The sequence below is a fragment of the Uloborus diversus genome, chromosome 4, assembly GCF_026930045.1.
Source record: "Uloborus diversus isolate 005 chromosome 4, Udiv.v.3.1, whole genome shotgun sequence".
Lineage (NCBI taxonomy): Eukaryota > Metazoa > Arthropoda > Arachnida > Araneae > Uloboridae > Uloborus > Uloborus diversus.
The window spans coordinates 16,207,637-16,338,606 of record NC_072734.1 but is presented as its reverse complement, the minus strand read 5'-3'; the positions used below and the strand labels follow the sequence as shown (position 1 = coordinate 16,338,606).

General features: G+C 32.9%; 4 protein-coding genes across 8 annotated transcripts; 2 read left to right on the top strand and 2 right to left on the bottom strand.

Moving 5' to 3' along the window:
- Positions 1-10,411: 10,411 nt before the first annotated feature.
- LOC129219654 (S-phase kinase-associated protein 1-like) lies at positions 10,412-33,161 on the bottom strand. Of its 2 annotated transcripts, none has more exons than XM_054853928.1 (3): positions 33,012-33,161; positions 23,146-23,442; positions 10,412-12,151 (listed from the first exon to the last, which is right to left on the bottom strand). In XM_054853928.1, the coding sequence occupies exons 2-3, from the start codon at positions 23,422-23,424 to the stop codon at positions 11,921-11,923; spliced, it is 510 nt and encodes a 169-aa protein (XP_054709903.1). In that variant the 5' UTR covers positions 23,425-23,442; positions 33,012-33,161; the 3' UTR covers positions 10,412-11,920. The 2 variants fall into 2 exon arrangements, with proteins under 2 accessions (XP_054709903.1, XP_054709904.1); XM_054853929.1 differs by having other exon boundaries at positions 10,412-12,148.
- Positions 33,162-33,952: 791 nt separating this feature from the next.
- LOC129220492 (uncharacterized) lies at positions 33,953-52,988 on the top strand. 3 transcript variants are annotated; one of them, XM_054854910.1, is made up of 2 exons: positions 33,953-34,053; positions 51,641-52,988. In XM_054854910.1, exon 2 carries the CDS (start codon positions 51,647-51,649, stop codon positions 52,547-52,549), a length of 903 nt encoding a protein of 300 aa, XP_054710885.1. In that variant the 5' UTR covers positions 33,953-34,053; positions 51,641-51,646; the 3' UTR covers positions 52,550-52,988. The 3 variants fall into 3 exon arrangements, with proteins under 3 accessions (XP_054710885.1, XP_054710886.1, XP_054710887.1); XM_054854911.1 differs by having other exon boundaries at positions 33,968-34,025; XM_054854912.1 differs by lacking the exon at positions 33,953-34,053 and adding an exon at positions 36,606-36,642.
- Positions 52,989-56,710: 3,722 nt separating this feature from the next.
- LOC129219723 (S-phase kinase-associated protein 1) lies at positions 56,711-81,362 on the bottom strand. Its single transcript, XM_054854011.1, has 3 exons — positions 81,191-81,362; positions 71,295-71,591; positions 56,711-57,674 (listed from the first exon to the last, which is right to left on the bottom strand). Exons 2-3 carry the CDS (start codon positions 71,571-71,573, stop codon positions 57,465-57,467), a joined length of 489 nt encoding a protein of 162 aa, XP_054709986.1. The 5' UTR covers positions 71,574-71,591; positions 81,191-81,362; the 3' UTR covers positions 56,711-57,464.
- A 380-nt stretch (positions 81,363-81,742) lies between these two features.
- LOC129220451 (tRNA (uracil-5-)-methyltransferase homolog B-like) lies at positions 81,743-130,601 on the top strand. Of its 2 annotated transcripts, XM_054854870.1 has the most exons (13): positions 81,752-82,035; positions 89,352-89,525; positions 97,058-97,112; positions 99,118-99,240; positions 99,617-99,704; positions 102,436-102,509; positions 108,368-108,514; positions 116,519-116,610; positions 118,967-119,181; positions 121,703-121,804; positions 125,249-125,365; positions 126,778-126,874; positions 130,361-130,601. In XM_054854870.1, exons 1-13 carry the CDS (start codon positions 81,911-81,913, stop codon positions 130,491-130,493), a joined length of 1,542 nt encoding a protein of 513 aa, XP_054710845.1. In that variant the 5' UTR covers positions 81,752-81,910; the 3' UTR covers positions 130,494-130,601. The 2 variants fall into 2 exon arrangements, with proteins under 2 accessions (XP_054710847.1, XP_054710845.1); XM_054854872.1 differs by lacking the exon at positions 108,368-108,514 and having other exon boundaries at positions 81,743-82,035.
- Positions 130,602-130,970: the final 369 nt, after the last annotated feature.

Below are 130,970 nucleotides of genomic sequence, written 5' to 3'. Positions count from 1 at the left end.
GATGGAAGAAACAAAAATACGAAGGCATTCTCAAATATATCAAATAAGACTATTAAAGAAAGCGAACATTCAGAATCTGAAATAGAACTCGAGGATAACGTAGACCAAAACGAAGAAAACATTAAGAATCAAATGAACCAGTTACAGAAAGACGGTCATCTCTTATTGAAAACTGGTAATTTTGTAACACTAATGCATGGGAAAACATGGAATACCGGAAAAATAGTAGAAGTTGACCATTTGCAAGTTAAGGTCAAATGCATATCAAGAACAATTAGAATAAATAAATTTGTTTGGCCGGAAAAACAAGACGAGTATTGGTATGATAATCTAGACATATTATGCACAATAGATCTACCTGTACCTATATCAAAACGGGCATTTTCTATTCAAGAAAAATACTCTTACTGCCCAAAGTGATTTATGTTAAAAGGTACACTTTTTTGTATTAAATTAAAAATAAAAATGTTCAAAAAAACTATCTGGGTGTGAAAAAGATTACATAAAAAAATATAAAAAAGCGCCATAACGTACTAACTTCGAATGATTATATTTCTAAAAATAGTGAGGAGGAAATACTTCGAATGATTATATTCTAAAAAAAGGAGTGACACCGATTTTTTTGAGCAAATGTTAGACAAACATGTTGGTTATCACCTTATTTAGCATCAGATCTCTGCTATGAGGGCGATAGTTGTAGTTACATTTTAAATAGTTGTGTTTTGTGAAATTTATCAAATAAAGTATCCAATATTTTCTGGCGCCCTTATAGTGACACCGATTTTATTACATGTTTTTGATGTATGTAAGTGTGACTAGGAAATGATCTAAAAATGTTGGTGTCATCATGAAGGCGCTTTGAGAAAATTGGCATTGAGTATAGAAAAAAATTTCATTTTCGGTCATTTTTAAACGGAGTTTGTGGCCGTCACCCTCGTAGTGACACCGGTTTGACAGCTGTAACAGTATCTAACAGGACCATATAATAATATGGAATTAAAAAAATCCATGTCATTATAAGGGCGCTTCAAGTAACAAGCACATTAAAATCTACAAATTTGAAAAACCAGCGAAAATGTGCCACGCCCCTAAACTAAAAAAATTATTTTCTCAAAAACGGTAAGTCAGGCAAAGCTCAAATTTCGGATTTACATTACATTCATGATAAGGAACAACATATGTGAAAATAAAGAAAATTAAAAATGTCAACAATCACAAATGCCTTAAACTGCCTGATTCTTACAGACAGTGCTCACCAAGGCACGCAAGTTTGGGGACGCGCAAAAAAAAAAAAAAAAAAAAAAAAAAAAAAAAAACGAGCATTACATGACTTTCTTTTACGTCAATTTAATGATAGTAGTGCCTTGGATTAAGCAAGAAACTCTTTAAATATTTTTACCGTAAGTTTGTTGCGAACCGGAGCAAAAAAACGTTTATACAGATTAATTTTCCCATTATTGGCAATTTTAATGTGATTCAATTGTTTACTCTCTAAATATCACCAACAGTGGCCAAATTAAAACCAAATTAAAAAAAAAAATTAAAGACCGCCAAATCTGTCACCAAGCTGGCGACAAAACGTGGCGACCAAAAGACTGGCGATATATCGCCAAGTGTCCGACAAACACTTGAGTTTACATCGAAATTAACAATGATTTCCCCCAAAAAAGGTGTAAAATACCCTCTTTGGAACATTCGAACGAAATCAAAAAGGGAGGTGCATAACTAGACCCCACTAGGAGTCTACGTACCAAAGTTCAACTTTCTAGGACATACCGTTCTTGAGTTATGTGACATACATACGCACATACATACGGACGTCACGAAGAAAATCGTTATAATTACCGCGGGGATGGTCAAAATGGATATTTCGGGTGTAAATACGTTCTTAGGCACTTATCCACGAGTATTCGAGTTGAAAAAAAACTCAACATTCATTCGGGGGTGAGCAAAAGGGAAATTAAGGCCGATTTTTGAGTTAAATATTTTTTCGCGAGTACAATACAGTCGAGTCCCGACTTACGCGATGGATGCGTTCCAAGATCCCTCGTGTAAGTCGAAATTTCGCTTTGTGGAAAAGGGTATGTGTAAAAACTTTTATAAACATAACCAATCATTATAGATACTTGTAAACACCAACTTAAACAGTTAAAAACCTTTTCTTAACGACACATGACTGTTTCTTACATAAAGAACTGAATTTTTATTTGTATTAAAAAAAAAAAAACGTTTTATTCAGCATACTGCTATGGTGCACCAAAACAATGATCAGTGGGAAAGAAAGACATAAAATAAACCAGTACCGTATGTACAGCATGTAGTAAGGAAAACAAATGCCCTATAGTTGTACTGTACAGTTGATTCAGTAATGATATTTGTAACTTAAAAAAAGTGAAAATCATAATGATTTATTCAGCGTGATCAAACCGTTATTCTAATACAGTGAAACCTGTGTAAGTTGACCACTTGCGGTGCACTTCTTTAGTGGTCAACTTAAACAGGTGGTCAACTTACAGAGGTTGATTCATATGATAATGGCTAATTCCGTGCCTGATAAAAGTGGTCAACTTACAAGGGTGGTCAACTTCACAGGTTTTACCGGTGAAACCTGAGTAAGTTGACCACTTGCGGTGCACTACTTGAGTGGTCAACTTAAACAGGTGGTCAACTTATAGAGGCTGAACTACATGATATAGATCTAATTCTGTGCCTGAAAATAGCGGTCAACTTAGACAGGTGGTTAACTTACAAGGGTGGTCAACTTTACAGGTTTTACTGTATATATTTTAAATACAGTTGCTTCACTGGTTCTTTTATAAAGTTTCCATCTATGGCATTACCCCTCTTCCTGGTATCTTTAATTTACAATAAAGAGCAGCTTCCATTTTCATAATTTTTGCATTTTGCTTGGATACTATTACTCGGTGAACTTTTGTGGATTTCCTTTTCTTGACTTTTAATTATACGTATGGAAGATTCACTTATAACGTCATACCTAATTCTTGTGCTATCCTTCGAAGCATTTTTCTTTAATCGTCAGAAACGTTTTCTTTTTCTTTCTATCTTCACCAACTTTAGATGAAACAGCGCTCTTAGGTGCCGTAATATTTCGTTAACTTTCGCATTTAGAATGAAAAAAAAAATGGAAAATGAGAAGTAGTTATTTGTATCAGCAATAAAAAACTAGTACGGTAAAGGTACTTCTGCTCTCAGTGATGCTAAAGGGATGAAGGTCCATTCACGAAAAACACTTATACACCGCGGTTCCCTTCCGAAAATTTTCATGTTGCTGGAGAGGAATTCACACTAGCTCAAAAATTCTTTACTGTTGAACAAATCGCGTTATAGCCATTTCGCGTATGTCAGATCGCGTTGTAGCGGGAGTTGACTGTACTTCCTTTTTTGTCAAAGGAAGTAAAAAAAAGTTCAGGGTGCCAAAAAAAAAAAAAATAACGAAAGAGCACACTCTTAAGGACGCAAATGAAGAAAAATGTAATTAAATGAAAACAAACGAAAGCACACGGGGTCGAGATCGCAAAAGAAAAACTGAAGGAGTTTCAGAATTAAACGCACAAAAAAAAAAGAAAAAGAAAAGGAAAGAAACCAAGGCGCACAGGTTTTAGGGCGGGGGGGGGGGGGCACAGGTTTGAGGACGCAATGAAACGAAGGCACACATGTTCGAGAGCGCAAAAATAAATACATATTTTTTTTAAAAAAAAGGAAAGCGCGTCTGTTCGGGGGTGCAAATAAAAATAAAACGGAAAAAAAAAATTAGGGGATGGAGTAAAAAAAAAAAAGGAACGAAAAACAGAAGGGCGCACAGGTTCGAGGGCACAAAAATGCAACGGTGCTAAAGTTTGAGGGCGGCACACAGATATGGGGGTGCAAAAATAAAAAGAAGACGCACAGGTTCAAGGGCTTAAAAAAACGAAGGAACACCGGTTTGAGGTCACAAAAAAAAAAAAAAAAAAAAAAAAAAGGAAAGTAAAAAAAAAAAAAAACGAAATTGCACAGGTTTGAAAGCGCAAAACAAAAATATGTAAAAAAAACCCGAAGGTGCACAGATTTGAGGGAGCAATTAAAAAAAAAAAAAAAAAAAAAGCGGAGGTCCACAGAGAGCGTTCTAGGGCGCATGGGTAATTGTTCGGCGGGCCAGTCCGACTTGCCTAATACCAATCAGGATCAAGAGGAGGAGATGTATCGCATAATTAGGGATAATGGCTAAAAAGAGTTTATAATTATTGTGTGTGTGTGTGTGATGGACATTTCAACTTCCCAAGGCAATGGCAGCAGAGAAGATAATTTTTTGTGATTGCGATTGCTTTTTAGATCAAACTGTTACCCAAGGTACTTGGCATGCTGCAGTTTAAGCTATTTTTTTTTTTTTTTTTGTAATGACAGAAGTTCCGTTCAGGGGTTGAAGATAGGGGATCATATTGGAGCCAGTGATCACAAATCCATTAGATTAAGGCCCAACTTTGAAGTTTAAAAAAGCAAAAATTTCAGACTGGCACCAAATTTCGGAAATACTGGTTTCGTAATACAAACGTAAAGTTGAAAGCTTTTTTTTTTTTTCAAACGAAGAAAATGATGATGCTGATCTTCAGTGGGCAGCATTCCAAGGAAAATTAGAAAAAAGTTAGGGACTACGTTTCTCTGAAGGGAAAGGAAGTCTCTGGGAAGATGTGGCGCACGTGGATCTTTAGGGAGGCAAAACGTAAAAGAGCTCTTAATTAAAAGCAGGTCACTTTTGGTCAGTTTAAGACGACTAATAGACTTGCTGATAGGATCTTGTATTGTAAGGCTAGGTGTAATTTTAAGTAGTAAGGATTAAGAAAAGAGAACAAAGGCTTGCAGATAGTATTGTTAAAAATTCTGTAAAGAGTAATTATTTTTGCGATTAATTTGTCGTAATCTAGCTAGATTTGGCGTTTATTAAATTTACTTTTATCTAAAATTATTGTAGTAACGTAACCTGTAAATAGTTTCTTGTAATGAATATACAGCCCCCGTACATTCGGCTGAAGTATACGGTCAACTAATTTCTGAATGATAAAATTTGCGAATGGAAAGAAATAAGAAAGTGTAGAACGGTGTAGCATTTTCTGGAATAGTTGAGAGGTCTCTTTCGATGTGTATAAAAAGCCGTTACCAGTGGCGTAGCTAGACCCGACTTTCGGGGGGGGGGGGGGGTTACTTCTTTTATATATATATATATATATATATATATATATATGTATGTATGTATGTATAATCGCTTGGAATTTTTTCTTTTCTTCCTTTTTTTTTCTTTCTCTTCTCTCTTCTTTTTTTTTGAGACTAACTTTTCGGGGGGGGGGGGGTTTGTCCCCAAAACCCCCCCCTTAGCTACGCCCCTGGCCGTTACGCATGATAAAAAGTCAGTTTCGAGTTAGTTTTTGTTTGTGAATCGTTGCAGCGGTACGCTGGAGAGCATTTATTGCTCTGTTTTGTGGAGCCTTTTGAGCAGTAGTTTTGCGCATTTGAATGTAAATACGTGTGTAACCGTTGAGTTTACGGTGTTGATTGATATTTGCTTAATTGCTGATGATTAATTTAGCCGATCTTTCCTGTACATAAGTGCAAATAAATCTCCTGTGTTTTTCTCAAGAACTGTGTCGTCCTTTCAAGAAAGTTGGAAGTCGCACCGGATCCGTTACAGTATTGATAGGGATCATAAGCAGTTTTTGCCTATGCTCATTCTGGGAAGGCTTATGTCACTCAATTAAGCCCACAGGTAAATGAGAATGGTACCATAACCAAAACGATGAGGATATTGCTGATACACTTACTAACTTTTTTCAGTGGCGGGGATTCGGGGAGGGGGATATGGGGGACAACCGCACCTCCCCTCACTTTTCATGGTTTATTTATTTTATTTTTGAATTTAGAAACCAAAACTTGCAATTATAAAAAAAAAAAAAGCAGAATTGTCAAAGTTTTCAGAACATGATGATTTGTTTTACTTTGTATATCTGTTTACGAAACATTATTTAGCATAAGTTTATTTATTCATTGTTTTGATATTAGTGAATCAGTTGTTTTACTTTAAAACGAGCTGATGATCACATGACTTCCTTTTACACCAATTTATTGTTATTTCCCCATAATTGCAATTTTAATGTGATTCAATAGTTAACTCTCTAAATATCACCAACAGTGGCTAAACTGAAACCAAATTAAAAAAAAAAAAAACGCTAAATTTGTTGGCGACAAAACTTGGCGATCAAAAGACTGGCGATATATTGCCAAGTTATAACACCAATTAAGTTTGCATCGAAATTAACAATGATTTCCCCGCAAAAAGGCGCAAAAGACCCCTTTAGAAACACCCGAATGCAACCAAAAGGGGAGGTGAACAACTAGACCCCACAAGGAGTCCACGTACCAAATTTCAGTTTTCTAGGACATACCGTTCTTGAGTTATACTACATACAAACGCACATAAGTACATAAGCATAATACATACGTACATACAGACGTCACGAGAAAACTCGTTGTAATTAACTCGGGAAACGTCAAAAATGGATATTTTGGGCCTCTGTACGTTCTTAGGTATATATGCACGTGTGGTTGGGTCGAAAAAAAAAAAAACAAAAAAAAAACTCAACATTCATTTGGGGGTGGGCAAGATGGAAATTAAGGTCGATTTTTGAGTGAAAATTTTTTCGCGAATATAATACTTCCTTTTACAAATGATTTGTCGCCAAGTTGGCGACCAAAAGACTAGCGATATATCGCCAAGTGTCAGCGAAATTGTAACACCACTTGAGTTTACATCGAAATTACCAATGATTCCCCCCCCCCCCAAAAAGGGCAAAATACCCCCTTAGAAACACCCGAATGCCACCAAAAGGGGAGGTGCACAACTAGACTCCACTAGGAGTCTACGTATCAAATTTCAACTTTCTAGGACATACCGTTCTTGAGTTATGCGACATACAAACGCCACGAGAAAACTCGTAACTAACTTGGGAATCGTTAAATGGATATTTCGTGTCTATACGTTCTTAAGTCCTTATCCACTTATTTTTTGTAAAAGGAAGTATTCTACTCGCGAAAATATTTTCACTCAAAATTCTCGGCCTTAATTTCTATCTGGGCCGTGGTAGCCCGATCGGTAGAGTGTCGGATTCGGGGCCGGAGGGTCCTGGGTTCGAACCTTGATGGTCGAAGACCCACCGTCGTCATTAAAGGGGACTGGGCGACGTTAAATATGATCGTAGTCTCAATGTCCTCCAAGTAAAACGATACCTCTGGGGGTGCTAGTACTAGGTAGCTATTAGCTCCTGGGCTAGTTCTAAATTCTCATTAACTGTTCGATCCGGTGATGGTGCTGCCATCTATCGGTATATAAAATAATGGAGGCGAGGCACTTAGTATGCAGTACTCGACATAAATACAGTTGTAGTCAGTTGTGACTTTGAATAGGAATAGAATTTCTATCTTGCTCACCCTTAAATAAATGTTGAATTTTTTTTCGACCCGACCACACGTACATATGTACCTAAGAACGTAGATAGAAGCCCGAAATATCCATTTTGACGTTTCCCGAGTTAATTACAACGAGTTTTCTCGTGACGTCTGTACGTACGTATGTATGCGTGCGTATTTACGTATGTGCGGATGTTTGTCGCATAACTCAAAAACTGAATGTCCCAGAAAGTTGAAATTTGGTACGTAGACTCCTTGTGGAGTCTAGTTGCGCACTTCCCCTTTTGGTTGCATTCGCGTGTTCCTAAAGGGGTCTTTTGCACCTTTTTGGGGGGAAATCATTGTTAATTTCGATGAAAATTCAAGTGGTGTTATAATTTGGCGGACGCGCTTTAACACATTAATGTAGATTAAAGTTAACTAAAGATGCGTTAAATGATGTCTGGGAACATGAACGTGCTACTTCTTGAGCTTTAAATACTTTCATTAAACTAGGTTTTGGAAGGATAAGTCATATGTTACTTTTATGCAAAGTTACATCACTATTTGCTATTGCTAGGGGGGAGGGGAGCTCTTTTCTTCATTGCATTGCATGAAACAACTCTAAAAGGAAAATAATCCTGTTATACTAACACCATATATTTTAAAAGAAAGAGTACAATATAATTGACAGCTTTAAGTTAGCATATCTTTGTGTTCTAAAATTAAAATTAGATAACCTTAAGTAAAAGTATATTTTTGTATTCCTTTAATGAATTATTTGTTTTATTTTGTTTCTATGTAAAATGCTTGTTTAGCAAAAATATTTTGTTTAATAGAGGAACTTCATTATAGCATGTATTGCATATTTTACTCTTAGAAAACAATGGTTTGCAAAAAATTGGAAGCATATTTGAAAATCTAAATAGTAAAAAAGTGCAGATATGAAATAAATCTTTTGGTAAAATTAATTTAGTATTTTTTTTTAAATAATTATAAAATATATATCTGCTTCCCCCGCCCCCTAAATTTTCGTTATTATTGTTTCAAAACATGTGTAACATAAAATGAATGTATAATATACAAACACATAGAACATTGTTATAATTATTGAGATTTAAGAAAAAAAAAATTTTTTTTTTTAATTATGTGGGATAGGTTGGTCTGGTCCAATGGGCCCCACAAAGAGTGGATCAACCTACCCCACCTTTTTGGTCTGAAGAAGTGGTCATATATTTTTTTTTTTTGACAAAAAATGAAAAAATTGTTAATAATTGTGAACTAAAAGAACTTACTTTTTAAAAAAAGTTCATTTTTCTGCAATCTTGATGAAAACCATTAAAAAATAAAGTTAGTTCTCCGAAAATTACTCAGGACTATTGCAATAACACTTTCTTGAATAAAATTTGTTCAATATAGCTGTACCATGTGATTTCCTTATCAGATTTGTAGAACCATAGGTGCTATTTGTTGGTCATAAAAAAAAAAAATATCAATAGTATTAAAATATATAATTGAAAGCTGTCCAACGTACCCCACCTCCCCCTATGTCTGCAACATCACTGTATTTTTTACCCCTAAACCAATTTAATACACAGAAAAATGTTACAATATATTGAAAGTACAAGAAGCCTTGGCTCCCTTGAAGGATCCTCTTGGCTACATTCAGAAAGGATAAATCTTGAGCTTTCAAGTTGCTAAAAGGAAAATCTCCATAACTGCTTTCTTTGATATCACAGCTCAGTAGTTTTTAGCTTGATCCACCCAGAAAAGGTCACCAGATTGCAAAGTGTTGCTGAAACATCCTTTATGTGGGAGTAACGCTTGATTCTCTCGACACCTTACGATATAACCGCTATAATAATGAAGAAACTGAAACTCCTTTAAAATTTAACACCTGATAACTGTTCCACCCACAAGTGCAACAGTAGCTTCATAGCATTCATTTTGTGTTTATTCAAAAGTACAACAGTGGCTTAGGAAAAACATGAATCCAATTAAATGGAGATGTGTTATGAAAGATGGACTGTTCACACTTTTGTCACTTCCCGAAGCTTCAGAAGGAATTCCGCATGTAATGTTTTGTGACTACAAATTAACAGTAATTCTGCGCCACTGATCTAGATGCCAATGAAAACTCAGACCTTTAGTACTTTAAGTTTTGCATGTATTGTTTAGGTGAATCATGTAAAAATTCAATTTCTGTACACAGCTTCGAAGATGAGGATATTGAATGTGCTTTTTTTTACTAGATTTTTACTGACATTACTATCTTTTCTCTATATATTTTACCATGCTTCTCAAAAAGATATATATCCATTTTTAAAGTAATAAATAAATGATATTCCATATTTTTTTGAAAATTCATTATAAGGTCCCTTTTTTTCTCTTATCATATTCTCATTCCAAAACTAGAAATAGCAAGCTTTCTTTCAGAAATGGAATAAAAGCTACTTTATTATTCAATAAATGGAATATATCAATCATTTTGAAGTTCATATTTTAAAAAGAACACCATAAAAAATTATTTTAGTAGCTTATTTGTTCTGCCGCATATTACGTAGAAAATAGAAATTTTAGCTTTTGATGTCAAAACAATTGTTTGAACTTTTTGATTGATTATAGCATACAGTTTTTTTTTAGAACTGAAAAATCTTCATTTTTGATTGAGTTATAAGGAAAGCAAAAAGTAATAGGTGGCCATCTTTTGATTTGCCATTTTGGATGGAAGCTCACATGGGAGCTTAGGGGACTTTTTAGGATTTACTCTACATGCTATGAGGAACTTATTCCGAAAATATTTCTTAATTATAAATTTGTGGTGCAAAAAAATTATAATAAGGACTTCTCGAAAATTCTAAAGAATTTTCTATTCTTGGTGACAATGCCAAATACTTAAAAATAGTCAAACATTTTTAAAAACGTTTGATGGAACTTAAGCAATTTATTGACGACGAATACGTGTACTAATTTTGCAGACTTCTTTTAACAAAGCTCTTTATTTTCTACACAACTTACATTTTAAACAGTGAACAAATGTTGTTTTATATCTTGTATTAATATTCATTCAATAATTAAAAATCAAACTCAATGAACTAAACAAGAATTCCTTAAAAATGAAATCTTAAAACCAAAGGAATACTCTCAGGCCTGTCATTTCGAATTTACCAGGGGTATCAAATCTATACATAATGTACATTTATCGAGAAATCTCAAAAATCATGCTCACTTATATGTGAAAACATTTTTTTCAAAAGCAGAGGTTGCGAGCAATTGCCACCTCCTCTGACCTCCCTAAATGACAGGTGTTAATACCTTTTTTTATTCTCTCTACATTTTACTACTCTTTACATCTTTTCTCATACAAAAGGGTTACAAAAAATAATAGAAATAAAGCCATGTCAATTATGCACCAGAGTAAAATTTTTATTTAAAAGATATCAGTGTCATTAATGGGAACATGCATTAACACTATTAAAAGGAACAAAAACTAGACAGTTTAAACAGCAAGTATTCAGTATCATACATTTTACGATTCGCAGCTTCAAAAGAATAGTGACACAGCTCAAAAATGCAGTTTTTTCAGGAGATCCATTTTTTTTTTAATTGCTGCGATTTGTAAATTATTGTTGTTTTGTTCATAACAATTCCTTATTATTGTAATGCTACTTAAAAATGATTAATACTATTCCTTTTGTTTATTTCATGCAGTTTTTGTGCTAGTATTTAAGATTTTCTAGAAATTTTGGTCAAATTAGGTTTTAATCAAAATTGCCATCCACCGGCAACTTTGCTATCAATGACTTGTGTCTTTAATCCATATAAAAGATTAATTTTTTAAAATTATTTTCAATTAAAAATCTAATTTTTGGTGTATTTCAGTTGTGTCACTATTATTTTCAAGCGATTATTCTTTAAATTTTTTACTTAAAAAACAAAACACACAAATATTTATCATAGCACATAAAGGAGTTCATTAACCTGGTTTTGAAATTTCCGCACAGCTGATAGGCCCCCAGTAAATCATAAAGCAACGTAACATTTTCCATAAAAGACTAATAATATTTCAACTTACCAAAAAAGATCAAGCTGAAATCTTACTAATGAAAAAATATACATATATATATTTGAAAAAAAAAAAGAAAAAAACTATTTGAGCAATACTACTTTTAAGTACGAAATCCCAGTACTTGGTTGAACGTATTTTACTAGTTGACTAAAACTTTTTAACTGAAAGCAGTCTGTTGATCAATGCAACAATCATAAGGCAAGATATATAAGGCAATCAAATAAAAATAAAATGATTAAAAAAAAAATAATAAGGGGAACAAAAATTTATTAGATCTAACTATTTGGGAGTTTCTGCATGTGTATGTGTTTTGGTGCTTTATATTCACTATACATTGATAAATGTCCCTTACAATGTCCACCTTCCCCCAGATGGGTGAGGGGATGTTATATCAATCACAATTGCAAAATTCCGAAGCTCCTAAGGTGTAGGAGGAGGTGGTGTTGAGGGAGCAGCAGGCGGGTCAGCGATGTCATCGCTCGTGTTGGGCTCACGAGGAATCTCTTTGAGGTTGAAGGCAATACGAATCTCTTCTGGTGTTTTTCCCTTGATCATGTTAGCTATAGTCTTGCAACCCGTGTCTAGAAGACCTTTGATATTCAAGTAATCTGCCGCTCGGATGATTTCGAATAAAGTTGTTAAATCTACCTGCTAAAAATAATTTTTTTAGGAACATTGCTACAATACAAAAATCAAATTAAAAGAAGCATTTTATAAAAGGTGGGGGGGGGGGGGGGGTCATATACAGGGTATTTGCTACATGTAGAACTTTGAAACAGGGTTGGCAAAGTTTTGCATACTACAGTAAAAACCACAGCATTTACAGGGGTTTTTACTGATCTGTCCAAAACTACAATTAAAACAGTATTTTGTGCGAAAATATCAAAAACAGAATAAAATATGTCAAAGTTATGTTTTGCATTGAATATTAATTTAATGTGAACATTCAAATACAGTATAACTTAGATCAAACTAATACCAGATATAACGATTCCTTCAATTTAATGATACATTTAACTGGTTCGGATTCAACTGCATTGAATGTCTCTGCTCCTCGGCTAAACAATAACTTTTTCCAGTCCCTTGACAACTGTTAAACCGAGGTTATACTGCATAAATATGAGTATACAGTCAAATTCGGCTATAACGAGCCTTGTTTTAACAAGAACTCTGATTTAGTGAGGAATTTCTTCTCAGAAAAGACATTTTGAATTCAACCAAAAGTGAGAGCAGATAAGATAGAAATTGGGGAGAACAAGTGACGACATGACCTTTTTTTTTAAATTGTGGAGTAAAGCATTTTAAAATTACATATTTGTTGAAGAGAATTATCATTTCCAAGGAAATTGTAGCTGAAAAGCAAGAGAGGGGGGGGGAGGGGGAATAAAAACGACCACCATAATGACAATTTCAAAGTTAAAAAGCTATCGACACACTTGGCTCTTCAAGTCAGGGTTCATACTCAATTTGGTTAAAAAAAATTTCCATGACTTTTTCAGGACTTCATACAATTTTTCAACCACCTTGTTACATGAAGAGAACAGTACTACAGGGTTTATGCTCTGTTTGGATAAAAAAATCCATGACTTCTTTCAAATTTGCCAATTTTTGGAAATGAGCATTACTTCTATGTGAATGCCACCACCTCATTGAAACACTTACTTGTGACTGAAAAAATATTAAACTAAAAATTACTTTTTGATCTTTATAATTTAAACTTAAATAAAGTAAAAATACAGTGAAGGAAATACCATGATGCCTAAATGTCTATTTTTTTTATAAACAGGCAGAATGATAAAGAAGAGAGAGAGGGGGAGGGGAGGTTGAATAAGTCTTTACTAAGCTTCAATTAATTTACTTTAAAGGTTGTCTTTCAGTGTCATCAACAGTCGAGTTAATTATCCTCATAACTTGACAATATTTTGGTACTTCAAAGTAAAGCCACATTCTTTAGTAAATTCATATTTTTGAAAATTGGATATTTAGTTAAAATTTAGTTCTGATTTTTCATTTCAGTTGTACTTGTTTACTTTTTTTGAGCATTTACAAATGCATGTAAATGAATATGTTCAGAAATTCAAGAACATAGTGTTTGATTTCTGATATTGAAAATAGCAATGGGGCACATGGATTAGTTATGCGGGCCATATGTTCAGGACTATTGCTTTAGAGTATTTGAATTTCCTATTTCTGTATTTTATCGCCTGACTAAATATCTTTATTTTCTAAAATCTTCAACAAATTCTGATATACTCTTATCAATTTAATAATAAAATTTTTACAAGTGATGGGAAAAGGAACTTGGATGCAATTGAATTGCATTTTTGAGCAGGCGTGGCAAAATCAAGAACCTAAAAGTTTACCACTACAGAATATAAAATATCAGAAGTGTTCAAAATAATGATAAATTCAAAATGAGTGATGTCCAAGCAGTAAAATCACATTGCAAAAAAAGACTAGTGGCTGCTACAGGAGTGGATGCAACGAGATTTAAAAATTCAGAATTGTGTTTGGGATTGTTCAAATTTCCAGCTTTAATAGCTTTTATACGTGCAATACTGTTAAATCACTCAAGATTTATAATGCTCCTTTAGCTACTGTTACTTTCTCTTAGCCCAGGATATTTTCCCATGACATTAAACAAATTTCCATTACTTAGAATGAAAATTTCAATATTCCATGACTTTTGCAGGTCTGAAATTCACTTATTTTTTCTCCATGACTTTCCATGACCTGTACGAACCCTGCTACTATCTAACGGCCATTAGAAAATTGTTACGTGAGTGCCACTTCCTCATTGAAGCACTTACTTGTGACTTAAAAAATATCAGTGCACACTGCAGAAACTAATAAAATATTCTTATTTGTCTTTATCATATAAATTCAAGCAAAATAAAAATATAATGAATGCAATACACTGTGTGATGTTTAAATGTCTAATACATATTTAATAACTAGGGCTGAATAGTATTGAGTGGGACAAAAATTGAATGAGTCATTACTGAGTTTCCAATAATAAATTCACTTGATAAAAACATTCTTTTGGTACCAATAGTGCATCTAATCACCCATGTAACTTGATAGTATATGTGTTCATTAAAGTAAAGCCACGTTTTTCAGTAAATTCATTTTTCTAAACCGAATATTTCAACTGGCCACAAGGGATTAGTTTTGCAAGCTGTAGGTTGTGCACCACTGTGAGTATTAGAATTCCCCTATTTCTATGTTCTATTGCCTGGTTTAAGTCTTCATTTTCAACATATTAACATAGCTGCCAACTTAAATAATCTTACAATGTACATGCTGGCTATATTTCCACACTTTTTTTAATATTATAAAGCAAAGTATTATAATATTTTCATATCTTTACCTTTACATGATCTGTGCTTTTATAAGCAAAAAACAAATAAATTTAAAAATAAGTAAATAAATTAACTTTTATTTCTTTGAACTTAAACATTGAAAAGTTGCTAACTTTGCAGCTTTCAAAAGTTGTCTACCAAAAACTTGTTCAGACCAACAGTTTTCTGTAAGTTCTTATAGGTTAAAATGTTCTCCATGCTGTTATCTGATAAAGAAGTGCTCAGTTTGCTTGCGTACAAATCTGCCATAAGCCGTACAAAATGTCCAAAAATCTTACAATTTACGGCTAAATTGTACAAGTTGGCAGCTATGTATTAGATAAACTTTGGTAAATTTATTAATGAATTTTTTACAAGCAGTTGAAACTAACTCTGGTACAATTTAATTACACTTTTTTGAGGGGGGCGTGGCAAAATCAAGAATGCAAGTTTATTACGACAGAATACATAATATAAGAAGAGCTGAAAATAATGGTGGATTCAAAATCAGTGACTCCCCAGGAGTAAAATCACATTACAGAAAAGGCGAGCAGCTGTTATAGAAGCAGATGAAATTGGATACCAAACTCTGATTTGTTTTTGAGATCATTCAACTTATATGTAATATTACTAAATCACTCAATATTTCTAACGCTCTTTTAGCTATTGTTACTTTTTTTACTGCCCAAGACATTTTTTGATGACTTTTAATGAAAATATTAGTTGTCCACTTTTCCAGGTCTGTAAATTTTTTTTTATTTTTTTCCCTATGACTTTCCAGGATTTCCATGACCTATACAAACCCTGTAAAGTACAGAAAAACCTGAAGTTACAGATGCAAAGGCAATGTATTTCGGACCCTGTGTTTCTCAAAAATAACAAGAAATAGACAATAAGACAGTTAAAATCCAACAACCATTTTTTTTTTCGTATATAACAGAAATATAAAAATAAAGCAAGCATTTATAAATTTATGATTCTTTTTTTCACGAACTCTTTTCTTACGAGCACTCTGATAGAACAAGCAAATATGGTGGTCCAATCGGTCTTCATTAAAAAGTTCAATGTGCAGGCATTAGTTTCTTTTCATAATGGTAACCAAATTTTTCGACACTTATGCATTTGTGCAAATGAAAGTGTTCAAAATATAGTGCAATAATTGACTTAAATGTAATAAATGGACAATTTTTAAACTGAAGGAAAAAAAAATTATTTGAGTCTTTTACAGCTTTGTGAAGCTGCTACAGCTTTTGTTTATTATAGTTACAGAATGTATTATATTAAAAATATGAATTAGAAAAAGAAATAACACAAGTTTTAAAATATAAATGTATGTACAGTGAAGCACTTTTTATACATTTCTACCAATTACACATTTTTTTAAATTGGTCCCTGCAGAGATAATACACATAAACTTAGACCTATTATACTTTTCTTCATTTATACGCTTTTTTCATACGGTCCCTTCAAAAACTTATAAACAGTGCTTCACTGTATCAAATCATCAATTTATTGTTCTTTAATCTATGATTTAAAAAAGAATTTTTGCTAAAACATCATGTAAAACTTGTTTCAAAAACCATTTAAAAAAGGAAACTTTTCCTTTTTGCACCTAAATATACACATTTAAAACCTTTCTTTGAGTTACAAATGGAACTGAAATTAGTTGTCTTGGTAGTGTTGTGAACTTTCTTTGTGTAACATTTAGGTGCAAAAAAAAGCTTAATTTTTTTAATGTTTTTGGCATATAAGTTTTACCATGACGTTTTAACAAAAATTCTTTTTTATTTTTAAATCATAGATTAAAGAACAATAAATTGGTGGTTAATATATGCACTTATGTTTTAAAACTTGCAATTTCTTTTTTTAATTCATATTTTTAATATAATACATTCTGTTACTACAAAAAATTGTCATTTATTGCATTTACGTCAATTATTGCACTAGATTTTGAACACATTCTTTTGCACACATACATACAAATTGATATTTTGAAGAATTCAATTTGGTACAGATGTGATATACCCCCCCATTTGGCGACATCCGATTTTTTGTACACAATTGAAATATTTTTCTCGCCAATGAGGCGATAACTTTTTAAGCATGGGCAAACCCGAAGGCAATCTTGTTTACTTGGGTTGTTTACTTGGTTTTACGCAGGAGAGATAGGTGATTGTTTCGTGCAATATACCTTACAGGAAAGCTTATTTTGTGTTAGTTTAAATTCAGTAGTTGTGTTTTGAAGTAAAAACATTAGAAAATGTCAGTTTCTTCAAACTTGAACGTTAATTAAAAGTTAACTCCAACGTGGTGTGTATCTGTAACGTGCCATTGTCATATAATGTATTGTTTTAGACTGAGTGTGAGGATTTATACCATAAAAAGGTAAGTTGAATTCAAAAAAAAAAAAAAAAAAAAAACTCTAACTTTCGAAATTCTTTGTTTTTACAAATCCTTGAGGGGTTCTTGGTAGTTTTTAACTTTTATTTTTACTGTATGTAAATTAATTTTACAAAAATAGTATGGTTATTTTGTTCTAAAAGTTAATTCTTATCGATGCCACGAATTATTTAAACATTCTATGAACATGCTTCTTTAGATACTGAATTTCTGAAAATAAGTTGACAGCATTTTATAAAAATATAAAGGTGTTATATTATGTAAAAATATAACAGGTATTTTGAAAGCATGTCTGGATAGCAAATAAATGTATGGTATTTTTGCATTGTTTATGTTTAGGATGGTTCTGTTGAGACATTTTTACTTTCCATACATCATACATTTGAGTAACTAAGCGCTTTTTTGGCTGAGATAGTTATTGATTTTGGGGATGTTTTTCGCTTTAAACATCGCAATTTGAATCGCTTTGCTCTTTTTTAGCAGAGTATGAGAAAAGTTTTTGTTCGATGAAATGGATGGTGGAAAATAGCTTTTATTTCTATTGGTACATATATCATTGGTGAGCGGTTATTGTTGGTATTTTTGAAAAGTATATTCGTGATGTTTTTTGTTGTGATTTTATGTTGTTTTTATGTATATTCTGTTTTGAAGTGCTTTGATCATGTTTTTTTTATCTGATTTTTTCCTGTTGGCGCTAAAAAAGCATCGCTAAGAACAATGTATCACATATGTCGTCATACATCGTTTTCTTGGCGACACTTTCTTAGCGCCAACATGGAAAAAATCGCCAAGGGGTGGGGTATATCACATCAGTTCCTTCAATTTCTATGTAACTAGATTAGAATCAGCTCTATAAATAAGTTACATATATATTTATGCTTGAATAATCACATTGAATAAAAATTCAACATAAAACATAACTCTGGCACCTTTTGCTCTGTTTTTGATTTTTGCTCACATAATACAGTTTCTCTAAAAATACAGTTTTAGTTTTGCACACTTTCGGACAGGATGGTAAAAACCATGGTCGATATTCACCATGGTTTTTACTGTAGTGTCCAAAACCTTGCTAACCCTGCAAAAAATGTAAATAGAAGGTAATTAACCTTGTCAAAAAGAAAAACAAGATCAGAATGAGTTTTCTACTATTTATTTAGCATTGAGTTGATCCGTATCAACATCTAAACACAGTTGCTAAAACGGTGACACAATGCATGACAAAAAACAAAAGCAAACATACAGTGGTTTCTGTTTCAGTTCTTTCACAGCTTTTATTACAAATATTATTATAGCATTACACAAAAGACAACTAGCATTTAAATTAAAAATGCCTATTAAGTATTTATTTCACTTAAAACTAAAGAGCAAAAAGAAAAAAACTATGTACGAGTGAGAAAATTTTGTATTTTAATTGGTACCACTAAAAAAAAAAAAAAAAAAAGAGAGAAAGTGAGATGTAAAAAGATTCAATATTTACTTCAGCAAAGAAATACGACTTTTCCGGAAAAATTTAGCTGTTGAAAAAGTCTTTTAGGGCACAAGGAGATGCATAAAACCATCTTTTCAACAGAAAGATTTGGAAGAATTAAAAAAATTAAAAAGCATGAAAGCTTCCTGTAGAAGGACAAGTTTTTTCCATTTATATCATGAATATACTTTAGAAATCAATACACTAATTAAGCATTCACACACACATTTGATGGATGTCGTTAGATCTAGAAGCTCACACTTTTCAATTGAAAAAGGGGTTCCTTGAAACCCCGAAACACGTGTAATTTGTATAATTGTGCTAAACAACGCTAAATATTTCCTATATAGATATAGACCTTGTTTAAATATTTTATCTAACACTAATTATCTCCATTTTTACTTTTGATGCTTGAATAATTAGCTCTCATTTTCATTGAAAAATAAAATTTTGAAAGAAAATGAAGAAATAAAACAAAAATTCAACTTTTTCAGTACTTTATCTTGAGAAGATTTTACAAATCCTTCCAAAACTTTTAATCTACAATTCTGAAGAAATCATTCATTAGGAATGGTAATTTTTTTTTTTTTGGGGGGGGGGGAATCTTTTTTTTTATGGGTTCAAACATTATTTGTAAGAATAATTTTAGTTTCAGAAAGTCGTGGAGATTTTATGATTTATTGTGAATGAACATTAATATTTCCATCTGAGGTAGTGAGAAGCAAAGGGATATGAGTCTCTTTAACAGGGTTGCCACACAATTTTGGAAAATGGTTGTGTTTGATGAGGGACTGGTAGCTCATCGGTTAAAATAATGATGTAGAATAATGAGGTCACCTCCAATGCTTTAGCATTAGATGACTTTACTAGCTGTCACATGATCAATTGACCGGTCGCTACTGGTTGAGCTCGTCGAACATAAGCATTATTTTAAGTGGTAAGCTACCGGTAGCTTACCAGTCTTCTTTTCTTTAAGTGCTTTTATAATTGCAAAAATGTATGCAAATCTCTTTTCCACCCATTAATGCATAAGTTATTAAAAATATCAAATTTTAATACCTCTAATTTATACTGAAATTGGTTTCCATGGAGAAAATGCTAACCATGGGAGCCTATTCTGCTAAACCATGGAGTTGAACCATTGAGCCCCCTCCCCCTTAAGATTTTGCATATGGGTGCCCTTGAACACATTGCTACATTCCATTTACTAACATTGAATGTAAAAAATATACATATGTAAAAGCTAAAAACCAACAACACAATCATAAGTTTAAAACCGTTAAAAAAAATAGTGAAAAGACCCGCACATAAACAGACTGCCGATAATCAGAAATACGGTAACAGTAAAAATGTTTTTAGATTAAATTATTGCATAATGCGTAACAAGGAAAAAAATATAACAATGCATAACAAGCATACTGTGAAATTTTAATACAATATTCAATTTGCATAGATTTAAAAATGTTTAATAATTGTCAAAATGCTTCACCAGTAAGCTGTTTATCCTTAGAATTTTAGCATTCATTAGCTATTAGCAATTTGTGTTACCAGTTTGCAATCTAAGCCTGTTTCTGAGCTTTCTTTGTATTATGTCGATATTTGAAAAAATAAGTTCAGTACTTGCTGATGATGCTATGCAATGAAAAAGCGATTCCCACCAATATTCCCCCCCCCCCACCCGTGACAGATTATGTTTATGATTGACTCCGAAAAATAAGATACGTTTGTTGCTAGAAATGGCGATGTTTCAATAATACAGAAAATGTAATAAGTATTGACAAGAGATTTTCATCAATGTCATTCAGCCAATTCCTTGCTGTTTGTTATTGGTCTAGTTTGTTTTTCACCCATGTATTTCTGATGCAATGTGAGCTGGAGTGATGCAGTCATCAAATCTTTTCTGTAAAATCTTGCTATGAATTTTAAGTTTATCAGCTTTCAAAAGTTAAAAATTCATTAGTTACATCTACAAAAATTGAGAAATTTCTTTGTAGTACATCTAATGAAATATTGATTGGTTTCAAAAGAGTAATTTGATATTTTACTTATTTATATTACCAAATATTATTAATTATATTCTAAATGTTTGTATCCATTTCATCCTCATTAATTTTTGTCATCAATAATTTAAGAAAATATCTTTGTTTTGTTTGTATGTCTCTAAGCATTTAATGTGACTGTTCCATCGAGTTCAATTTCTGTTATTGTAATATGTAATCACCTCAATATCTTATTCACTTTGTTAAATTTTATTACCTTTAAGTAAGTTATAATCTAAAATTAGTTGCACCCAATGTGTGATTAACTTTTTTGGATTTGTTAGATTCTAAAGTGTACAATCATTCGAATTTGATTATATGATTAATTGACAAGAACTGATGTATTATAATTATGTACTAATTTTACTGCACCATAACAATAAATTTATGTATTAAACTCAGTTTATTCTTCGTTAATTTTGACCAATTTTATACAATTTCTTCCGCTGCCCCGAACTTTTTACAAAAAAAGTGGACAAAATAGCAACCCTGAATAAAATAGTCATGTCCATAATAATTAAATTCGTCATTTTAATTTGTTTGTTAGTTCTTAATTAAAAATGTAGCATCTATTTCAGTGATACAGTAAATAAATGCCAATTTATTATAATAGCACAAAGCTTATTTGATATGTAGCATTTATATTCTAAATGCTATACAAAGATAAGTAGCAAATGATATGTAGCACAAAGCTTGTTTGATTTTTTTTATTTAACTTTTGTATTACTTGATAAACAATCCCTTACTTTTATAGGGAGGTAACATGCTAGTTTTCAGTAACAAGTACTGCATCTTTTGTCAATATATAAGGTATAAAATGTGCTTTCAGGTCAAATATCCCAATAAAGTGATGCAGTGTCACTACAGGTGAAACTTTTTGAAGCGTGCCTAGCAGAAGAATAAAAATAGGTACCTCTATATTATGTCATCCCTCTGGACTTCACAAAACTGACCTCATTAAGTGGGGTGACCTTTTAAACGATTCAATTATATTTGTTAATAAATAAGCATGTAGATATATTAATTCTTTATTTAATTTATTACATTTAAATAGATTAGCTAATTAATCAATTTAAATCTTTTAATCTATTTAAATCAATTACAATTTTGGAACCAATAAAACATTGAAACAACTCTGAAATTTTTTCTTCTGAAATGTACCTAAGCAAAATTGTGATGCACAACTACCCTTGATTAAAATTATTAGTAATACAGGACTGCTGTAATTTCTTTAATTTAAGTCCAATGGTTTCTAAGCATTTTTTGAAAATTTCCCTTAGCTCTCTCATGGCTAATAAAAAAAAAAAAAAATGTCTCATAACAAGTACATGTTAAGTGATTGAGCTACTGCTTAATTTTTTTTAGCATTACTGTAGTTATACTTGCTTTTTACTGCATTATCTGCACTTTATGCAACACTAGTAGGAGAAAAAGACTTTTCACTAAGAATCCTTTTTAAGGGACACCTCCAAATAAGAAACATTTTTTCTGGTTGTAGTCCCTTTGAATTCGGATCTTGCCTCTGAATAAGGGACACTCCATTTAAGAAACAGTAACAGCAAAAAATTTTGTAAAAAAAATTAATGTGTGAATGCATACAAAGTATTTAGTTTACTGGAATTTAAGAATCTAGAATTCAACTGGCTTGAGTTTCACATTAATGTATACTAATATGATTTATTATAAAATTCTTGCAAGAATTTACATGCATGGTTTCTCCCCTTAACAAGTTATTCATGTAGTCCAATGACCGATGAATAGTGAACTTGCTCATGAATAGCTTTGGGTAGAAAATTAGAAAAGTGAACAGATTGCATTGAATTTTAAATTGCATGTAATCTAACTAGTTCACGTAAGGAATTACTTCAAAATAATTTATGTGTAACAAAACTATAAAGTTGCCAAATTTATTATTAAGTTTTAATTACAAAAAGAATAAATTTTGAAATTTCAATAATTTTGAATTTTATGCAGAATACATGAATCATTTATAGCATTTTATCTTAAATGTTAGTAGTTTGTGTTTATTACGAAATTATACCAATTTAATACATTGCATACATCAACTCGGTTGCCTCCAAAGAAGGGACACCTCTATTTAAGGGAAAAAATTTGCGGTCCCCTTAGTGCCTTTTATTGAGAGGTTCTACTGTATTGTAGAAGAGGGAAAGTCAAACAAAAATGACCTTACAAGCATTTATTGTATTACGACCTGACCATAAATCCGATGATACATAACACAGAATTCCTATTCAGTGAGCCGGGACTTAAGAGACCTTAAAAAGGATTGAAGTCTGACTGTACCCGAGTATTTTAAATCACTAGTAATAACCTATAATGCACAATTAAAAGACACAATTAATGATAAATAAATCAACAGAGAATTGAATATTATACCTTAAGGAAGTTGATATCCCATTCTTTAATATCATCTGTTGGTTTCAGTTCTAACTCATTGTCTTCAGGAAGTGGAGGGTCATCTCGATGGTAAGTTGCCCACTCGATAACTTTCTTCAAGATGTCGGAATTTACATTATTCAAAGGCACGGGTTCTTGATCATTTTCATCGAATCCTATATCTTCAAGCATAGTTTTGATTGTGGCAGATGTTTTTGTTATTTCCCTATCGACATCAAAAACTTCTCCATCTGAACTCCGTAATTTAATGTTGGACATTTTCTGCTATGTTGCAAGCTAAATAGAAACGATAAAATTAGAAACATTTCTAAACAATCCTTCTTTATTAGGTTTTGAAACAAATCCTTGCAAAAAAAAAGTCAAAAATACTAAGTTCACATGCTATAACAAAATTATACAAAATCAGAAGAATAAAAGCAGAGGTGAAACATTCAAAATTTAAAGGTTTCCAAAATGATCGGCTTTGAGGTAAGAAATTATAGCATTGCAACTCCTAACTTCTTCTTAGCAATTATTTTCAGGGCTACCAAGAGCCAGGGCTCTTGTCAGTTTTGTCGCCCCTTTTACTTTGACTTTTCGACTAGGCTGACATGACTTCTCATCCATCCAAGTAACATACACTACAAACGTTAACTGACCAAACGTTATGGGACACTTTGAAAAATTCACATTTTTACAGGTTTCTAGAGATAAAAGACGAATTGCTCTAATTTTTTTTCGTATAAAAAGTATACTCCAGTTGTCATTTTCCAATAAAAAATTAGCCTACTATTCAGTTAGGAGACCAACAACAAATTGAGGAATCAAAAAAAAGTTTTTGATCATGCTTCATTGTAAAAAGCTAGGAATAAGTTGCAGTCTCCATTGAAATTTTTAGGGAGGTTGTTTTGAGGGGTATTTTTCGCATAATTGGGGGGGGGGGGGGTGCGCCTTTGCTCTTAGGAGGGATGGGCATCCATGCATAACGTCATAACACGCAGTTTTCCATCAAACATAACCAGGCCCGGACTGGTCAGGTCGGCGATCGCCGAGGGCCCCCAAGTTAGGAAGGGCCCCCAAATGAAGCAAAAAAAAATTTGTAGCAAAAAATGATTTTACCATTTGATTTTCCTGTAACTATTTCAATCTGTTTCCTTATACGTTTTGCCAGGATCAGGGCCTGATTACTGAATGTACCAACTAGGCTGTGGTCTATGGCCCTTGCTTTTTAGGGGCCCTCCAATGGCTAAAGTTATTTCAGCTAATGACTAAAAGTAAGATTTAACTGCATGGTGGCTCCAAAAAATATTTGCTTAGAACCTTCCTATATCTTAATCAGGCCCTGTCTGGGATGCTTTTGATCTCTAGTTTTATACAAATAGCACACTGGACCTAATTAAAGTCAGGTAGGGCCCCAGGGCAAACATTATTTTTAGGTTAGGGGCCCGTAGGGCTTTAAATTCTCTGAATTTGTCCCGTAAACAGGGCCGGATTAACAAATAGGCAACTTAGGAATCGCCTAAGGGTCCCCAACAGAAATGTTCAGCCTCCCTGCAAAAAATCATCTGGGCCCCTAACCGCCCACTGAATTGCCCTCCCGCCCTCCCCCCCCCCCCGCTCAAAAAAAAAAAATAAATTAAAAGGGTGGTTGTTGTTTGTGTTTGTATGCTTCAATATTTCTAGGTTCAAGTTTTGGGGAGCTCTGTAGTAGACCTCAAGATTCAGAAATTTTTCAAGTGGCCAATGGCCACTAGACTCAAAAAACTTGGTGGCCACCAGTTTTACCGGGTTTCGAAAACAGCGCTTTGGTACGAGAATGGGGGGGGGGATATCAATTTTTTTTTTTGAAACAAATATTATGAAAGTGATGCTTATAAGATATAGTTTATAGAAATATATTTTTTCGTACTATTTTTAATGATGTATAGGATTTTTAATGAAATACAGGATTTATGAGACAACATGGAACATTGATTATGGCAAAGGAATGGTAAAATGGGGGGGGGGGGGGGTCTTTGTGCAGTCAAAAACAAGTTGCCTTTTCAAGTTTTAAATTAATTAATTTCTCTTCCTATTTTGACGATTTTCAGAATAAAGGCTGTTTGAGTTAATTGGGAATCAAATAGGATCGGAACGACCTTTGAGGGTTTATGTAAAAAAACATACATTTTGATGTTTTTTTTTAAGAACAAAATTTGCATAATATTTTCATACTTTCAGAACAAGATTTAAAGCAAAACATAAAACTGTTTTAGAAAAAGAATTTGAAAAAAGTACAGGGTTCATACACTTTCGGTTAAAAAAAATTCCCTGACTTTTCCAGGTTTTCCAGCTATTTTTTAGAAAATTCCAGGTTACTCGCTTCATTCAAAATTAAGCTTAAGTAACAATATTTTCAAAATAGTCAAAATCGAAAAAGTAGCAATGCGTAAGACTAAAACTTCTCCACTTGTAAAATAATAATAAAAAAAAACCTGGATTAAAAAAAAAAATTCTACCACAAGGATTTTTTTTTAACATTTTGATTAAAATTGTTTTTATTTGTTTACTGTTTGTTAAACACAAAGTACTTTCAACTTATTTTAACGTTTCTTTGATGCCACATATCATGCATATTAGTGTTTTGCTGTAATCGGCACCAATCTTTCTCCGCTTTTGGTTTACGATTCTTCGTTTTACTTTCTTTTTAGTATGTAACACAAAACATATTGAGCAAAGTACAAAGCTATTTCTCAGTATAAATATGATTAACTTGTTGCATCGATGGGCGTACCATATAATGCATTCTAACAAAAGTCAACATCCGTCGATCATTAGGCCAATGCCAATAATCAGTTTTGTTGTTTTTCCTTTTGCATATAAAGGATGCTTGCATTAAAATTAAAAATTTTCTTTTTTGCACATTTACTTTCAATAGACTTTCAATAGACATTGAGATAAACATATAATTATGTTCTTGTAAGTTTTTGTCTACTTCCATTTCGCAAACGACCAAATATGGCGACTAAGTAAAAAATTTAAGACTGAGTAGATTTTTAAATTTGTAGCATAAAAGTAGTTATAAATAATAATTTATCCTTAAAAAACTACAATTAATACAAAATAGTCAGTTTTTAGCTCATAAGAGTCTAAATCAATGAGAATTTAAAAAAATGTTCTGGAGATAAAATTTCGCATTTTTCCAGAAAATAATTACGAATTACACGGAAAAAAAGGGCACATTTTGTGTTGTTATCAATACTTTGCTTGCAGTAAATATCCAATGCCATTTTCGGAAATTTAGGCACTTAAAAAGTCTTGTGTACTGCCATCTTGGGAATGCCCAAATATGGCGACTACGACAAAAATTAAGAAATAATTTTTTGAATTTGTAGCTGAAAACAATTTAGAAATAATAAATCTTCATGAAACTACAATTCAGTTGAAAAGTTTTTAGCATATTTGCGTCCAAGGCAGAATGAGGATAAGATTAAGTTTTAAGAACAAAATTTTTCATTTCTCAGGAAAATTACATATTTAAAATAAAATTTTAAAAACAAAAAAACAAGTTGCAGCACATTTTGCATTGTTTTCAATAGTTTGCAGTTAAAGAAAACATCCAACTTTGCTTTGTTTTTGGAAACTTAGGCATTTAAGCATCGTGTCTACTTTCATCTTATGAATGACCAAAAATGGCGACTACGTCCAATTCGTAGCTGAAAAGACTATTCGATTAAAAAAAGATTTTCCCAATTGACCCTACCATTTGCAGGCTTGTGATTTAGAAGGAGAAAAATGTTCTTCTCCAGTTAAATTTGTGCATAATTCCTGTTCACCCTAGGATTTTTTTCTTTGGAACTGTTTATTGGCAAATATGGCGTCCACAGAAGTTTTTTTGGTCGCCTTTTTTATTTTATTGCAAGCGTCATTTTGCCTCAAAACTTTTACACTTTTTTTTTCAGGAAACATCGATAAAAAGGAAGATTAGAACTAAAAATACAAAATTCCCTGGGAAAAAATTGGGAAAAAAAAATTTTGGGGGGCAAAATTTGAAATTTCCCTGACATTTTTACTATGTCACGATGCAAAAAAAAAGTTCAAATTTAATATTCCATTTGAGCAACTAAACTAAAAACGTGAAAAGGTAATTACTTTGAAGGCATAATCAAAATTAATCTGAAATATAATCTAAAATATAATGATTCCTTCTTGAAATCATGATTATAGTACGCTAATTACTTGAAAAACAAAGAGTCAAGACAAAGGAGCAAACGCTCTGATCTTGTGCAAATGGCTTCCTAATTCACTGTATTCATGCTCACTTTACATGGCCTGAATCGCGTAGGAAGAACATTCGAGCAACGTAAAATAACCAACATACAGGAAGGCAGTGAGAAAGAACATGCAAGGTTTGTAAAATAAACAACATTCAGTCGGAGTACGGTCTCTGTCGTGAATCCTTACTGTACTGATGCATCTGTGGAGTGGTGTGGAATTCTTTTCTTGGGATCAAAAATAAAAATAACCCCCCAAAAAAGTTGGCGACTGTAGAAATTTTTTGAGGTCGCCAATTTTAAAAACTGAGTCGCCACGTGGCGAGTGGCGACCGTAAATCTTGACCTTTACTCTGTAGTCAAACTCTATACATTGGCTAAAACAATTTTAGCCGCAAACTAAAGTAGTTTCAGTCATTTGAGGGCCCCTAAATATCCAGGGTCCTAGGCTACGGCCTATTCAGTAATCAGATCCTGGAGGTGTTTAGGTGTTCGATTTATTTTTAAAAAGATTCTTTGGTTTCTTGAAAAACCGTTCAATTCAGAAATAATGATAAATAAAATAACGCACCTTGAATAGATTTTGTAAAAATGGTATGAAATTTCCTTCTGCTAAAGGATAAGTCAAGTAAAACTTCAAACACATGTTTTTTTATACATAAATTTAACTTTAGTTTTTTTATTTAACATGTCCAAAAAGAAAAAGCAATTTTTGAAACAATAACTTTCTCACATTTTCGCAGGAAAGGGCCCCAGGAACCTCCATACCAGGAGGCCGGGGCCTCTTTCTAACATCTAGCCGACCACCCCAGAAGTTGCCAGTCCTGGCCTGAACATAACTAAACTTTCGGAATATTCGACAGCATACAAGAGAAACATAATAATCAACTTTGAAAATAAAAGATGGAAACTTCAATGAAATATGAATGTTTAAAACAATTAATTTTTCACTTGGCATGTGCAAAAGATAGCAATTCATAACCTTTATAATTGAAAGCCCAAATAGATCCTGATCAACGATCTAATGAGCCAAATTTCAATAATTCTTCGATAGGCAAATTCCTGAGGGATCATTCACAAATTGTTTTTATCGTGAATAGTGATGTAAAATACCCGGGTATTTATTTTTAGGGGTAAATACCCAGGGTATATACCCGGGTAAATACCCAAATTGGGTAAATACCCGGGTATTTATTTCAAAAATTTATATTCATCTAAAATACTTTTCTGTATGTATTCCATTATGTATATATACAACCAACCATATACAAAACAATAAATTTTTGCCCAAAAATTGTATTTTGATCACATGTTTAAAGAATTATTGTGTGAAACAGCTTAGCAATCTAATATGATATTCACATTAAATGTGTTGGATATGCCTAATCAATGTTGATAGCCATATTTCAGATATAAAAAGCCATTCTACAAAAAGAAAAAAGCTTAACTGGTTACAAAAAAAAAAGCACACATTAATTTTTTAAGGTCCTAGTCTTTTATAACCCAGTAATATGTCGCTGCATGACATCAAAATGTAACGAAATGTCGCTCAATTTATTATTACAATTTATTTACCTATATCTTATGCAGAAATTTCGTCCAAACTTAGTTCAATTGTTCAGGTGTATTCTGTATCAAACACACATATATATATACACACACACATAATATACATAAACCTTTAAAATTCATTTAAAATTTTTAATCTTTTATTTTAGGGTTTATGTTTAAAAAAGATAATAGTCACCTTTTAATACTACCTAAAATGTTTTTGCAAAATGCGCAATTACTAGAGGAAAAAAATATTTACCTTCCCACCCTACAGAGGAGCAAATGCAAATGAGCAAGGCAACAGAAAAGAAAATTTTGCTTTTTTTTTTTGTGTTTATTAATGTGAAAACTGTTTCTATATTTTCCATGATATCACTTAAATATCAATAAAATAAATAACACCATAGTTTCTTAATAACTTCTCAGTTTATTCTTCCAAACATCCCTCATGCTTCCTTTTTTTTTCATTTTGGATATGACTAACCTAGATTGTGATTTTGAAATCCTGAAGTTCATAATGAATTGCTTATACTTCTCCAATTATGACATTGAAAAGAAAGGTTCTTTGGTTCACAATATGTTTCTTTCATGATTTCATCAAGTCTTCCAATAAAAAATATTATAAACTGTGTAATACATATGTATATATCAATTTTACCAATTATTTCATATTTAGATTTAAAAAAAAAAATTCTCATTCGCTGTTTTGCATTTTTTATTAAATACCCCGTTTTTGGGTATTTACCCAGGCCTTGGGTAAATACCCGGGTAAATACCCAAAAAATATTTACCTACCCGCTGGGTATTTACCCGATCCACATCACTAATCGTGAACCACTCTACACCATAACAGGTAAGTGTTCCCGGTTTCTAAACGACCCCTTACCTTTTGTCGTCTATCCAAGAACTATTGAAATTCAGCTCATTAGATTGCTGATAACTTTAATTTTAAAGACATCAAAATGGAATTTTTTTAATAAGTTACAGAATCTATCTGGGCTTTGGATTATGAAAGTTATAAATTGTTATCTTTCGCACATGCACAGTGAAAAATTTATTGCTTTAAGCATTCATATTTCATTAAATTTTCAATCTTTTAACTTCAAATTTTATTATGTTTCTCTTGTATGGCTGTCAAATATTCCAAAACTTTAGTAACGTTTCACAGAAAATTCTGCGTGTTATGAGCCGAAAACCTAAAAAATCTTTTTTGAAAGAAATGCTTTTATCTCCGTGGGTGTAAGAGGTATTTTCACGAAAATATAAAAATAAATTCTACGTAGTATGTTAACTTAATTCTAAAATTTATATCTTATTCCCAGCTATTTACAATGAAATATCAAAACCCTCTTTTTGTTTCCTCAATTTGTTGCTGGTCCCTAAATGATTAGCAGAGTTAATTTTTATTGGGAAGTTATAGCTGGAGTATACTTTTCATGCGAAAAAATTAAAGGTTAAATTATTGGTCTTTTATTTCTCGAGAAATCTGTAAAAATGTGAATTTTTCAAAGTGTCCCAATACTTTTGGTCATAAAGTGTATATTGGACAATGTACTGACGAAAAACAGCAGAAATTTTAAGGATCTTTCACAAAACTCCAACTATAGCTTCAGAATATAGGAATTTCTACATTGTTATGCATCATTAATTTTACATTATGATGTTTTCAAGTAGTTTAAATTTAAAAAATATCACAATTCAATCACTTGATAGAAAACCATAAATGTCAAATTTAGCTCAAAAATTATCAAAAAATAAAATATTATAACCTTTTTACTCATTAAACTAATAGATATTTCTGTAGCAAAAATTCCAATTATTTTTTTACAAATTTTATCTGTACTTGAAAATGGCTTACATAAATTCTACAAAAATAAATATGAGATATCTACAAGATTAGTGATGTGGATCGGGTAAATACCCAGTGGGTAGGTAAATATTTTTGGGGTATTTACCCAAGGTTTGGGTAAATACCCAAAAACTGGGTATTTTACAAAAAAACGCAAACAGTGAATGGGATTTTTTTAAAAAATCTAAATATGAAATAATTGGTAAAACTGAAACATACATATGTATTACACAGTTTATAATATTTTTTATTGAAAGACTTGATGAAATTATGAAAGAAACATATCATGAACCAAAGAATCTTTCTTTTCAACGTCATGATTGGAGAAGTATAAGCAATTCAATAATGAACTGCAGGCTTTCAAAATCACAATCTAGGTTAGTCATATCCAAAATGAAAAAAAAAAGGAAGCAGGAGGGATGTTTGGAAGAATAAACTGAAGTTATTAAGACTATGATATTATTTATTTATTTTATTGCTGTTAAGGCGATAATGGACAAATATAGAAACAGGTTTCACATTAATAAGCAAAAACAAATCAAAATATTGTTTTCTGTTGCCTTGCTCATTTGCACTTGCTCCCCAGTACTTCATGATTCAAACTATTTTTAATACACGCAATTAGTGATGTAGGGTGGGAAGGTAAATATTTTTTTGGGTATTTATCCGAAGGCAGGGTAAATAAATCCCTTAGTAATTGAGGAATTTGCCAAAAAAAAAAAAAAAAATGGTATCAAAAGGTGATGAATTTCTTTTCAAAACATAAACTATAAAATGGAAGATTAAAAATTCAAAAATTTATATATTATAATTTTTTTTAATTAAAGGCTTAGTGAAATTTTATCAAAAAAAAAAAAAAAAAAAAAAAAAAAAAAAAAACCGTCAGAATTTAAAATGAACTATTCTAAAACTTAAATAGGATGACAGGAAAATTTAAAAGAGAATTTTGATATAGTTTTCCTGAATTTGTCTTTGCCGGTGGTTAAATGATTATTTCCACACCAGGCATTTGTATACATATTCATTACATTCTCTCCCCATTTTTTATCTTTTCACAATTTGGCTGCCGCTTCAAAGTATGCATTTTTTTGAATTTGTAATGCATTTACCTAACTATGTACTACGCTTTGTAGTCCTGGTACGAAAAAAACTTTGAGATTTCCAATACTGATGAGTTCAATCTCAAAGCAGCTTTTCTTTGTCTTTGGCTTCGTTTATATTTTTTTTATTCCTCCCCCTTTTTCAAATGTTTAATTCCTTTTTTGTTACTTGCCATGACATATGCAGAATATGCCTGAACAATTGAACTAGGATTGGAGGAAATTTCTGCAAAAGATGTAGGAAAATAAGCAGCAATAAAAAATTGAGCGACATTTTGTTACATTTTAATGTCATGCAGGGACATATTACTGGGTTATAAAAGACAAAGACCTCAAAAAATGGATGTTTGCTTTTTTTTTTGTAACCAGTTAAGCTTTTTACTTTTTGTAGAATGGCTTTTTATATCTGAAATTTGGCTATCAACATTGATTAGGCATATCCGACACATCTAATGTGAATATCATATTAGATTGCTAAATTGTTTCACACAATTGTTCTTTAAATATGTGATCAAAATACAACTTTTGAGCTAAAATTTATTGTTTTGTATATGGTTGTTCATATATATACATAGTGGAATACATACAGAAAAGTATTTTAGTTGAATATAAATTTTTGAAATAAATACCCGGGTAAATACCCATTTCGGGTATATACCCTGGGTATTTACCCCTAAAAATAAATACCCGGGTATTTTACATCACTATACAAGATACTTAAACACAGATACACTCTAGTACTAGAAAGAAAAGGGTGACATAGGGCTCGTTGGTCCGCTTTTCTACTTTTAATTCGTTATCTCGTCAAACTTATTAGATGAGCAGTTTCCACTAGGAGGTCTATGAAACATTTCTCGTTATTACCCTTATTAGGTAAAATTCATACTTTTTACGAAGACACAATTTTTGGTTATATTCCGACGTTAATGAATTCATAAGATCGCACAAGGAAACACAACATGAAGAACAACAGCTGAACGTCAACGGAAGACGCTGCACGTGGTGTAAAAAATGGACGAGGTGACCATCACGAAAATAAATTAAGGAATTACATTTTCGAAAATTACTTTACTAAAAATCCACTTTTAAAACAAAAACCAGCGGAGTACTTACAGTAAAATAAAGTTAAATATTGAAAAACAATCAAACAGCAGCAAAAGTATCAATTTAAGCACGTGCACCAGCTTCAGAAAAAAGAAATTTAGATGAATTCAAAAATTTTGACACAACAATGGGAGAAAATAATAGCCCCTGGTCCTGAACGCAAGAAAATCACGACTCGTTGCCAGATCACTTTTTATAAAGAACTGCAAAAATGTTCAAAAGTAGTGGCGTCATCTAGTGAGTTTTATCAAAACTAAACTCCTCATATCTATTTTCTTGTGTTTTTGAGCAATCACGATTGCTTATTGCTTTCATTTGACTGTTTTTGATGTCCTATCTTTTTCCCACCGCCACCCTCCTTAAAAATTTTTGATGGCGCAACTATTGCAAGTAACCGGTGATCAACCGAAAGCGTCCGATGAAGCTAGAGCCGCTATATAGACAGGCCGACGCATGAACTTAAGTTTAGCCATTTTGGATCGGATTTTTCATTGTTGCACTGCTTGGGTTACCACAGCAAAGTTTCGGATTTTGCCAAATTTGCAGAAAATAATATTTTATTTTATTAACATTTCACGTGCCGCAAATAATTGCTTACAGTGAACAATCACCGAACGCGATAACTCGCCAGAAAAGACAACCACTCAAACACGCGCTCCGATCCAAAAACGCTGATCTTAAGCTGATGCGTCGGGAACGTAAGCTGATTTTTTTATGCTTACGTTCGACGAGCACGACCTCGTAGCGACCGGTTAGTTGATCTCGTGACAGATAATGATCACATGCTCGTATAAACCAATCAATAGCATGGAATGGTAACCGGTTGATCATAGAACGCTGCGGTTAGTAATCGGTTACTCACCGGTTAACCGGTGAAGCTCATCGAACGCAACCTATGAAAAATCTTTCTTTTCAGCGAGTTTAACTGGAAGCCGTAACGTTTGTTTACATTTCACACCTGACCACGTTTTCTAAAGTAATCGAAAATTTTTGGGAATTTACATTTTTAAGTTTAACATCAAGGTATGGAGAATTACTTCACTTAAAATAAGTAGGTATAACTAGAGTGCCTTGAGAACAGAGTGGCGACAACAGCGGTGTTTTTTCCCCCCGGACAAGCGCGGCCGCAACTTTCGTCCAGATGCGACGAGAGAAAATTTTGACCGTTTGGCGATTTTCCACCAAGTGTGAATCGTTATCGCGGTTTTGGCAGCAGACATGGCTTCAGTTTCTGAAGCATTTCGCAGAGGCTACTGAGTTTCTCTCCATTCTTTCTTTTCACTTATCCGCCAAAAACAAATACATACATAAGATTTCTAAGAAAAACGTATTGAAAATGATAAGCAACATCATTTTCTTTACATATTATGTGTGCGTGAATGAAAACAAAATAAATGACAAATTTTAACTTTCACAGGAGAAACGAATCAGAGAAGAAGACCATTACTTTAAAAATTTTAAAAACCCCCGACTGAGTCGCAATTGTAGAATCAAGAGGGAAAATTTAAAATCCTTTTAAAAGCCTTATAGTATTAAAAATCAATGTCATGTATTTTATTTGCTATTGAATAGAAACTGGCAACATATTAAAATATCATTTTAAATCATTGCTTTTAATTTTCTTGTCGGCCAACAATGAATTCGTTTATCAATCGCGTGAATAAAGGCTTAGTCGTTATTAAAATCTGCTTTTACAAAACGTTATAATCCGAATTCTATGAAATATGGAAGTTCCAAACACATCCTATCAGACGCGGAAAGAAAATTCTCTTTATTTTGGTATTAAATTTTAAAAAATTAACAGTGATTTCACTGCAAAAATTGCGAAAAACCTTTTAGACGGGTTTAATTAATATCTTCGTTAATTAATGTTCACCTAGCTAAGAACACTATCGATCAGCTCTCCTTTCGAACATTTTTTTTTTTTTTTTTCAAAATTAGTCCATCCGTTTAGGCGCTAGAGTGCCACAGACAAACACACAGATACACAAATACACAGACACGTCAAACTTATAACCCCCTTCCATTGTTTGTCGGGGGTTAAAAATGAGTCTTCTTGGAAAAAAAAAAGCTATGATAATTGTTTTTCAACGAGAGAAAATTCGAAAAATAAATAATGAATTTCCATTGCTTATTGTAACGTGCAATAAAAAAAAAGTTCCTCTTGAAGCAAATTTGGAAAAATAATATATCTATGTTATAGCTGGGCGGTTCAAGGCAAATCACCCGATTCAAGATCTTTGCACGAGTCTTTTGCACTATCTTACTCAACATTTTACACTCTATTTAGAAGTACAAGAAAATTATATGCAAAGATTTCAATGAACTAATTTTCATTCTATAAGCTCATAAACGGCAATCCAATTGAGTAATAAAAATTATTAGAAAAGAAAAATTTCTAACTTGTCTCTTGGTTTTGTTTTTGTGACTAAATTCCCTTTCCCTCCCGGATACAGATACATGCATAACGAATAAGTTTAATTAATTTCTACTATATCCAGTTTTTACGAAAATAAGAATTGAAAAAATCAAAACAGACTATTAGCTATAGATAACTGAAATGTACTGTTTTAAAAATGTTGAATTGAGAATTCTTGATAAAATAATTCAATAATAGTTTCTCACTGTATAAATGCAGACAAATTCTGAACAAAATAAACAATTCACTTCGAATGGTTATCGCAACGTATATTTAAAAGAAAAAAAAAAAACTTTTATCTTCGAAGAAATTAGAAAAAAATTAAAAGTATATCGTCAGCTGAATGCTACAACTAGGTAACTGCAAATTTGGGTAAAGTTGAATGTTTTACGAAATGGTGGTTTAATGATATATTAATTTCGTGAAAAGATACTAATTCCTTGATTTTTTTCGAAACAGTATGAGAAATACCGAGTTGAATTTGCGTACTTTAGGATATACCGAAATATGAATGATTTAAATTAACTTTAAACTTATTTAATTTTGAATATTCACACTGTGAGTTATTGGAATTGAGTTTCACATCCCCCCCCCTTTATGGTTTCTGTGTGTAAACAGTAAAAATGTGCACCACTTTCAATTTTCTCTATAATGAATCATAAATAACAAGGAACTTCATAGAATAAACTTTAAATAGTTTCCATATAACAACTAATATGTATTTCTTTTTCTTACAAACAAGATGCATTTTATTCTCAGATAATTATTTCATTTGAGCAAAAATATTACGGGATGAAACCCATTTACAAGCAAAACTAACTTCTAAGACCCGAAAATCAAACTCTCCTGAAGCGGAGAATGGTTGCCGCAACGTTAGTGAAGCCAAAAAGCCCGCCAATACTATCGGAATACAAAATCTCAAGATCAATGCTCTATAATTAAATCAATTTCTCGCTTAGAGTTCCAAAAATGATAAAAAGTGATAGCCTATACATTTATGCACTTGAGACATAAGGTGAAATGTCAGTACAAAACTGATTATTCACAAAAAAAGTGTTTTTCTGATCCAATCTTCCCATGTTAAGTCTACGAGACTTTCGTCAAGATGCCCTCCGGCGGACAGAGGCACTTCCACGCTTCTCAAGGGGGGTGTGCTGTCGTCACTCTGATCATTCAAGGCACTCTAGGTATAACTAATGCAATTCCCTTAGCACCGGAACGGTAAGAACAATGAATAAAAAATGCCTATTATTTTGATCGTATCTTATATCTGTAAACGAGCAATTCTTGTGGTGAGTGGATATGTATATAAATATATATCGTATCCCATAAACGGCTCTAACGATTTGGGTGAAATTTTGGATTTAATTGCAGTTTTGCATTCTAAGTTCATCTACATCACTGTTTTTTCTGTAAAAATGCAATTTTTTAGATAAAACCAGTTTTTAAATATGAAGAGTAATTAATTTATGCCTTGAAAAAAACTGAATTGACACATAAGGCAGACGATTTGCAACTATAAAAATGAAAATTTGTCTGTCCTCGCTTTAAAACATAGACTAATAATAAGAGTAGACCGAGCTTTCCCAGACTAGCTGATGAAAAAATTGGTTCATGAATACATCATGTGACTGGTGGAAGGCTTGGCGAAAACTTTGGCGGCATGGCTGCTAGATGGCAATATTATCTATAGTTTGGCACTCGACATGTATTTTAAGATGTAATGTGTTTTTATTATAATTTTTTTTTCCTAGGTGCAGAGATGATTGAACTGTTTTTCTTTTAGCTATGCATTATTTTGGCATTAGTTTTGATCACAGTTTTCAGTAACTTTTATTTCATTTGGAAGTGCTACGTCAGCATTGGTGTGAACGTAATGACGTAAACGTTTTGCGTTAACGCAAAAATGTACTAATCGGTATCTTAAATTGAAATTTTAGGTAAAAATCTTACCGTTTGCCGATTCTTTTCGAGCGCTTGCATCTTTAATTGCTTATAGAATTATTGAAATTGACTATAGAAAATGCAAAATACGATCTAAACGAAAAACTTACTATATTAACAAAATATTTACAACTTAGAATAACAAATTTACAAATTGGACTTCATAAAAGATCATTCTTCCGTGTTCCATCAATTCTATTTATTTTATTTCTCGCGAGCGTTGATCGTCTGCTACGATCAAGGCCCGCTGTTGCTAGGATATCCACCAGTCACATGGTTTGGTTTATGAGCAGCAAAAGAATTGCCATAGCTCGGTCTACTCTTATTATTAGTCTATGCTTTAAAATTTCAAATTTGCTTACGGTTGGGGAAGTTTTCTATAAAGGTGCATTTTGGCGACTTTTTCAAAATTCGCCAAATTTTTTGCCGCCAAAGTCTAGGCACTATTTTTCCCGCTCTGCCAATGAAAAAAAAAGGGGGGAAATATATGTTTTTTTACTAACCTACTGGAAAATGAATGACTCAGTCTGAAACACAACATATGAAACAATGCCTTACCAAGATGCACCCCAAGTTGAATTTTACTCTTAATTGACGTTCAAGTTTAAAGAAACTGGCATTTTCTAATATTTATTCATCAAAACACAACTACTGAATCTGAACCAACACAAAATAAGCTTTCCTATAAGTATATTGCATGAAAAAACAAGAATTTATTTATCCAACACAAGAATTTATCTATCCAACGTGGACCGCTAGCAAGTAAACAAGTTTGAACAGATCTAAAATTGCCTTCGGGTTGCTAAACACAGGTTAGTTTAGCCAGGGATGCCATGCTTTAAAAGTTATCGCCTCATTGGCGAGAAAAATATTTCAATTTTGTGTAAAAAATCGGATGTTGCCAAATGGTGTGTGGGGGGGGGGGGGGGGGGTATATCACATCTGTACCTTTTTTTTTAAGCAAAACTATTGCTTGACTATCTTATTTGATTTTATTTATTTTCTTTTTTATACTTCAAATAGTTTTTATATGTTTTTTAAATCACGCATCTAAATTTTATTTCGAAAAAACATACATGTCTTGAGACTTTTGAAATTGTTGGAGTGGTTTGTGGATCATCAGTTTTTATGGATAGCATGCTGTATGTAGCATTTTCTGGCATAAAGTCACCCACTACACTATGGGTACATTCTGTACCACAAGCTTTCAGAAACAATCGAGTCCCAATAGGGAAGCAACGGTTTCGACCGCTTGTGGCGGCACCAGTGTGACCGGTGCCTGTTTCTGAATGTAGCCTAAAAATTACCGATTCCAAATGAAAATCTCGATTGGGAAAAAATCGTGAATCGTAACATAGTATGGAAAGAAGTATTGGGTTAAGAACCAATTCCACCATAGTAAAATTAGCTCCAAGTTCAAAATCTTGGAACTAATGTCATATACCCCACCCTTGGCAATTTTTCCTGTTGGTGCCCAGAAAGCGTCACCAAGAATACGATGTATGACTACATATGTCATACATCGTTCTTAGCGATGCTTTTTTAGCTCCAACAGGAAAAATTCAGATAAAAAACATGATCAAAGCAGTTCAGAATACAATATATATAAAAAACAGATAAAACCACAAAAAACATCGCGAATATATGCTTCAAAAATACCAGAAACTAGAAAGTTTTTGTACACAAAGAAAAATTACTAGAAAGTATTTAAAATGCTTGAATTAACAAATTACTATAAGAGCTCACCAATGAAATATGTGCCAATAGAAATAAAAGCTATTTTCGACATGCATTTTATCGAACAAAAACTTTTCTCATACTCTTCTAAAAAAGAGCAAAGCGATTCAAATTGCGATGTTTAAAGCGGAAAACATCCCCAAAATCAATAACTATTTTAACCAAAAAAAAAAACGCTTAGTTACTCAAATTTCGATGTATGAAAAGTAGAAATGTCTCATTAGAACATCCCAAACATAAGCAATACAAAAATACCATACATTAATTTGCTATCCAGACATGCTTTCAAAATACCTATTATATTTTACGTAAAACAACACCTTCATATTTTTATAAAATGCTAGAGTCAACTTATTTTCAGAAATTCAGAGGCACGTTTATAGAATATGTCTAAATTATTCGTGGCATCGATAAGAATTAACTTTTAGAATAATATAACCGTACTATTTTTGTAAAATTAATTTACATACAGTAAAAATAAAGTTAAAAACTACAAGAAACCCTCAAGATTTTGTAAAAACAAAGAATTTCGAAAGTGAGAGTTTATTTTTTGAATTCTATAAAAAAGAACTTACCTTTTTATTCCTCACACTCAGTCTGAAACCTCACACTCAGTCTGAAATAAAACAACATATGACAATGTCACCTTACAGATACACAGCAAGTTGGAGTTTACTTTTAAATAACGTTCAAGTTTGAAGAAACTGGCATTTTCTAATATTTATTCATTAAAGCACAGCTACTGAATTTTAACTAACACAAAATAAGCTTTCCTGTAAGGTATATTGCACGAAAAAACAAGAATCTCTCCTGCGTGAAACCGATAACAAGTAAACAAGTTTGAACAGATCTAAGGTTGCCTTCGGGTTGCCAAACACAGGTTAGTTTCGCCAAGGATGCCATGCTTAAAAAATTATCGCCTCATTATTGATGAGAAAAATATTTCAATTTTGTGCAGAAAATCGGATGTCGCTTATCACATCTGTACCAAAATCTTTTAACCAATGACAGGATATTTGCATAGTGGAAACAAAAATGTAACAGATGTTTAAAGCAAAATGTTGATTTAAGTGCATTCAGAATCTTCTTTGTTTGGTACTTTAGTGCACTAAGAAGATTGCAGTGCATTTTCAATCCTAGCAATTTTTTCATTTTTATTATCACCATGTTTGGTCTAAAAAACTACTTTTTTGGCAATACCGTTCGTTAAATATTTAAATGCAACCACGTCTGAGTTTCCCTTGGTGGATGTCTGTGAGTGAGGGAAGGCCACATGTACATTCAGCTACAGGCTTTGTTATCTTTATACATAAAGGGCTAATCTCTGTCCGGAGTAAACTTCAAAACTACTGGAGGGATTTTAACCATTTTTTCACCATAGATAGCTACATAATCGGGGAACAACTTAGGCTATAATTGATCGCTAAAAAACTTAGTCTAAGAAGGTCGTGATCAAAAACAGTAAATGTCATGTAATTTCCACATCAAATGATTAAAGATTAAACCCATTGTTTCGAAAATTCGTTGCCTAACAACAGCAACATTAAAAGTAATCGTAATGTAAATTTTGAATCAAGGTCTCTCAGGAGCAAGCATGACATTGCTTTCTTAGGAATTGCATCCTCATCTTTATACATAAAGGGCTAATCTCTGTCCGGATGTCCGGGGTAAACTTCAAAACTACTGGAGGGATTTTAACCATTTTTTCACCATAGATAGCTACATAATCGTGGAACAACTTAGGCTATAATTTATTGCTAAAAAACTTAGTTTAAGAACGTCGTGATCGAAAACAGTAAATGTCATGTAATTTCCGCATCAAATGATTAGAGATTAAACCCATTGTTTCGAAAATTTGTTGCCTAACAACAGCAACATTAAAAGTAAACATGATGTAAATTTTGAATCAAGGCTTCTCCGGAGCAAACATGAGTCTAAAGTCATTTCAACATTTGGAAACTCACTTTTTGCACACTAATGTAAACATAGTAGAGAGCATTTTCTTTTTTTTTTTTTTGTGTGTGTACTATTTAAGTAAATAAAGCGCACAGTTTTTTTTAGTGATCTTTGTTTTTGTTAGATATATTTTTTTATATCCTTCACTTTGCGCTTTCGTTTCTAAATGAATACTCTTTCGTTCTTTATACTTATTGCTCTTTTACTTTTATGGGTTTTATGGGTAAGGATGAAGCTCAATTTTTAATGACGTCAAAGCGGTGTGTTTTGAGTTCTTTCAGTTAAAACAGAAAACAAAAGAAAGTAGCGATTGTTTCTCACAATTATTACTGACCCAGGCAACGCCGGGTATTTTTGCTAGTGTATTTATATTTGTTAATCATAATTGTTTTTGCATGTGTAACTGTAACTGGGTCACTCTATATAATCAGTTCTTAGAAAAGTGTGAACATCTACAGCCACTGGTGTTGTACATGGGGAGTGATTCTTCTCATGGGAAGTCAGTTCCCCCTACAATTAGGAAAGTTCTTGGTATGACTACATATCTAGTACAAAGGGATGGGGGCATGGTCTGGCGAAGACACGTTGGTCAACTAAAGAGCCGGGTTGTTCCGACTTCTCAGTCAGATATTTCTGATAAATCCGATGAAATCTACTTAGAAATTCTACAGAGATTACCAGTGTAAGCTCACTCTTCAGGTTCTTCTCAGCACTCTCCTACAATGTGTGGTGGTTTGCCTTTAGTAGATGATATTGACAACAGTCCAGTGCAGTCTTCGGCTGGTGATGTTCCTGGCTCAGTGACTGTAAGCAGCCCCGGTCTAGGCGCACAGTCTCAGAGGCCTGTTAGGAACAGGCGTCCACCAGAATGGTTTAAAGACTATAAAACTTGGGGGGGGGGGGAGGAATGTTATGTATTTATATTTGTTAATGGTATTTGTATGTGTAACTGTAACTTGGTCACTCTATAGTCAGTTCTTAGAAAAGTTCGAACAGCTACAGTCGTATGTGTATGTGTTAATAAATGTGTCATAATATACTTGAAAGCCTTGATCATTCGTCTGCTGTTAATGGATACTGCTACACTCAACACACCCCGTACATTAAAGGCTTCTTACAACAGAAATGATTATAATACTGATGAAATGTTTACACATGTTAATCTCTCGTTTCTCAGAAGCATTTCCAACATTTGGCAAGAGCATTAACATTTCGTTAACATGATGCTTTTCAACCATATTTGAAAAAGTATTGAACCATAGAAAAACACGAGTTGACAAAAAAAAAAAAAAAAATTAAGCCGAGCAAGGCTCGGTCGTCCAGGTACTATGAAAAAAAGAATAAATGTACTTTCAAAAATAAATAAACAATAAAATGTCAACTTAAAGAACTTATTTTCATTTATTAAAAAAAACAAAAAAACAAGTCTGCACTTATCTTAATGTTAAAACATAAAGGACTCAGGAATTTCCCTGTCAAAAACTGAATGCATAAAGTTAGAGTGAAAATAAAAACAAATCATATCACCAATAATTATTTCACAGTAAAGACCATGGCTGTGGAGTCGGAGTCAATCTCATTTCGGGATTAAGGAGTCAGAGTCAAGAGTCGAAGATTTTTAATTCAAGGACTCAGAATCGGAAGGATTTGAACTGTTCAAAATGGAGCGGAAAATCGTTCAAGTCAAAAAGATATTTTCTATACATTTTCTTCTTCAAAAACTCTTCCTACAAAGTTTGTTTGAAGTAAATTCGCCTATAAGTTCGGGATTGCCTTGAATTTCCCTGTAGATGCAAATGTTAAGGTTTTTGTTTTAGCTGTTCAAAATTGAACGAACAATTGTTCAAATCAAAAAGTGAAATATGGGAATGGGATGTTCTCAAAGAGATCTTTCGAACAAAAAAAAAATTGTTCCAATCGGACTATTCACTCAAAATTATTAAGGGGGTGGGGGGACTGACAGACATTTTCCCTTAACTAAATACCCTACTTTCCTATTTTTAATTTTTCGATATTTAGTTAATTATTTTATTTTTGACTTTTTTTTGCGGTATTTTTAAGGTGCATTAAGCCTTCTTTCATGCTTTTTTCTTCTTTCTCTGACATTTACTGGGAAAGTAGGCTAAAAATTCGTTTGGAAGTTACTCAAAGGATTAGGAATGCATTGTGCGCTTTTTGCAGTGACACTAAGTTTTAGAAAAGTATTCAATCGAGGAAAATTTTCCATGAAGAGGTCAGAAGTTTTGCTCATCTTAACCGAAACTTTTGTTTTTTTCTATGTAATATCCGTGAAATTTTTAATGTAGTTCAATAGTAGACCATACTTGATTGACAAAAATTTTCGTTTTAACTGCGATTTTGGATTAACCGTGATCGTATTAACAGAGTTCAACTGTATATACTTATACAGTAGGCGCTGCTTAATGTGATCATGGGTAATGTTATCATTCTCTTAATACGATATCAGAATCTTGAAGTTCCTCAACACTTGTGTACTAACACGTTTTGAAGAAGTCGGATATTGTAATCAGTCATCTTTTATTGTTATCACTTTTTTAAAAAACTTTTAATTTTTTCCCTGTTTTTGTTCCTCAACCAACAAAAATACAAAGGCAAACCCTGATAAGACTAACTTTCTGTGTGGCATTTTGTGCTTTTCAATAACAATGCAAACTTTTCTAGGAAGGAAACAACAGGAAGTTCGTTCTCAGTGACCATAGACTACCCTAAGATGCCTTTCGTTTGCAAATGCAAAACTTCTGTCACTGAACATGTTTTTGGTGCAGGTGTTGATCTTCTTCCACTTTAAAAGAGTTAATGTAGCTTTCGGGAAAACAGGCAATCTGTGAAGCAGAAGAATTTTTCTCCCTATCCAGTCACCATAAAAACTTCACTTCAAACGGTCACTCAGCAATGATTTTACTGTCAAGGAAGCAGAGTTCATGATTTTTTGGATTTAGAAAAAAAAAAAAAAAAAATCAAAAAAGTCGGATTTTTAAAATTTAAATCAGATTTTATAAAAATGTTCAAAAATTTGTAGACCTTAATTACTTTACATTTATATACATGATATATTTCTTCATTCAATAGATGAACCCATTCAGCTTACTTTTAAAATTAAGATAAGTTCTCTTGTTCTCTAACTATTCAATAATTTTGAGATTTATAAATACGTTATAATTCTTAGATAAGATGTGATTTTGTTTTTTGCTTAAAGATAAGGTTTCTATCACCACGTACATTTTTAGTGTAAAATAATATGTATTGAACTTACTTTTTCTGATCTATATTAGTGATGGTGTATAAGAAAAACTGAAAATTATTTATTTTGTTCTAAACTAATTTTGGAGTAAAAGCAATATTGCAAGAATGAAAATCTGTTACACACACAGACACTAACTTCAACAGTTTGTCTGTTGAAGTTAAGATAACATAATGCAGTGTAGTTAAACTTAGAGCAATACGTTCTAAAATGCAAAATTATTTTGTAAAAATAAAATCAACTGATTTTCTTCAATGATTTTGTTAACACTTTCAGGTCTGAGCTCTATTTCAACCGAATCTCCCTCCAGACTGGGGTTTTTTGGCGCTTTGCATGATTTTTTGAAAAATACTTAGAAGGTGTGTATTTTAGTAATTTTTATTGTATTACATATTTCAAGATGTTTTCTTTCATAATAAAGAAACTATCTGAATTTAGAAAAAAATAATTTTTAGTAAGAAATTGTCGAAAAATGCATGTTTGAAACTAAAAAAAAAAGTCCGCATAGGAAAACATCATTTTTAACCATAAAGTTTACCCAGACTAAATTAAAAACCTACCTAAATCTTGAACAAATATCTGAAAATAGGTTTAATTTGTAAATAAACATTATTTAATAAAATTTGCTTTTGTGTGGTACATTTCAAAGTTTAAACTCGAATTTAAACCCCTATTCTATCACGTTTCATGTAGTTATTTCTGCCTGGTGCTGCCATCTATATTTTTAGAAAAAAGTAGGTAAGTAAAAGATTTGTAGATAGTATCTAAAAAGGCTAGAAACATATAGAACTCGTACTTTTGTAGCTAAGAGAAAAAATTTTGACCCCGACAGAATCTCGGACTTAGTTAACTTCACCAAAAATAGCAACCCTAGTGACACTTGGGCATAGTTCTCAAAGTGTTAAAAAATCATTTGATTCAAATCAATTGGTTTGAATCAATGATTTTTTTTAAATCACTTTTTATTTAAAAAATTTCATTTTTTGGTTCGTTGATTTTAATCATGATTTAAATCAACGAACCCTGCAAGGAAGCAATCAACATTTTAAAACGCTTTGGCAATTTACCCATGCTGAGTCAAAAAAATGCTGCAGCACATCTAAAAATTTCCCAGCCATTACTCTCGTGATGAGATTGAAAACAAAACGAAGTTTAATAAAAATTTAAACAACAAGCGAACCATGATGGAAAAGATGGTGAAGTTGAACCTACTTTGAAGTATGCTGTTCAGTTTTGGTCGCCTTATCTGAAGAAAGATATTTTTGTATTGGAAAGGGTTCAAAGAAGGGTAACTAAATTAGTAAGGGGACTCTCAGATTTAGATTATGATACCAGACTTAATAGGCTTAACATGTATAGCCTGGAGCAAAGGAGAGTCAGAGGGGACATGATTCAGTTATTTAAATTTATCAAAATGAAAGATGTAAATGGATTAAATTTTTGCGGGGAAAGCAGGACAAGGGGTCATTGTTTTAAGCTATTTAAATCTCAGGCTAACTTGGAAATCAGGAAAAACTACTACTTTAGCAGGGTTGTGGGCACTTGGAATAGCTTACCGGAAGAGGCGGTAATGAGCAAGGGAGTGGATAGCTTTAAGAGGGCCATTGACCTTCGTTGCGGACTAATTAATTGACTAGGACCAGCCTAGCTGGGCCCAGAGCCTGTTGCTGGTCGTCACATTTGTATTTGTATTTGAAATTGTAGTTTACGAATATCAAGTGAAAAGATACAGGAGTAAACGGGCATATTTTATTTCACCTATTACCAGGCCCATTCTGGCCCGCCAGGACGAATCTTGGTGCTCCTTCCTCTTGCGCCGCCCTTTTCTTCTTCTTTTTCATTTTGACTGCAAGTGTAGTTTTTTCAGAAATTGCCGCAACTATATTTTTTGAAACCACAATGAATAAAATAATCCAATTTAATAAGGCATAAATTTGTCAAACAAGAACTGAATATGGAAGCGAACAATTTAGTGCTGGGGCCTGCTCTAGTAGGTTTGTCACCCCAGGCGATGTTGACAAGTGCCACCCCATGAGCAAACGCTCACCAATACATTTTGAGCTGCAAAAAAAAAAAAAAATAATAATAATTTGAATTTTGACATCTTGAATTCAAATTATGTTTTTCGCAATGACGAGTGTGTGTATGTAGGCGTGTGTGTTTGTGTGTGGGGGCATGTGTTTGTGTGTGGGGGTATGTGTTTGTGTGTACGGGTTATGTGTATGTGTGTGTAGACATGTGTGTTTGTGTCTCTGTGCAGGCATGAATGTGTGGGTAGTTGTGTGTATGTTTTTGTGTATGTATGTGTGGGTGTATGTGTGTGTAGGTGTGTATATGTTTGTGTGTGCGTGTAGTTGTGTATGTATGCGCCTGTGTGTAGGACATGGATGCAACCTGGAGACAGCTTTCGCTATAGGAGCAGCATCGTGAGGAGCCGGTCGACGGTGATGGTGCGGAGGGTGGCGGTGGGAAAAATCAAAAGACGCCAAAAACAGTCAAGTGAGAACAATAAGCAATCGTGATTGCTCAAAAAAAAAAAAACCTAAAGAACAAACTTTAGTCTTTTTTCTCTCCTTTTTTCTTTGTTTCCTTACATTTTGCCATCCTGACATTCACTGCCCCTAAAATCTGCCACCCTAGGTGGTGGCACAGGTCACCTATTCCAAGAGCCAGACCTACCTCAGCCCCTGGCAGAACTTCTGGGGGCGGCAAATTCATCCTATTTGTATGTTTTGCTGAACTTGAAAATGTGTTTTCATTGAAACTTGGTATAAAGACTTGAAGAAAAGTGGATATATAGATGAGGCTCTGGATCAGTTAAGGCACAAAAGCTGAATGGCCTTCCCTTGACTTCACCAAACATTGCCTAAAAATGCATTTTCATACCTCTGATTTTGAAAAGCGTCCGAAAGAGAGCATCCATTTCCTAACCAAATGTTTCAACATGTAGCCAGAAATTTAATTTTTAAAACTGAAGTTTGTCAGAAAAGATTGCGTAGAAAAGATAGCCTGAAAATGCATTGTTAATGTTCCAATTTGGAAAACTTTCCTCCTCCTTACGTTTCTAAAATTAGCCTAAAATTGAATTTTCTAAACCTGAGTTTTGAAAATACCGTGGTCCCCCCACCCCCCTCCTATTCCTTTTTCCTAAGGTCAACATAAAAAACTAAAATTTTTTAAAAACGTAAGAGCAAAGAAGAATTTTAAAATTTTAGAGGGTGAACCATCGAATGCTCCCTTTCTAAAGATAGTCTAACTTTGACTAAGTTTCGAAAAGGTTTTGGGAGGGAATCTCGAATCCCCTCCCTGCACTCCCGCCCCCTTCCACCTAACCAAACAAACCCTAATGCTGCATTTCTAAAACTTCAAAGTCAAACAACAACCGGAAGCCGAGACGTCGAATCCCAAGCATCAGCAAAGTTAGTAAAAAATTACGTCTTAAATACTTAAATTAAATACAATTTGCAGCAAAAATCATCAAATCCTATTCCTTTCCCTGCCCAACTTCACCAAAGATAGAGTTTAAAATCGAAAATTTTCTAGAAAAAAAACCTCAGAATTTTCCACATTCCCTTACCGACATAAAATTGCATTTTTAAAAGTTTTATTTTGGAAAATGTCCTGGAAGGGTTCCCAAATGCCAAACGTCACGAAGCTTATCTCATAGTAACTTCAGTTTTGAAAAATAATTGGAGGGAAACCTCAAACCTTCATTTGCTAAAATTAGCTAGGTTTGACGTAAATTTTCTATGGGAGAAAATCCAGATCCTTAAATTTTATCCACGAAAGATTGGCTTAAGCTAAGTTTAAAAAAAAATTTGGAAGTTCGTTCGATCTGCGATTCCTCCTCCCTCCCCTCCCCTTTTCTCTGACTTTCCACAGGCGGCCTAATATTGGCCTTTAAGTACGTGTAATTTTTGAAATCTATCTTTTGTTCCAAGCAATAAATGCACAAAAAGGAATTGTTCACTTATCAAAGGTTTTATAAATTCAGTCTAATTCCTTTTTCTTTCTCATATTAGTTAAACGTTGATAGTTATTTAAATAAAGGTAGGTAAGGGAGGCTGCTTCAAGTCAAGATATTCCCAAGAGCAATACCCCCTTTCTTCCTAAAACTTCCTACAGAGACAAGTGTCCCTTGCCCTCCTCTCACTCTTAAAGTTCGAATTCGTATCGTCAGATCTGAAACAGAAATGGATCTGCGAGGGGAGATTGGGGAAGAAGAAATTCCGAGAGAAAGCCATTGAAACCTCTCATTCCATAACAACTCAAAACATCGTCTGCAACGACATTTTCACGGCCTGAATTTCTAAAATTTTTCGAGGAAGTGAGCCCCCAAGACCTTCAGCTCATACCACCGAAGATAGTCCAAAATTTTGTGTTCATGAGCTTGTTTTTAAACTCGACCTAAAAAGATAACTTGAATTGAATCCCATATCTTCCAATGCATTACCAAAAAAGGTCTAAAATCCCATTTTTAAAACTCCAATATTGAAAAACTTCCAAGGGAGGAAAGATCACAAAATCTCTCCTCTCCTTAACATCACATTTTTTTTTCTAAAATTGCATTTTCGAACTTGAATATCAAACATTTCCGCCGGAACTGAACCCCATACCTTTGTCTAACGCTGTCAAATATGACCTACAGTTGCAATTTTAAGGATTTAGAGTGAACCAGATCCCCTCTATCGAAACACTAAGATCGTTCGAAATTGCGTTTTGAGAACTTCAATAACAAAAAGTCACTGAGGAGGAGGAGTTCTCAAATTCGATTATTTCTCATGAAACTTCTGAAAATGGTTAATTTCCGCATGTTTAACATTTTAATGTCGAAAATTTCTGGGGGAGGACCCCAAACTTCTAAAGATTGCATTTTTGGAACTTAAATTATGAAAGCTTTCCGGGGGAAGTTCCAAACAAGGTTCTTTCCTGTAACGTCAAAAGATGGCTGGGGATTGCGTTTTTATAACTTCAATTTCAAAAAAATTCTGAAGAGCTCTTAAATTCATAATCCCCTATTCCCTAACATCATCAAAGATCGTCTAACAAAGCTACTTTTTTGAAAGTTCTGTTTTGAAAAATTACAGGGGGAGCATACCTGAACCCCATCTATTACCTAACGTCATTGCCCATAAAAATCCCGTTTTTAGATCTCAACATTGAAACATTTTTGGAAAGGTTTCAGAAAATCTCATTTCTCTAAAATCATTGGAAGTTTTTTTCTAAAATCGTGTTTCTAGAGCTCCAATATCAAACATATGTGGGGGAGAGCTCTGAGGCCAATGCCTTCTTCTAGCATCATCAAAGATGGCTCACAATCTCGTTTTTTGGACTTAAATTCCAAAAATATTCTGAGGGAGATCCCAAGACCCCCCCCCCTCTCCCTTTTCACTGTTACTGAAAGTGGTAAAAAGAGATGTCATCCTGATATTACTGCTTTTCATTTATAAAAAAACCAGTACCATTAAGGATTTAATTGATTATCAATTTTAGTTTCTGCGTCTTCAAACAAATCTATGGTTGAACGGTTTGATAAAAGTTAATGGATCGAGAATACTGTTGAAATTTTTTTGTTTCATTCTTGTCTCTTGAAACATTTAATTTCCATTTAAACCCTTTTAATCACATACGTATATTGTTTTATAAAAAAAATTTACTTCTATTTTTTTAATTTTATTTTTATTAGACACTCCCCCCCTCCCCCTGTTATTGTAGGGATACACCCCTGACTTGAAAAATCAGCCCCCCCCCCCCCCAAAGCTGGTCTTTCCACCGCCCTCTTAAGGTGACCAAAATGGGCCTGCCTATTACTACCTATGTTTTTTTAAAAATTGCATACTTGAATTTTCCCTTACTCAGCTATTTCCATTCTGCTAATTAAGTAATTTATACTTCAAAACTGCATTTAGTTGAGTCATTGTAATTTTAATTTGCAGTTGCGAATTTGAAAAAAAAAGCTTCTTAATTAGGGGGGAAAAAGATTATGTTGTGTGTTCTGGATTCTTTTCAACTATTGTTATCAGTTGGTAATTGTTATCAAATTGTATTTGTCCCAAAGTGAACATATTAAGTGTCCCCTACTGAATATATCAAGTCAAATCTTACACATACCAAAAGAATAAAGAAAAGATTGATTAATAGCTCTTTAAAACTCAATTGTAACTTGTCAAGATAAAGTTTTTAATTTAAACCATTCTTTTTTTTTCTTTTTTTAGCCTTCTTAAATATGTTTTTTTGTTTTAGATAATATATACAGTAGAAGACCGTTATAACGCAATTCTCTATGAACCGCACTACTTTTCAGAAGTAAATAATAGGTTTTAAAGTTAAAAAACTCCCTCTGTTTTGTCTTGCAAACACAAAAATTGTTAGACCAATTAAATTTTCAGACAGTTTATCATCTTTCCATCTTAATTCAAAGCTTTTAAATGAAAATTATTTCTCACAGTAAACAGAAAATACCAGATGGCTCTTGAAGATGCAGCTGTTATGCAAGCCATGAAGCCAGCAGATGTGCAAGATAATTCACTTTCTTTTGATTGTGAAACATATTTATTTGTGAATGACTAATTGTAATATTGGTGCTTTAATACTCATTGCAAATAAAACTCATTCTGTAGTGCTAATATATAGATATATTCTGAATATTAGTTTCAAAATTAGTGAAATGATCTATATAATGCAATAACCTGTATAACGCAAAAGCTCTGGTTCCAAGGTGTGCGTTATAACGGTCTTCTACTGTATCTTATGTTGCACATGTATATATGAACGACATAAAAGCAAACCAATCTTAAAAATAGCTATCAAAGCACTATAACTTAAATGTGCTCTAAAGCAGTGATGTATTTAGCAGGAAAAAAAATGTGTGAACTAAATTTAAAGCAGAATAAGTATAAGAAGTCGAGCAGGATGGGACTTGTCTGTGGAAAATATTTCACAAACAAAAAAAAAAAAACTAAGTAGTAATAATGTAATAAAGAGAGCTTCAATTAGGAAGTTACGGTGTTTTTACATCCTTAATCTGCTTTTTTATTATTTTATTTTTATGTTTCATGTCACACATGTTTCTGTGTGTGAAATATATACATAGTTGCTTCAAATTGATGCAAAATTAAAATTTTTGCTGCTGCAAACTGCTCCAAATTTGCAATTTTACTGCTCCAGGCTGCTAAAAATTTGCCGTTTTACTGCTTCAAGCTCACCATTTTCCTGCTCCCAAGATTGCTCCAAAAGCGAGTTTTGGTCGGCACATCCTTGTTATTTTGTTCATTACTTAACTTTTCATTCATTTATTGCTTTTTTTTTCATCTTTAACAGGGGAGGATGCCTTTCAAGTGCTCTGTACCGGGCTGCCAGTCCAATTATTATCCTCCTTATGTCACCTGTTTTCGTTTCCCTCAAAATTTGGGAAAGAGAAAGCTGTGGATTAAACAAATCCAAAGAGAAAATTTTACCTTCTCTAAAAGTGCAAGAGTTTGCATAAAACATTTTGCGGAACAAATGGTTGTCTGGGAAGATGACTGGACTGACAAGTACGGTATCACTCATAAAATCAAACGAATGAACCCTACTCTTACCGTGGATGCTTTTCCGTGTTTTATTGAAAAATGCACACCTCATCGGAAAAAAAGAAGTCCAAACAAAAACGAAAAAACAAGAGACTCGAAAGAAGAACTTATTCAAGAATGCCTAGCAAATGGCATCGTAATGGATGATAATGAAACTGAAAGGGAAAAATTGTGTGACCTTTCCCAAGTCAACATGTATGCAAAAGACTGTTTACATAACTATCCGAATTGGTCTTATATCGTACACGATGAGCAACTTACAGCTGTAAAACTTTCTGTATTGGATATTCCATGTGTTGAAATCTCTTTTCGAATAAGTTCCGATTTATCTTTTGAAATATACTCTTGTAAAGACAGATTAAATGTAAATAATTTGGGCTTAACATTTAAAAAATTGGAATCCAAAGATCAATTTGATGTATTATTGAAAGTGTGTAATGATTACAATTTTAAGGAAAACCATACAGATAAATTTTCTAATGTTCAGAGGCGGCAATTGGGACTGAAAAGTGGGGGAGCAAAAAAAATCATACTAAAGTTTGCATTTTTATCGGCAGCAAAAAAGAAAAAGGCGGAAGAAAAAATCGCGAAAAGAGAAGTCCGAACAAAAAAAGAACAACGAGAGACTCGAAAGAAGAACTTATTCAAGAATGCATAAGAAATAGCATCGTAAGGGAGAATAATGAAACTGAGAGGGAAAAATTGTGTGACCTTTCCCAAGTCAACATGTATGCAATAGACTGTTTACATAACTATCCGAATCAAACTTATATCGTACACGATGAGTATCTTACAGCTGTAAAACTTTCTGTATTGGATATTCCATGTGTTAAAATCTCTTTTCGGATAAGTTCCGATTTATCTTTTGAAATATATTCTTGTAAAGACAGATTAAATGTAAATAAATTGGGCTTTACATTTCAAAAATTAGAACACAAAGCTCAATTTAATGTATTATTAAAAGTGTGTAATAATTACAATTTAAAGAAAAACCATACAGATAAATTTTCTAATGTTCAGAGGCGGCGATTGGGACTGAAAAGTGGGGAGAGGGGGCAAAAAATCATACTAAAATTTGCATTTTTACCGGTAGCAAAAAAAAAAAAAAGGGAGGAAGAAAAAAAAAAAGGTAGAATTTTGCTAAGCCTGGTTTTGAGAGCATATGAATGGAAACTGATGTAAATCTAACAGCTTAACTCATGTTTTTCTTAAGATTGTGATGAATTATGTGCACAATATCTCTCCCCGAAGAATCACTTAGACATGAATTAGGCTACCATTATTTACCCCTAAGTATTTTGAGATATCGCAAACACTTGGTAATAATTTCATTAAAAAGTATGGATTGTTTCAGTAAAACTATGGGTTTACTAATATCTAAACAATGAATGCATCAACTAAAAGTTACTACTTGTGTGCTTTTTCAAATAATTTCTAGTTTTGGTTGCTAAACTGGAAAATAAAATAAATTATTTAACCATAAAAAATGGGGGAGGGGGGGGGCTTGCCCCCTGAATTGCCGCCACTGCTAATGTATTTAAAATTTTTAGAAGAGTACTAAACATTAAATGAAGAAAAACAGCTTTTCCTATCCATTTTAAGTGAACAGCTTCGGCTTAATTGAATTACAGAAAGAAAGATTTTCCCCCGACATTATTATAATTTTCTTTTAAAGTATTTCTTATTTCACCATCATGTTATAAAGCTCTTTGTAAAACCAATTTGTTAATTTTACCTCATCCCAACAATTTAAGATGGCATTCGAGCTCAATATTTGCAGTTCCGTATTCAGTGAAAAAAAGTAATTATTTTAAAACAAGATTAAGTATTTTAAAACCCATTGAAAAATATGTAAACATTCTTTTAGACGAAATTAATATCTCTCTGGAGTTATCTTTTAAAGGTGGAAAAAGGGGAACATCAGTAACAAATTCTAATGCAATAGGATAAAATTGTTCAAGTATTTTCTATTACATCTTCTTATGACAGTTATAAAGCTGTAATTGTCATTTTGCCTACCTGTGAAAATTCTGGGATATTTTTATTTGAAGTATTAAATTTTTTTTACTGTAGCTACATAAATGGAATATTAATCCTTGAACTGTTATTGCAGATAATAATCCTCATATAAATAATAGCCGATGATCGAGTACCCGTGTGCTTCAACAGTGAAACTCGCGCCACGGCATGATAATTTTATAATATGTTTTGGAAATGGTTAACATGCAGGGAAAGGCTTTATTACGACCATGGAATTTAAAATACAGCATGATTTTTCAAGTTACTTGTCACAACCGCTTATGTCGCGCTGCATCAGCATAAGATAATACCTGCGATAATCTTTGATTTTCGATATTAGAAAGATAATGTACAAACAATTAAATTCATAATTTTCTGTATGGCACCATGTGCTGATTTTGCATTTCTTTCTCTCTGCTTTTTCCAACCGCAACGAAGAGAATTTCGTTTTCCGTGGCATTATAATAAAACAAATTACTACTCACATTTTTAAAGCAAAAAGTTTGTAACTAAATTTAAAAATTATATATGTGCAAAAAATAATCCCCAACTTCACTGAACAGAAACACGAAGCAAACCGACTCTTTGTACTGGAAGAACAAGCTAATGCTCAGACTACAACACAAGATAAGCACTATAAAAATAAATATTACTTCCCACCTGGGGAAACCCATTTAAGTTTTGCTCTAAATATATTTTTTGAACCAAGTGTTTGTAATTGGGTTCTTTTTTTATTTTATATCTTTTCTGCAGAAGAGGAATAACTTAGAGTTACTAAGTATAGATAAAACAAACAGCTTTATATTGAGCATCTGTTTTTGGTTACCCCCCCCCCCTTTCCAGGAAATAACAGCACCATTGGTTTTTCTTTTTTAGAAAAAAATTCTTAGGGTCTACTAAGTTTATTTCGTCCTAAAATACAGACATATCATGACGTAAGTTTCATTTTTAGGTTGCATTTCATTTTTCTACACAAATAGGGAATTAAATATGAAATTTTTAGGACAACTCCTACCCCTGCCTGCCACCCTCTTATTAAAACTGCTTTTTAAGAAGGAAAGTGGAAGAGTTAGAATTTTTATGTCTTGTAAACATTTCTCTGCAATTTTTTTGGAAAACATGGTTTTTAAAGTCTGATACATAAGGATTTGTTTTTGTTTATTTGTATACTACTTGGATTAACTGGATGGCCTTTGGTTCCACATTTACACTAGATCAGTGGTTTGCGAAAATAATATTGTAATGGCGGAGTTTTAACATGCCTGTTTCTGATGAAGCCTCATGTTCAAGCAGTTTCAAGTAAATTTTGCTCCTTTTTTATTCATTTTGGTTTCACACATTCGATACTCTTAGCATGAAAATATTTGCATACTTTCCGACACATTTTATATTTCAAGAATTTAGCCTGTCATTGAGAATGATAGCCCAGAAGCCATGCTGAAAAAGCTCTCAGATGAAAGAATTTGAAAACATTCGTTTCCTCGGAAGCTTTTGATCGGAAAGGTTGATTAAACTAGATGAAAACATTACATGGAGCACATGGGAGCGTCTCAAATATTTTGAGGTTAAGTTTACCATTTGAGTCCGAAGAAGAGTTATCGCTCTTCCTGTATGTTGAGTCAAAAATGCATAGAAGTGAGATCGCGCTGTTTGCTGCTATAATTTTCACACTGCATAGACTAATTTTTTCCAGCTTTTTTTGTCGAAAAAGAGAAAGAATGGCTAGCAACCCAAAAATACCACAGGAAGTATAGAAAATTCAATTACTTTAGAAAATTTTCATAGATGAAAGTTTGGTAGTGTGAGGTTTATGAGATTTGTGTAGAAAATTTCACTTGTAGTAAGTGAGCTGAAACTATTTGTTTTGTTAAAAATCACCTTTTGTGTAAAAATAAGATTAAATACGTATATTGAAAAACAAACGCTTCTATTATTTTTCAATATACACATTTTACTCCGCACTTATAGGGTAATTAAAAGAAAATTCTTTATCAATCAAACGATTAATGTGCATAGTATATCCTTATCAAACAGTTAGGCTCGTAGTCCTTTCCAAGAAGACTAAAACCTAGAGATCTTTCTCATTTTACTGGAAGAAAAAAGTTAATTTAGTTAATCCTAAGTTAATCTAAAGATATTTTAAAGATCGTTCTTTAATTGACTTCTGATTTAGTGATAAAGATAAATGTACCCTTGTGTCAGAAAAATTTCAACCAAACTTTGAGCTCTTTGTTCCAAATATTCTATTTAAAATTTTTTTTTGTAAGTAGATTGAAACCCAACACTGAATAATCAGTTTTTTTTTTTCTTTTTGTATTCTTGTTTTTGCAATTAGCTTTGTGTGTAAAAGTATTTGTAATTCTATATTTTGTAATTATGTTTTCGTTCTTGTTATGAAGTATGGAAAAGCATCAAACTAAACTAAAATCTCGCATTTTTTTATTGTTTTATGTGTGTATGCACATGCTTTTTTTTTTTGCTTGGTTCTTATTACCTAGTACAAGGGATTCGCCAACTTCCTTCGGAGTTTGGAAGCGGTTCGGAAGGGGGAAAAGGTTGGGAACCACTGCACTAGATAATAGGTTGTACAGTACAACGGAAACTTGGTTGCTTGCTGAAAAAATTTGCCAAAATGAGTCATTCAGAATGGAGCATGTATTTTTGCTATTCATGAGTGACCCATATGGAAATATTACGCTGCATGTTTTGCAAAACCTGAAAAACATAACTTTAAATAATTGATTTGCATAAAAATAAATACGTAAATAAAACCAGAAATAAAGCAACATAACTTTCAATCTGGAGGAAAATATTTTATTTAAGAGACATCATTAACATCACTAGGAAGTTCAATATGCCCTCAACAAACTTTCAAGAACAAAGGGAAATAAAAATCAAAATGATTACAATTTTAGTTTTAAATGAAATACATAAATATTCAGTGCAATCGAATATTTAACAAGAATGCTCAGAATGTATTTTGGTCAAACATTTTCTAAAAACTATTTAGTAAATAATTATAAAAAAAACTTCCCTAGTTAAAATATCTCAAGTTTAAACTTAAAGCAGCCAAAGATTTGAAAAATTCTGGAATTGTTTTCACCGCTCAAACAGTCACCAGTTTAATGAAAGATTTCATTTCATTTAGACTTCTACAGAGAAGTGAAAACTGAATATAAATTGAGAAAAAAAAAAGATACAGGCTGTTAGCAATTACTTCCACCATTTATTAAACAGTTTTTTTTTTTCAACAACAAAATAATTTTAAATAGATTAATTGTCTAAAGTTTCTGACTTGGCGGCCATTTTCAGCAACTTAAGACAAAAGCAGAGAATTCCAAATTACAATATCACACAGGATCCAGTTCAAATAATTGGAGTTTTCCAATTTATACAGGGTTACTACAGCAAAACTCCATAGATAATGAATTAAAAAAAAGATGAACCACAACACAGGATCTAGCACACGGCAAGAATATTTTCCAGCCAAAATGCTGATGAAACTTTTGTTAAGATCGAGTAAGAGTGTCTGTACATATTTGCAAGCATAGTTTTTACTTTTCTTCACACCATTCATTCTCCTTGCGTACTTGCTCTTCTTCCGAAGGAGTGAAGTCATTCTTAATGTTGAATGTTTTGCGAATCTCTTCTGGTGTCTTCCCTTTGATCATGTTAGCTACTGTTTTGCAAGTCACGTCTAAAAGCCCTTTGATATCCAAGTAATTTGCCGCCAGAATGAGTTCAAATAACGTCCCTTGGTCCACCTAGAAAAATAGAAAATTTTAACATAATGCTTTAAAAAGTCAATAGTAGTTTTAAGAGTAAGGGGAGAAGAAATACAGAAAATATGCCAACTTCAGAAGAAAAAAAAAAAAAACAAGGAATCAAAGATGTTTTAAACATTTTTTAGTAAAAATTGCAGGGTAATATAGAAGTTTCATGATTATTTAAGATTAAGTTTAAAATATTATTAAATTTTACAACTCTTATTAAAAAAAATTTAGGAAACTTTGGATTGAATACAGGTTAACCATTTAAAAAACACCCAAATGGATAAAATTTGTTGTTCATAAAATTTTGATTTTTCCTAATTTTTACTAGTTATTCACCAAAGCAGTTGCAATCTGATTTTGCAATGCTTAAAAATGACCACACAACGAGCTACGTCAAAGCGTTTCCCTCTCCAACTCTCTTTTCCACTCCCCCACCCACCGAAAGAAATTCCTTTCTTCTTTCTACCCAAGAAAAAATGCATGTGCCTGTAAAAATCCTTTTGAGAAGATGGCTGCAGAAGGGAGGTGAGGGATCTTTGCAAGATTACTTGGCCGGGAAATGCGGCACAAAGCCAGTATCAGTTACGTTATATTCATGGGTGCAAGTTTGGTGATGTGTTCAAGACGGGAAATATTTTCAGCTCCCCCCCCCCCCCCTGTGTGCTTAAAGAAAAATTTATGTGTATAAATGTTGGAGATTTTAAATATGCCAGTTTTGGAATCTGTTTCATTTGAATTTTAAGCTTTTGATTTTTCTAACAACATGAACTTAGTTTAGGTAAATTGTAATATTAAAGCGTTTTGATATTGTGATTCCAAAAAACCTAAAAACCACCAATAACGGGGGGGGGGGGGAGTCTGCGAATCCTCCCCCAGAAATTTTTTTAAATTGAAGTCCAAAAAACGCAATGGTAGGCCATTTTGGTAAAGTTCAGGGAAAGGTGGGTCCAGGGACTCTTACATCAATTTTTTCAAACCGATAGTCTCAAATCACAATATTGGATGACCTTCAAAAATATTAGAAAAAGAGGGGGAATATTGACTCTCCCTGAAATTAAAGCTTTAAAAACGAAATTGTAGTCCATATTTCATAACGTTTATACGCTTTTTGAATGCATTATCGAAGGGATGGAGTTCAGGAACTCTCCATCGGCAATATTTCGAAATTGAAGTTCCAAAAACGCAATTTTAGACGATGTTGGATAATGTTAGGGGTAAAAGCGTTCGGGGCTCCCCGCCATTAGTTTTTTGCCGATCGTAAACATTTTATTGCAGCAATAAAATCACTTGGGACATAAGATTTTAACTTTTGCAACATAATTCAGTTATGATCGGAAAGTCTACCCAAGTTAGCACCAACAAACCAGAAAAGAAAGGAAGGTGGGGGAAGGGTATGCGTGACTAATTATAATAAATTGGCGCCATTCCCCCACACAGTCTTCATTTGAAAAAGAATTCTTTTATAAGATAACAGGTGGTGAAATTAGCCATAAAAAAAACCACTTCAGTGAAGTAGATACATTTTTTAAACGAGGTACAGTTTCCAATATTCATTAATTAAAAAAAGCAATAGGGGAACTGAATCCTCACCCCAGGGAGGGAGCCCGAATCACATCCCTCTTAAGGCACTCAAATATAGTCTAAAGTAGCGTTTTAAATATTTCAGCATCAACAAATTTTTGGAACAGAACTCCTGAACCCCTTTTTCTGAATTCACCACAAATATCCTAAATTTGAGTTTTAAGGCTTTAGTTTCTAAATTTGTTTTTAGGAACAGTACCCCCCCCCCCTTAGCTATAAACATGACTTATGACCGCCTAAAAGTTTTAATACTTTAATTTCGGAAACGTTTTGAAAGAAGCTTCCTAATCCCTTCCCCCTTAAGTCATCCAAAGATAGTCTAAAACAGAGCTTTTAAAATTTCAGAAACGGAAATATTTCGGGCTCCGGCGGCAAAATACCCCACCCCCCCTCTCTTTGTGGTTATTAAAGGCAGTGTAAGTTTGTGTTTAAGATTTATTATTCTATTGTAAGAGCAACTGCCCTCCTCATATCGCTAAAGACAACCCAAAGTTTTAAGACCTCAATTTCGAAAATGTTCCCAGAAAGCCCCCCTTCCCCCGAATTCCCTAACTCTTAATTCACTCAAAAAACGCCAAAATAGCTTTTCAATATTTCAGCATGGAGAAATGGTCGGGGGAGAGAGATCCCTACCCCCCCCCCCCCCCCGAATTTCGAGCTCCTTCCCCTAAGTTCACTAAATTTGACTTAAACTTGCGGTTCCCCCCTGTTCATCACCGAAGTTTTAAGAGCTTAAGTTCTAAAACTTATTGAGAGAAAGTCTTTGAAGATTATCTAAAGCTGAGGTCTGAATGCTTCAGCTTTGAATTTTTTTTGAGGAAGGGGGATCCCGAACTCCAAGATGGTCTAAAGATTCGCTTTTACATCTCCAGTTTCAGAATTTCGCCTAAAGAGAGCCCTCTCTCCCCCCTCTTGACATTGCCAAAGACAGCCTAAAAGTTTTAAGGCTTCAATTACAAACACTTTTCGGGAGAGGGGCCCCCTTTCTATAAGAAATTTAAGTATAGCCTCAAATAGTTTTTAATACATCAGCTACAAAACATTTTTAGGTGAGAATACCAAAACCATCTCTCACCAATTCACCAAAGATTGCCTAAATTAGTGTTTTTAAAAAACTCCATTTTCCGATTTTTTTTTAAACCTCCCCCGCTCCACTTTTACATCATTAAGGACAACCTAAACATTTTTGACTTTAAAATTTTTTAACAGTTTTCAGAGGAAAAATCCCGAACCACTCCTAGCTTCAAAAATGACTTTCAATTCAGTTTTCCGATATTTCATTATAGAGCCCTTGAGTAGCCCCTCCCCCTCCCCCTCTTAGATTGTCCAAAATGCAAACGTTTTAGGACCTCAGTATCGTGGGTTAATTTGCGAACTAACCCTCTTTGCAAGAGCAGCGTTTTTTCGTAAATTCGTGCTGCCGTTATTTTTCTTGTTTCTTTTTTCTCGTCTCCCCCCCTCCATATTTCCATTCTAGCGAGTGTTAGATTGAAAGACATTGGAATTTAGTGATTCCTCAAGTCTTAGATTATATTATCAGAAGCATGTCAAAACTGCAGGAACTGTTGCCCATCAGTGTTTCAAACCAGCTTGAAATTTCCCCCGATTCTTTCCAAAATTCCCATTTTCATTAAAATCTTTAAGTCCCTGATAGTTCCCATTTTGCCTAGTATGTGAACGCCTTTGCTGAGGCGTAAACATTTCATCCCGTCTGCAATCACTCTTAATCGGTGATTCAGATGCAACTCTAAGACATTTTTTGCAAAAAAAAAAAAAAATGAAAAAAAAAAAAAAAGCCGAAAGGATGATTGAAAATACAAAGAGAAAAGGCTGAATTTTCAAATAGAAATGATAAATTCGATAAATCAGGGAGAATAGTGAGCAACTCCGCGGTCTGCAATGCAATGAGTTAGAAATAACAGAGCAACCTAAAAAAAAAATTAAACGGCGCGAGTCTATAGCTGCTCCTCCAGAAGCACACGTTGCAAATAAAACAAGTCTATGTCAGAAAATCGAGAGAATGTCGATGTAAATTCGCGATTATGAAACGGTACAGTAATACAGGGATAGAAGTGACATTTGCCAACAAAAATATAGGAAAATATAGGAATTTTCTGAAAAAAATATAGGAATTCGATGGAAAATATAGGAATTTTTTGCAAATATAGGAATTTTTCGAAATAATATAGGAACATTTTGAAAATAAAAAAAAAAGAGGACATACAGGAATTTTTATAACAAGGCAGGCTAGTAGGACATTTTTTTTTTCAAAATGCAATACAGTCGAACCTGTCTATCTCGAATTTTACGGCACATAAGAAAAATTCGAGATATGGAGGCTTCGAGATACAGAAGTTTTGAAAAAAGTTCTAAAAATAAGTAATTGGAGCAATGACTCGAAAGTAAAACTTTGGGAGCAATTTTACTAATCAACAATGTCCCCTTCCTCTCAGTTTCAGAATGGATTTAATTGCTGGAAAACTTGCTTTTTGTACATAAAGTTTTAATTCTGGAGGATTATGTGACTGCTAATATTAAGAAAAGTGCTTTCTGTCTCCAAATTCCAGTCAATAAAGATTGTTGTGGATGGAATTCAAGAAAGACACTTAAGTCGAAATTCGAGTTATGCAGGTTTTCAGAAAATTTTCATTCAAGACAAACATGGAGGAAAACATTGAATTAATACTTTATGTGCAGGGAAAATGAAAAAACTTCGACACAGAGAGGTTTTCGAGATAGGCAGGTTCGACTGCACTACTATTTGATTAAAAACATGTAATAACACTACCTGACATAAGTGCAATACATACGCATAAATAAGTCTAAAAATACAATTCTGCTTTGTTCTTAGAATTTTAAGCACTTAAGCATCTTGTCTGATTCCATCCCGTGAATGACCAAATATGGCAACTATGTTTCACACGTAGCTGCTGGTCCGGTAGCTTTCCGGTTGGAAAAAAAATGATAGCTCCAGATTTACCCTATTATGTTGTTTGTATATTTATTTTGTGAATGAGCTGCTTTTGAATGTGGAATTTTGTGAATGGGGCCGCTTTTACGATGCGTAAATTTGTGAAGGGGCCGCAAAGCGGACCCAATTTGTGTCTGGAACGACCCCAAAGTGTGCATGTCTTTCCGACTTCCTCAATTCTTTTAAAATCGAGAACAGCTTTGCGTTTTCTTTTTTGAAAACTTGGCTGTGCGGCCTCTTCGGAGGCATTATTATTAAAATGAACGTTTAGTTGATACGCGAACTGCAGCACCTACATTCCACACAATTAAAACCAAAACAATCGAAGTTGAGATGAGCTATCCCGCAAGTAGAAATAATTGCAAAAGTAGCCAAACGCAAAGTTCCGAAAAAAGAAAAAAAATCGTGCGTGTGGAGACCTGAAACGGTAAGTGGCCGGAGAGCCCTTCCTAGAATGACATCATCAAAACCTACACAGCCCATGCGCCCATCATGATCGCCCTAGTTCATCGACGCCGAGTTCGAAAGTGAAGTTTTGAGGACTTGCGCAGGAGCTTCATGGGCTCAGAATTGAGCTGCAGAGACGAGCTAAAGTCAAACGCTGCTCCACTCAGGAAGAAACACGGTACAGGGCACTCAACACATTTTAGCTTTAGAAAAGGAAGGAGACCATTTTCAATTAAAAAGAGGACTAAAGAGGACCAGTTAGGATTAAAAAGATGACCTTGGGAAGACCATTCATTTAATTTCAAGGAAGCACCAAAAGGCAAATTAGCTGCCTGCTGCTAAATCCATGAAGATAATTTGTTAATTAACCATAATACTGAGATTTTTAATGATACAATTCCTTTATCTTCTGCACAACTGTTCTTTTTATCCAATGAATAATAATATTATTTACACAAACATTTGGATGGCAGGGGGGGGGGGGGGGGTGCTGGTAGTCCCACAGAAGGATAGATGAAGCTGTGCTTCATCTTTCCTTAGTTTAAAATTATTTTTGTGTTTTTCTGTCTTGTAATGCTTCTTAATAGCATTATACCCTTCACAACCGATATGAATCTATCACACACCAAACAGATCTACTGTATTCAAAGTTTTCCTAAAAATGTCTGAAATGCTCAATCACAAAGGGAAGCAGATCACATGAGGCTTAGTTTTGCAATTTTCATATTCAAAGTATATTTTCAAGAATCATAAAGCTTACATTAAAAAATTACTCCATGATTGCAGGGCCATGAGTGCTTTGAACTTTTATGTGGGAGAACAAATCCCCCTTAGCAGGCATCATGCCGCCTGCCTTGTCTAGTGGTCAGAGAAGTCTGACTGCGACAGGAAGGTCCGGGTTCGAATCCCGGCTCGGGCATGGACGTACTTTCCTTTGTCCTTTCTTTGTGTGAATCTAATGTTATGCTGTGAATAATTGCCTACCCTATAAACTGGTCCTTATGACATGTGTGTACTGTGGAAGTCGGACTTCACACCAAATGACAGTGCGGTTGGAAAAATGAAGCAGCGCATCCCAAATTGCCAGCCTAGCTGGCACATGAGAACAACAGCAGACATCATGACAATGAAATGATATACACAAATTCAACTTGATGAAATTACATACTTCAACTTTGTTTCATATACAAATGCTACTTTAAAATGCTATGTACTCAATTATTTAAATTTAATATCCCCCCCCCACACAAAAAAACAGTAATAAATGAAAATAAGCAAAGAATAATCAAAATTAAGTTTGAAAAACTAAATAAACTCAAATTAAACACAAAAATTATTAATTTTTTAGTTATTTAAATAAAAATTAAAACGTATCATGTCAAAATAACTTCTAATTGTCATAAATATAAAAATATTTATAAGATGCAAAACTATTGAAAGCTCACAGAAGCATATTTTCACGAACCAAGTTCAATGTTGGCATGTTTCCCATAAAACATTTATTTTCTACTAAATTAAATATAAAACATGCTAATCTAAGGTGGCATATGGGAAAATAACATTTGATTGGGAAAAATATTTCAACCTTTACATGATTCAAAAAGATTGAAATTTCAAACACAAAAAGCAATTTTCCACGAAGTCCGAGTAAGTTCAATGTTACCGTGGTTTCCAAAATAATTCCTTCGTTAATTATTGAAATTAAATGAAAAATAAGCTAATCTAAAGTAGCATATGTCAAAATAACTTCCAATTGTGGAACACATCAAAATATTTATAAGATGCAAAAGGATTGAAATTTCAAACGCGAGATGCAATTTTCCGTGAAGTCCGAATAAGCTCAATGTTGTCATGTTTTCCAAATTTTTTCCTTCTTTAATTACCAAAATTAAACGAAAAATAAACTAAACTAAGGTAGCATATGTTAAAATAACTTCCAATTGTGGAACACATCAAAATATTTACAAGATGCAAAGGGATTGAAATTTCAAACGCGAGAAGCATTTTTCCGCGAAATCCGAGTAAGTTCAATGTCGCCATGGGTTCCAAAATAATTCCTTCGTTAATTATTGAAATTAAATGAAAAATAAGCTAATCTATAGCAGCATATGTCAAAATACTTCCAATTGTCAAATACATCAAAATGTTTACAAGATGCAAAAGGATTGAAATTTCAAACGCGAGAAGCAATTTTCCGCGAAGTCCGACTAAGCTCAATGTTACCGTGGTTTCTAAAATAATTCCTTTGTTAATTATTGAAATTAAACGAAAAATTCGCTAAACTAACGTAGCATATGTCAAAATAACTTCCAATTGTGGAACACATTAAAATATTTACAAGATGCAAAAGGATTGAAATTTCAAACGCGAGAAGCATTTTTTCCGCGAAATCCGAGTAAGTACAATGTTGCCATGGCTTCCAAAATAATTCCTCCGTTAATTATTGAAATTAAATGAAAAATAAGCTAATCTATATCAGCATATGTCAAAATAGCTTCCAATTGTCAAAAACATCAAAATGTTCACAAGATGCCAAAGGATTGAAATTTCAAACGCGAGATGCAATTTTCCGCGAAGTACAAATAAGTTCAATGTTGTCATGGTTTCCAAATTTTTCCCTTCTTTAATTACCAAAATTAAACGAAAAATAAACTAAACTAAGGTAGCATATGTTAAAATAACTTCCAATTGTGGAACGCATCAAAATATTTACAAGATGCAAAAGGATTGAAATTTCAAACGCGAGAAGCATTTTTCCGCGAAATCCGAGTAAGTTCAATAGTTCAATGTTGCCATAGTTTCCAAAATAATTCCTTCGTTAATTACTGAAATTAAACGAAAAATAAGCTAAGCTAAGGTCATGTCAAAATCACTTTGGATTGTAAAAACATCAAAATATTAACAAGATGCAAAGGGATTGAAACCTTAAACACAAAAGCAATTTTTCGCGATAAATCAAACCGAATATATATATGTTCAGAAAATTGCACTATTGAAACACAATCCAATGATTTTTGAAAGAATTCAAGCAATAAAGAAACTTTTCATACATTTTCAAGGTTTTCAAGCACTTGAAAAAAAAAAAAAGACCTTTTTTTTCCAATAACCTTTCAAGGTTTTTTTAATGGGCGTACGAACTTGGTTTAACACGCGCTGCGGCGGCGTGTTTGGGTGTACAGTAACTTTTAACGAAATGAAAAAACTTTTAAAATGTGATATTTAAGTAAAAACTATGTAAAAGCGGACTAATCAGACTGAAATGTTAAAAAGCGGTCTAAAGCGGACTTTACCATAAAAAACGAACTTTGGCGGGAAAAGCGGACCATTTGGGAGCCCTGCTTAGATAAAATGGCGTCTGCGCGTCGCTCGCGGAAATGCAGTAGCAAAAAGTCGGGGGAAAAGTAAAAAGGAAGCGGAAACTGAAAATATAGGAAAATATAGGAATTATAGGAAAATAGGAACCTTTTTCAGAAATATAGGAAAATATAGGAATATAGGAACGCTGCGATGCCTGAGTAATATTAAAGCATATTTTTCAAACACTCAATTTTTCTTTTTTGAGTAAAAACTAAAGGAAAGTCCTTGAATTTCTTTCCGTCCCGACCTCCGTCCCGAAAATTTTGTCCAAGACGGAAATCCGTCCTGAGACGGAAGGTCTTGCACCCATGGTTATATTATATTTATAAAATATCTTATTTTCACAAGTGATTGTACATATCATTCATATCGCCGACGGGCTGTAATTTATGCAATATTCATACAAGAACAAACAAAATAATCTCTCAGATCTACGAGAGTACGTAGAAGCTATTTAGTACAGTAAAAATAGGGGTCGGACCCAAACATCCAAAAAAAAAAAAAAGCTAAACCTGGTGAAAATTGTTTATTACCCTCCCAATAAGAACAGGTAAAAAGTCCCAACCCATTGTGCGTCGGGTTTTGGAATGGGGGGCATCTAAAAATTGCTGTTTTGGGTATTTTTCCAGAATTTTTAGAGTAAATTTAAAGTGAGAATATTATGTTTTACTAAATTTAAAAGCATGAAATTAAAGGTGTTTGACCCCCAAGAGGGATGACGTAACCCACCGATGTTACAGAGCCCCCTATCCCCGTAAAACGAAGCAGTACCCCCGAACCCCTCTCCATACATTTCATATGGAAACATTATTTTATGCTAAGTTAAAGTTAGAAATCGAATGTGTCCATTTTCCAAGATCGAGGATGCACCTCCTCTCAAAGCTACAGCACCCCCCTCCACCAAATAAAATAAATCCTCACCCCCCCCCCTTTCCCTTTCATTTCAAGTAGAAGTATTATTTCATGCAAATCAAAAATGCATTAAATCAGGACTGTCCATCCCATAAGAACAGTAGCTCACCTCCCAAAACGAAATTATATACTAAAATATTATCCTTCCCCCCACCCCCTCTAATGGTGCACATTTGATTAAATGGCCAGAAAAATTACGCTGAACTGTTTTATTGCTTTCAAATGATTTCTCCTAATTTTCTAACAAAAAGGTTTCGTTATTAAGATGTTTTTTGGAATCTAGATCCTCAGCAAACTCGTTATTGTTGCAGCTATGTCTAACACAGTTTGTGCATATAATTGAGCACTTCAGTCCACTTTCAGACTTCTCAAACATTCACTATATCCAATGAACTCCTCAGAGCAAGCACAAGATTTGAGACGCAGAAAGTCTTCTAGAGCAAAAGGCTTGACAGTTGTAATAGGACGCAGATTATATTTCTGTGGTGCTTTCTTCGCACCCATCAAAAATGACACTAGCTTTCCCATGCTTACAAATTACCTATACACTGCATTGCTGGCATATTTCCTTGAAGTTTACAGATCATTACCAAAAATATGATCAAGCAGGTATCTTCCATCTATTACATATGAGGCAGTGAGAAGCAAAGGGATGCAAGTGGAAAAATTAAAAATTTGGAGATAACCAGTGCAAATGGTTGGTGAACCTCTCCTCTATCTTGGGGCAAGAGATGGTACTAGTAGACCTGGTAGTTGCTTCTATACAGCATAATTTAGAAAAGAAAATCAATGAAAGCCTACCTAGGATCTTATCTTTAAACGCGTTTTATTCAAAACTTGAAAGTGTCCACTTACATCCCTTTGCTTCTCACTGCCTCATATATGACACCAGCTGTTCGTTCTCTGATGGTGGATGAACCTTTTGCTTCAGATAATAGCACTTTAACTTTACAAGATTTCTTTCCTTCTGAAACCAGATTCATCGAATACTGATGGAGGATCAGCGCATAACTCGTACCAGAAGTTTTTAACAATTTGTTATTCCATCTTTACTGTTCATACCATTTGGTGTAAAAGATGGTTTGGGCTTACACATCTTTACCAATAGTAACTACTCTCCTAACAGAAGCTAAGACATAACTGTTTACCTCCTTTACAAAGAAATGCCACAAAATTGTTTGCCTTTCAATATCCTTTGATGTTACTACCTGAACGTTAAAGGTCTCATCGCAACTCACCTTATCATCAGCGAGCAATACCACTACCAACTTAAGAGGGAAGAAACTTCTGGGGGCTTTAGAAACGGATTGTGATTTCCAAACTGAGAGACAAAAAGGTGTAAATATTTAGCATTCTATTGTTGTATTGCTCATTGCTCTCATCAAGACTTTTTCTATCGTTGAATCACTACAGGTTCTAGACCACCTGAATTTGTGACTGAGTTAGATCGTTGTATAGCTGATGTTTGATGTGATCAAATTTTTTTTATCGCATAATGTACTCAAAAGCTTGAGATAGTGTTGAAAGTATATGTCTGCATATTTAGCATAATTCACATAACCAGCTGCGTAAAAGAGAGGTAGCTCGGCGTCTGCAAATGAGAACCCCCACCGACTTAGAGGGTGCAGAATTGCAGCATTGCCCATCTCACTATTGGCAATTTCGGTTTGTCCCCCCTTACGGTGATGGCAAAAGATTGTAGAATAGTTGAAGTTTGTTAACCAAGAAGAAGTAGGGAAACTTTGGTCAATTTGGACTTTTTTTATGCAGCACAGGAATTTTGTTTTCCAGTGCTCTAAATAGTTTAATAACTCCAGTCACAAATAACTTGGTTACTGAGCTCGCTTAGATCTTTTAGAATTATCATTCTGACATTACTATATCATTGTGTGGCATTTTGTACTTCGGAAAAGTTTAAATCAGGGAAATTTTTTCGTGAATTTCACTGCAATAGTTGATTTTAGAATGTAAATTCAGGGTCCCCCCCCAAAAAAAAGCGATGGTGCACCCCTTAAGTGACGGAGTATCCATCCAGAATAAAAGCCCTCAAAAAAGAAAGAAATACCCCTTGAAAAAACTGCCTTAAAAATTCCAATGACGCAAAGCTGGTCCATGACCCCCCCCCCTCATTCCCCCGCCTGTGCACCCCTGTTAATTAGAATTTTTTTCTGTGAGAGTTTATTATTTTCCTATTATAGAGTGGTTTCTGCGAGGTTTGAGAATTTTTTTTAAGTAATCGAAATTATTTTTATTTAAATAGAGGATTATTTTGTCCCCCCCCCCTTCCCCCCAAAACCCGACGCGCAAAGTGCTGGGACTTTTTACCCCTTCTTGCTGGAAGGGTAAGAAGTAATTTGCAACAGGTTTCACTTTTTTTTTGGATGTTTGGGTTTGGCCATTTTTTGGCCTATTTTTACTGTACTAATTATGTTGCTGTGTGATTGTCAGGTCATTATATTAACCTTTAAGAACACGGACGGTTTGAAGTAACATAAGAACACGTGTGGCGTACTCCGCATGCCAGAATTTTTTAAAGCTTACCTATCAATTTTTAAAGATAAGAAGGGAAAAAACTCAACTTTAAGTGTATATGATGCAGTTTTCACCATCTCAAAATTCTGAAATTTCGTTTTTACAAACATTTTTTTTTGCAAAATTATTTGATTTTTCACAAAAAACGGACCTTGTGAAAAATCCTGGATTGACCCCTGGTAGTATACAAGTGCTGGTTGATACTTTCGGACGCAAGTCGGCATGGGTTGCTGCCCGGGTAAATTTTCAGTGTACCAAACAACTGTAATTTGCCATTTTGATTTCTGATAATGGAGCATCCCACTTACAGAATTTTTTGTGTGGCTAATTGGCTATTCCATTAAGCGGATTTGGCTGCATGAATAGTAATAATGCAAACTGTACTCCTTGAGAAAAGGTTTTCAGTCATCTAAGATCACCAGAAGAGAAAAGTTATAATACACCTTCACCTATATTATTTCTCTTCCTTCAGAAGACAAGCATTTGTTTATTTAGTGTTTGTTTGGTGTCTTTGTTTTATCATTTCATTTTTATAAATTTTCTGCTAATTAAACATTATCTCGCAGTTCATAGTCTCAACCAGTTTTTCTTAATTTTAAACATCTTTCATATTTTTTTTTTGAAAGTTTATTTTAAAAATCTAGAAGTTTTATAACCTTTATTTTATAATGCACTTTTTGTACTATTTTATATTGACTGTTTGACAGAGTATAGCCACACCCCACAAAATTAGCTGAAAAATGCATTTGAGATGTACGTCTCAGAACAAAAGCTCTTTCAAATGCAAAACCTTTTGTGTTCAAATGTGAGAGATAAAAATTAGTAGAAAATCGCTGAAGCTACCACTTTTTTGAGAACATAAAGGATTAAGCCTTGTGCCACATATTTGAGTGAAAATGTAGCTTTAAATGTGATAAGGTGTGGACTGGCCTGCCGGCCGATACGTCCTCTCGCCTATGGGCCCTAAAGTCTGAACACCTTTTTTTGCACTCACAAATCTGTGCGACTTTCCTTCAATTTTTTTTCCTTTTCTTTAAACTTTTTTTTTATTTTCTAAAATTTTTATTGCATGTGTTTCTTTTTGCGCTGTTATTTTGTACTTTTTTTTTGCGTTCTTTGGAGCCCAAGGTTGACGCCCTGTTGCGGGATCCAGTTCGCCCCTGAATGTGATTAAAGATACTTGGAACAGTGGCAAAAGCTCTTGGAATTCTCCAAGTTTGGAGCAACCGAGACAACACTTAGGCACCAACAATGAAGACAAGTTTTTGCATTTTTGGTCAAGTATGCAAGTCTTAAATTTTAATTTCTTCCTTCCAAATAAACAAAATGTTTTTTTTAAACATTTTTGACTATGATTTTTGTTTATTATTTTCTTTTAATCTGAAATGATATCAAAGAAATGTGCTTTTTGAATTTCAGTAGTCTTATCCCTTATTACACAATGTTCATCAAAAACAAACTAATTTCTAAGTAATAAAAACTCTTCTCAGATGACCAATGCTCCCTTTTCTCTTACCAACTGTCATTTTTTAGCTAGTTTTTAAAATTCACAAAAAACCACTTCAAAAGATGGAAATTATATGTTACATATTATAAGCAATAAATTCAAATTCATGAAATATATTGAAGAGAAATATATAATGCATCAGCTTATCTTAAAGAACCATTTTGGTCAAATGAATATGTGTAGCAGAATATCATAAAGTATTCTGCTTTGAGGGTTAAGGCTCTTATGCCTTAAACCTAACAGAATCAACCAACGAAAAGGCCATGTCCTTATAAAATAACCACACACAGAAATGAATTTATACCTTAAGGAAGTCTGCATCCCATGAGCTAATATCATCAGTACGTTTCTCCTTGTTCTCGTCGTCCTCTGGGGGCGGGGGGTCATCTCGGTGATAGGTTGCCCACTGGATGACTTTTTTCAAGATGGCAGAATTTACATTAGGCAGAGGCACAACTTCTTGCTCATCATCGTCCATTCCAAGGTCCTCCAGCATGGTTTTGATTGTGACGGATGCTTTTGCTATTTCCACATCAACCTCAAAAATTTCTCCATCAGAGCTTTGCAGTTTGATGGTTGGCATTTTCTACAATTTAGTATACTGAATAGAAACAAAACTTACAGTTAAAAAAAATGGTATGAACATATGCACACAGGAGAACATAAAAAGGGAATATCCATATGTATGTAAAGTTACCTATGTTATGAAAGAGCCATAATAAAATATCTCTTTGATCAAATATATTTTACAATATATTTGCATCGTAAATTAATGAGACAATTTTCAACTATGAAAACCCCTCTAATAATTTTTTCTAGCTGTGCCAGTGCTCATATGCCAACGTTTTCATTAAAAAAAGTCTTGTCTACTAATGATTAAAAAAATGGCTGTTAAACTAAAAGTGTCTACCAGCAACTGACAACTAAATAAAAAATTTGAATTTTCAGGGCAAAGAGTTACCTTTCTAAAAATTTTACTAATCTTCCGACATTTTTATTTCAAAAGGCACGCTAGTTCACTCGTCCATTTCAAGAAGTAAAAAAATAACTGCACTGAGGGAAGGTGATGTATTTTCTTTATACATGTTTAAAAGCAGATATCTGAATATAGATGCTGGAAAACAATTGAAAATATCTATAGTAATTAAAAACTAAAAATTAGTATTTCATTTAAACCATTGTTTTTTAAAAGAAGAAAAAGTACAGACCATTTGAAATGATGAGCTTAATGAAAAAGAAAGATATCTAATTACTCCTTCTTTTATTTATACTACAATTAGAAAAAGATTTTTAGGGACAAACCCACTCAGGACATATGAGGCAGTGAGAAGCAAGTTGATTATTTTAAGTTTCGAGTAAAACACGTTTAAAGATCAGATCCTAGGTAGGCTTTCATTGAATTTTTTTTCTAAATCATGCTGTACAGCAGCCATTGTTGGCTTTCTGCTGGCAGAAACTAGTTTCTGCCGTGCCAGTGGCAGAAACTGGTTATAACTGGCAGAAACTTTAAAATGTCTTTAATAACTCAAGTAATTAGTAAATGATATTTGTTTAAGTAAACTAAAAAATTAAACATTTCATCTTTTAAAAAAAATAAAATTTAATGCTAGTGTCCTTGATTTAGTTCCAGGGTTGGCAAGTTTCTGCCGAGATGGTTAAAACCACTGGTAGAAACCGGTTAAAACCGGCATGGCAAAAACCACTTTCTGCCACATTTTCGAAAGAAACTGGCAAAAACTCAAAATGACAAAAAATTTATTATTGACAAACAATAGAAAAAGCATGGAGAAAATAATTAGCTGTTAACCAAAGCACAATTTAATTACAATATTTTCACAATTCAAAATCAAATGTTACATTGTTTGGAACTTGCAGATGCCCCTCGGAAAAGGTGGTTTCTAAAATCTAAACAGTTTTTCAATTTAAAGTGTACAAATTAGAAATTTTAGAATCTTCTTTTAACAGAAGAGATAGCAGGCAATGCATCAAGGAACAAGCAATGTTTGTGAAGCTTTCCTCTATTGTATATTTTTTAAACTGGACCAACTAGTAACTAGGGTAATGGTAAAAATTTGAGGGGAAAAGTTCTGAGAAATGTGGCCTTTTTTTTTGCAAAGCTGTTACATTAGGTAGAAAATCTACGTTAATATTGGCAAGTAAAATTCTGGCACCTTCTTGAAGCACAAGGTAATTTCAATCACAAGCAGTTTAGATGAAGCATATAAGCGAGCAAATTACAATCAGTAATGCCTGTTTAATTCTGTATGTCACTCCTCTTTCCTAAGCACCCATATGATTTTTCGTTCTTTGTTAGATTAATCCAAATATAAGGAGCATCTGCAATTAGAAAGTTCCCTTTTCAAACTAAATCAAGCGCACTAGCATAGGATTTTATTTTTTAAAATGATGAAGTGAAGTTTTTTTCTTATTTTACTTAAACGAATATCATTTAGTGATTACTTGAGTATTAGAGACGCTTTTAAGTTTTTGCCAATTTCTGCCGGTTTTTACCAGTTTCTGCCACTGGCATGGCAAAAACTAGTTTCTGCCAGCAGAAAGCCAACCCTGTTAAGTTCAGAAAAGGAACTTTTCAATTGCAGAGGCTCATAGTATTTAGATTAATTTAACAAAGGATAAAAATTCATACGGAGGTGCTTAGGAAAGAGGAGTTACATACAGAATTAAACAGGCATTACTGATTGTAATTTGCTCACTTATATGCTTCCTATAAATTGTTTGTGATTGAAATTATCATGTCATGTGCTTCGAGAAGAAAGTGCCAGAATTTTACTTGCCTAAATTTTGTACCTAATGTCACAGCTTTGCAAAAAATTGGCCCCATTTCTCAAAACTTATTTTTCCAGTCAAATTTTTACCACAACCACAGTTACTACATGGTGGACCAGTTACACAATAGATGAAAGTTTCACAAACATTGCTTGCTCCTTGATGCATTGTCTAGCTCTTCTGTTTCAAAAAATATTCTAAAATTTCTCGTTTGTGTGTATTAAATTGAGAACCTGCTTAGATTTTCGAAAACACCTTTTCTAAGAGGCAATTGCAGGCTGATCCAAACAATATAACACTTGATTTTGACTTGTGATAATTTTGTAATAAAATTACAGTGCTTTGATTAACAATTAATTTTTTTTCCCATGCATTTTCTGTTGTATATCGAGAATTAATTTTTCATTTTGTGAGTTTTTGCCAGTTTCTGAAGCAAAGTGGCAAAAAGTGGTTTTTGCCATGCCGGTTTTAACCAGTTTCTACCAGTGGTTTTAACCACCTCGGCAAAAACTTGCCAACCCTGACAGCAGCACCTACCAGGACTACTAGTAGCATCTCTTGCCCCAAGACAGAGGAGAGGTTCACCTATCACTTGTACTGGTTCTCTCCAAATTTTCAATTTTGCCACTTGCATCCCTTTGCTTCTCACTGCCTCATATGGCCTCGAGTATTAGATGCCAACTTCAAACAATTGCAGGGACTGTTAAGCATTCGCCACTGCACCAAAAAAAGCGATAAAATCGTAAATTCAGCAAAAAAAAAAAAAAAAAAAAAAACTAATTTGGCAAATTTATTGGCGAACAGAAAATTTTCCGAAATTTCCAGTTATTAAAAAGTATCCTCAAAAAATTTATAAAATTTTATACTTTATTCTCTGATTAAATATTCCTACATACAAAAAATACATTAAAATCAGTTAAATTTAGTCTTTGGCTAAGATTTTTGAAATTTGGCTACACTTTTAAAATTTGGCTAATTTACAGGCTAACATTTCAAAATCCTTAGCACGGCCCCTGAATAGCATCACATCTTTAATAAACAAAAACATAGATAAACTTTACTAATTTTAATGTAAATAAAACAATGCTAGAAAATAAATACATTTCAGAGACAGGACTTCAATCTTTTCCACTTAAAAAAAATAGCCTTACAAAGTACAAACAAATGAACCTCATTCTACTACAGGGACCGCGTTAAGCATCCGCTAATGCACCAAATGCGATAAAATCGGCGAACAAAATTCGAATTTGGCGAATTTATTGGCAAACAGAAAATTCTCTAAAATATACATAAAGGAAAAAAATCTTCCTTCAGATGTCAATCTAGATAAAAATTAGGTCCATTCTCAAAATTTGGACCCCTAAAAATGGACCCTTCACAAAATTCCGACCCCTAAAAACGAACCTTTCACAAAACTCCCAGACTAGCAATCACTGAAAGTTGTTTTATCCTCGGACCACTCCGAGCAGATTGAGGTGCCCGCACGCGCGTTAGCATCAGATCGGAGTGTCACCGTTCATCGGTTCGGAGGAAGGATGACGTTTGCCTCTCGCTTCTTTGCGCCACTGTAAATGCGCCTCTCGCTGATTGGATATCGAGTGCGCAGCGTGGCTACCGAGTAGAAAGTGTTGGCAGATGCCTTGTTGAATGGCGCATTCGTTTCATTGTGTTCGATGTCTGAAACATCGGAGTAAGATAGGAATGCAGTCTTTACTTTGTTAAGAGCTTTTATTTCTACTCTCAAATTTATTAAAGAATAATAAATATCACTTAAAGTTGTTTTTAGCCATTTTTTCCTTTGAAAAATTACATATGATTTGTGGAAAAACTACTTAATTTGCATTTCCTTTCTTGCCAAATTCCTGAAAACGGACAAAAATATTCCTGGATATACCCCTGCCCTTATCCTCAAAAAATTGTCAAAAATTAAGTTATACTTCACTTTCTGATTAAATATTTCTGCAGACAAAAATACATTAAAATGAGTAAAAGTTAGGCTTTGACTAAGACTTTTGAAATTTGGCTTAACACTTTAAAAATTTGGCTAATTTACTGGCGAACAATTCGAAATCCTTAAGCGCGATCCCTGCAACAACAGCCCGGTTAGGCCATCCAGAGACTGCAGTTTCATCCTTGTTATGAACTCGTCAGTCTGGAATAGACAATAACCAAGTGGGAGGCAAATGCTACCTCATTGAAGCTGAGATTGCCAACATTTGCTTCAGCTACCAGTTTGTTGGTACTCTCAGCTTTAATGAGACAACATTTCCTTCTTGATTGGTTATTGTCTATTCCAGAGTGATGAGTTCATATATATAACCAAACTGTTGTCTCTGGATGGCATATCTGGGCTGTTGGTGTACTGCATTTAGTTCTGCCTCAGAGGCTGGAACTTACTGCTTAAAATCTCATTCTATTTGGTACTTATAGCTACTTTGCTCACATTGCTTCATAGTTTGCCTTGAAAAAGTATATTCTCATACACGTGCAAATTAGTGGATCATTAACTTTGCAGGGCACAAATGGTATAAAGTATACCAGGGGTCTGGCCGGAGGATAATTGGGTCCGTTAACGGACCCTTCACAAAATTCCGATCAACCAAAACGGACCTTTCACAAAATCCAAATCAACCAAAACGGACCCTTTACAAAATTCTGATAAACAAGATCGGATCTTTCACAAAATGTTTATTGAAAGAGCAAATCTGAAAGCAAAATAACGCATATTAAACGGATAATTTTTGGAACCTTTTTTAAAGTCAAATTAGAGGGATCAGCTTATACAAAATCTGCTAATTTCGCAAAGAAAAAAAAAAATCGGCACTCTTGTGATGCTCCTGCAAGCGATAAATAATTGCTACTGCCAAATAAATATGATGCTTGTTGTTTGTTTCTTGGAAAGAAATTAACAGCTGAAAATAAGTTTAGTTTTAAATAATTTTGTTAGTTTGTTTTATCACAGCTAATTAGCAGCGATGTTGTTGTAAATTTTTCTGAAAAGGCGTTGGTAAGCACTTTTCTCCCCCCTCCTGATTTAATAAACAATAATAATAATAATTTATATCAGCGAAATGAACTTAGAACTGCAAAGGGATAGTAAGGGTGGAGAAAAAATTTAATCACTTCAGAGAGGGTTACCAACTTCAAAATTATCCCCATTTAGTGTCTGGCGTTAAACCTTTATAATGACTTCATTAGAAAATACTCATCATTTGACCAGCTTTCAATATTTGCGGTGCGATGTTTAACTGTTATTTTGGAAGAAAATTATATGGGTTTTATTTTTCGATGCTTACAAGGATGATTAACTTTAAATAAGCTCTTTTACTTGCCTTTTTTTTCTTTAGATGTGTGCATTTTTCAGAATAATCTTAACATCCGATATGAGAATCATATTTTGTTCTTTTTTCAAGATTCGCTTTATTAGGATGCAAATAAATGAAAAGTCTCTTTATTTTTGTTAGAGCTCTTATTTCAAGTTTTTAAAGCAAAATTCCATTTTCTTTTATGAGTCAAAAATTAAAATGCTGAATCTGTTTTTTTTTTTTGCTTCAACTGTGTCCACAGATATTAATGATATGTTTATCATAGGACTCTAAAATGCAATTTTAAAATAATTTTATCAAAAATATTTCTTTTACAAGCATTTTTATACTTTTGATTCCTTCACTTTTGAGAATTGCGATCTCTTTGCATCCGCTATGGGAATCCGATTTTTCAAATTTTTGATGTTTAGTACGCTTTGTTAAGAGGTAAACAAATAAAATCTCTTTTTATTTTTGTTAAAATCACGGAATGTATATGTTTTTAACGAAATTCTGTGCTTTTTAAGAGTGTCTTGGGTCAAAAAGTTAAATGCTGAACCCCTTTGTCTGAATTTTATTTATTTTTTGTTACAATCATTTTAAATACTGTACAGAAACATTTCTAGTATAATTTAACACAATGTAGAATGGTAGATAAATATTACTACTTGAGAGAGCGATGCCCCCTCCCCCCTTCGCCAAATACTAGAAAAACACCCCAGAATGATATTTTCAACATAGAAGAGGAAAACACTCAACTTTAAGTTTAAATGATGCAGTTTGTACCCTCTCTAAATTCTATAATTTCGTTTTAATTTTTTTTGCAAAATTATCTGATTTTTCACAAAATTAATTCATTTTTCACAAAATTATTTGATTTTTCACAAAAAACGGACCCTGGGAAAAATCCTAGACAGACCCCTGTATATAGTAGTAGAGTCAATTTTTTTGGTTTCAGTTTATAAAACAAGATGGTTGAGTTAGTAGCTTAATTTTCTCGATACTTTTCAACTCAAATTTTTATTCCTGCTACCAATTCTCGTACTAATATTTTAAAAAAGAAACATACATTTGCTCAGCAATTTGAGAAGTTTTAATCATGTACGTAATTTCCAAATGCAAAAACTCATAGGAAAAGACAGTACATTACACTCTTGTTGACTTTTAGGGCTTGCATCAACTCAACTGTTAAAATAGACCCATCTTTTGAAAATGCCACTAATGGATCAAGAATTGCAGCCAGAATGTGAAATTTGAAATTTTACGATTGCAAATAATTTAAAAAAAAATCAGCCCCCCATGAAGCGATTGGCGCCAAAATTGAAACAACGCCTATTTACAAATAGATTCACATTTATTCAAAATTTCATCCAGAACGTAGCATTACTACTTGAGATATGGCACTCACAATCAGTCTTGCATAATATAGACGAACGCGCGAACGTTGGCTCTGCAGAATTTTTTTTTGAAACTGCTAACGTTGATTTAAAAATATATATATATATTTTAAAGGGAGTTTTTAAGAAAATCCCCGAGTTTATTTCTGTTAAAGCCTATTAAAGCACATGTGTAAAAAAAATAATGGTTTTGGCAGTTTTCTTCAGTTGGTGAAAATAAATGAACTATATGTTATTGTAAAAAAAAAAAATAATAATAAATGATTTAAATCACTTTTTTTTTTGTCTCTTTCATATCTGAATATAAATTTAATTTTTTATTCAAGGGTGAGTAAGGCAAAATAATTATTTGCAGAAAATTTTCCAGTTAGGATTTGTGTTCGCAGAAAGCTTTTCATTTTATCTAAGTCTGCTTACAATGAAAAAAAAGAACATTCGGTTGCACCACGCCCTTTTCAGCTTTTGACACCAAAATAAAATCAGCTATTATACCCTCTAGGGGCTACTTGCCGATAAATTTTTCTTTGATTCCGTTCATTATTTCTTGAGATACAGCAGTCACAATTGACGACAAAAAACGTTCTATAGCTCAACCCCCATTTGCGTTATTGACACCAAAATTGAATCAGCACTTGTTCCTGTTAATGGCAACATATGGACCAAATTTTGTTTGATTCGCCAGTTACTTCCTGAGGAATAGCAAGCACACGTAACTCAAAAAACGTCCCATTGCTCCACCCCCCTTGGAGGAATTTGCGCCAAAAACCAATAGGCACAAGTTCACATAGGGGCACATATGTGTACCAAATTTCGTTCGATTTCATGCGGTAGTTTTTGCTGTAGAGCGGCCATAAAAAACCACAAAGCACTTTGCTTGTGGCCACAAAAACCACAAAAACTGTGTGTGTGTGTGTCACACACAGATGTGACACACACAACACACACACAGACAGACATTTTCCAAAAATAGTCGAAATGGACTCGGCACACCTCAAAACGTTCGAATCCGTCAAAATTCGAAAATTTGCACGAACCCAATACTTTTTTCTATATATGAGATATAGAAGAAAGTAAAAATATACGAAACAGCGTTAATTAAAAATTATTTACTGAAATGGTGCGTACACGCACCTTTGGCCGAAAATGGGTTAAATATTTCAATTTGTATGCAGGATTTTTTTTCTTCCACAAACCAAATTTTTTGACATTTATGCATGTGTGCAAAAGAAAGTGTTCAAAACATGGTGTAATAATCGACTTAAATGCAATAAATTACATTTTTTTTATAGTTTCAGAATGTATTGTATTAAAAATATGAATTAAAAAAATAGCACAAGTTTTATAACATTAGTGTTAAATCATCAATTTCTCGTTTTTTAATCTATGATTTAAAAAATAATTTTCATTAAAACATCATGTAAAACTTATTTGCAAAAACCATTAAAAAAATTTAAGTTTTTTTTTTGCACCTAAATATTGCACATTTAAATAATGAGTTACAAATTTGTGTTACTTTGAGTTACCTTTGAGTTACAAATGGAACTGAAATTAATTGTCTTGTTAGTGTTGTGAGTTTCCTTTCATAACTCTGTTACAGAAGGAAGTTTTTATGTAATATTTATTGGCAACTTTTTAAGAACGATTTTTCAATGAACATTTGAGAAAAATATTATCAAATACTCATTAATTAAACCTAATTAATATCTTAATTTATCCATTGCGAATGTTGCAGTGAATAAGAATTGATTAAATCACACCGCTCTAGCTTTGGCATAGTTTTGGACAGTTTCCGACACTTTTGGGCAGCTTTAGACAATTTTGGACGGTAAAAACCACCTGTCCTGTCCTAAACCAGTTTTGATCAGTCCAAAACCCAACCCTGGTTTAAAGAAATAAAAACTGTGCTGTTTCATGTAATTTGAATCGGCATGTCGAAAATCAAGCAAAAAATTAGTTTTCGATTTGTTGTCTTTGTAAGCAACTTATTGAAACCCTGGAACAAAGCAGCTTATACTAGCACAGGAAACACATAAGAAATTTGCGGGGATATTTCGATAATTGGGAATCTGGCGCGGTCGTCTCATTTTTGGCGTAAATAATTTTATTTTGGTAACCCTGCTGATTTATAGTAACCCTATGTGAATAGATGTTTCTGATCTCTTTGTTTTGATTGCAAAGAAAAATACCTCTCGCGATGGCACTGGAGCCAAAAACTGACGCCAATGAAGAAAGATCGCCGGATCCCCAAATATCGAAATATCCCCAAATTTGCCATGTGCATTCTAATCTAGAAGGGAACAAACCATTAATTTTGAAAGCACTGATTTAGGATAAAAGGTTCCATACCACACGAGAATAAAAATGAAAATAATAAAGGCGTGAATTCGCATTTTAGGTCATTTACAAAGCGTTTGCTTAGAATAAATCTTTTGTATGCATTACGTAAATAGCTGTTAATAAAGAAATCAAACATTTACCGAAGAATGAGCCTGCTAAAGCACCATTTGCCATGCACTCTAATCAAGAGGGGAACAAACCATTAATTTTGAAAATACAGATCAAGGATAGATGATTCCACACTACACCAGAACAAAAATGAAAATAATAAAGGCGTGAATTCGCATTTTAGGTCATTTACAAAGCGTTTGCTTAGAATAAATCCTTTGTCAACATTACGCAAATAGCTGTTAATAAAGAAACCAAACACTTACTGATGAATGAGCCTGCTAAAGTTTTATTTGCTTGAACTTGATATGATAACGACTAAACTTGCAATAATGAAATCAAGAGAAATGTACAATTAAAATTTTGCACTGACTTCTTCAACCTGCAGTAGAATTGAAATCGATGATGGCTGAAGAAAAGAGAAATGCATGCAAAAATATCGTGCTCGCAACCGTAATGAAATAAAACTGCTCCGTTTTAAAACAGATAATTTTATTTTAGGTTTGGGAATAAATTTTACGGCATTTTTAATGATCAACAGAAGGATAATTTTTCGAAATTCCGGAACTTTATTATTTTTTAATTTTTCATAGGGTGCTGACTTCCAAGTTTTCTTGTGACGTCACTCATGGTATACGAACAGGTCAATGTGTGTGATACTTTGGATGCAAAGAGTTTGGATGTTCAAATGATGTATTTTTCAGAGGTTTTCTCAGAAATTTTTAAAAGAAATTCAACTTAGTGAAGGATAAATAAAACTTATGGCACCCCACAACCCAGCTTGTACCAATTTTAGGAAAAAAAAAAGCTATCTTTTAGCGCTATCATTTCTGCAGGCAATCACATCGTCTGCTACCTGCTACGTCCCATCACGTGATTTAGTTTGTTTTGAACTGAAAAAAAAAAATATCGCCGATGTTTGGTTTACCTCCTATTTATTTTCACTCTTGATTTTCTCTGAAATTTGAAATAGAAACTCAAAAAAGATGGCGCTTACCTTTAATACTTGTGTTTACACTTCCGCGGCTAATTTTAATTTGTTGAAAACAAAATCCTGTGGTTCGAAAATTTTCGCAATATTTTCTCGCAATCTGAGAGGATCACGCTTAGGGTGAAAAAAAAATTCCATATAATAATTTTTAAACTGTTGACATGGATCTGTGCTTATTATCAATATTATCTACAGTGGCTCTCAAAAGTGTTCGTACAATTGCGACTTTCAATGAAATACGACCCTATCCATTGGTTAAAAATAGGTTTCGGAATAGGTATTTAATTATAAAATCTATGATTAATTTTCAACAAAACTACATAAAATTTTTAAAAAAATATTAAAACTTAGTTTTTTAAAAATAAAAAACCAAAAAGTGGTGGAAATTTTATCTCACAAAAGTTTTTGTACACTTTAAAAAATGTCTATATAATATTGAATAATCTAACTTTTTATTAAGTAATTATTTAGTAGAATATCATGCAGTATCAACAACACCTTTTAAATGTCTGGGAAAAGATTTCAATCTTTTTTCTTTTTTGCGTAATTTCTGAGTAAGTGTTCAACCACACTTCGAGTCATACTGTTTCTAGCTCTATTTTCGTTTCAAAGCCGTATTTTCGTAATTTGGCTCCAGATATCTCTAAATATGTTACATTAAGTTCAAATCTGGAGATTAAAAGTATTTTCTAAACTTTAAGACAATTTTTGAGACACTAGACACAAACGTTGAAAACTATGTGCTTCTTATCGTTATCTTGATAAAAAACAAAGTTGTTTCCGATAACCAATTTTTTTCTAAAGAGTTTTAAATTGTTTTTTTTAAATATTTGAATGAACATCATGATTCATTATTTCATCAAAATGTTCCAAACTACAAGGTCCTAATGCTGATATGCACCCTCACACAAGAACACCTTCACCGTCCTGATTAACTGGTTTAACTAAGTTCTTAAGATTAAGTTCCTAATTTTTTTTCTTCTATTTACAATTTTACTACAATTTAACCCAAAATGTTGAATTCATTTCTATCTGTAAGTAAGACGTAGTTCCAAAACGTTTTGAGCTTATTTATCATTGATTTTCCAACGAAAAGCGTAAGTCTTCTGTTTTTCGCACGGCTAACAAAATTTCTGGGTGAAGAGGTCCCATTTAATCCAGCTAATCAGAGAACTTGGTGAACAATTTTAGGTGAAAATTATATGTTAAAATTTTCATTTAACTTTGCAGAAACTTTTACAGCATTCAAATGTGTCTTTTTCAGAAATTTTTTAACAGTAAATCTCCGATCACGCTTTGTCAACTTAGCCGGTTGACCTTTTCTTACCTTATTTTTGGTTCAATTCATTTCTTTAAAGCATTTTATCAAGCACTTTATTATAGAATGGAATAAATTAACTAATTTACAGACATTTCAAACCAATTTATCACTACTGTGAGGAAAATATTCAAATTTCGAATAGTTTTGTGGTTTTTTACAAATACCAGCAATTTTAAAGTAATAAGCACAATATTAAGGAATAAATAAACAGAAAATTAAAGCCAAATGACTTTTAAGGGTCAACACAATGCAAAAATAATACAAAAATGACATATAATAATTCTAATCATGAATTTATTCGAAAATATTTGAGTGTACGATAACTTTTGTGGCATATTATTTCTCTGTCTCTTCGTTTTTTGACCCATTTCAAAAAGAAAATTCGTCACTATTTTGAAAAAACTACAGGGTTTTATTTAAAATGACATAGGAATGATGTGAAAAAATATCGGACTTCATATTTGAATTCAGTTTTGCGTTAGTTTGGTTTTACTAAAAAATTTCAAAGTGTACGAACACTTTTGGGAGCCACTGTACTTTATTATCCAATTACAGAAGTTAATAAAGATATTTTAGTACGACTTAAGATTGCAAATTAAATGTTTTTCATGAGTTTGAAAACTTTTGAATGTTTCATAGTGAAAAATAATGAGATGGGATATGTTTTTCAAAATTCTGTTTAAAAACGTATTTTACTTAAGAACAATTTCTTGCCTTCCTTTGAAAGTTGTTAAATGAAAAATAACTGCATGCTACTTTCTCCAAATGGGGTATTCGAATTTCCCTCCTTTTGACCAACCTGAATAACAGGCCTGTCGAAAGTAATCACGCTTTTTAAGGCATTCTTCGCACCTTTGATTTAGTTAAAATTTTTCGATAATTTCTATTTGCTGAAAATAGGTTTTGGTTGTTCTCCAAACCTAAACTTTTAGCCATTTCTTTCACTCAAATTTAAATTTAGATGAGTTAAGAATCATCTTTATCTTTGAATAAAATTTAATTAAAACTTCCATTAAAGAGTAAGTCTTAAAATCATTTCACCCTATATATCCCCTCTCTTTCTCGCTCCCTCCGGTTTGCTTCCTTATTCTATATTTCACTGCATTTCCTGCACTATTTTTCTGTAAAAAGAATGACACTTTCGGTTGAACATGTGCATTTGGTGCAGAATGAAAAGTACCATTCACATAATACAGTGGTTTACAAACTTTTTTTTGTCAAAGTACCTTTTTTGAACTAAACTTTTTCTTGTGGTGCTTTCCCAAAGTAAGCTTATGACTAATCACAGGAGTGCCAGCCTTTCAGCAGCAGTGGGATCCTCCCCCCTCCCCAAGTAGTACAAGAAAGTTCAAAAATGAGAGCCCTATCAGAAAAAGAAAAAAATGCCCCTAAGAACCAGGGCTGCAGAGTCGAAAGGAAAATGTCCTACTCTAGCTCTGACGGCAAGAATTTTAGAGCCTTCAACTCAGACACCGACTCCTTTACCTTAAAATTAGTCGGACTCCAACTCTTCGAGCATTTGCTGAGTTGTGGATTTGTAGGGAAAATAACCTACTCCAGCTCCAACTGCGAGAATTTTGAAAGCTTTATCTTCTGACTCCAACTCTTTTATCCGAAAATCTGCCCGACTCGGACTCCACAGCCCTGCTAAGAACAGCCCCAGGGCCGCGCCAAGCTTGATCGGCGCCGTCGTGCAAATGTCTTTTGAGCGCCTTTATGCAGTGACGCTCGAGAAAAATATAGTTAATTCCTAGGATCAGGTTTTGTAAACAAGTGCAACATGGAAAAAAAATACATTTGACATTTAACTTATTAAAATAAAAAACAATCTGTAAATTTTCAATTTTAGAACGCAGTGTACGTGTTTACTTTTCGAGAATGGGCGGGTGTAAAGGACGGGTGATTGGAACTGACTTTTGGAATCTTTTTCTCTTGGAAACCTTGCATTGAGTTGCCGTTAAAAAAAAAGAGATGGCCAGTTTCAGTTAATCAAAGCATTTTACCCTAACAATTAAAAAAAAAATTTTGGAATGTGATCGAAATAATTATTGCTTACTAGTATGCAGCTTAAATTTCTAATATTAGATATACTGTCCAGAAAGCAAGATGTCTATTTCTGGACTTTATATTGATCAATATTTAGTTTGTATCTGAAGAGAATGTTTCAAAATATGGAAAATTCTGAAAAACTTACTTCACCGAGATAGCGGGTTTTTTTTTCAGGCTGGGCCCGGTTTGAGCAATCCGTCGTGTGATGTGCTAATGCGTTTTTGGAAATAAAAATATTTTTAACATCAAAGTTAACACCGCTCTAAATATCTCTCTAATCTATCTATCTTCTATACATATAATAAAATAAGATGTTTGTGTGTGTGTGTGTGGCGCGCATCCCGGGAAAACGGTAAGTCCTAGAAAGATGAAATTTGGTGTAGAGGTGTAGTTTTTGCTGAAATTGCGCACCTCGGGCTTCGATTTTTGATATTTTAATTAGAAAAAAGTTATTTAATGTTTTATGTGATTTTTAGCACTTTTTAGTACTTTTAACCTCACAGACCCCGAACCAATCTTGCCAGACGAATATTTTTTGTACTATAATGTCGGAAATTTAATTTTAAATATGATGAACAAAAACATTTTAAAGATAGAGCAGTTTTTGTATTTTTTATGAATTTTTGAAAAAACCTTTAATTTGCATTCTTTCCTGGGTTTTATTTTTTTCTAACATCATCCTGCGAGAAGTATCAAAGCCTCATTTCTAAAATTTAAGTTGGTAATAGTAAGAACATTTCGCCCTCTTCAGAAGAAAAAAGTTCTTAAAAATACGCAATGGTTTTTTTTTTTTTTACAATTTTTTTAATGCTGAACACATCACGTCTTTCCACGCATCGGTCGAAAAAAAGCGTTCTTCAATCTTTTATGCCTCTGATGTCACTACTTGGATTTCGATTCGATATTTACGACGGAAGTTTAATCGCAAACAATGGTAATCTTTTTTTTTTACTATATAGCTTACTTCTACATTTTATGACGTGATGACCACGTGTTTTTCCGGCAACGCTTCCTTTTCTTCTTTCCTTTTGTTTTTATTTAGGGATTGCATTTATTTCTTTTTCCACCCCCCCCCCCCCACCTCCAAGTTGGACGTTTTGCTGTATCTATAAAACGAAATATTTCATAGTTGTGCGCATTTAATTCAATAAAAACAGCGAGATTTTCTTTTCTTTGTCAAACGCTACTTTTTGCACACTACGGGGAATTTTGGAGATAACTTTTTTTTTGCTCAACTTAAATTAAAAAAAAAGCGGTTTTTTGAGTGATCTTTGTTTTTATTATGAAATGGGCGGGGAGGTTAAAATAAATAGTGGTAGATCGTAAAGGTAGATAGCCGCCGAAGGCGGCAATCTTGGCATAAAAATGTGAATGGCACAAAAAAGATAGAGATGGATTGATTAATACTGCTGCCAAATTTATTAAAACAGCCGTCGAAGGCGGCAAATGCTAAGTAAAAAGGTAAAGTTAGCCAAACAGCCGCCGTAGGTGGCTGCTTGCATAAAAGGCGAATGGCGTAAAAAGGCGAACCAGCTGGTCGCCACAGGCGGCTAGTTAATAAATAATTATTTAAAGTGTTATGCCGGTAAAAATATGACAACAGAGTACTGAATAGATTTCTAAATTGAAGTAGAAGATATTTCCCCTTAAAATCTGAAACTGAAATCTTTTCCGGTAAAATCAAAAATTTTAAGTTACAAAACCATTATGAAAGGCATTGAATTTAAGATCCAAAACAAGTACATAGTCTCTCTAAAGTTTTTTTTTTTTTAAATTTAATTCACAAATAGTTAAAAAGATAAAAGGGAGAGAGGAGAATCAAGTAATTATGGTCAACACTTTTCGGAACTAAAAATGTAAACTAAATTATTGTCTACAATGTATAAATATTACACACATCAAAGTAATATGCAAATGTGCTTACCGTATTTTTTTTAAATGTATGATAACATGAAGCAGTGGAATTACAACGAATTAAAAATCACAAAAATACTATGTTTGCACAAATTATAATACAAGATATTCACCTCAAGAACCAAAATGGGGATAAGCATATTTCTTGCTCCTCGTACGCTCAACCCTTTACCCTTGTGTAATAAAGACCGAAATAGCATTCATGGCTCCACATTAAGAAGGAAAATGCTAATGTTTGCGTTAATTAATGTCACTTGTTTTCAGTGTAAAAATATAGCGCTTTTGAATAGCATGTTTAGACACAACAAGTGAATAATTTTTCCTTTTAGATTCTCAGCGAGACGGATTAATTGTTTCAATGATCAGTATAATTTCACTGCCTTCATTAAATGTCATGAAGAATTCCATTTTACTTTTCGGTTAGAGTTTATTTTCCTTTCATTTGAAGCATTTTTGATCGGTAGAGTTCGGCGCCCTTTAGGCTCTGGCGCCGTCGTGCGTCGCACGACCTTGCACATAGGGACGGCACGGCCCTGAACAGCCCCTTAAAAATTTCAATGGCGAAGTGAGGCGATCACCCCTCCTTTCCCTAGTTAGGCTGCTAATCACTACTAACAGACAATAAATAAATAAAACTTGTGTACCTGCATTGCATAGCCTTTATTTATATTGTGATAGAGTTGAGAAATATTGCTAAGGTTTCATTAGTATCTAATTATTTGTGAAGTTATTACAAAATTCTATTCCCCCTTGTGAAGATTTCATGTCGTCTCGATGAACCACATCTAGAGCTTTGTTTTCATGTGGAATACTGAACATTAAAAAATATCACAATTGAAATATGAACTTTTGAATGCATTATTTTATGAAAAAGTTTTCAATTTTTCCTTGACTTGATCTGATCGGGAAGAAAAATTGAAAATTTTTGCACAAAATACTGCATTGAAAAATTTGTATTTCGATTTGCAATATTTTTGCCCTTATGGGAAAAATTATTCACCCCCCCCCCAAAAAAAAAACTCCCTCCTTCTTAACTTTTTTCCTCCAAATTTTTTTTTCTGGACCATGCCCATCTTTAATAAAAACATATTAAAATTAATGCTTTAACATTTCCACTAATTGATATTATTGATGATTAATTCTGTTTTGTGTACATATTTAGTGTTTGGTAGTACTTTGGTGTGGAGGGAAATTAAATTATTCTTCAGCTCAAAATTAATGTTTTCAAGTAGGATACTGAACATTAAAAAAATTTATAAAGAAAAGCATTGTACTTAAGATTGTACATTTCTGCCTTCAGTATTTTGTGTTAGAAATTCCAAATCTCTAAATTTTTCCCAATTTCAAAATAAACATCTTCGGGAAAAAAAACTGTTCTCTTCTTCTCCCCTCCCCCAAAGTTTCAGGTTTTATAACTTCAGCTGAAGTTGTGAAAAGCTGTTTCTCAAACAAAATTTAGTGAAAGGGCTTAGTTTTAAAATATGAAATTTTGTGTAGAGGCCACTTTTACTATGTAGAATTTTATGAAGAGGGCGCAAAGTGAACTCAATGTCTGGATCAACCCCTGGTATTGAATTGGAATCAATCAGGCAACTTGCTGATGCTACTATAAGTTAGGACCTTCTGATTCTGAGCTGAATGTATTATTGCTCGGCTACAAGTCAACCACTGCAGTTAGGACTTGATCATTTTTTGTTTTTGCTCGTATTGCAGAAAGTTTCTACTAGTTTAATTTTTTAACTAAGAAATGAAAAATTTGCTTATTAAAGTTTTAAAAGCAAGTGATGATGAATATAAGCAACTTCTCTTGAAGTAGTTTTGTTTTCCATTTTTAAAAGTAAACGTTGATTCATGAACATGTTGCCTGTCATATTATTAAATGTGTTCATAAAATTGAAATTTAAAATAATCTTGCATAATAAAAAAAAGAAAAGAAAAAAAAAAAACCTTAACTTTTGCATTCACAAGAGTTTAATTTGTGTTCAATTTTGTTCTCTTTTATGGCATTTCAAAATATTGTATTATAAATTATTTGATGTTTTTATTTTGAAAAACATGACTGCTATTATATTTTTTTCTCAAATTCTTTTGTTTATTTATCATTTTAATTGAATTTTTAAATACTGAGTTTGTATCATTGCTTTCTTTATAGAAGAGAAATTTCTTCAGAAGAGATAAAATATCAGAGACTTTTAAGAGCTCTTAAAAAAGAAGAGAAAAATGTTGAAACTGAAGTTAAACTATCAGCTGAAAGTGAAAAGCGATTACAGATTGAGAAAAATAGTTCTTCCAGAGAAGTTCTCATTGAAGAAAAGCAGTTTAAAAGGTAAGATAGCCATAACTTTTGTTATGTAGTCAATCACTTAACAATATCAATTCATTCAATCAAAAGTTTGAATAGGGTCAGATGGGGCAAAATTATAAAAGATAAAATGATTTAATTTGGCATGGAGTAAGCTTATACAATTTAGAAATTATTCAAATAATTCCTTTACCTAAAATTACATTATTATTTATTTTATTTAAATTAAATGAGTGACCAGGAATTACCCCGGATCGGGGCAAATGTGGGTCACCCTCCTTTTTTTAAAGTAATCTATCTCAAAAGTAACTAATTATTCTAAATTATCATTTCTTAGCCCACTAAGAGACTTTTCAATGACAAAAAGTTTTATGTTTAAGAAATAACACATTATAATTTAAATAATTTGATGTTACTTTTACTAGTCGACTACATTTGGCTATTGCTCTTTGCTCTAACCCCTCAAGAAGAAGAAATTTCTTTAATAGTTGTATACTACCTTCATCATTCATGTTTCTATCAACTGCTAGGATTTTTCTTTTCAATTTCAATTAACTAGACTGAAAAAAATGCACTTATTTCAAATTTACTTCTAAAAATGTCTCGCTTGAACAAACTAAAATTTCCGATACCTTGTTCCAAAAAATTCATTTCTGCTTTTTCTTTGTCCAAAATTTAATTTACTTTTCCATTGTAGAATATGTTGCTTATCATCATACTCAAGAAAGTATATCTGATGTTCAAGTACATAATGAATTTGGTTAAAGCATCATCTTTTAACATTTTAAAAACAAGATTGTTTTGCAATTGTGTTATTGCAAATTCTTCCCTCTTTTTGTCGTTGTCATAAACAATTCCAAAATAAGCTCATTTTGCATTTAAACGCTGTCTATATCACCTTGTTGAGGTACTTTAATTTTTTTGCAAGCAGGGTTTTTCTCATTGACTACATTTGTGAATTCGATTTCTCTTGAAGTTACAAGATAGACCAGGGTGACGACAGATCAGGGAAATCAGGGAGATCAGGGAAAAGTCATGGAACTTTATTAATCAGGGAAATATCAGGGAATTTTGAAAAAATAACAAAAATTCAGGGAAAATTTATTAAATGAAGAAAATTTTTTTTTTGCTTTGCAAAATTAAGTACCCTAATTTCCTGTGCGTCTTCCACCAATTATCTGTTGAGAAAAAAGTAAAAGTAATGAGATGCGTTTACACATTGCTGCATATTTGTGCATCTTTTTTTCTCAACGTCAAAGTATTGAATCTTAACTTATTAAAAATTGGATGAACTTCCTATAATTGCTTCTGTGTCTGTAAAGTTGTTTATTTTACTTAGCTCGAATTTACCTTTCACGAGTTCCATGCTACGTAAAATAAACAACCTTACAGGCAAAAAGGAAGCCATCAATAATGCCTTAGCGCCCTTGCCTTTACTCATTGTCTTGAAGTAATTAGTGTACTGCAATCACGATTTCAAGAAAAAATCTTTGTTTTTAAAATTAATGCAGATAAAAGCTGAAAAATTATTACTTCGTATTTTTAATTTAGTTGCTAAAAATGAATGTTGAATAAAAATCAACTTTGTTTTTTGCCATCGTATTATTCGCTGTCGCCTCAAATTACACGAAGTTTTTTTTTTTTTTCAGACTATAAATTTTATTTTAAAACCAAGTTATATATATATATATATATATATATATATATTGGAATTAATTGATTGTTTTTTTTTGCATTTCAGTGCTGTTTGTTACAAAAGTAATCTAAGATTCCCCCCCACCCGTCAAATAAGGAAATCATTTGAAATTGAGTTACTTTGTGTATATAAGTAAATTTTTCTTGTTATTCTTGCAGCAATAATTATACTGTTTAAAAATTTAGTTTGAAATTATTTCTATATAAATTTTCTAGTTTTATCATGATGAGGTATTTCTTTAAGAATATCTATAATAATTTCTTAGAATTCTTATGTTAACTGGTTACTAGAAGTAAAGTATTTGTTTTAAATTTCCAAAAAATTTCCCTGTAGATAATTTAATGTACTAAAAAAAATGAGCATATTTTCAAAATATATTTTTAATTAACATTTTAAAACGTTTTAAACACTGCATTTTATTTAATATGCAGTGGTTTTCACGTAGGGCAAAACAAGGAAACCATTATTATTGATAACGTAAATCAGGGAAATTTGGTGAACTTAATCAGGGAAAAGTCAGGGAACTTTTTTGGCAGTTTCTGTCGCCACCCTGTAGACAAATGAGTTTTATGTGTTATAACTATTGAAATTGTCTCCTTATTTTGTACTAAAGTTATTTGCATTAATTTGTTGCTTATTTTGCTTCTTGATGTGTGCCATAATTGCATGCTGATATAAATTATCTTCCAAGCTGAAATTGATTTAAAAGCCAAAAGGGCATGATACTTAAGCAACAATTGAAGATGATAAAATATCTAATGTTGCACTTGGAGCATTAAAATTTCTTTTTAAGAGAGAGTTTGGCACAGAAAGGGATAAGTTGAAGTTAATACTTATATTATTCATGCAGAAATAAATAAGAAAAACATCAAAAATATCAGAAAATATACTGACCCCGAATTACCCAGCTAAACTGGGATATAAATCAGCATACTTTTATGCTTACTTTTTTTAAAGAAAAAAAAATGTATGTAGGTATGAAAAGCTTAGACCATTTACTATTAAAAAACAGCACCAACAAAATTATTCCTTCAACAGTGTTTCACCAATACGAATCTTGAAAATAATCATGATTTTCCGAGGCAATCTTTTTTGAAGATGTTTTTATAGAAGTGTGAAAACTATTTTTTCTCTCTTATTTACTTCACTGTTGCTTTGTTTTTGACCTTGGTATAGGAAAATTGAATGTATGAGGATGACTTAGCATAATTTAGTTTTTTTTGCAAAAACATTTTTTAATAGTGAAAAGTTGGTGACCATTTTTTACTTCCGAAAAAGAGTGACCCATAATTCCTCCATCTGACCCTATGGATAATGAGTAATTTTCATATTAGTTTACATAACTAAAGAATTAATAGATTTGCCTAGATATTTTACTGATTATATTACTTGTGTTTTTGAAAAAATTATTAAATATATGTGGAAATTACATTTTCTTATGTAATTTGAAGATCTTTTACGTCCAGTTTAATATGAAGCCACCAGAGGGGAAATTTAAAGATTAACAATTATTCCTTAGTTATTATAATATACTATATATGTATTTTAAATTTTCAAATCAAATTCTATGAATTGTTAAGTTAATTCAATGTCCACATAATACTGAATGCCTATCGCATTCGCCTCAAAAAGTGAACTTCCATCAACGTCTGCCTTGACTTCAAGTGAGGAGGACAGCACTACCTAGCGGCACTCCAACAATGTCGTTGCTATGGTGATGGATTCAAACGTTCGCCTTCTGAATATCCTGGTATGCTAATAATTCTTAAAACAACACCATACCCACCAGCCATTCAATGAAGGCATTGTTGTGGTGATAGATCTAAACAATTCAAATCAAATTGTTAGTTGGTTAATTTCAAAGTTTGAATTTAGAAATTAACCAATTGTTACATTCTCCACTATTAATTTCTAATACCTTCGATAGACAACAGTGGTCTCCATACCAACATTGACTGGTCCTTGTTCTCTCATTTTTAGTTAATTTTTGCTCTAAAGCCAGAAATTGATAGGCATTTAGTATTATGGGGGCTTTGGTTAATCTAAAATAAATGTCTCTACATTCATTTCTTCACTTGTGTAGTGTTGAAATAAATTTTTTGAATTTAGCTTTGAAAATTCTTTAATTAATGCAAGGAACATTAATTTAAAATTAAAAAGACGGGGAAAAAAAACTCTGAAGGAATAGAAATTAATAGAACTAACAGACAAGATTCGGTGCCAAAAAAGTCACTTTTTGTTTTTACAACATTTGGTTTCTATTGTTTTTCTCAATGTATATTAGTTTTCTTTTCATACATGCATTAAGTTTGATTTTTTTTTCTTTCTTTGTTAACTGATATTTATTTATATAAAATAAGTATGAGAAATGTTAATATACAGGGTGTTTCATAAAGAACTCCCCTACTTTGAACTGACATAACAACAAAACCCTGTGAGATTGAAAAGTGAAACTAGTTGTATTTCCAGACCTGCAGGTGCAACATACAACTTGTTTCACCTTTCTATCTCACATGGTTTCAGGGGTCTGGCCAGAGGATATTTGGGTCCGTTAACGGACCCTTCACAAAAATCCGATCAACCAAAATGGACCTTTCACAAAATTCCGATCAAACAAAACGGACCTTTCACAAAATCCCGATCAAACAAAACGGACCCTTCACAAAATTCTGATAAACAAGATCACAAGATCGGATCTTTCACAAATGTTTATTGAAAGAGCAAAAGCAAAATAACGCATATTTCTGTGTATAAACCATATTTCTGTGTATAAACCGATAATTTTTGGAGCCTTTTTTGAAGTCAAATTAGAGGGATCAGCTTATACTAAATCGACTAATTTTGAAAAAAATATAAAAAAATCGGCACTTTTGCGATGCTATGCTCCTGCAAGTGATAAGTAATTGCTACTGCCAAATAAATATAATGGTTGTTTGTTTTATCACAGCTAATTAGCAGCGGTGTTGTTGTAAACTTTTCTGAAAAGGCATTGGTAGGCACTTTTCTCCCCACTCATGATTTAATAAACAATAATAATATATATCTGCGAAATGAACTTAGAACTGCAAAGGGATAGATAGTCAGGGTGGGGAAAAAATATGATCTCTTCAGATAGGGTTACCAACTTCAAAATTATCACCACTTAGCGTCTGGCGTTGAACCTTTATAATGACTTGATTAGAAAATATTCCTATCATTTTACCAGCTTGTCAATATTTGCGTTTTTGCGGGTGCGGGTGCAGTGTGATGTTTAATTGTTATTTTGGGAGTAAATTATATGGATTTTGATTTTTCGATGCTAACAAGGATGATTAACTTTAAATAAACTCTTTTAATTACTGTTTTTTTTTTCTTTAGATGTCTACATTTTTAAAAATGCAATCTTTTAACATCCGATATGAGAATCATATTTTGTTCTTTTTTCAAGCTAACTTCGTTTTATTAGGATGCAAATGAATGAAAAGTCTCTTTATTTCTGTTGGAACTCTCATTTCAAGTTTTTAAAGCAAAATTCCATTTTCTGTTATGAGTCAAAAATTAAAATGCTGAATAGATGTTTTTTTTTTTTTTTTTTTTGCGTCAACTATGTCCACAGATATTAATGAAATGTTTATCATAGGACCCTAAAATGCAATTTTAAAATAATTTTATCAAAAATATTTCTTTTACAAGCCGTTTTTATACTTTTGATGCCTTCACTTTGAGAATTGCGATCTCTTTGCATCCGCTATGGGAATCCGATTTTTCGCATTTTTAATGTTTATTACGCTTTGTTAAGAGGTAAACAATTAAAATATCTTTTTATTTTTGTTAAAATCACGAAATTTATAAGTTTTAAATGAAATTCTGTGCTTTTTAAGAGTGTCTTGGGTCAAAAAGTGAAATACTGAACCCTATTCTGAATTTTATTTTATTTATTTATTTTTTTGTTAGTTATTTTAAATACTGTACAGAAATATTTCTAGTATAATTTAACATAATGTAGATTGGTAGATAAATATTGATACTTGAGAGAGCGATGCCACCCCCCCCCCTCCGCCAAATATCAGATAAACACTCCAGAATGATTTTTTCAACATAGAAGAGTAAAACACTCAACTTTAAGTTTAATTGATGCAGTTTGTGCCATCTCTAAATTCTAAAATTTTGTTTTAGCAATTTTTTTTTTTTTTTTTTGCGAAATTATTTGATTTTTCACAAAATTAATTCATTTTTCACAAAATTATTTGATTTTTCACAAAAAACGGACCCTGTGAAAAATCCTGGACAGTCCCCTGGGTTTTGCTGCTATGTCACTTCAAAGTTGGGGAGTTCTTTCTCAAACGTCCTGTATGTATATTTTAACTTGCGCAAACAATACCCGATTTTGAAATTTTGGTACAGTAAAAACGACTCATCTATGGGCTCCCTCCTAAATTGTACAATTGAAGAAAGTGCACTAGAGTGACAATCACTAGGGCCGGATTTAGGGGAAAGCAGGCATGGCTACTGCCCCGGGGCCTCCACAACAAAGGGGCCCCCCCACAATAAAATTTTTACCAAATATCCAAACTTTCACGGGTCAGCGAATTTTACGTTTTTTCTCCCAGACATTTTTTTTTTTGTATTTCTACAAAGAATGCTTGCACAAAAATAATATTATCAATATATCAGAAAGTCCTTATTGCAAGTATCCATTTACTATTAATTTTTTATTTGATTGAGCATTTCAGTGGCAATATATATATTTTTTTATTGATTTAATTTGTGATTTGTACCTATGAATTAAAGAGAAATAAAGTAAGTAAAAAAAATCCGAAAAATGGTTAACTTTGCAGATCATCCTTACAACTTCTCGCGTCTTGAGCTCAAAATTTAAAAATAATTTGACGAAATGACTTGAATGGAAATTTTTTAAATCGAAAATATCGGATATATACATATATATCAAAATATTCGGATATATATCAAAGTATCGGATATTTTGAAAATATGATGATCTTTTTGAACCCTGATTAGGGGCCTCCACTCCTTCATTGCCCCGGGGCCTCCACACTTCCAAATCTGGCCCTGACAATCACACATCTTTTTGTCATTGCATAATGTATATTCATAGTTATGGGCTGCAGTACCAGGGTGTATGTATGGTATTTAGTCTTTATTTAGTGTAGTTAACATATGCATGATGAATCTTTTGAGCCTGTAACCTCATTAATGGAAATTAGGTTTAAGAGTATATATACATTTTTTAATAATGTTGCTGAATTCATTAAACAAACAACCCTTTCTTTGCTATTAAAAAAATGATCAATAGTTTTTGGGAACACCCTGAGGCCCAAAAGCTAGGCTTCACTGGCCTATTGGTAAATCAGGCCCTGTGTTCAAATCTGAAAATATATTATGAATATTTTTACTTGTGACGCAGCAGCAGGTTTATATTGGCGTTAAAAAATAAAAAAAAAACATGTTGAGACGAAAAGGTTTGCCATCACTGTCCTTTGTTTTCAAAACATATACACTTTTGTTCAGGCCTGTCATTTAGGAGGGTCCTGGCTGTGTATTTACATGTAAGTGGGCATGGTTTTTGCTGTTTTTGGTGTAATTTACATTAAATTACCTTTTGCCTCCCCCTTTTCCTTGAAAAATTCAAAGTGTTGGGCCTGCTTTTGTTTTATGTACTTAAATGATACATTTGATGTTTAAGAAAAATTATTATGAAAAAGTTTAAAATCATTTTAATGCCTTGATCTTTGAAATTACAGTGTTTGACAAAGGGAATGTACCATATGTTTTTTTTTTTTTCAACTTCTCAAATCTATTTGTAAATCTTTTGTGGTGGTTGAATGCTTAGCTAATTTAAAATTAATTTTTATGGTTTTAGCCTTGAAGACAGAGTAACTCCTCTGAAACATTTACCCTATGTTAAGCAGTTGGAGGTAATTTGAACATCTTGATTAGTTTTTATTGCATTGTATTCTTCTGTGTGCAATATCTATTACTGACATCATAATTTCATTATTTAAATTTTTACCTCAATGCAATTCATTGATGTTTGAAATCAGGAAATGTTTCTTGCTTTTAAATGTGATATTTTTATTTTTAGAACTGTACTTTTGATTTCAAAACATAGAAACAAAACAGCTCATTCACTGACTAGCTGAAACTTACAATGTATGTTTAAAACAAATATGTGTTCATTTAAAGCATGGTTACCAATTTATTTTAAGAAAGAAAAACTCATTCTAAATTATTTTAGAAAAAATTGGTAAGGCTTTAAATATTTGTTTTATTTAAAGTTATCACTTTTAGGAATTGTTTTATATATCAGGTTTAGAACACTTACCTCACATACAAGGTGATTCAAAAATAACATCGAAGTTTTAAATGAGGCAGTGGGGGCAAGGGGACAAAAGGATGTAAGTGGCAAAATTAAAATTTTCAGATAACCAGTACCAGGGGTCGATCCAGGTTTTATTTTTTGGGTCCCCATTTTGTGAAGAAGCAAACTATTTTTGTGATTTTTTTTTTTTTTGTGAAAAAGAAATTGTGAATTTCTTTCTTTTTTTTCCTGAAAAACAGTTGTATCTAGAAAATTTAAATGTATGTAACAGTTAAAATTTTTTAAATGTATACAATGTTTTTTTTCTCAGAAAGACCTCTGATATGATACTTTTTGAGCATTTTTTTTGCTAGAACTCCTGACTTTTCATTACCAAATTCAATCATAGTTGAAACCAATTATTTTCCAGGTGCAAGGCCACCATGTAAAATATATATTTAATTTAGAAGTATTTGGCCGTAAAACAAAATAAACCAGTCGAAGTCTTCAATGTTGAAAGAGCGCTTTTATGATAAAGCTCAAGACTAGGACTGGGAGAAATCATAATTTTATACCGCAATATATCGCTCTCCAACATCGATATCTTTGATATATCGATATATTCTTGGAGGGAAGGGGTGCAAAGGATTGAGAAAAACAACAAAAAACATTTCCAAATATAATAAATACATTTATTTCTCTAATCCAAAACTTTCCTGGAGGGGGGGGGGGGTTGGTGCAAATGGTATAGCTCAATGCATGACAAAAGTGCTTCACAATGAAAAAGTTTTAAATATTCAATTCAGTATTTTGTTTAAATTTTTCATTTTGAGCAGTCTCAATAATTTGAATGTACTTTGAACTATATTTCGTATTGACATCTTAAATAGTTTATTTTTTAGTCATTTAATAGCTCTTGCTTTAAGACGTTTTACTTCTTAGTTGAGTAACATTAAGTAAAATACTAATAATAAATCTTTAAAAAATGCAACTATAAATTTTGGAAACTATCACACCATACACCCATCAAGCCCACAGAACTATGAAGTATACTTTTGGTTAATATGTCACTAGCTGCATTGCCCAACTTTGCACAGTCTACCTCGAAAATAAAAGTTTCGTCCAGTGTTTAACAATCAGGTTTAAAAAGGAAGGAAAAAAAATAGCACAAACATTTCCCGTCAATTTGTAATAAGCACAATTTTATGACTCAAAATTTAAATTTAGACATCATTGGATATTTTCGTAATCATTCTGGATTTTGTGGCAAAATCCCCCAGGGTGTTCCCCATACACCCCATTTTGATGAGAAAAAACTTATGTGAATTCCTGAGCATCAAGTAAGCTTATGAAACCCCGCCATTCTTTTTGAATCCTCCTTGATTATTTCTGAATATGAATGATAAATATTGTAGCAATGCTTAGCTATAAAATACATTTTCTCAAGAACTATGCAGCTATGCTAATATTGACAGTAACAACTGTAAAACTTCTTTTATTTTTTATCTTCCAAAAATTGAAAGTATTATTTTGTCTTACAAAATTGTGTTAAAATGTTTTTGTTTTTTTACTTCGTAAAGATTGTGTTTTAAAACTTTTTTTATGTTTCTGTTTTGCTATAGAAAAAGCACCAAAAAAGCATGGGTTTCCTGCGATTATTTGGCCAAAAACTTGAGAATTTAAAAGTTCCTATAACATTAGGGAGTGATAAATTGCCTTGTCCTGTCGATTTTGTTATACCTTCTGTAAGTAAATTGTTTTGAAAATTGTTTTCTCAAGATAATTACCAGTTAAAACTCTTTAAATACTTTTATGTGTTTATTAATGCTTTACTTTGTGTCTAACACTATTTTCTGTACAAACTTCAACTACCAAATTGATTAGAAAAATTTTGTTTCTAACACTTTCTATGTTACATAAAGGTGGCCAACTTGTGTGCCATTTAGATTGACATTATGTGTTAAAAGTTGTCATAATTTCAATGAAAGTGTTAGATATTTAGGATACTGGTACCTTTATATCAGCAATAACTTTTTTAAATAAATTTATGTTCATTTTATTGATGTGCATTTTTTGTGTTAAGGGACATAAACTTAGCTAATGTCTTTCTATTTTACAAAGCCTTTGACTGAGGAATATAGAAATAAAGATGAATTTTCTGTTGGAGCTGGTTACAACAATGACAAAACTATTGGATTTTTCACAGCTGGTAGGTTGAATCTCTATTTATTAATACTTTTTCTTTGTTGCTTGAAAAACTGTTCTTACACTGTTATTATAATTGACAAGTAAGGAGCAAATATTTGTAACTACATTACATAGGGTGCCTATGGGACTTTTTGCTTAAAAAGTTTGAAAAAGACAATTTTACTGTTTGCCTTGCAGTTATACTTACCTCACCTGCATTCTAGCCGCAGCTGAGTAACTACTCCCCCTCCCCACCCCCTTCATTTTCTGTTTCGAAGTTTGTCCTTACTGCAAGGCTTAAAAGTTTTCAGGAACTGGAAACAGGGTCACTAATATTTCTGTTAATGGGGCTAACGTGTAAAGGAAAGGGTATAAAAGGTTTTTACCTTTTTTACAGATCACTCCAGCATTTAATACAAACTTTGCCAGAAGTTGCATGCTATACAGACTAACTCGCTTAATACAATCACGGAGAGGCCACAATATTTGCTCTTTATAACTGAGTGCTCGTAAAAAACAAGTTTGAGGAAAAAATTATACAAATGCATACATACACTCTTTTATTTCTATGTAGTGCTAAATAGTCTGATTAGCTATATTTTAACTATCTTGTTTTCTTTTTCTTGTATTCTTTCGGGGAATATTTGTGGCCCAAAAGCATCCTCTTTTGCACTTGGAAAACCTCTGCTTTGAAAAAACTTCAAAACTTTTCTGCAGATCAAAAATGATATTCTGGGAAGTGATAACATTGACCGACAAGAAATGTATGAAATACACCGCCAGCTCAGCCAATTCCAGCCGAGGACTGCAAATTCGTGTTTATTAGCGCTCATCAGCCTGGAATAGGAGTGACTGAGCTGGAGGTGGAAAACCTCTGAAGGAAGCCAAGAGTGCCAAACAAACTGCTAGCTAATATAGAATTAGCGCTGACCAGACGAGTGATCTGAACGAGTGGTTCGGTTCGACTCGAAGATTGAAGGCAAGGCAGGTGTGTTCAGTAAGTTACCACCCTATAGTCAGGGCTAAGGCAGAAATGCATGAAGGTCAGCATTAGGTCTGTGCTAGTTCTATATTAGCTACCAGTTTGTTTAGCACTCTTGGTTTCCTTTAGAGGTTTTTCACCTCCAGCTCAGTCACTCCTATGCCGGGCTGATGAGTGCTAATAAGCACGAAACTGCAGTCCTTGGCTGGAATTGGCTGAGCTGGCGGTGTATTTCATGTATTTTTGCCTTAGCCCTGGCTATAGGGCGGTAACTTACTGAAGAAATGTATAGTTTTCAAATGCTTCTCTACTCTCTAATTTCAAAGGGAAAAAATAGACTCTCATCAGACGTTCTCAGGCTGATTTGTTACTAACTTTCAGTGGACTTTGAAATGTTAAAGGAATTTTTCCATTAAAGGATAAACTGAGCTGAAAGTCAGTAGAAATTTCATGAATCACAAAAATATTGCTCTTAACGGGATTTGCTCATTATAAACAGGTTATGCTCCCATAGACTTGACGTCATTAAACCAGCCGAGTCTTTCTGATTTTCTCACTAAATCTAGATCTTTCATTAAATCAGTACTTGTTATAAGCAAATTTAACTATATTTGGTATTTTAATTCCTTTGCATCCTGTCAGTATTTCAGTTATTTCTAAAACTGGACAATATTTTTATATATAATACTTTAATTCAGCTTATTTTGTTTTTTATTTCAATGATATATTAATTTTGAACTTAATTTTAATTTCTTTTTTCAGTTGTTCTAAGTTACTTATTTTTGAGAAACTGCTAAATTTTAAGTAAAACTTCAACTTGTTTTCAAACAAAAATATTTTTGTAAGGCTGAAATATTATTTTTGCACTTTAGTTGAATTTTGTATTTGCTGGACTTCATGCTCAAGTAATGTATATTACAGGGCAAGACAGAAGATCAAAAGTAAAAATCACCTTTCTAGGTGTAGATTGCAAGTTTTAAATTTGCACATATGAGAAATATACAATTTTATTGCTGTCATTGGAAAATTTCTTAGGAACTAACCTTCCGGCTTCTCAATTATTTTTACTAGTGGTACCCGCACGGTTTTGCCCGTAATAGAAAAATTAAAAGGTCTTTTGGTTCGCCTGTATATTTACAAATAATGTATGGTGAATTTTCTCGCCAATTGGCTTGTACCCATGTTACGGTTCCACGTTATGATAATTTCGTATCTCGCCAATTGGCTTGTGCCCATGTTACGGTTCCACATTATGATAATTTCGTAATTTACTCGTCCATCTTATGATATTTTTGTTCTTAAAATTGGAACAGAAAAAAAAACCACATCGAATTTTCGAAAAATTGCTTTAAGGTGCACACCCCCATGCTACAAACTAACTTTGTGCTAATATTCATGAAAATCGGCCGAACGGTTTAGGCGCTATGGGCGTCACAGAGATCTTGACATCCTACAGACATTCTCAAGACAGAGAGACTTTCAGCTTTATTATTAGTAATAAAGATGAAGTCGCTTCAAAATATATGTTGATAAAATTGCAGTTATGAGTTAAATTTTTTCTTAGAAGGTGATGTAAATGCAGTAAAAAAGGCTTATGCTAAAGGCTGATTGCTTAAAATAATGAAGAAAAATATTTTTTGTTAATGCTTTTATGTATAAAGTTATTAATATCAAGTTATCATTTGTATCATTGAAAATATAGACATTTATTCTTTGTAGTTTATAATACTGGTAAATATTTTAAATTATTTTAGGAATGTTTCATTTATAGGCAATGAGAACGTTATGTGTGAAGGCCCAGAAAATTTGCTTATTACCAAAGGAATTCATAAAAGCTTTGTCAAAGTAAGTAACTTTTTATCTTTTTTTTTCGTTAAAAATGTGCAGATTCATGTATTATTTTTTAATTTTAAGTTCTCTCATCTATTTAGCATTTTTATTGCTTTTCTTAACATGCCTGGTAATCTATACTAGTGAATTTTAGGAAAGTGCAACTCTTTTTGTTGCATGAAAATCACTCTTCATCGTAAATAATTATTTTCAGAGTTACTGTATATGCTTGGAAAAACAGTGTAGTAAGCACAATTTTAATTTAAATACCTTGATAGTTTAATTTTAAAGGGTGGAAAAATCTGTTTTATCAATATCAGTTAGTAAAACTATACAATACAGTTTTAATGATAATTCTGAGTAATTAAATTAACCACATTAAAATGACAAGGTCATAGTTACAAGAATAGGCACTTTATTGTAAACTAGTAGTACACGCACGGCTTTGCCCGTAGTTGAAAACTAAAAGGTCATTTGGTTCGCATGTATATTTACAAATAATGGATGAAGAATTTCTCGCCAATTTGCTATGTTCATTTCCTTGCCAATGTTACAGTTCCAAGTAATGATAATTTTTGTAATTTACTCTTCCACGTTGTGATAATTTGTTCGGTAAAATTTCCTTAAAATTGGAATAGAAAAGGAACAAAATCGAATTTTGGGAAAATTGCTTTGAGGTGCCCACCCCCATGCTACAAACTAACTTTGTGCCAAATTTTATGAAAATCGGCCAAACAGTCTAGGCACTGTGCGGCAAGGACGGATACAAGGGAGGGGTGATGGTGGCGATTGCCCCTCCCTTGAGGGTCGCTGCACCGGCAATTTCTTAGTTCTAAAACGCAAGTGTAAGCCAGCTTTGATGACATTAAGGAAAGGAATGGTTTTTGAATCTCCCTCCCAGAAACTTTTCTGAATGGAAGTTTCAAAAGGGCAAATTCAGACGATCTTTGGTGGTGTTTTAGGATGCCTTTCCTCTGGCATTTTCAAAAATTTAAGTTTTAAAGACGCAGTTGTAGACATCTCAGGTGATGTTATTAGGGAAAGGAATGGGTTCAGTGATTTTTCTCCGGTAATTTTTCGAAACTAAAGTTCCAAAAAAGTGCAATTTTAGATGACTTTTGATCATGTTAGAGGGAAAGGGTTTCGAAACATTCTGTTTAATTACTATGAAATTGAAGTTCTAAAACGCAATTTTGCCCCTTCCAACGAAAAAGGAAAGGAATAGGTTCGGGGACCTGCTCGGATAAACCTCTATATTTTTGTTGTATCAGATAAAAATCATAAGGCAGCTCCCGCTCATTATCCTCCTAAAGTATATGCAAATCAGATACTTAATAAGAGGTACAGTAAAAAATCAAACGCCCCCTCCTTGAACAATTTCTGGATCCGTCCATGCTATGCTGGTCACAGAGATCCAGACAGACAGAGATCTAGACAGACTTTCAGCTTTATTATAAATAAAGATTTATTCTTGAAAAACTCAAACCAAGCTCGGGACAGTTGATGTCATTTAAGTGCCTCAAGTTCCATCAAAAACTTGTACCCATTCAGTTGTATGGACTTTAAAATCATAGCAACGGACGGATCTCAGAAGATATGTCCGTTACCATTACCAGGGGTGGATACAGAATTACTCTTTGGAAGGAGGACCAGAAAGTAAAAATAAAAAGCGCCTCCTCATGCAATATTACATAACTAAGTTTTCACGAAGTTCTTTTAAAATGTTTTTTAGGCTTTCTTATTGTTGTTGTATGAAAGAAGTATTGGACAAATTGTGACTTTATGTACCTTTGAATCATAAGCCAGTAAATTGAGCCAGTTATTTATATTCTTTCAGAGTAACCTTTGACTCCAATGTTACTCCTACCGTAAACAAAAGCGATTTTATTCAAATATGCTGTGTGTTTTTTCATATAATAGTTTGAAGAATTTGATTTTTGCTGTTCGGAAATAATTAAATATTTAATGGTATGGAAAAAATTAATTTTATCCCTTTGGGAGAAGCACATGCCCCCTGTCCCCCACCTTAAGTACGCTATTGTCCATTACCAAGAAAAAAAATTTCATTTAAATATTATTTCCAGAAAGTTTAAAACTTTAACTGCAACTTATAGAAGTAGATTCTACGTTCTTCATAAAGCTCATGCAATGAAACAAGAATTAAATGTTAGAGTCTTTGTAGGGTGTTTTGTGCAACAAATGATGTGTCTGTTACCATGGAATTGCCCTAATGCGTTTTACGTCTCAATGCTTTTCCTTGAACTATTTTTTAAGGTTTAGTGTCATGCTTGAGAATGCTAACTTTGTTATCGCATGATGAAAGGTAATTAAATTTCCCTGTGCATCAGAGTATTATTTGCTGCATCTCACACTAAAATGAAATTATGCACAAAATTATATCAATTAGCGGAAGTGTTTAAGTTAAAAATTTAATATTTTTTCCTGCTTCAAAAATTAAATTTGATCTATGTATTCAATTCGTAATGGTTTTATGTACGTACTATACTGCCGTGGGAATGCAAGGGCTGTATCTGCATTTTTTTTTTTTTTTTGCATTTTTGTCAGCTATTGTACTTAAGTTTTATTGTACAAGCATGAAAAAAATGTGGTTAGTGCGGGACATTTTTCACTATATTTTGTTTTATAAATACAAATAAAACAAGCTAAAAATTTTATTTTTGATAGCAATAGTAGGGATTTGTCATACGAATTTCGTAGAACATTTAACTTATCGTTTTGAAATATTGATGCTTTGAATTACGCAAGAAAATGCCCGTGATAGAACGGGACTTGTATTGCATGCCGTTCAATTATTTTCTTCAAACTGACTAACTTTTGATGTTCTACCTAGTTCTTATGACAAATCTTTACTGTTGCTATCAAAAATAAAATTTCTAGCTTGTTTTATTTGTATTTATGAAACAAAATCTCGTGACAAAACTACTCGAAATGTCCCGTTCCGTCACATGGAATGGTCCTAGTATGGAATCCAAAACTCATTTCTTCAACTGTCTCAAAAACACATTTCTGCATTTTGTATATACTGCTTTTTACCTAACCATGGAAGTATATGTAACTAACTTCCTAAAGAAAGAAACTTTCGGTCGAAATGCTTTTGCACAACTTACTAAAAATATATATGCAAAAATACTCATAATTATCTTTACTTCTAAGCCAATAAATTTTGTATTAAAAACATAGTAAATCTTTACTAATAATAAAGCTGAAAGTCTCTCTGTCCGAATCTCTCTCTGTCTGTCAGGATCTCTGTGACGCTCATAGCGCCTAGACCGTTCGGCCGATTTTCATGAAATTTGGCATAAAGTTAGTTTGTAGCATGGGGGTGTGCATCTCGAAGCGATTTTTTAAAAATTCGATGTGGTTCCTTTTTTATTACAATTTTAAGAACAAAATTATCATAAGATGAACGAGTAAATTAGAAAATTATCGTAACTTGGAACCGTAATATGGGTACAAGCCAATTGGCGAGAAAATTCACCACACATTATTTGTAAATATACAGGCGAACCAAAAGACCTTTTAATTTTTCTATAATGGGCAAAGCCGTGCGGGTACCACTAGTCAACAACAAAACATTGCTGTAAATTTTAATTTCTATAACTTTAGACTAAATTTTTCTTTTAAATGTTTGTGATTTCTTCATTCTAAGTCAGAATCTGAATTCATTGAAGTAATGTTTTTTTGGAGGTTCTGGAAGCTAAGTTTCAAAACTTTTGTCAACCTTTTTGTATGAACAGATTCTGATGTGAAAAGTCTGGCTAGTTTTTGATGTTGTGAACATGGGAAACTCTCAGTTTGAAACAGAAAGCCTCATTTTTTAATTGTAAAACTTATATTTCTGTCAAGAGTGGAACTTTTTTTCCCCCATATATTTTAAAATGTTTAACAGTTTGTTTTCTGAGGTAACATAACTAATAAGAAGCCCAATTTTTATGACTGCTTTGCAATTTCAGGTAAATTTTACATCCCTACTCATATTCCTAAATTTTACAGCTTATGAGGTGCTGTTTTGTAGGACATACAATTTTATGAATACCAAGAGTGGCCATATAGGGGGGCAAGGGGGGCTTGAGCCCCCCCCTTAGAAATGAGAACTTCCTTTCTTTTAGTGCTTTTTCAAAAATGTATAAAAATTTCTTTTCCAGTCATTAATGAATAAATTATCAAAAATGTCAAATTTTAATATCTCTAATCTATACTGAAATCCGTTTCCATGGAGAAAATATTCTGCTAAACCATGGGGAAAACTTTTGAGCCTCCCCCCCCCCCTTAACATTTTGCATATGGGCGCCCTTCATGAATACAGTCAAACCCTGCTTAGCAAAGCATTATAACGAAGGGTTGGCTATATCCGATTTTTCGAAAAAAGTCCACACTTGCTAAGATGCTCCAAAAATGAATGCCTTTACTACATGATATCTCTATTAGTGATTAGGATAAAATTACCATATTTTTCTGTGTATTATCCGCGGGCGGCCTAAAATCCACAGGTCCTAAAATCTGCCTGAAGAAAAAAAAGCTTCATGTAATCCGCGGTGGTGTATAATCCGCAGATAATAAGATGTAAAAAGATAAAGTTTGAATTTAGCATACCATTTGAGCAACTAAACTAAAAACGTGAAAAAGTAATTACTTTGAAGGCATAATCAAAATTAATCTGAAATATAATCTAAAATATAATGATTTCTTGAAATCCTGATTACAGTACGCTAATTACTTGAAAAACAAAGAGTCAAGACAAAGGAGCAAAAGGTCTAATCTTGTGCAAATGGCTACCTATTTCACTGTAATCTTGTTTATTTTACATGACCTGAATCGCCAAGAGGAACATTCAAGCAACGTAAAATAACCAACATGCAGGCAGGCAGCGAGTAAGAACAAGCATGCTTCGTAATATAAACAACATTCACAGTCGGCATACGATCTCGATCGGTGAATTCTACTGTAAAAATATTGAGGTTCAATGCGTTGGTGTTAAGGGGAGAAAAAATCACAGATAATCCGTGGCTGCGTGTAATCCGCACCTCATAAACTTTGCCTTTTTTAGCAGAAAATCCGCGGATTATACGCAGGAAAATACGGTAAGCTAAATATTAAAATTAAATTCATAGTATGGGGAGACATATGCTATTTTTCGTTGCAAGCTACTGCATTTTATTGACATTTCGTTCAACTTTCTGTCAACTATTGTAAACAAATCTACAACTTGTTTCTCTAGTTTCTGTCATGAACAATTTGCTCAAAACACTGACAGCTATCCTTGTAATTACAATTCTGCCACATAGTGGCTATAGTAAATTTAGAAATGAAAAATTTCTTGCACATTGAGATTGGGCTTTTGCTGCTTTCCAATTTCAAAATAAATGTAACTTAATCACCTATAGAAAAATTTTGGTTTGCCTAATTTAGCCATGGTCAGTGTGAAATTGACAGTATTATCCGCGGAACAATAGGTGAGGAATGGTTTGGGCCATGGCTTTCCTGCGAAAAAGGGATTGCTTATTAAAAAATTGGTAAGGAACTAGGCCAACGTAGCTAGGACAAGTGCTATGAAAAGCTGAAAATTTTATAAATTTTTGGATCTCTGTTGGCAATTCTCCAGTGTTTAATGATTGTTACAGGCGTTTGAAAATACGTTAACGACATTGGGCTTCAGTTGGGGCCATTTAAAAGGTTTGCTACAACCCGGGGATCATTATATCCTCGGTTCGCTATAGCGGGGTTTGACTGTATTGATGTTTGATGCCTCTAGTTTTTCAACAAACAGCACAATTCTGCATTAGTTAATGTTCTATGTATGTAGGTCAATAAATGATTCTTAATGATTTCAATGATTTCTTTTCAAATTTCAGGATGTTCAAAATTTTATTCAAAAATCACCTTTTCCAGCTTTTTCATCGCAATCAGGATACGGCTTTTGGAAGAGTATTGTTGTTCGTTCTAATGAGCAAGGTGATTTAATGGGTATTGTGATAGTGCACCCTCAACATGTTCAAAAAGTAAGATGATTGCCTTGCAGTTTATCTGCTTGTTTCAAACTATTCCTCCATGTAAAATAATAGCTTCAGTTCAACCTCATTTACCCACACTAACTGGCACCAAAAACGATCCGGATAAAGGGTAATAAGGTTAATATTTAAAATAAGCAAAACACATTCTTAAACTAGTATGTTGCGGTAAAGTAAGACAAAACAACGTTAGAAGAAGCACAAATTTGTAAATTACAGCAGACACGTGTTTCGGCGTTACAGGGAACGCCTTTTTCAATGCAAAAAATAATGAACTTATGGATGAAAAGACATCCGACAAAAGCTTTTGTCGCTGGCTTTTGTCGGATGTCTTTTCATCCATAAGCTCATTATTTTTTGCATTGAAAAAGGCGTTCCCTGTAACGCCGAAACACGTGTCTGCTGTAATTTACAAATTTGTGCTTCTTCTAACGTTGTTTTGTCTTACTTTACTGTTCAGCACAAAGGTATTTATTTATCTTAGTATGTTGTGGCCATCACAAAACTTTCTTCTATATTTTTCTTTTTTTTTCTGATCCCTCCCCATGCTTGATGAGGAAGCAATATTCCCAACAAAAACAAAATTACACATGCAAAAACTTCAGGACCATCCCAATGTCTGAATTATTGCAAAAGCAAAGCAAAGAGCGAAAATTGAAAGTTATTTTAAAAGCCTCGCTTGAATTAATTACAAATATTTTATTTGTTAACAAACATAAGATGGCAACAGTTAAAAATTTTCTATCATTGATATAATATTTCCGATCATTTCCATACAATTAAAATCACGAGAAATACGGAGACGACAATCTATTACAATTTATCTTTCTTATTGTTGCATTAATAAAGCTATTTTTATTTGCAAAAAAAAAAAAAAAAATCAACACCTCTTGGAGTGATTGGCATCAAAATTGAGCCAAAGCCTGTTTGCACATGGATTCACATATATTCCAAATTTCAACCAGAACGTAGCATTACTTCTTGAGATAGGGCACTCACAATGGAAAAAAAAGAACGGGCGATTGCACTACCCCCTTTTTAGCTGTTGACACCAAAATAAAATCAGCTCTTATACCCACTAAGGGCTACTTGCCAATAAATTTTTCTTCATTCCGTTCATTATTTCTTGAGATACAGCAGTCACAATTGACGACAAAAAACATTCTATAGCTCAACCCCCATTTGAGTTATTGACACCAAAGGTGAATCAGCACCTGTTCCTGTTAATGGCAACATATGGACCAAATTTTGTTTGATTCCGCCAGTTACTTCCTGAGGAATAGCAAGCACACGTAACTCAAAAAACGTCCCATTGCTCCACCCCCCTTGGAGGAATTCACGCCAAAAGCCAATGGGCACAAGTTCACATAGCGGCACATATGTGTACCAAATTTCGTTCGATTTCATGCGGTAGTTTTTGCTGTAGAGCGGCCACACAAAAACTGGTCACACACAGACGCAACACACACACACACACACACACACACACACAGACAGACATTTTCCAACTAGTATGTTGTGGCCATCACGAAACTTTCTTCTATATATTTCTTTTTTTTTTTCTGATCCCTCCCCATGCTTGACGAGGAAGCAATATTCCCAACAAAAACAAAATTACACATGCAAAAACTTGACTACCATCCCAATGTCTGAATTATTGCAAAAGCAAAGCAAAGAGCGAAATTTGAAAGTTATTTTAAAAGCCTTGCTTGAATTAATTACAAATATTTTATTTGTAACAAACATAAGATGGCAACAGTTAAAAATTTTCTATCATTGATATAATATTTCCGATCATTTCCATACAATTAAAATCAGGAGAAATACGCAGACGACAATCTATTACGATTTATCTTTCTTATTGTTGCATTAATAAAGCTATTTTTATTCAAAAAAAAAAAAAAAAATCAACACCTCTTGGAGCGATTGGCGTCAAAATTGAACCAAAGCCTGTTTACATATGGATTCACATATATTCCAAATTTCAACCAGAACGTAGCAGGGTTTAAGCTGAGTTTAAAACTTCTTTAGCAAAAGAGCTAAAGTTAGAAAAAAAAAGTTTAGCAAAATGCTAAAACATCGACATTTAATGAAGCCCAAAAATTCATTTATTAGGAGGTCAGATTGCAAATAAAGACTCAATACTGGCTGTTGAACTTAATACGTAGTAATTGAAACATTTTCTGAACAAAGAATTGTAATATGATTAAGTTGAGTATCGCTGTTCTTGTTTAATAATTTCTCGGATCATGCTTCATGCATAGTTTTGCTTTTTTTAATTCTTTATTTCTGTACTTTTTTATTTGAGCAAAAAAGTGAAAACGCCTTGTTTTATTTTCGCAATTTAAATAGGTTTTTCGCATTTTGCGAAAAATGGGACCGTAGCGGAAACCCTGGAACATAGCATTACTTCTTGAGATAGGGCACTCACAATGGAAAAAAAGAACGGGCGATTGCGCTACCCCCTTTTTAGCTGTTGACACCAAAATAAAATCAGCTCTTATACCCACTAAGGACTACTTGCCGATAAATTTTTCTTTCATTCCGTTCATTATTTCTTGAGATACAGCAGTCACAATTGACGACAAAAAACGTTCTATAGCTCAACCCCCGTTTGAGTTATTGACACCAAAATTGAATCAGCACCTGTTCCTGTTAATGGCAACATATGGACCAAATTTTGTCTGATTCCGCCAGTTACTTCCTGAGGAATAGCAAGCACGCGTAACTCAAAAAACGTCCCATTGCTCCACCCCCCTTGGAGGAATTCGCGCCAAAAACCAATGGGCACAAGTTCACATAGGGGCACATATGTGTACCAAATTTCGTTCGATTTCATGCGGTAGTTTTTGCTGTAGAGCGGCCACAAAAAACTGGTCACACACAGACTTGACTCACACACACACATACATACACACACACAGACAGACAGACATTTTCCAAAAATAGACGAAATGGACTCAGCACAGCTCAAAACGTTCGAATCCGTCAAAATTCGAAATTCGAAAATTTGCACGAATCCAATACTTTCTTCTATGTATTAGATATAGAAGAAAGTAAAAATAGTCGAACTGGACTCAGCACACCTCAAAACGTTCAAATCCGTCAAAATCTGAAATTCGAAAATTTGCACGAATCCAATACTTTCTTCTATATATTAGACATAGAAGAAAGTAAAAAGCAGACATGCCTTTTATTACTGTGAAAAACAATGCTTTAAAACAAAATTATATAGAATTGCTTCGCGCAATTGCTTTGTCATTTATATTGTTCAATCAAACTCTTGATCATTTACAGTTCAGCTACAGTGATGTCAAACTCACGCTGCAAGTACGCCATGATAATTAGATTGCTATAATTTACTGTGAAACCAATGCCGGAGTTGTACATTTAATCAAAATAAAAGCAAATGTTTAACACACTTGTAGTTTAGCTATCACATTCCTTTTATTGCAGTAAAAGACACTGTTTTGTAGAAAAATTACATTGGATGTTTTCACACAATCTTCATATTATTTGGTCAAACACTTGGTCATTTACAGTTCAGCTGCAACATTTGTCAGATTGATACGTCAAGTACTCCATGATAGTTAAATGGCTGTAATTTAGTGCCCAATATACATTTAAACAAAATAAAATGGGAATGTTTAGCAGGCTTATAGTTTGACTACCTTAACTTAAGGTTATTATTTGCATGAATTTAAAACATTTTAAAACTCTAGAAATTTGATCCAAATAAACCAAAGATCTGGATAAATGGGAGATATAATAGCCAATAAGTGAGGTTCTACCCATGTGCGGATTTGTGGGGGGGGGGGGGATACCCCCTCGTCCCCCCAGTCTTGGGAAGACTGGGAGGGGGAACTGTCCTGTCTTCCCAAGGGTTTCCAAACCTGATCCCGAATCCCCTGGGATCCCGCATGATTTCCCACAGGATTGAACCGGCGGCATTGAGAGCAAATGTTCACAGGATTTCCAATCCTGCAATTTTTTTTCCCATGCAAACGTTTTCCAACTTTTGTCACTCATAAAACGAATATTTTAAGAAGCATCATCTGAAATTTGAATCACCTTCCTCAGACATCTTTGTGTCTTGTATGATGAACGGTGGGTTTACAATTTAAAAACACAATAAAAATCGAAGTTTTTTCTTTTTTTTTTGAGATTTGAATTGGTATTTTTATTCGAGGTCTCAGTTTTCATAATTTCAGCAACTGAAAAAAAGCCTAAAAGTTACAAACATTTTCAAAAACCATCACGAAGATTTAAAATTCCAAAAATTACGCTTTTAAAAAATATAAAAAGTGTATTACAGATTACAAAACTCGCAGGAGTAGACATAATACAATGTTGTAGCACTTCTGTAAGTTTAAGGAATGCACTAAAAGCCTTAAATAAAGTGCACAATATTTTTCTCCAAAGAAATAAAAGTAATGAAAAGCCTGACATTTTTTATACATTCGGCTCCACTCTAAAAGAGGTGACAGAAACTTGGGTGAAACACTGGATGAGATGACTCGCATGACAGTGTAGTAAGTTAAACTGCTCAAGTTTTTAAATTTCTCTTGAAAGTGAGAGGTAAAATAAGCGAAGTTATCCAAAATTTTTTAGAGATTGCGACTCAATGTAACCAACCAGAATTCACCACTTGAAGCAATGAATCAAAAGCACTGATACAATGACCAACAATTATGAAAGAGAAGGGTATTCTCAATGCAAGTTAAATTGGATACAGCAAAACACCTATCCAATAGGCATTGATTTTGTCCGTTTGCAGTTCTTGAGCAAAAACCCAGCATAATAAATCAAAAATCTATTTCAGTAAATGGATATCTTTTGCTAAATGTCCACAATAATTTAATTTCAGTAAAACCGATGGCTGTGGAGCAACAGCAAGTGCTTTCATCAAACACATCATTTTTTGAGCGAAAATTCTTTCCCATTCCATACAACGTTTCTTAAGAGCATTGGAAATTTTTAGGGCACACTTTTGCGTACTAAACAATAATTGATAATTGGGATTGACTTTGCAGTGCAAAACAATTGATGTACGGGATTCGAGAAAAACACCAAATGGCTCCTTACAATCCCGAAATCCCATGTGACTGAATTCGGCATGGGATTGGAAACCCTAGATTTAATACATATTGACAACCCACCTTCCAAAATCTTAAAAGAAAAAATTGTGATTTTTTTTCTTTTTTGAATAGTTCAGAAGTGAAAATAAAGAGAATAGTGACTGTCCTTTTCTAATTGAAGTGGGGGGGGGGGGGGACTGTACACTGGAATTACAAGCAGTAAAGCTGTCACTGGGTTGCTGAAAATGTGTTGAAAACGACTACTTTGAACTGAAAACCATTAGGGCAAGTATATAAGTGATAATATCGGCTGTATGAGCTATGTATACAGCTGCAATACTTAAAATAATCGACCTATATTTTTACAAATTAGAAACTAAAACAAAGATTTAAAAAAAAAAGGATTTTACCTATAAACTAAAGAATCTATAGCTTAGGGCACCCGCTTTGTCGATGGCCCCTTACTCCCGAAAATTTCATGATTTGTTCCTTAAAAAAAAGTACTTGAAAAAATAAATTTCATTTTAAAGTGCTTGAAAACCTTGAAATTTGGAAAAGTGTGAACACAAACCATTAATTTTAAAATTTATAACAAATAAGATGGAATAGGGGGAGAAATTTTAATTTTATTGTTAAATTTCCAGTGGCAGATTACAAATACAGATATAAACATAACAACAGCACAGGAATAGAAAATAGTAAAAATAGAATTGGTACTTTTTCATAAAATGAAGTAGTTGGCTCATTTTTGATATTTGTGACCGTTTTCATTTTAGTTTTTGCTTCTATGTTTCGTGGAAGTTACTACTTATTTGGCAATACTATACATTATTTTGTTTTTTTGATGGGCCTTTAAACTAGATTAAACGTTCCTTTAAAACTAAGAAAAGCCAGTCAATTAATCTAAACTAAACAAGTAAAAATTAAAATAATACACCAAATAAAAAATAAGCCGTTAAATATCATGGAACGTTCTATTATAAGAACCTGCTTACCAGTTTAAATATTTAAGCTCTATTAAAATGTAAAATATTGCACGAAAAATATTACTAAGTTATTAAAATGGAATAATTGCTCCATTAAAATGTAAGACTAAAATAGAAGGAGCAAGCAGGTTAAACAATTATCTGTTTTTACCAATTTAGAAAGGAAACAAGTCTCCAAGCATGTTTAAAATGACAAAGCCTGTAAATTGATTTTGGCTTTCTCTGCGCAATATCTCCGTTACTGATCCTGCATTGAGTGTTGGGCAATGACTCAATTCTGTTTTTTCATCAATGTTTCATAATTTATTAATAGGGCTTTAAAGAAACTCTTTTTTGTTATGGATGTTTAAATAGACAATCATGGGTAATAGCAACCCAACAGGGCAGCAACTGCTTTGTAGGCTGTAACAGAATTTCCAAAACACCACAAATTCTATTTTTATTTACTCCCTAAACATTTTTGTGTTAAAATTTTTTATTAAACTTTTTACAGAGTGAAACTTACCAGGAGGGCTCTGAACTTAAATTTTAGGGAGAGCAGAAATTTTAATTTTGCCGAATGATAAAATATGGGCATGCACACATAAGTACATCTAGGGAAAGGGACTTTCGGGTATTTAAAAAATTGCAGAATTGTAATTGTGTCCTCAAGTTTGCTGAATCAAGAAATTGTTTGACATATCCCAGTGACCTCCTGTGAACTCCCATCAGAGTGCTCCTGACTATCACTTGTATAGAAACTGTATCTTCACATTTGCATAAAATTGGCAAGCGGCCAATTAAGACGGTTCTATCTAGTTAGGGGGGGGGGGAGACGAAAAATTTTGATGTGCATGTTTAGTTTATTTCAGTGTTACTCTGCTTAATTTAGAAGGTTTCACACCTGTAACTGAAAACTGGCACTTCTGAAAACTAGTAGATGCGTTTATTTCCACCTGTAAACCGGATGTTTGTTTTTCCATATGAATGGTGGCCAGACTGTAGCTCCTTTTTTTTTGCCTAGAAATCTACATTTCCATTTCCATGCAGGCTGGCGCACATTACATGGCAACTTTTATTTCATTTTTAGTTCAATTTTTTAATAATTGGCAATATCAACATGCATAGATGCATTGGGAGGCTCAAATTTGGTTAGCTATCAACTTTTGAATTAGAGAAGAAAATAATCCTTGAAGAACTTTTAAGGTGTCATTAAACTTTTGATGAAGCATATGGAAAGAAAAATGACTTGATTTTCTAGCGCATGAGCTCTAGAAACACTCGGTACAACATCGGATAAAGATACTTACTTAACATGGTGTCAAAAAACAAAAGAAAAAAGAAAAAATGGTTATGCCATGAATTCAAATTATGTATTTTGCAATCGCGAATTCCGATAAGACTCTACTCGTTAGGTTTCTTGTTTCTACAGATGGCTCCTATCATATTCATAACTGCAAAAAACATAATTTCAAGAAATCAAAATTCAAACCAATGCCGGTGGTTGGATACTGTTTTTGTCTGGAAAGGATTGTAAAGTTGAGAGGGTCGGATATAAACAAAGTCAATTTCGGGGAACATGGATGTCACCTCCAAGGAAGAGAGGTATGCTAGCAGAGGCCCGTGGATCAGAAGATTTTGTGTTATAAACATGGAAAAATAAAATGAAAGGAACATCAACTAAGGTCAAGCGAAAACAATTAACATTAATGTTTGCTCAAAAAAGTTCCCGCATTTAATTATGCTAACTTAATGTCATTAGCAGTTCACTAAGCAGGCAGTCATGAAAATCACAACATTCAAGAATTATGAAAGTTAGGATATTCAAATGTATTTACTGTAAGTGCCAAAAATTTTGACATTTGCTTTATATTTCTGTGATATAATTATGAACCATCATGATAATTTTAATGTATTTTTTCTTTCTTTTTTTTTATTTTTAATTTTTGTAGGAAGAAATCCAAGAGCAAAAGGAAAAACTACAAGAACATTTCAAGTCAATAACCAAAGCTTATAAATTAAAATCTCTATACTTTCAAGAGTGGTAGGACATTTTTATTTTTCTTTTCGTTCTAAAGATTTGTGTTGGCATTAGTAATATGTATGTATTCATCAAAACATATTTCTACAATGTGAAATTTACGACAGGAATTTCTGTTTCTCCATTATGGAGTGTGAAATTGTGCAACTCGGGGTTCATTGCATTAATCCATGATTTGAATCGAGTAGTTTTTTCAAAAAATCTTTGCTTGAAATCCTTTATGTTGCATTTACTATTTCAGCTTCAATTAATGAAGTTGTACTCTGCCCATATATGTGTGTGTTCAAACCCCATGTGTGTGATTTCAACACGTTAGAACTAATTAGTTTTTCAGAATCAGGCAATATTGCTGTTATTCTTCTGAAATGAAGTAAAGAGAAATAAAAATTTCAGCTTTTATGCACTAATATGGCTGTGAAAAAATTATATTTTCAATAATAGATTGCTGAAAACAAACACAATAACGGGGAAAAAAAAGCTGAACTTTAATTTTGAAACAGAGTATTTAAAACAAAGCCATATCTTGTTACACACCACAAACTGTAACATACTTCTAAACCTTAACATGTATGAAATATCCTACTTTTAATAGTAAATGTGATTTTTAATCATGCATGTACAAACCTATTGTTAAAAAATAGTTACTGCCTTAGAAATAACTTTAAATATAATAATTTTTACATTGCTTAAAATATCATGTGTTTTATGAATGTAACCAAATATCTGAAATTCTTGAAGTGTGTTTAAAAACCGAAAAATTCTAATTTAAATGTAAAAAATCAGACTTTTTTTATCTAAAGAAAAACTAATGAATCCCAGCACAAGTTTCTTAAAATTTTATTATTAACGACCAGAGACTAACAAAAGTTGTAAAATCTTAAGAGCCAGGAAAAAATTATATACACACAGATAAATAATTTCTCAGTGTTTTTAGGGAAGATCAGTGTAATATAGCTTCTGAAAGATTCTATTTCCAGGGTTTGAAATAGGGTTCAATTTCTAGGGGGGGAATGTCCCCCTTTACTTCAGATTCCAGAGGGGGGGGATTTTTTGAATTTGGGGGAGAATTTTTAAAAGTACTGAAAATTTGCTTAGAATTTTTTAATAATTCATTTTTCTATTTATTCATTTTTAAATTATAATTTTTTTAGTGTAATATCAACCCCACCACACACACATTTTCAAGTAATTATTCAGTAATTTTGCAATTTTATTTTAATTTTTTCATTTTCAATAAAATATTTTACAACTAAGTAAAATACACATAAACTTGATTATTTTTTTAAATAGACCATGTTCTGGATCTAATTATCCAAATCTGGTTCGATCCCCATTGATAAGAATAATATTTCTACTGCACAAAGACTATTTTTCTGACGATCAAAAAGTTAAAGTGAAAAATTGCATATACCTATTGAAAATGGACCGTCGTTTCCAGCAGCTTTCGGATCGCATTTTGACCAGCAGATCGGAATCAATTGATGTTGACAGATCGGAATCAGTTGATGCGGCAGATTAGAATGCATTGATGTTGGCGGATCGGAATTCGTCGATGAACTTGAATTGTTTTGAATGGACGGACGCTTTATTAAAAATTTATCCATCTTTCCAAAATGAAAAATCCCGCACGAACCTTTGGATTGCGCGGGATTTACCGATTTTGTGCCCGTTTCACACAATCCAGCCCTCTATTTCAAACCCTGTATTTCTGAAAGAACTACCAACTAAGGTTTTTTTTTAGTCTCCCGAACAACCTAGTGCCTGGGACTTGTTGGACCCTGGTAATTAGTGAAGAAGCTGGGAATTACTATCTCTGAAAATGTTTGTTTTTTAAATTTAAAAAGAATGCAAATTCATTGTAAATTGGTTTTAATTCACCTTTAAAAGAAAAGGGTTGTCTACTTTTTCAGTTAAGGGTGGCATAAGTAATCTAAACTGAGTTTTTTAACCACGACATCTACCCTATAAAAAACTGCATTCCCCCAAATCTTTTTTTTCTAACTACGGCACTGCAGGTAATGACATTATGTTAAGAGTAGAATAGGGGTAGGTTAGTGCATGACGATTTTCTACTTTGGAAAAAGCAGAAAAATATACACATAAAGGTAATTGGAATTGCCTTTTGTTTTTATGTGCATTAATTTTCATAAAATTTAAATTCACAATTGTAAAAATGATAAAGTGTAGCTTTTTTTCAGTACTGTTGTTTGGGGAAAAAATACACACTTAAATAGTTTTTAAAATATTCGGGTAAAGTTAAAGTTTTTGAAAATGTGACTAGGAGTTGTAAAAAAGAGTTGTTTTCTTAAATGTCTCATTTTTCACAGATCATTTTATTTCATGATTAACTTTTCCATAGTCCTCATTCCAACTGTACCCATGAGCAAGCTCCTTTTGAATTGCTGTTTGGTGATACTTATATCATGGAAGAGTTGAATGGGTTAGATATGCAGATTTCTCCTGATTCCTTTTTACTGTCCAATACTAAAGCTGCCGAATCCATGTACAAAGCCTTATTGAAGTTGTGCAAAGTGAAAAAGTCAACAACATTTCTGGATATCTACAGCGGAATCGGTAACTTATCACCTTGTTTCATTATTTTAATTCTTCTAAATTTTTCAAAAGAAGTTTTTTTTTTAAAAATGTTTTCTTTGAACTCAATCTTGTGTTAATGCATTTATTGTTTAGTCATTTTTAGTAAAATGTTATCACAATTAATTTGAATAGTAGATAACGAGGAATATTATGTAGGTGAATTGAACAGCTTGAGTATATTGGTATTTGAAACTGATAAATTGTAGAATCTAAAACTAACATCTTAACAAATTGTAAGGTAAACACACCAGTGTTGGCCACTTCAAGGTTTATATTTGAAAAAAATAGGATTCCAGGTCTCCCAATGGATTGAATTTTGAATCCATTGGGGGATCTAGAATCCTATTTTTTCAAATATAAACCTTGAAGTGGCCACTACTAAAGCACTATCAAGCACTGGCCACTACTGGTGTGTTTATCTTAAATGTTAGCTTTGCAATTTGAGTTAAATTCAATAATACATCTTCAATGAGTTTTTGCATCATTACAGTCTAACCTTGATATCTCGAACCTCCTTATCTCAAAATCCTTGATTTCTCGAAAAAAAAAAAATCCTCTGCTTTTTTGTATAAAACTCCTATGTATTTTCCATAGTTATCTCGAAATTTATTTTTCGAAACCCTTGATACGTCGAAATTTTTGCACTGAAGCAATTTTCAATTGTTGTTTTTCTTTGGCAACTTTTGTAGTAAAACCAGTTCCAGGGACAATTGCTTAATGTTTTTCATCCCCTTTCTTTGAAATTTTTTAAATATAGAATTGGGGCAAGATAATAGGGGAGGGTTGGTATGAGGGAAGTGCTGTGTTTGCCCCAGTGTTTAGAATCTTTGTGCGTTTGTTGTGCACTTTGAGGAAAGGGGGTCGATTTTTCGTCCGTCAGTTTTCAAGCAAAAATGGAAAATTCGTTCCTCATTTTCATCATTTTTCTTTTTTAACTCCTACAAAATGACTGCTGTGAACTTTTTGAATGTGGGGTTACTGGTTGAAGATAAAATTAGAATTTTTAAATTTTTAAATGAAAAAACCAAGTTGAAACTGTTGTTCATTCCAAATTCTGATCATGTGCATTTTTGACAATTATAAAATTTCAAATCTAGTAAAATATTGAAGACTACTTTATTGATTGTAATTCAAAGTGGTCCCATAATACATATATAAATGTATATAGGGTACGTGTGTGTAATTGTGAGAGTTACTAGTGTAATTATTTTAAAACCTTGACAACTCAAAAACTCGATATCTCAAATTTTTTCCCCGTCCCGAGAGATTTGAGATTTCGAGGTTGTACTGTATTTGTTTACAAAGATAGTGAGCAAGTTTACTAATCAAATTGAAATTACGCTTATTTAATTCTGAAATGATACTAATTATGTATAAAAATCTAATGACAGTTGCTGCCGTCAGTAAAGTTTAGGTTTTTGTAAAATAGAAAGTAGGAAACTTATTTCACATTCTGGCCATGTGAGTGCAGTACTATGCCTTCTAGATTTTTTAAAGCCAGGTATAATAACAACTAGCAGCACAAAAGTAACTGCAATGGCTCAAAGTTACCATGAGTAGCTATCTATTATTTTCTTACAATCTGCATTTGTCAATATTTCTTGAAAAATGTTTTCTTGCAAAAAAAAAAAAAAAAAAAGTTATACAGTCGAACCTCCGTATATCGAACTTCCACATACCGAAATTTTCTATACATCGAAATCCCAGCAAAATTCCATGTTCATTACATAGAAAAATTGTTTCTATATATCAAAAAAAATCTCTATATATCGATTATTTTTTCAGACATTTGTAGATTTTTTTCTACATTAGACTGTTTGTCTCATGAAAAATGAAGGTTAGGGGAGAAAATTATGTTCACTTATAGTTGTTATGAAACTCATAAGGAATCTGGGGTTGAGGGGTGTGTAGATAGATCATTGTTCCGTTCTCGAGTTCTTAAATTACCTCAAGTTTATTTTAAATCTTAGTTGTAACCAGTAACACTGTCAAATCAGTTTCAAGTTATCCCTTTTGTCTGTTGATTATCTTTCCTAGTCTTTTTAACTTCAGTGAAAATCATTCAAGTTAAATAGATTGATTTTTTACTTTTCTCTCGATTACATTGTCAAAACCGAAATCCCCTAATATTGCGGATTAAGTAGAATTGCCGAAGAATGAAGATGTATGAAGGTGCAAAAATTTAATTTCTGTTAATTTTTCAACTATTAACTTTAATTTCACGCGATGCTCGTTTAAATTAGAAATTGGGTTCCATGCACGAAAATTGGCTTTTATTTTAATGTTTTAGAAGATTTTTATGATAAACTAAGATTGTTTCTATATATCGAAATTTCTACATATGGAATTTTTTTCCAGCAATTTGCTACTTCGATATATGGAGGTCCGACTGTATTACTTTATAGTCGTTAAACAAGATTTTTACTTTTGCCTTGCCTAGAATGCAGTTGAACACTGTTTCAAATCTGTGTATAAGATTAAAATATATTCTTCATTTTAGGCCCTCTGAGTATGACATTTTCTCCCTATGTGAAAGAATGTATTGGAGTGGAACCTTGCTTTCAAGCAAATCAGGATGCCATTGTGAACGCTCATTTGAATGGTAAGGGCATACCTAAATATTTTGTGCGTTGTATTCGTATTTGATTTTGAGTTATTGATGATTGTTTATACTTCTTTTATTATACTGGATGAACGTAAGATTAATATGTTGGTGATTAATGAGTTATTGTAAATTGAAGGAAAAAAGTAGTGAGGTATGCTATTCACACACATAGTTCCTATGTAGGTAAATACAAATAAATGGGACTACCAGCAATAGGCTCTGAACTTAGCAAGGTGGGTCCTAATCAATTTATTAGTCCTCAATGAAGATCAATGACTCTCTTAAAGATATCCACCCCTTGCTCATTATCACTTCTTCCAGCAAATTATTCCAAGTGCCCACAACCCTACTAAAAAAGTAATTTTTCCTAATTTCCAGGTTAACCTGATATTTGAATAGCTTAAAACAATGACCCTTTATTCTGCTTTCCATGCAGAAATTTAACTCATTAACATCTTTTTTTAATTTGATTAATTTAAACAATTAAATCAAGTCCTGTTTGCTCCAGGCAATACATATTAAGACCTTTTTGTTGCCTTTTAGATATATGCCACGATAATCAGCTGTTAAATAAGAGAATTTCACCAAATGTTTTTCCTTATTTTTGTAGGTAAAGTCTTTTATATTTTTGCTAAAAAATGTTAATTTAAAGTAAAAACTATTTCCTTAATATAGCACTTTCAGTGTTAACTTTTCATAATTTTTTTTTTTGCAAAGTAGTAAATTAATTGTTGTAAGGATTAATTTTATTCAGGTTTAATCCTCCCTCTCCCTCTCAGAAGCTCAGGGCCGATCCTAGCAGGTGTGCACCGCACAAGGATGGCCAAAGCAAGGGGCGGCCGCATGCCGCATCATATAGTTCTTTTAATCAAGCGAAATTCCCCAAGAATTACTCACAAAATAACTTATAATAAGTCAAAAAAATGTGCTGAACTTTAAAAGTTCAATCGTCAAAATAAGTTCCGATTTCCCGACAGCATAGTTTAAGAAAAATAGAATGTTAGGGCACATTGTGTTAGTCTATTGTCCATTAATATCTACTCTTTTCACCAATGCTTCAAAATTTGTGACAGAATGGGTAATCAGGCATGGATACAGCGAAGGGTCAATGAAAAAATGGCACCCACCTGAATCATGAAAATGTGACTTCTGAAAGGAGCACTGAGGGCAGCGACGAATGATTACCCCCAAGCTTTTATAGATCCTGAGCAATAAAAACATATTTTATAAAAAAAAAATATATATACTGATCAGATTCTTCTGCAGGCATTTCAAACAACAAATTCTGTGATTGACAATCGTGGATGCGTGAAGAGACAATGGAAAATTGCGACTCCCTTGAGAGCCAAACATAGATGAATAACAAATTAAAATTTAGTAAATTTCCCCCTTTGCAGCAATTATTTCTAATTAAAATCACAAATGAACTGTCCAGTTTCAGATCAGGTAGGAAGACAGGGCCCTTGCCCCAGGTAGCAAATTTAAGTGCGACTCCAAAATGAAGATCCAAAAGGATACCATGACATCCTTCACAAGACAAAAGAAGGCTTAAAATTGCGTATTTAGGACTTGAATTTCGGAAAATTTTGCTGGTTGAACCACCGATCTTAAGGACCCAGTAAAGTCTATCATTTGCCCTATCTACCTTAACTTAATTAAACATAGCCGAAAAATGATGGCTCCAAAATCCAAAATGTGTTTTCTAGGGACAGCCCTTCCTAATGTCATCAAAAATTGCTTAATGGCATTTTTAGAATTTCTTTTTCAAAATTTTTGCGGTAAAGAGCCCCATAATCCATTAACTAGCATTGCTACCAAAAATAGTCTAAATTCGCGTCTTTAGAGAGTCCCCTAAACCCACTCCCTCTCATTCAAAAACAAACTAAAAAACTCCAACAATTCTTTCTCCTAAAATCTCGAAAAAGTTCCTAAAATTGCGATTTTTTACTTCAATTTTGAAAATTTCTCCATGGACCTTGAATGTACACAACTCTTTTGTCCTTGCAACCAAGCGCAACCAAAGATTAATTAAAGCTATTTTTCATACGCCAATTTCGAAAATTTTCCATGGGTGATTCCCTACCCCCCTTTCCCCCCCCCCCTCCTCCATTCTTCCACTGTTGTCACTGAAGACAGACATTGAAATGCGTTTTTAAGACTAGTAAATTTTGGTATCCACTTTCTTTGGTATCCACTTTTTGGTATCCACAAAGATATAAATTGTACCTAAGGAGCTTCTTACGATAAAACTTTTCTCCCCTTTTATAAGTTCATCCTCCTTCTGTTTTTTTTTCTCTTTTAAATTAGAACTTGATTTAGAAATTTGAAGAAGGACTTATATGAGCATTAAATATTAGTCAAAATATGCAAATCGCTCTTGAGGGGCGGCACATTAGGTCTTTGCACGCGGGCGGCCGACACCTTAGGATCGGCCCTGCAGAAGAAGAAGTTTAAAGAGCGAAAGAATGCACCTAGATATTTCTACAGGCATTCATTAAATCCTTTGCATCAGTTCTGTGGTATTACTGACGTTTATTATTTTGCTCTTAATAATTGTTAGAAAACTAAAGGATTGAGGGTGCAATCAGGGCCGGATTTGGAAGTGTGGAGGCCCTGGGGCAACGAAGGAGTGGAGGCCCCTGATCAGGGTTCGAAAATATCGTCATTTTTTTCGAAAATATCCGATACTTTGATATATATCTGAATATTTTGATATATATGTATATATCCGATATTTTCGATCAGTACTTTAATAGTAAATACATCCTGAAGTTACTGGCTATTAATTTTTTTATATTATTATTATTATAATTTATAGGCTTAAAATTACTGTTTCTTATTTATATCTAAACATACATTTCATTTTAAAAGTGAAAGTTAGGATATTTTGTAAAGATTTTATTGTTTGGGCCCCTTTGTTGTGGAGGCCCCGGGGCAGTAGCCCTGCCTGCCCTCCCTTAAATCTGGCCCTGGGTGCAATAATGTCAGTCTTATAAAACTTCTGCATGTTACTTTTACGTAGAAATGTTCTTTTAACCTTCTACATCAAACAGGAGTATTTCATTAAAGTCAAGAATGCATAAATTCAGTACTTAAATGTTTTGCTTTTATAAAGTTATCTTTAAAATTGCGGAAAATGTGGTTTTATTGTTTTAGAATTTGTAAGTTATCACTTAAAACTATGCAGTAAAAAAATTACGGGTTAAATAATTAGAACATTTAGCCTTTAAAGAGTCATTGCAGTAATTTGAATTGATTTATTACATAAACCAGGAAAAGAAGAAAACAATGATAGTTTTTCTAAATTTGTTGCTTTTAAAACTAAATGTTGATGTAACTTATAATATATTTTTGATTTCAGTTTTACTTTTGCTACATGTTAAGAATGTTTATATGTATAAACATATAACTTCTTTTTTTTTTTAAATTTCTTTTGGACAGCAAAAAGTAATGTTGATTTTATTCGGGCTCAACCGGAAGTCGTTTTGAGTGATATCCTGAAAGAAAATTTTTTTGAAGACTTAGTTGCTGTATTAAATCCATCCAAAGTGGGGATAAGTAAGTATATTAGACTTATATAATTTTTAATATACATTTCCCCCTTGAAACTGCTGGTCAGTTGATTTTATTTTCTGGATTACTAGTTTCATTGTCTAGTTTAAACCTTAATATCTGATTATTTATAACTCCTAGCTTTTTTAACTACACAGTTTAAGCAGCACTTATGCAGTACTAAGCAGTTCATTGCAGCATCCAGAAACTCCAGTTTCACCTTTGTTAGAAATTAGTTCATCAGTACAGATTTTACGTAATCGAGCTGCCGGGAGAAAACGTCTCAGAGTATTGAAAACAACTCCAGTGTAATAGTAGTTGCAGCTAAAATATCTGAAGTTAACTGCATTAACAAAACTATTTTTGGTTTGCCACTTGTTAATTCTGATCTTGAAAGGGTTTTTCAATAAATAAAGCTATGACCAATGTAACCATTCTATCATTTTAATTATTGAACAGTACAATTCAAAGTTATTGAAGATTGTTGAATATACCTAACACATGCAGTTGAAAATTCTCATAAAGCATACCAGAAATATATTAATTAAGCATTTAAAAAAATAAGAGAAACTTAAAAGAGATTATTAAATATTAAAATAATTAATGATTAAGAAAATATTTGAAAAGGAAGAAGCTAGAAAAAAGGGAAATGATCTTGATTTATTAATTAGTAAAAACATATGAAAAAGAGCAGCACATTAGCTTCCTTGTCTGTCCCAAATGATTGATTCTCATTTTTTTATTCAGGCGACCTGCTCATTGGTGAAGTCTATAAATGCAGTATGAAACAAAAAAATTACTTTGTTAATAATTTCAAGATTGTGTAACCAATGTACATAAGTATTCTTTATCAAATTTTAATTGATTTGTGTTGAAACTTAAAACAAAAAAAAAATCCTTCAACAATTTTGTACTGCGCACACTGCCGGATCAAGATTTCCATATAAATATGCATAGCAGCAAATGTGTAATAAGTAAAAACAAATGAAGAATAAGCCCTAGATCTAATTAAAGGGAAAACAAGACCGAAGAAGACTGGAGTAGCTCAAAACAATGTGGCAAATTTCCTGTCTTGTTCTGTGCACTCATTGGCAGTGGCGGATTACCATTTCGCAATTGCAAAACCCCCTGAGGGGGATTCAAAATTGCACCTGATAAATGTTTCGCAATTCTGTGATAGACAAAGGAGCCCCCAAATCTATACACCCCGCACTGTCCATGGGCCCATTTGTATCTTGCATTGCAATGCAATTTTTTTTTTTTAATGTTATTTAACTTTCTTGTGTGACAAAAATATGTTTTCAATTATTTATCATCTAAATATTAGTTTGTGATGCTTTTTTCATTGCTTGTTATGTTTTACATTTATTCTTATTTGTTACACTTAAGTATATTAGTTGTTCATGGTTGTTCTATAGGTAAGAACCTCATCACTGTTCTACGTGAATGTCGTCATTTGAAGAAAATTATTTATATAACCACCAAACCTTCATCTTCCATGGACAATTTTGTTGGGTATGTTGTATAATTCATGTGTTCAGTCCCCTCTTATTGCTTAATTAATTTCCTTGTTTTCCATTGGAAAGGTATGTCCATTGGAAAAGCCCATGCCGATATGTCTGTGCCTTTCTGTTGCTATAGTAACAAGACATGTCTCATTTTTCCAAGGGAAGCTTAACACCGTACGACTGCAAAACGTCGAAAAGACGAGTGGTGAAATGGCGCCAAAAACCCTCTCTTGCTAACCCTTGCAGAAAATGAACGAAGTCTGTTTCTATGGCAGTAGACGGCTCAGACTTTACAGCGGGAGCTTTTCTCGGTAAAGACGGACAGTAGCAATTAGAAGTTCGTGTTCGGGGTTACGAGGATTCCTTTTTTTCAATGTAAAAAAAAGAGCTAAAGAATGAAATGAGATCTCTTCAAAAGCCAGAAGGAGCCTTTGTTACATTTTTTCACCTGTAAGCTCTTTTTGTTGTTTTGGATTGCAACCAGTGGCAAGGCTTTAAAAAAATTCTGAGTGGGATTCAGTGAAATTTTTGGAGGGGTATGTGGTTGGTTTTAGTTCTTTTCTAGGATACAAAAAAGAAAATTTGAATTATAAAGCAAAGGGGGGGGGGGGGGGGGGGGAGGGGGGGCGGAATGTTTTCCTAAGTCCATCCCATGAATGTTTCACTGCTTGTAACCACAAAACACTTGTTTGCATTTGAAGGGTACTGGGGAAAACTCCCTTTGCTCAGTTTTTTCAAGGAAATGAAATAACGATATATCTAGTGGTTGCTGAAGCCTTCCTTTTTTTTCCTTAAAAAAAGTAAGCTATTTATAACATCAATATTATTGAAAACATAAATACTTACCTTTAATTTGAAGTAATATGCATATAATAAAGCAATTTTTAATCGCTCTTAGTCTTACTTGAACCAAAGAAAAAAAGGGTAAAAGTACATTTATTTACACAGTAGTATATTTTTATAAATTATTTTGTTTTTTAATTGGAATGTGGAAAATTGATAACATTGACACTTTTAAAAAAAAAAAGCGTATTAGAAAATTTATAAACATGGCAATGAATAATGAAATACTTCCTTAACAATCGAATAATTATCAAGAAAACGGTCATAAAAGTGTCTATTTTTTTTATTTAAGAAAGGTATATAAAAATAAGTGTACAAACAACATGTGCATTCAATTTTTCATTTTCGATATTTTTTTGGTTGAAATTTAAAAATTTAAAAATTTTTTATGAAAAGTCAACAAGCAAGCCCAAAGCAAGCATCGAAAAAAATGTAAGAAATACGTCTTTTAAACGTTAAAAGAGAACTTTATTAATCTTTTGTGTAATATAAGTAAAGATTAGTAAATTTTTCTTGTGTGGTAAATTTCAAAGCATGAGATACAGAGGCCAACGTCACAATCTGGACAGAAGTACCGAGTTTCCTTATTGCATCTCTGCAATTACATTTGAAATCTGTAATTAGATTTAAAATTGACTGGTGCTGTTATCTGGTGTATAAAAAGAAATAAAATGTATTGCGGACAAAAGAAAGGAATTGATCTTAATCATTTCCTCGCATTAATATTGCGCACCCCCAGCACGGCAGTATCATGCGCGCAAGAAATTGAGGTCAAAACCCCAGCCCGGCATTTTCGCAGGAGCGAGAGAGAAGGGGGTTAAGGTTAAACCGAGGTGTGAAGAGGAAGATCCTGAACTTGAATTTGTTTCTCTTTTAACTTGCAATTCCTTGTCTGAACTCTGAACAATGTGTTTCGTGTCCATTTCTAATTTCAATATTCGCTATAATAATAATACATTATTTTATCTTTTAAATACTCATACCACATCTCAAGAATTTTATGCCCCCTTGAGGAGCCAAATCAACCCTTTGGGTGATTTGGTTCTCCCAATTTGAGAACTCCTCCAACCTAGGGGCTCCCCTTGGTTAACTTTCCCCCCAGGTTGGGAACCACTGGTCTATCATCTTTTGTACAAAGCCTCGTAAGTCAGTGGAAATGTTTGTTGGAAAATAGGCAATACTGAGGAAAAAATCCCCATCATTCAAAGGATTCAAATGCATTTCTCACAAAATAAGCTTTGTTTTTTTGATTGATTGGCTGTCCCTGTACCCTTTAATTCTAATAAATTGCTTATTTATGCAATGTTTTACATCTTACTACTATTATATATTCGGAAGTTTGTCTGTATGGATGTATGTGGATGTTTGTTACTCTTTCACACCAAAACTACTGAATGGATTTTGATGAAACTTTACAATAATATAGTTGATGCATCAGAATAACACATAGGGTAGTTTTCACCCCGTTATGGGGGGAAAACCCTCTAGGAGGCGATAAAACCCAGTTTTTGTATAAATTCTTTAATATGAGGATGAAAAAATACTTGCACATATTAACATTATACGTCCATCGAAAGCTTTAATTTTTTTGCTGAAGATGGCACCTGTTCCGAATTTCTAAGCAGAATAAAAAACGAGTTATGAGCTTTTTAGTTCCATGTTCGAATGCTTTCCTCAACACAATATAGTATTTAGGGTATCATCTCAACTCCCTGCCCATAGCGACAATTGTTGTATTGTTGACTATTTTTGCTTTTCGTCTGACTGTTCAAGGCTTTTCTCAAGTGAAATTTTAAAATAAGATTTTTTGCACAAGATAGGCAAGTAATACATGGATTTGGCTGATTATTTTCTAGTCTTACACAACTTTGAGGCAATTAATGTTTTTTTCTTTTTTTTAAATTTATATGAAATGAGTAGTTTTTTGTACTATTGTCCTCATTTAAATGGGAACGTAAAAAAAAAAAAAAAAACCTGTTGTGCTTACTTTGATTTTAATGGTATTTTTACTCTGAACTTTTTTGGTATTTTAATCAGGACTGTTTACGTTGTTAAGAAACAGTTGATTTCCTTCACGTGGGGGGACATTATTAGAATCTGGATTTGTAGTGACTGTTGACCCTATTTTGGGACGATATCTCTGGTAAGAAGCTATACAATAATTTAGATAGCATGTGTAGCGCTGGACACCATTTGACGGGGAGGGGGATTATAAGGGAAATGGTTGACTTTATTTAAGAATAGTTGACTTCACTCAAATTGGGATTTTCGAGAATTACTCAAACTAACTTCTTTACAACTCCTGAACGTTTTCCTGATTTACGTTGTGTGATTTTTTCGGTGTCTTCTCAGTTTCCTCGACATTTCATTTACCCCCCCCCCCTAATTTTCAGTTTTCATCATATCTTTTGATATATTAAAGGGGGGGAGGCCATTTTAAATGTCAGCGAAACTGGGGAGAAACCATTTTTTGGTAACTATTTGACTGCTTCCTGTGTTGACCATTAACTTGAATTGATTGAAAAAAACTACATCAACATGAGCAAAGCCGCGGGTAAAAGCTAGTGTTATTATGTTTATGCTCTAAACTTTTACAATTTGTGTTCCAAAATATGCTTAGCTTAAGCACTAACTTGTACTTCTTTTGAAGGTTGTGCCAGCCATGCGGACCGCTTCGTCATTTGGGAAAAGCTTTTCTGCCCATCTTGGCTCTTCCAGTGGATCTCTTTCCTCACACTCAGCATTATGGCCTTGTTGTTATGTTTCAAAGACTTTCATATTGAAGGAGAGGAATGTATTTGAAAATGGCCTCTTCCCCTAAATTATGTCCTTTGTTATATTGTATATATTTATAAAAGATCTGTACACTGGTTTTTATTAAAGAATATTTAGTCATGATATACATGTATATATTTTCCTTTTTCCTGATCTACTTTATTTTAATTAACACTGGAAGGCCATGCACCCATTTGCTTACCCTCACCAAAGTTTGCAAAGAAGCTGGGAGGAATTGGATCAAAATGCGCCTTACAGTTAGAACAAAATAAAAATTCCGATCCCCCTTCCATAGAAATAAGAATTTGATTAAGGAGCTCATTATCTATACTAATAATATAAAGCTGTAGAGTTTGTTTGAACGGGATAATCTCAAGAACTACTGGTTCGAATTGAAAATTTCTTTTTGTCTTGAATAGTCCATTCATTGAGGAAGGCTATATCAGGGCTTCGCAACCCGTGTGCCGCAACAAGGAACCTGTTGC

What these genes read in the sequence shown, in the direction of transcription:
- LOC129219654 (XM_054853928.1), bottom strand. Translation starts at nt 23,424, where the DNA reads ATGTCCAACATTAAATTACGGAGTTCAGATGGAGAAGTTTTTGATGTC. An exon ending in GGGATATCAACTTCCTTAAG is followed by an intron (nt 12,152 to 23,145) that starts GTATAATATTCA and finishes AATTATTTTTAG; the next exon opens with CAGGTAGATTTAACAACTTT.
- LOC129220492 (XM_054854910.1), top strand. Translation starts at nt 51,647, where the DNA reads ATGCCTTTCAAGTGCTCTGTACCGGGCTGCCAGTCCAATTATTATCCT.
- LOC129219723 (XM_054854011.1), bottom strand. Translation starts at nt 71,573, where the DNA reads ATGCCAACCATCAAACTGCAAAGCTCTGATGGAGAAATTTTTGAGGTT. An exon ending in GGGATGCAGACTTCCTTAAG is followed by an intron (nt 57,675 to 71,294) that starts GTATAAATTCAT and finishes CTATTTTTCTAG; the next exon opens with GTGGACCAAGGGACGTTATT.
- LOC129220451 (XM_054854870.1), top strand. Translation starts at nt 81,911, where the DNA reads ATGGCGCTTACCTTTAATACTTGTGTTTACACTTCCGCGGCTAATTTT. An exon ending in GGATATCTACAGCGGAATCG is followed by an intron (nt 119,182 to 121,702) that starts GTAACTTATCAC and finishes TCTTCATTTTAG; the next exon opens with GCCCTCTGAGTATGACATTT. An exon ending in TGTGAACGCTCATTTGAATG is followed by an intron (nt 121,805 to 125,248) that starts GTAAGGGCATAC and finishes TCTTTTGGACAG; the next exon opens with CAAAAAGTAATGTTGATTTT.